General features: G+C 37.8%; 1 protein-coding gene across 1 annotated transcript; it reads right to left on the bottom strand.

Annotated features, from left to right (window-relative positions):
• Positions 1–110682: 110682 nt before the first annotated feature.
• LOC145140633 (uncharacterized) lies at positions 110683–111704 on the bottom strand. The gene is made up of 2 exons (XM_079074059.1): positions 111068–111704; positions 110683–110699 (listed from the first exon to the last, which is right to left on the bottom strand). Exons 1-2 carry the CDS (start codon positions 111702–111704, stop codon positions 110683–110685), a joined length of 654 nt encoding a protein of 217 aa, XP_078930185.1.
• Positions 111705–144179: the final 32475 nt, after the last annotated feature.

Raw genomic sequence — 144179 nt, 5'->3', positions numbered from 1 at the left:
ACCGCTTACAAACCTCAAATCTATGCAATCCTTTTTAAAGAACACTCGCACGTCTCTTGTATGCACTAGTGGGATAAAGGATACCTAACCGCTTAGTGTTATCTTTTGATGGCCGGGGTGTTTTCCTGATTTCTATAACCAATTTATAGGCCGATTACACAAGTTTTTCAAATTGGATGATTTGATCGGAGATCTCTTGTGATAAATAAGCAAGAGAGTTCTGAGGCATATATGGGATCAAACATGTCTAGTGAAATTTGTTATTAGAGATCCCATATTTGTTTTGCAACTTGGATCCTAGACTTTGATAATTAATGTTTTTAGAAACTAAAAGGGTTATTAATTATTAAAGATTAAATATTGAAAATTCTAAATTAATTTTGTTAAAATTTTGTAGATATATAATCCACTCTCATAACCATGAATTGTTATTTATCTTTAAATGACTTAATGAAACAATAACATTCAATAGATACAACTTCAATATATGGGTTCATGTCTTAAGAGACAATCTCATGAGAGATGTGAAATTATATACACTAAAAGGACTTATCCCTAAACAAATTGCTTTGACCAATAGACCTGAATATGATACCTAGTAAATGCATCACAGTGATGCTCAAGATGCTTCTAACATCATACTAGGAACAATTATTCATGACTTCTAGGAAGTTTTTGATAATTTATATATATATATATATATATATATATATATATATATATATATATATATATATATATAACAGGTTAAGTAATATTCCAATAAATATAGTGATATTTTGTTGGAATAGTGCAAGGCTAAAAGAGTCACATTGTATGATCTAAAAGGCCCATATTTTATGGAATAAACATCTTTATGCCCAAGAAATCCAATAAGGCCCACATAGATGGATCTTTTTTCTTTTGTGAAGAAACTGGACCCTGGTAGAGGAACTGCTCCTCTTATCTAGAAAGAAAGTCTGAAAGAGACTAGTACTTCAGGTATCTACTAGATAGAACTCATACTTTTCGTGTAACACTCAAGTACTTGGTACTTGAATGTTAATCTAATATTTGTAACTTAATTGCAAATATTTACAGAAGAGTAACTAGCTGAGCACAAGCAAGTTGGAACTACACTCTCGAAGTAACTTGCTTGTAATATAAAACAATGTTTGTTTTGGAACAATGTATGTTTTAAATTTAGCATGCCTAAATATTTATTTTTCAGTTATTTGTTTAAATGTTTGATTATTTACTAGATCATTTTTCATAACGATAAAACTCATATACTGAAATGAGTGACTTCTATGCTTAGATCTAGTGTGGTTTGATTTTGAAGTCATTTTGGTCCCAAGTATAGAACTTTTTGGTTCAAATCCGATTTCTGGACTTAGAGTTGCTACTCTCAGTTCAAAATGAGTCCCTAAGGCAAAAAGTTTCCATCTTGAATGTCTTATTGGATTCATGCATGAGTTAAGATCATTTCTATCAGAATGGAATGCTATTTTGGAGTTTGGGATTATTAGGATCATGCAATGTATTAAGACGTTGAAAAGGGCTTGGATCTGTGATTGTAGCTTCTGGTTTGGAGTATTGAGCACTTAATGGGAAAGTGACTTAACAGGGGAGTACGCTGAGCGTAAATGCAGGTACGCCCAACGTACTCACCATTTAGCTAGTACGCCCATCGTACATACGAGTACGCCCAGTGTACTCACAAATATAGGCCTTGCGAGTTTTAGGCCTCGGTTTGGGCCATGTAGGGGATTTTGGTCCTTTGGGCCTTGGTGGGCCATCAGAAGTCAGTTAATGTGGGCCAAGAAGATGTTTGGACTCAAGTTAAGGACCATTAGAGGGATTGGGCCTAATTTAGCAAATTGCGCCATTAGTGGGCCACTAGTGGGCTTGGAAAGCCTACCTAGTGTTGGGTTTTGGTTTTGGTATTGGGCCTTGGCCCAAATTAGAGAAGAGACAAAATGGACAATATGGACCCCTTAGTCAGGATTGATAGCCCATATGTTGACTCAGTATTCGTTAAGTTGGATAGTTCGGGATTTTCGGTGAGACAGCATTTCGGGAGTCGATACTTCATTTCAGACCAGCATTGCGAGGTGAGTTATCCTCACTGTACTCAAGGGTCTAAGGCACCAAGGCCGGCCCTTTGTTTTGTTATTGGGATTATTACTGTTGCGATATGTTAGTTCGGTATACTGGTAGATAGGACGGTTATATGCTAGTATGATCTGTTTAGATCGGTATCCTGGTAGATCGGATGTGGTTATGCTTAGTGACATATAGTTGGTCTGATTGTCTGCATGCTAGTAGTTATGCCAGTTAGGTGGATCTGTATGACAACCTGTAGTATTATGTGATTATTTGTATGTGCATTAGTTGTGTTATATGTCGACATATTATGTGGGATGGGTTGAGGTGAAACTGCTCCGTACGGTAACCAACAAACCTGGGAGCATTCCAGATTCGAGCTGAGGGAGACTCGTATTGTGGGCTCGATGGCAATCCAGATGTGATTTGTGGTCCCGGAAGGCAATCCAGACTCACACTGTGGGCCCAGGGGTAATCCAGTCTGTAAAGCTGTGGACCTAGTACATGATGTTAGTTGTATATGTGTTATGTGAAGTGTATTGGTATGTTGGCATTCCAACTCAATGGTTGAGGGCATGGGGTATTCCATCCCGATGGATGATTGGACCCATAGTATGTTATTTGTTATTATATGTGTATTGTTGTGTGTATGGGTATTTTGGGGGTAACTCACTAAGCTTTCGGGCTTACAGTTTCAGTTTATTGTTTCAAGTTCAGCGGATGACCGCGGGAAGGCGAAGTCGTGACCGTACACTACCTCGATTGATGAATATGATTTCTGGGAACTCTGATGTTTAAACTATTTTGAAAACAAATTATAATAACTGAGTGGTTTTAAATGATTTAAAAAGTTTTAAATTGGCTCGAATTTTATGGATGTTACAAGACAACTTTTGTCTTCTTTTGGACATGCCTTTTTCGAAAAATGGGAGGAGACAAGGCATGCATGCCTTGTCTATTTTTATTCCATGCATGGGACAAAATTGTCTCTCCTTTTACTTTATGGTCTCCTTTCACATTATGGTCATTATATAAGAGAGAGCATGGAAGGTTTTATGATACACTTCTTGCAAGCATTCTTCTTCTTCTTCTTCTTTGCAGTGCCAAAACCGAGAGCTTCTTGCTCTCTATGGGGCTGCCAATTTCGAGTGTTGCAAGCCTCCCTTCTCCTCCATTCCTTGCATTTTATGTTTAACAATGTCCCTTTGTTGCTTCACCTTTGAACATATATTTGGTATATATTTTAAAGGCTTATGAACAACAAATTACAAGTGAATACTAGCATGTTTTGATGGTTCTACTCTTGCTTGGTGGATACTTGTGGAGAACTCTTGCTTTAGAGTTTCATGCCACACTTCATCAACTTCCAACTTCCCATGAGGATCAAAGTCTTAAAAGGTTGTTATGCTTTCCCTTCTATGGTTGTTTTAATCTTTCTAACTCTTTCAAAATGATCCTTGGTGGGTAAAATAGTTTTAGTTTTATTCAACATTTTAAAGCTTCCGTTGTCATTTTTACCAGTTGTGAAACCGGATTTATGAATAAAACCCAACAATGAGAAAACCCGAAATATCAAGAAGAATGGCTAAGTAGTCGGTGAAGCTCAGTACATATGACATCATATACGAGCCAAGATATGCGATAAAATCACAAGCCCTGACAGATTTTGTGGCCGACTTTAGTGATGATCTACAAGCTGAAGTAGAACTAGAAGCTTGACAACTTTTAGAATAGGAAAACATGGGGAAATGGACGCTCTTCATAGATGGAGCATCCAAATTCATAGAAACAGGCCTCAGGATCATATTAAAATCGCCACAGGGGGACATCGTACACCATGTCGTTAGCTGTGAATTCAATGCAACCAACAATGAATCAGGATATAAAGCACTGATCATGGGATTACAATTAGCCAAGGATCTTCAAATCGAGGATCTTTAGGTATATGTTGATTCATTATTAATCTAACCATTTGAACGGATCCTATGCAGTAAAAGGTGAAAGATTAGCACGATACCTTCAAATACTTAGAAACATAACCTCAGACTTCGAAAACGTTGGCTTCATCCAAGTTCCTAGAGAAGATATCATCGAAGAAAAGGCACTAGCCAACTGTAACATCCCAAAAATCATGACCAAAAATTTCATTTTTAAATCATTAAGAAAACCATAGTCATCCAAACATTATATAAAAACCATAAGTCGTGTATCTCAAAGTATCATAACATCTGTCAAAATATGTCAGAGTATAAACATCCCAGACTAAGCAAATGAGTGTGTGCACTGCAGTCGTCCCGAGTTCTTCCCCTTACTACCGGAAGTACCTGAAACCAAAAGTGAAAACTGTAAGCACGGAGCTTAATGAGCCTCCCCACACTACCACATACCATACACAAATCATATGTAACGCCCGTGTTTCTAGGCTAGGAACTAATTATGATGTAATAGTATATGTCAACCTTTGTAACTTGTTTTGAAATAATAAGATGTTTTAATTGATTATTATGTGTTTTATGCTTAATTATTATAATTTAATGAACTAAGGGTAAAAATAAGCGTCGAAAATAAATTTTTGATAAAGTCGATATCTATGAAGAAATTTGTATTGGTTGAAATAAGGATTCCGGAGATATAAAGAATACCGAAATTCGAGTTATAACGAAGAAGTTATGACCTGTCGAAGTTCCGCGACAAAACCGGCACGGCGCCGAATGACGTAAAAAGTGAGTTTTTGATAAACTACTTTTTAGCCTTGGTGATCTAAATGAAATTCGTAGTATTTGTTAAACCGAGAATTTTCATAAAAAGAACGCCCAAATCTGACTTCGTATGAGGAAGTTATGATTTTTCTAAGTTTCAGCTTAGCAGTAGACAGCTAAAAACTCGAATTTTAGATCGAGTGATTTTTAGCTAATACAACCTAAACGAGAATCGAAGGTCTCGTCAATAGTAGTACAACGGTAAAAAGACAGACGAAAATGGACATCGGATGAAGAAGCTATGAATTTTTTAACGGATTTTCCTGTCCCGATCTGTTAAAAATAATAATATTAAAAATAAAATCAAAATTAGCCGACCGAGTCTAAACAAACGTTGTAGAGCATAATTTTACCTACGCGTGCATATAAAGAACGTCGAAAACGGAGCTCGTATGCGACAGTTATGGATTTTAGAAATTCGGGACACAAAATTCGAGAAAATCACTAAAACCGAGGAATTTCGCATGGTCAGACTTCGGCCACGTCACCCTCGCTCGCAGCATGCCGCGTGTCTGAAATTGATGAGTCATCTGAGGCCAGCTGTCGACCCGTGTCGCACCCTCCTCGCACTGAAGGCTCGGTCCAATCTGAGACCGACGCGTGTCTCGCCACCTGCCCTGTCCGAAGCTCGCCACCTGCCTCCATCAGATGCGAGCCACGTGCTTGCTTCTCCTTCCTTCGGATCCGAGGCTCGCACTTATATATAGGAGGTGCGAGACCTCCCGGGTAATTTTGGAAAATTCTCACTTTTTCACTCCTAAACCCTCTTTTAAGCTACTTAGCATCCCCGAAGCCCCGGGATCATACCCAACACCCGAAACACGTTCCGGAGTGCCCGAAGAGCCCGAGAAATTTATCTTTTCGGTTTGAAGCTCAACCCTCGGAAGGCCTGGTTTTTGAGAAAACATCCCGGTTTTTGAGAAAACGATCGTTTTAAGAAACGAAGTGATGCCCGATTATCGTTAAATCAAGTGAGTGTATAGTCACTTTCATCTTACACATAAATATGAAGTATTTTATATAAAATATGTGCTATGTGTATATATATTGTTTGTTTATTTGAGATGGATGTTGAATGAATGTTTTATACATGTTTAAAATGATTTAAAATGTATATATATTATATCTACAAAAATGTTGGGTAAAACATGGGTAGATGAAAGAATGTTTTATACAGATTTTAAACTGTATATGTGTTTTATATCTACAAATATGTTCGGTAAAACATGGATAGATAAAGAATGAGGGATGAAAGACGGTATAGATGTACGTCGGTAGCTATGGATTTAGTACCGTATAGATATACATTGGTAGCTATGGATTTAGTACCGTAGAGATGAACCTTGGCAGCTATGGATTTAGTGTTTGTTGTATAAATCTCGGGCAACGATGGACTTCGTGCCTATTCCTTTGGTTACCTTGGCAGCTATGGACTTAGTGCCTGTTGTATGAATCTTGGACAGCGATGGACTTCGTGCCTATTCCTTAGGATAATCCTTAGGAATGAATGAATGGAGGACATATGATTCTTAAGATCTTTAAGAATAAAGAAGATAATGGGGATGGGAAATTGGGTTGATTGTTTGATGTTTAAACATAATAAATAAATTTATTGTTGGTTGATGAAATTAATAAATTTATTATTTGTGGGTTGAAAACCCTATATGCTCACCAGGCTCCCAAGCCTGACCCACTCAGCTTTCTATATTATTACAGGTAGTGGACCAAGAGCATAGTTGGACGATGACGAGGGATTTTGGATTATAGGCTAGTAGTTGTAAATAACTGTTGTAAGGCTTATAATATACTGTTTATGTTTTTGGTTTGTATCGGAACATGACATCCCGAGGTTTTGTTATGAAATGGAAAATATATTTCTTTAAGAAATGATTTGATGAATTTTATCATATTTTGTTTTGGGGACAAATTCCGCAACATCTTTTAAAAGATTACTCTGATTTTATTTTAAAAGCATAAACTAAATCGGCCTTTTCTGGCCGAGAAATTTGGGGATGTCACATCATAAAACATGCAGCTAGGAGATACGGGCATCGCCTACAATCAAGCAGATACGGGCCCCCGCCCACACTCGGCTAACTATGAGATACGGGTCTCGCCCACACTCAGCTATCTCAGAGATACGGGCCTCGCTCACACTCTGCTAACTAGGAGATACGGTCCTCGCCCACACCCAGTTGGGTAGGAGGTACGGGCCTCGCCCACACTTGGCTATCAGGGAGATACGACCCCCCGCCCACACTCCGCTAACTAAACATACATAGAAGTATCACGTAGACAACAAGTACCATAATCTACCAATTCGTATTCATACTCAGATAATACTAAGATACAGGCCCTGCCCACACTTAGTTATCAATCATAAACAAGTCTAAGATACAGACCCTGCCCACACTTAACTACTAATCATCATACATACTCTACACGGTCTGACATTGGTTCCTTCGACCCGTTCCTACTGAAGGAAACTCACCTCAATGTCGTGTGAATAGCTGAAACTTCTCTGCTCCACACCCGACTCTACTCACACCCTATACATAACAACCTTTGAGCTATCATTCCATACTCAAAACCCCTTTTCACGGGTCAACCATGGTCAAAGTCAACATTCTGGGTTGACTCAACTCGCCGAGTTGGTCCATCAACTCGTCGAGTTCCATAATCATAAACCCTGAATTCGCGATCAAACTCGTCAAGTCACCCCCCTGACTCGCCGAGTTCCTTTGCTACTCGTAGTCGTGATTGTTGGATAAGGTGTCTAAGTCCGTAACTATCTTTGGTATGAACTTGACCTGACCCGGCATGGTCCATTTGGGTTGCACTTCACCTAACAATTTGTATGGATATACTTTTGATAATAAGATGTTTATGATCTATTAATATATTATAAGTTATAATATATTAATATGAAATCATATTATTTAATTATTGTTGATCAAGAATTGATTTTGGAATTAATTTAATGATCAAAAGAGGCTAATTAAATATGGACTCTTACATATATATGGATTGGGCTAAGATTTATTTAGGATGGGTTAAGAGTATATGGAAGTCCATGGAAAGTCCATGGAGCTTTTAACCCATGGATCCTAGGTAAATGAAGAGTCGTGGGTATTAGGGTGTAACCCTAATCCTCCATACTATATAAAGAGGTCCTTGGTTCTAGAATTGGCACTAGTGTGTGTGAGAAACAAGGGTGGGCCGATTCTAGCAAGCATTAGATTCTCTCAAGTATTTCCAAGTTGTTTTGGGTGATTTGTGACACCACTTGAGGCATCCACACTATTGGTGTTAGGCTCTAAAACTCCAAGCATTCAACCACAAAAGAAAGGTATGTTATTCTACTTAAAGTTTTGTATTACAAGTACCCCGTAACATGCTAGTTAGGTTGTAAACCTTGGAAATCAAATTTGCATGTATTTTAGAGAAAACATAGATCCAAGGTTTCTACGGTTGCATGTACACCATAGGAGTGTTAGAATGCTCAAAACCCAACAGTGGTATCAGAGCCTAGGTTTGTTTTCTTGAATACTTAATGCAAACTGTTGAAAAATAGAAATATCTTGATGTCTGGACAGTGGACTCGCCGAGTCCATGGGGGGAGTCGACGAGTCCAAGCATATCTTCATCCTACTTGTCGAGTAGGTTCATGCACTCGACGAGTAGGAGGCCCTGAGTGCAGATTTTCGAGTTTTTAAATTGGAATTGGACTAGAATCATTACACTAAACTGTTTTGGACTTATAAAACCTGTTTTTGGTATTGTAATGATTATGCTAATCCAATTTGAAAGGCTATTATCAAAATTTCAAGTTTTGTATGTGTTCATATGATTCTTAAAATTGTTGATATGGATGTTCATGAACTTATGAGTTTTGTTAGATCATAGGAATTATTTGCAAATTGTTTGTTAGTTAATTCTTGATCTTCATTAAAAGTTTTTTTTTAAAAAACCTTAATTAAAACTCATAAGTTATGAAAATCCAAAAGTTTTTGAATTGTTCAAAACTTGCCCTCAAGTTTTGGAATTTGTAAAGTCTCACACACACTTTAGTTCCAACCCTTATAGTTTTAAAAGTTAAAATTCAACCCTTATACTTTATAGTATTATAAGTTAATAATATATATATGTATAAGAGCAAGTCAGTCTTACTGTTAGTAGGCCTCATTCACGAAGCCGGTCTATAAGGAGGGTATAAGGTTGTTGCCTATAAAATGGCAGCTTAATGGGTGTCCACTCTCACCCACCGCTTCCTTGACTAGTGGAGGGTCGTTAGCCGAACGGGTAGGACAAGGACTATAATTCTCATTAAAAGTATAATGATGAATATAAAGTAACTAAACCTTTTATAAATTCCCAATCTTAGTTACTTTAGGAAAATATGAATTTGGTGCTAACCCATGAAATTTACACTTTGTACCTTACCAAGTTGTTGGTGGAGCGTGTGTGGTTAACCGGCACACTAACAAGGACTAGTAAGAGTGATAAAGGGTGACTTAAGTTTTATCATAGATCGGTGGAGCGTGTATGGTTAACCGACACATTGATTGGGTGATAAATTTAAGGGTACCAAGTCAATTTGCATGGTTATTCACACCTTGTTTGTGATCCTCGGCATTCCAGTCACAAACTTGAGAGGGCACAATCGAGATTTAAACATGCCATTGAAATTTCAATGTATTTCAAAAGATCTAGGAGTTTCAAATCCAATTAAAACTTAATAATTTGTTTTGTTTATAATAGTGGAAATTGGTAAATCGTCATTTACCTACCTTCAAATATTTGATAGCTTGGATTACGGCATCCCTCTTCCAAGTTATAATATATTGTGTTGGGTCCTAGCCTTAATATTTCATATTGGGTGTTATATTAAGGATTTTAAATCAACTAACTTGAATCTCTCCCATTGTAGATGTCTGGTTCAGACAAGTATGATCTTCCTAAATCTCATGGAACAAGCTTCCCTCTTGAAGATGATGTCCCACAACATCATGCTTCACTTCCTCCACCTCCTCTAATTATTCTCCCCGACTCACAAGCTCGAAGACTTGAAAAGTTTAAACTTACTCAAGTCCTATTGGAAGTAAACACAAGGATGGAAAGCCAGTGTGTGTACATGTCTTGGAGATGAAGGTACACATTGACAGGCTAAGGATGATGGGTGTCGGGTTCCCAAGAAAGTTGGCTGTTGACTAGGTTCTTCAGTCACTTCCTGAGTCATATAGTGAGTTTGTTAAAGACTATTGTGTGACAGATCTCGACATGGCCCTAATAGATCTTACCTATTTGCTAATTGATGCTGAATCATTAATGATTTGGCGCAATGGTCAAGCAACTTTGATTGGAAGGTCTGCCTCCCAAGCTGACATGGACATCCCAGAAATGATTCCTTATCCTAAAGGGAAGGAATTGGCCATGGTCAAAAGTGATGATCATAAGAGAAAGGCCATTTCTGAGAGTGCTCTATGTGTTGGCTATGATGAGCGTGTGTGTTTCTATTGCCAAGGAAAGGGACATTGGAATCGAAGCTGCCCTGACTACCTGAAATCTTTAGTCAGAATGTATGGTTCTGCTTCAGGTAAGTCCACTATCTAACTATGTTAAGTTCCTAATTGTTGATTCTTGATATATGATGTGACTGGGTTGCATTTTAATGTTTTGCAGGATCAAGCAAAGGGAAGTAAGCTTAAAAGAAGAGTATGCTGAATCTGATCGCGCAGATGGATTTCAATCGCATGGTTCGAAGATCGGATTCTTGAGCTACTACTTAGGAGTTATGATAAATTGCTAGGAAATATGTAATAGCATAGTTTCCATTTAAAGTTTCATTGTAAGGAAAAAGTTTTTTCCGCATTTTATAAATAAATAAATTTTTGTTTTACTTTATTTTATATCTTCTTGCAATGGCATTTATGGAAAGTTAATGTTTGTATGTTTCTAGCAATAATGAATTTGATTCTTTCATCAGTGGTAGTGTCTAAATTTACCAAATAAGGAAAGATTCTCATCATCCAAGTTTCAATTGGACCGAAACTTGGAATCATGCAGGTTGTATTGCATGATGAATGAGAATTTTCATTTTTGAAAAGTTAAGACTAATTCCCTGACCACATGTATATGTGAGTCAGGTAAAAGGATCGGGTACACTGGGTGTGTGCAGGTCACAGTCCACCACAAAGATTGATAAGACAATTCATCGTGATTTACTAAAGTTTAGTAAATATGGTTTTACCTACAAGTGTAAGTACAATTCTGAAACATTGGAAAAGTTTCAATGTATGGCAGGGCGAATGGGAAGAATCAAATTAGGCAGAAAGATAAAAGTTTCTCAAATCTGAAAAGATGGGAGAGTACTTTAGTATCATGTTTTATGATCATCTTAATGATTATGGAACCATATCACAATTTGATTCTCTAAGGACATCTTAGTGCATTTGTATTACTAAGAAGATGATTCATGAATTGTTGGAATGGTTAAAATGAAGAAGATGAATCATACTCCATTTCAAAACAATTCTTGGAGTTATACTCCAAGATGGTAACCTTGAGTGACATAAAGAAGGGCTTAAAACACTTATCAAATGTAGAGTAAAATGTTTTCTACTCTTGAACATTTGAAATTGGTAAATTGTGTTGTCTTGGATAAAACAAAGACCAACTGAGACCAATTGTGTGAAGTGTTTATCTTGATAAGAATCCGCACTAACTCTTTAATATTTGTTTGTTTGTCAAGGAATGGTTCTTGACAAAGAGAAACTTATATGTCAAGAGGACAGTGGGAGTCTTAAAGGTCTTGAAAGTTTCAAGAACTAATCAAGGATAAAACCTATTGTTTATCGCTAGCACACGACTTGAGGTTTGCAACCTATCGTGTTGACATAATTCTTGTGTTCTGTGCCTATTCCGGTAAAGTTGACTATGTATGTGAGTTCTGTGAATTCTCAATTATGTGCATAACAACTTGGAAGCAATGGTGGGCCCTAGTGCTACCAAGAGGCAAGAAATCAAGATTGAACAAGTTCAATTCATATGAGGTTGAGTTTGTCACTAACCTTGTCTTGTGATTATGGTTTTGACAAATTCACATGGATAGGAACACATACACCATAGAATCTAAGTGTCATAAGGTTTCTTTCCGATTCATGAAAGTGATGGTGAGCAAACGCTTTCACTAAGTAGATTTTAAGTAGATAGCAATTGTGATATTTGCATTCTTAAAGTCGTTAGTGGAGCGTGTGTGCTTAACCGACACACTAACATGGACTTGTGAGAAATGGCAAAAAGGTCTAAACATTATGATTACGGCATCCCTCTTCATAATTGTTTAGAAACACATGTGAACTATCTAAGGAAAGATGTATGAGTCTGAGCAGCTTAGATAAAGTTTTGTCGAAGCATCTCGTATCAGAAGTCTGAACTTTGGTGATAAAAGTCAATAAAGTATTGATTTCTAGAAGTCGATTTCTGAGTATATGTCAAAGCTAGTAGGAGCATAATTGTTATGCTAAATAATTATTATGCTAGTGGGAGCATAATCAATTATGATAACTATTGTTAATTATAGAAAACAAAAGTTTCGCTTGGGAAAGGTTGTTTTGCTATAATTAAGGGAGAGGAGATTATACTTCATTTCAAATCCTAAAAGTTTGGATTTCATTTCAAATCCTAAAAGTTTGGATTGAGATTTTAATCATCTTTACTCAATAATATATATATATATATATATATATATATATATATATATATATATATATATATATATATATATATATATATATATATATATATATATGAATTTTATGTTGGAATGGTTCAACATAAGGGAATTCTATATATATTGCGTTCTCAAATTTCGATTATGATTACGGCATCCCTCTTCATAGTCAATTTTTGAAAACATGGCAAATAAAAAAAAATATTGTAGCAAAAGACTGATCTAGCATCATGTCTTTATGTGAGACATCATGAATCGTGTCCCATATGCTTCGGGTATAGGATCGATCACATGTGCTATAATATTTATCCGTTCTAAATTTTCAAAATGCCTAGAGCATTAAGAGGGAAAAAGGAATAGAACCGGATATAACTGAAATGATTAATCAATTGTCGAGGATAATTTGAGGTTTACCTAAGATTGGTTTCTCATGGACAGTTGGAAGTATGATGTTAAATTTTGGAAAGGGCCATATTGACATATTCTGAAAAGATGTAGCTCTTGTTCAGAAGTGATAGTCAAAATGGGAATATGGAAATGTTTTCCATATTGGGAGTTGGATTTTAAGAATCTATGAGAAAGTTAGAAACTTTTATGCAAGAAGGATATTCAAAGGAATGTACTTTGAATGTGAGACTTCGTTTCCATGGAATTGATCTCCACTGGAATACTTTGTAATGTCTGTTGGCGGGTCTTTGTGACTTGTGTGCATAGTCATTGCAAGAGGATCAATGCATATGAGTTTAAAATCCAACAGATTACAGTAAATGACAAGAATTTGATATTCTTACATTTACGGTAAGGATTTGGTTTTGTGAAATGAGCATCATTGGAATCATGTTCAATTGATCTACTTCACAAAGTAAGGATCATAGACAAACATAGTTTGCATACTTGGAGTATGGTATGCCTATTGTTTAGAAAACATAGTGTACATGCTTGGAGCATGTGACAACTATTATTTTAATTCAAGTGTTAAGTTGATAAATCGAAACAGAATAATGTGTAATCAATATGGTGATGAATAAAAGGTGTTTTATTTATATTCATAAGTGTTGAGACCATATTGGATTAAATTATTCTTATGTTTCACTTTGCATGTTTTGACTTCCAGAATAGCTAGGTTATTCTTTCTGAATGACTAAGTTATTCAAATTCTCCACAGTTAGTCATATGTTGGAAGTAGGTATGAATCAAGATTGTCATGAATTTGGCTTGTATGATTTTTCTAAGGTGCATTACACATTGCAATGGTTGCTACAACATTCCTGAGTGCTCATAAGGTCTGAGTTTTGGATTAAACCCACACTCACTTGTATCACTTCATGGAGTTTATCTCGAGTGATCATGAGACGGTAATATCATATATATATCTTCAAACCTAGAGATGTGAGTTGTTGACTATGAGTTGGTTATCCATTGATTGTACGAAAACACATTAGTAACTTGATGTCATAAAATGTCCTTTTGTGCATAATTTAACTAGTAGTTAGTACAAGCATATGAGTCGAAGTTTATCTGTTCCTTCTAGCAATAGAAGCAATATTTGGGCCCCTCGATGATTTGGTCTTAACTTATGTGTCGGGCCCGGTCAGAACCTGATTGATGTGTTCTATTTAGTTCTATGTCAAACAAATCAGAGATCGAGAAACAACTGTTGGACAATAAGTATGACATTGTTCCATGTATTTGTCCGGCTGATATCTTGAGAACAGAGGATTATATGATCACTTATCTAAAATGGCGCTTCATAGTTCAACATAGTTTTAAAGATCTACGATTGTTGGTTGGTTCCTGAAGTTCTACTTGCAACTATAGTTATCAGACTTATCCAAGTGGGAGATTGTTGGATACGGTGTCTAAGTCCGTAACTATATTTGGTATGAACTTGACCCGACCCGGCATGGTCCATTTGGGTTGCACTTCACCTCACAATTTGTATGGATATACTCTTGAGAATAAGATGTTTATGATCTATTAATATATTATAAGTTATAAGATATTAATATGAAATCATATTATTTAATTAGTGTTGATCAAGAATTGATTTTGGAATTAATTTAATGATCAAAAGAGGCTAATTAAATATGGACTCTTACATATATATGGATTAGGCTAAGATTTATTTAGGATGGGCTAAGAGTATATGGAAGTCCATGGATAGTCCATGGAGCTTTTAACCCATGGATCCTAGGTAAATGAAGAGTCATGGGTATTAGGGTGTAACCCTAAGTCCTCCATACTATATAAAGAGGTCCTTGGTTCTAGAATTGGCACTAGTGTGTGTGAGAAACAAGGGTGGGCCGATTCTAGCAAGCATTAGATTCTCTCAAGTATTTCCAAGTTGTTTTGGGTGATTTGTGACACCACTTGAGGCATCCACACTATTGGTGCTAGGATCTAAAACTCCAAGCATTCAACCACAAATGAAAGGTATGTTATTCTACTTAAAGTTTTGTATTACAAGTACCCCATAACATGTTAGATAGGTTGTAAACCTTGGAAATCAAATTTGCATGTATTTTAGAGAAAACATAGATCCAAGGTTTCTAGGGTTGCATGTACACCATAGGAGTGTTAGAATGCTCAAAACCCAACAGTGATAACGCGAGTCAACTCGTCGAGTCCCTCCTCAGACTCATCGAGTTCTGCCCTATTCAGTATCGGGACAAATCGACTCAACTCGTCGAGTTCCACTATGGACTCGACGAGTTCCTCAGTCTGTTTGGGCCATCTTAATGGATTAAGCCCCTACTCTTCAGATCTAAACTTCATACTTCTCATATGCACTGAAAATGTCCTTTTAAGGGTAAAGTTTCCAACTTTACCCGTTAATACCTTTGCTTAATGGGTTTTAGCTCAAACCCTAACTCTTTAGGACCTAGATCTTGGTCTACAAGCCATCCATACTCCAAACTAAAGCATACAAATCGAGATCTAAACCCTAAAAACTACATGAACCTGTAAAGCTTCATCCTTTCACTCCATGCATGGCCTTTTGGAGCTTAAAAGGCCAAAATGACATCCTATAGCTTACATGGGGCTTCAATGGCCATAAAGTTTGCACCTTTATGCCATGAAAGCCCTCCATGATTCTAGATCTGATGGTTCACCCACTTGGGACGTACATAACCCAAATATCAAGTTTCTTGGACCAAAAACCCCATAAAGTGATAATAAAGAGATCTAAGAAGTTACTAAGCAAGTTTGAGACTTACTTACCAGAAAATGATGAGAATGAAATGGAGTCTCTGGATCTACTAGCTTCCTCTTGAATCCTCTAGCTTCTTCTTCTTCCACAAGAAGGAACCAGGCATTACAATTCTCCCCCACTTGCGTAGACTTCGTCCTCGAAGTCTGCTGCCTTGAATAACTTTGGGTAGTGCTCCCTCATCTCCTCCTCTGGCTCCCAAGTCCACTCCGAGCCTTTACGGTGCTGCCACTGCACCTTCACTAACTGAACAAAGTTGTTCCTCAAGGTTTTCATCTTGCGATCCAGAATCGCCACATGCCCTTCAATGTAGTTCAGGCTGTCGTCAACCTGGATATCCTCTAAAGGCACAATCGCTGAATCATCCATTAAGCACTTCCGCAGCTGGGAAACATGAAAAGTGATGTGGATCTGGCTGATGTCTATTGGAAGATCCAATCGATACGCCACCTTGCCCACCCGGGCTATAACCCTGAAAGGATCGATTTACTTGGGGCCCAGCTTGCCCCGCTTCATGAAACTCCAAGTCCGAACGGTGCTTGTCGGCATAGCTTTCCTATCGACTCTGAGCTGTCTGGAGCCTGCTTCAGACCTTTTGGATCCTCTCAGTAGTCTGGAGTACCACCTTAATACTCCCCATGAATCTCTGACCGACCTCGCCCCAACAAATTGGGGTTCTACATTTCCTCCCGTAGAGCATCTTGAAGGGAGGTCGGTCTATGCTGGTGTGGTAGTTGTTGTTATATGAAAATTCCGCTAACGGAAGATACGTATCTTAACTGCCATCGAAATCCAAAACATATGCGTGCAGCATGTCCTCGAGATTCTGAATCGTCCTCTCACCCTGCCCATCCGTCTGAGGGTGGAAAGCGGTGTTGAAGTGGAGACGAGTACCCATCTCGTCGTGAAACCGCTTCCAAAATCTAGAAGTAAAACGGATGACTCGGTCCGACACAATCGAAACTGGCACTCCATGACGTGCCACTACCTCTCGAACATAGATCTCGGCTAGCTTCTCAGCCGATATACTCTCCTGGATCGGAATGAAATGAGCACTCTTGGTCAAATGATCCACGATGACCCATATCGAATCCACTCCACGTGCGGTCCTGGGAAGCTTCGTGATGAAATCCATAGTTATATCTTCTCATTTCCGCACAGGAATCTCCAACGGTTGCATCTTGTCGTGAGGTCGCTAGTGCTCGGCCTTGACCTTCCTGCAGGTCAAGCATCGCTCTACGTACCATGCTATGTCCCTCTTCATGCAGGGCCACCAATAATCAGGCCGAAGATCCCAATACATCTTCGTCGCCCCGGGATGGATGGAGAATCTCAACTTGTGAGCCTCATCCGACAGAACTTGGCACACCCCGCCATAGTAAGGAACCCAGACCCGCCGATGCAGGGTCAACAATCCACGGCTGTCGTAGTCAAATTAGGCTACCTGGCCTACGATCCGCTCACACTTCCGGCGCTCTCCCTTTATACCCTCCACATGCGCCTCCCGGATCTGCTCCAGCAACGGGGTAACCACTTTCATCCTCAGGCATATGTCTCGTATCGGTGCCGCTACTGCCTTGTGGCTCAAAGCATCGGCCACGACATTGACCTTCCCTGGGTGATAAAGGATCTCACAATCGTAATCCTTCACCACATCCAACCACCGGCGCTGCCTCATGTTCAGATTCGGCTAATCCATGAGGTACCTCATGTTGGATTAGTGTCTAAGCCCGTAACTATTTTGGTATGTACTTGACCCGGTTGTGCATGGTCCTTTTGGGTTGCCTTCACCAAAGCAACTTGATAGGATGACTTATGAAGAGAAAGGTTCTTATGATTTATTAATATATTATATTAATAATATATTAAGAGAGAAATCATATTGTTTAATTAATATTAGTCAAGAATTAATAAGAATTAATTTTGTGGCTAAAAGACATTAATTAAATAAAGAGGACTAGAACTGTCAATTGTGTAATAGTTAGATATTGGGCTAATGGACTTCATAGAAGTTGGAGTGGATGAAATCTATGGGGAAACCCATTAGAATTCGTCCAAGGCTTCTAAGGAGGGAGTCCATGGTCTGCTTAGGCCCTAAGCAGTCAGATTAGGGTTTGCTGGTTGAAAACCCTAATAGCCTAACTATATAAGGAACCCCTAAGGCCCCAAAAATGTGTGGAAGTAATCCCTAAGGGTTCTTAGACGTTTTTGGTGCCTCTCATCCTCTCTCCTTTTCATCATTCTCTTACTCTTGGTGTTTGTGAGCCATTAGAGGTGTGACACTTGTGACACTAAGCTTCTTGAAGATCAAAGAACTCTTGTAACCATTGAAAGGTAAGATCTAAACCCTAATTCATATGTTAATTCGATTATTGTATGCTAAATCTAGGGTTTATAAGCTTTGGATGATTATTGCATGTTCATTAGACCAACTAGATCCAAAAGCTTTAGGGTTTTGCATGTACACCATAGGATTGTTGTAGTGCTCAAAACCCATCAGTGGTATCAGAGACTATGCTGTTTGTTTGATGTATTTGATGCGTGTATGATCATTCTTGGCATGAAAATCGAATTTTTTGTCCTCTGCATGACTGACTCGGCGAGTCAGTGGATGACCTCAGCGAGTCAGCCTGACTCGGTGAGTCCAATCCCTGACTCGGCGAGCCCATGGGTCAGACAGAGGATATTTCAGGATTTTTTCGGATTTGGGCTGACTTTGATGATAGATAATTACCATAAACGTTCGTTATTGATAAAATCCGACTTTTATTGATATTATGTGATTATCCTTGCAAAAATAGAAGATAATTGTCATTTAATTGAATTATTATTTCCTTATATGATAAAATTTGATTATTTGAATTATTTGATGAATTGTCTTGCAAGAAATTGATTAGGTCAAATTTAGATAACCATCAATTAATTGTTTAATTGTTTTTATTTGCAATTTGATCTAGAATGTTCTTGATAATGTTTTGAAAAGTTGCAAAACTTGCCCTCAAGTTTTGGAATTTAAATTTTTATTAAAAAGTTTAATTTCGAAATATTTAAATTCTAAACCCTAATGTTTTGAAAAGTTCAAAACTTGCCCTCAAGTTTTGGAATTTAAAATTTTGATTAAAAGTTTAATTTTGAAATATTAAATTCTGAAACCCTAGTTTTTGAAAAAGTTCAAATTACACCCTTATGGTTTTATTAAGTTAATTAAGTGTATAATTAAAAGAGAGTTAATAAATCCATAATAATTTGTTTACATTTAATTAAATTAAAAGTATAATTTATTAAATTAGACCACATAGTATTTTAAAAGTGTAAAATACACCTTATACTATATAACATTTAAAAAGTTTAACATATTATATGTGTATGAGTAAAGAGTCAGTCTTGCCGTTAGTAGGCCTCATTCACGAAGCTGGTCTTTAAGGGGTGTTTAAGGAAGTTGCCTATAAAATGGCGATTGAATGGGTATCCACTCTTACCCACTCCACCTTGACTAGTGGAGGGTCGTTAGCCGAACGGGTAGGATAGGACACACCCTTCCATTATAAGTATAATGAAATACGAAGTAACTAAACGCTTTTATAAATTCCCAAATCTTAGTTACTTTAGGAAAAGTGAATTTGATGCAATTCCATGGAATTACACTTTGTACCCTTGCCGAGACAGTTAGTGGAGCGTGTGTGGTTAACCGGCACACTAAGATGGGATTGGCATTGGTAGCAAAGGGTGACTCGATGTTTGTCATAGATCGATGGAGCGTGTGTGGTTAATCGGCACGTCGATTAGGTGATTGTAACATTGAGGGCACCTCGTACATTCGCATGGTTATTCACACCTTATTTGTGATCCTCGGCATCCCAAGGGCATAATCGAGATTAAACATGCCATTGAAAAGTTCAATGAATCTCAAAAGATCTAGGAGTTTCAATTCACTTAAAACTTAAACCTTCAATTTTCGTTTTTCATGGTGGAAATTGGTAAATCGTCATTTACCAACCTTCAAATGTTCTGCAATTTGGATTACGGCATCCCTCTTCCAACTTGTAGAATATTGTGTTGGGTCCTAGCGTTAATATCTCATTTGGGTGTTTTATTAAGGACTCAATCAACTAACTTGAATTTCTCCCGTTTTGTAGATGTCAATGTCTGACAACTATAGTCTTCCTGAATCTGTTGGAAAAAGTTTTCCACATGAAGATGATGTTCCACGACTGGATTGTGGAAATGGAAATCATGCTTCACTTCCTCCACCACCTCCAATAATTCTCCGTGACCCACGTGTTCGAAGACTTGAAAAGTTCAAGGTCACTCAAGCCCTATTGGCAATAAGACACAAAGATGGAAAGTCTGTATGTGCTCATGTCTTGGATATGAAGTTGCATATTGATAAATTGGGAATGTTGGGTGTCGATGTCTCAAGGAAATTGGCTGTTGACTTGGTTCTTCAGTCACTTCCCGAATCATATAGTGAGTTCATTAGAGAGTACTATATTATGGACCGAGACGTGACCCTCATTGATTTGACTTATTTGCTTGTTGTTGCTGAATCAGAAATGATCTAGCGGACTGGTCAAGCAAAATTTTCTTGTAAATCAATGTCTCAACCTTCTATGGACAATGGCAACATTGGAAGTCCAAAAAAGTTTTCTCTACGCAAGAGAAAGGCTAAGTCTGAGATAGTCCCTTGTTCCATTCCCAAATAATCTGTGTGTTTCTACTGCCAAGAGAAGGGGCATTGGTCACGAAGCTGCCCTAATTACCTGAGAGATCTAAGAGATGGGAGAGTCAAGATGTATGACTCTACTCCAGGTAAAATCCACTATCTAACTCTATTAAGTTCTTTTTTGAATTCTTAATACATAATGTGATAAGATTACATTTTGTGTTTTGCAGGATCAAAGAAAAAGAAGCTTGAAAGGAAAGAAGTGAGCTAAATCTGGTCATGAAGAAATGGATTTCGATCGCATGATTCAAAGATCGGATTTTTGAGCTGCTACTTTAGAGTTAGGATAGATTGCTAAATAATATTTACATAGTTTTCATTTGTAATCGCATTGTAAGGACAATATTTTTCCGCAATAAAATAAATTTTGATTTTGTCTTATTTATGTTTCCTTGCGATGGATTTTATGAAAATTGGTGTTTGAATGTTTCTATTGTTAGCAATATTGTGAATGAATTTGATTCTTAGTTATGTTATTTGTGGTAATGTCAGAAATTTACCAAATAAGGAAAGTTTCTCATCGCCCAAGTTTCAATTGGACAGAAACTTGGAATCATGCAACTGTATTGTATGATGATTGAGAAACTTCGTATTTGGAATATTAAGACTAATTCCTTGTTCACATAAGTATGTGAGTCAAGTGAAGGACTAGGAGATCTGGTACACAATGTTGTGCACTGGTTAAGTCCACCACAAAAAATGATAAAATGTTCGTCATGATTTGCTAAAAGATTAGTAAATGTGATTATACTTATAAGATTACCTATGATTCTGAATCATTGGAAAAGGTTTCATTGAATAGCAGAACGAATAAGAAGAATCAATTAGGCAGAAAGATAAAAGTTTCTCCAATCTGAAAAGATGGGAGAGTACTTAAGTATCTATTTTATGTTAACTTAGTGATTTTGAAACCGTGTCACAATTGATCCTCTAAGGACACCTTAGTACACTAGTATGTCTAAGAAGAGGAATCAGAAATTGTGGAAATGGTTAAATCAATAGGTGAATTATACTTCGTTCCAAAATCAAGTCTTAGAGTCGTACTCCAAAATTGTGATTTGAGTGGCATCATCTTAAGAAATTTTAACACACTCATCAAATGTGAAGTAGGAAAAATGTTTTCTTGCTCTTGCACGTTTGAAATTGGTAAGTTGTGATGTCTTGGATAAGACAAAGACCAATTAAGACCAATTGTGTGTAGTATTTTCCTTGATAAGGACCTACACTAACTATTGAATATTTGTTTATTCAAGAAATGTTTCTTGACAAGAGAATCTTATATGTCAAGAGGTAAGTGGGAGTCTAAATGATCCTGAAAAGTTTCAAGAACTAATCAAGGGTAAACCTATTGTTAAACACTAGCACACGACTTGAGTTTTGTAACCTATCGTGTTGACACAATTTTTGTTTCTGTGTCATTCCAGTTTAAGTCAACTATGCATATGAGTTCTATGAGTTCTCAATTGATTGCATAGAGTCAAGGCATCCTGATCAATGGAAAGTACATTGATAGGTAGGGGTGAGTTGCTCGAGGACTTGGAAGCAATGGTGGGATCCTTGATGGCAAGAAATAAAGAATGAACAAGTTCTGTCCATAAGCGTTTGGATTTGTCACAAACATTATCTTATGATTATGGTTATGACAAATTCTCATGGATAGGATCACATACACCATAAAATCTAAGTGTCATAAGGTTTCTCTCCTTCATGAAAATGATTGTGAGGAAACGCTTTCACTAGGAAGATCTTAATAAGATAGTGATTATGTAAATTGCATTCTCAAATTCGATTATGACTACGGCATCCCTCTTCATAGTTCGAATTTTGAGATTTGGCAATTAGTTTGAACATTCGAGACTTATTGCTATAAGTTCTAGATATGTTTAGACACACATGTGAGCTATCTAAGGAAAGGTGTATGAGTTGTTTTCTAGAAGCTTAGATAAAAGATTGTCAAAGCTTATCGTATTAGAAATATGATCTTTGGAAATCAATAAGTATTGTTTTCTAGAAGTTTAGCTGATTTCTGAATACATGTCAAAGCTAGTGGGAGCATAAGTGTTATGCTGGTAAGGATATAATCATCATGTTAGTGGGAGCATGGTTATTATTATTTAAGTATTGCAAGTTAGCAATATTAATTATAGAAAACAACAGTTTCACTTTGCAAAGTTGCAGGCGTTGAAAAGTTGTTTTGCTATAATTAAGGGAGAGAATATTATACTTCGTTTCAAAATCTAAAGTCTTGGATCGAGAAATTTTAATTAAATTTAGTCAAAGGACATATATGGGTGTTATGTTGAAAAGATTCAACATATGGGAATCCTATATATGGCAATATTATAGCAAGAAACTGGTAAAGTATCATGTTTTTCATTATGAATCGTGTCTCATACGCTTCGGGTATAGGTTCGATTGCATATGCTGTAATATTTGACTGTTCTAAAATTTTCCAAATGCCTATGGCATTAAGAGGGAAAAAGGACCAGAACCGGATGTGACTAAAAAATTAAACAACTGTCAAGGACAATCTAAGGTTCGCTAAGGATTGGTCGTTAGTGAGCAGTTGGAAGTATAGTAATGAATGGACCATAATGACATTATTATGATTAGATATGATTCTATTAATAATGAGATGTCATATGGAAAATATGGAAATGTTTCCATATTGGGAATTGGACGTTAAGAATTTATGTCTAGATTAGAAACTTTTATGCAAGAAGGATGTTCAAATGAATGTACTTTGAATGTAAGACTTCATATCTATGGAATTTTCTTGTAACAATCTCCAATGGAACACTTTGTAATTTCGTTGGCAAAGTCTTGGTGACTTTTATGCAATAAGATTACAAAAGGATCATTGCATAAAATGTTAGAATCTAACATATTCTAGTAGTGGCGAGAATTTTGTGTTCTTACACTAACGATAAGGATTAGGAGTTGTGAAATGAGCATCATTGGAAATGTTTTCAATTGATCTAATTCACAAAGTATGGACCATAGGTAAACATAGTGTGCATGCTTGAAGCATGGGACAACTGTTGTTATAATTCAAGTAATAAGTTGATTACCCGAAACAACGAATAATGTGTAATCAATATGGTGACTAGATAAAAGGAGTTTTATTTATACTCAAAAGTTTGGGGCCATATTGGATTCGATTACTCTTGTGTTTCACTTTGCATGTTTTGACTTCCCGAATAATAAGATTATTCGAACGTTCCACAGTCGCTCATACTTTGGGAGTAGGTATGAAAGAAGATTGTCATGAATTGGTTTGTAGATTGTCTAAAGTGTATTAGACATAGCAAAAGTTTGCTACAACGTTCATGAGTGCTTATGAATTAAGATTTGAGCATTGGATTAAACCCACGCTCACTTGGATTGCTTCATGGATTTTATCACGAGTGATTGGTGAGACGATAATATCTTATATTCTTAAAACCGAGACATGTGAGTTGTAATTTACAAGTCGGTTACTCATTGATAATATGTAAACGCACTAGTAACTTGGTGTTATAAAACATATTGTTGTGTGTGATTTGATGAGTAGGTACAAGCAAGCATTGAGTCGAAGTTTATCCGTTCCTTTTACCCAATGTGGAATAAAAGCGATATATGTGGGTCCCTCGATGATTTAGTGATGACACCCTAAGTACTTTGCCAAGCCTAGACTAAGTTGATGTGTTCAATTGTAGTCTGTTGTCAGTCGTCATAAATCGGAAATCGGGAAACAACACATGAACAGAGAGTATGATTTAAATCCATGTCTCAGTTCAGACGATATCTAGAATGGAGGAATATATGATCCCTTATCTAAAGGACAAGTTGCTGATATTATCAGAGTTCGACAGCGTCTTTGAGAAGCTACGATTGCTAATAGGATTCTACTTGCACTATAGTTACTAGACTTATCCAAGTGGGAGACTAGTGTCTAAGCCCGTAACTATTTTGGTATGTACTTGACCCGGTTGTGCATGGTCCTTTTGGGTTGCCTTCACCAAAGCAACTTGATAGGATGATTTATGAAGAGAAAGGTTATTATGATTTATTAATATATTATATGAATAATATATTAAGAGAGAAATCATATTGTTTAATTAATATTAGTCAAGAATTAATAAGAATTAATTTTGTGGCTAAAAGACATTAATTAAATAAAGGGGACTAGAACTGTCAACTATGTGATAGTTGGATATTGGGCTAATGGACTCCATAGAAGTTGAAGTGGACAAAATCTATGGGGAAACCCATTAGAATTCGTCCAATGCTTCAAAGGAGGGATTCCATGGGCTGCTTAGGCCCTAAGCAGTCAGATTAGGGTTTCCTGGTTGAAAACCCTAATTCCCTAACTATATAAGGAACCCCTAAGGCCCCAAAAACGTGTGGAAGTAATCCCTAAGGGTTATTAGACGTTTTTGGTGCCTCTCATCCTCTCTCCTCTTCATCAATCTCTTGCTCTTGGTGTTTTTGAGCCATTAGAGGTGTGACACTTGTGACACTAAGCTTCTTGAAGATCAAAGAACTCTTGTAACCATTGAAAGGTAAGATCTAAACCCTAATTCATATGTTAATTCGATTATTGTATGCTAGATCTAGGGTTTATAAGCTTTGGATGATTATTGCATGTTCATTAGACAAACTAGATCCAAAAGCCTTAGGGTTTTGCATGTACACCATAGGATTGTTGTAGTGCTCAAAACCCATCACCTCAAACTCTTGTGGTCCGTGTAAATGGTACAACGAACCCCATAGAGGTAGTGCCGCCAAATCTTGAAGGCGAAAACCACAGCCTCCAGCTCCAAATCATGCGTCGGGTAGTTATCCTCGTGAGGCTTCAGCTGCCTCGAAGCGTAAGCTATCACATGACCCCGCTGCATCAGTATCGCACCCATACCCGTGATCGAAGCGTCACAGTAAACCACGAAGTCATCAACGCCCTCCGGCAATGTCAGAATCGGTGCCTCGCATAACCGTTGTCTGAGAGTCTCGAAGGCTGCCTGCTGCTCAGGCCCCCAGCGGAATGTCATCAACTTCTAGGCCAGTCGGGTCAAGGGAACAACAATCTTGTAGACATCCTGGATGAATCTCTGGTAGTAACCCGCCAGACCAAGAAAACTCCGAATCTCAGATGGAGACCTCGGAACTTCCCACTGCATCACGGCCTGTATCTTGGCCGGATCGACCAAAATACCCTTCTGGTTGACAAGGTGCCCCAGGAACTGCACCTCACGCAACCAGAACTCACACTTGGAGAACTTTGTGAAAAGTCTCTCCCTCCTCAATGTCTCCAGCACCTCTCTTAGGTGCTCCTCGTGCTGCTCCTGAGTCTTGGAGTAAACCAAGATGTCATCGATGAAGACTATCAAAGACCGGTCCATCATCGACCTGCACACGCGGTTCATGAGGTCCATGAATGCGGCAGGAGTGTTGGTGATCCCAAACGGCATCACCACAAACTCATAGTGACCATAGCGAGTCCTAAAAGCTGTCTTCTACATATCGTCATCTCTTACTCGCATCTGGTGATAACCCGATCGCAGAACAATCTTGGAGAACCAAGATGCACCCTGTAGCTGTTCAAATAAGAGGTAATCATCTAGATCTGTTTTCATATGTTATTTTCCAAATATACATGCTAGATTTAGGGTTCTTAAGTCTTGGATGAATTGCATGTACAATAGAGAAACCTAGATCCAAGCTTTAGGGTTTGCATGAGCACATAGGATGTTCTTTGTATAAAACCCATCATAGACAACAATTAAAGACTCTTAATAGAATACCGATAAAAAATGAAATCTCTGTCTTTATGTGTTATAAGCTGAAATTAGTTCATCTTTAAGTGATAAAAGATGAATTTTTTTATCGTTATGAGATGAAAGATGATTTTAACTACAATGACATAGAATTGCATCATCAACTTTTTAATCTGCCCTAATATAGCATTGTACTTTTATTTCACTTAAACTACAATGATAGCATAATGTGCAAACATATAAAAGTACAACTGTTACCTACATTCAACACTTTGGCAATACTTATGCTGTTTATGGTCTGTTTCGTTGCCAAATTTGAGGTAAGAAGTTTTGTTTTCTGTTACTCTGATATAGATTTACTATTTAATCGTGTTCAATATGATTATGTTATATTTGTTCCTATGTTAAAGTACTGATTTATTAATATTTATAGTATTGAAATTAAATCTTTTGTTTGTGGAATTATAACAGGAGAGAGAAATCATTGCAGTGTTGGATGTTGATGTACTATTTTACCCTTTCCCAATAAATGACCCGACTCTTCGGCCCCAAGTTGGCCAGATGCAAGTTCACCATCAAAAGATGCTTTACTTGAAGAGGCTTGCAAATAGTATGATGAAGCAACCCCTTTAAACCCTAGACTTCATGGTCTACGCATTTCCAGTCCCTATATTTTAATCAAGCTGCATGATATTTTTACTAAAATGATTGATTTGTATGATTATATGCCTCCAATTTCAGGCTTATTATGTAACGTCGTGATTTTCACCAATTTTTTTTTTCTTTTTAAAACATTTATTTAACAGAATACGTTAGCGGAAGACTTAGTTTTTAAAACATTTTCAAATCACAACGTTACCTCCAAAATCAAAATCATGATTCTAACTCGATTAAAAATTAAACAAAGTACTTTAAAGTAAGGAATCAAAACGTGTCCAAGAATGGTATCGTTAATATAAAACTACTACCCATAAGAACCCCTCTCACCAAGGCTAATCTTCTAAAATGTTTGCACCAATCAAGGCACAAAAGAGAAAAGATACAAGTGTCTGCCTCTGCTGAGTGAGTTCATAAAGTTGCACATAAAACATACAAACCCCAAATGGGTCAATCATTCATTTTATGATGAAGCATAAAAATGATAGACAAATAACAGATAGCAAACAACCACATATCATAGTTTTTCAATCACATATTCGACTGCAATTCTACCACATACCTTATATGATCCGCCAAATACCATATAAACAACCGCATAGCATATAAATAATCACATTTCATGTAAACGACATTTCATTATCTATTCAACCTTCAATTATATAACCAACCAAATAGCGAACAACGTTGAACCATTTACATCATATTTAATTTCAACCATTTATAATACAACATTTCACCATATCATTTAATTTCAATTCAACCAAATATAGTTATCAACTTAATTCAACCGTTTATACATATAAATTAATTCACTGTTTATTATACGTAATTTCTTTCAATAATATTAAAGCTCAATTCAGCCAATTATAGTTATCACCTTAAAACAACCGATTATTACATATAATTTAATTCACCGTTTATTGTATGTAATTGCTATCAACCGATTATCATATGCAAGTTCAATTCAACCGGTTATTATATATATTCACCTTTCAACCAATTATCTACCTTGGGGTTTTCTTAGTGACAACCTACCCAACAACTTAACCCCGTTCACTACTCGTGTGCTCAGCCAGTTTAGTGCTCTAAGTGGCTCATGACTTCCACCCGAATTCACCAACACCAAGACTTCCACTTTCGCTACTCCGACATGCAAAGTACAAGTACTTCACGGTGTCGTTCAGGATCGGTACAAACGGTGTCAATTCTACCGATACACCTCCCGATTCCCACGTGATGTTTGATCCGGCCACACCATACAGCCAATGCCACTCCAGTTCCCGTACACCGAGGTGCACACGAACCACATGTCACACGACAGTCTAGAAAGACCGTGTAACTAATCACCGTTATGGCTTAAGCTCTTTCAACCAATTAAACTTGCAAGGTTCTACCCATGACACCATTATACACCACTAACAAACAATCATACATCAACGTAGACATGTTACTCATACAACCTTAACGAGCATAAAACATGTAATAAAATTTATCATATTATCGCCTTACAAATAGCATATGTCTAAAAATTCATTACAACTTTAATTCAAAATGAGCATGCTAGATGATTAACCAATTCACGCAATATAGCACGTAACAAAATGGCATACCATTAATCAAGCATAACATATGACTATTGATTTCATTAGGCATGATCATCACAAACAAATTCAACTAGCATATATCAATCATAACATCATATCAACAGATACCAATGCATAACCATACACAATGTGTGAACAATAGGATTTACCAAACAAGCATTAGCAATTCTAGCATGATCCAAATTAGCATCAATAACCCACTTATGTGATGTAGTTTTTGGTTATGCACTAAAGTTAAGAAAATTATCGACTCATACCAAAAACTAGCTTGTCATATAAATCAAGTACATCAAAGTGTAAGCAACATAGCAATTAGGTCATAACTGATGGGTTTGAGCCAAAAGAACATCATATGTGCTCATGCAAACCCTAATGCTTGGATCTAGGTTTCTCTATTGTACATGCAATTCATCCAAGTCTTGCAAACCCTAGATCTAGTGTATATAATTCGAAATTAGTATGACAAAACAGATCTGGATGATTACCTTGATTGTTGATTGTAGATCTTGAAGCCTTGAGAACTTTAGCACCTCAAATGTTGTGCCTCTAATGAATCACAAACACCAAAAGCAATTGGATCAAACAAGAGAGAGGGGTGAGAGGAGAAATTCGACTCTAAGACTTTTAGGGTTAGGTCTAGCCGAATTCTCATCCCCAAGGGGTTCTTATATAGGTGTAGGAATTAGGGTTTCAGTCATTATCCTTATCTGGTTACTTAGTCACCAATCAGCCCATAAGATAATTCTAGAATCCCCATTATGGACGAATTCTTAAGGCCTTATCCTTAGAATTCGTCCACCCTATCATTTAAGGTTTCCTTGCCCAACCTTGTAACTATCACATAATTACAATTCAGTCCCCCTAGTTCAATTAACTTCTTTTGATCACAGAATTGATTCTCAATTAATTCTTGACCAATGTTAATTAAAGAAATATGATTTTTCTTTTAATATATTATTCTTATAATATATTAATAAACCATAATAACCTCTTTCTCTAATATTCCTCCAGTTAAGTTGCTTTAGTGAAGGCAACCCAAAAGGACCATGCACAACCGGGTCAAGTACATACCAAATATAGTTATGGACTTGGACACTAATCCAACAGTCTCCCACTTGGATATGTCTAATAACTATAAATGCAAATGCAACTTCTGGATCCGATTACCAATTGCAGTTCTCAAAACTCTTGATCTTATCAATAACCTGTCCTTAAGATAAGCGATCGTATAATCCTCTGTTCTAGATATCGTGCGGACAATTACATGGAACATAGTCATACTTACTGTCCAACAGTTGTTTCTCGATCTCTAATTCTTCTGACATAGAACTTAATTGTACATATCAATTCAGTCCTGACCGGGCCCGACACATAAGTCAAAACAAAATCATCGAGGGGCCCTGATATCGCTTTTACCCTCTTAGGATAAAAAATCAGATAAACTTCGACTTATATGCATTTACTATCCACTAATCAAATCATACACAACAATGTGTATTATAACATCAAATTACTGATGTGTTTACGCATTATCAATGCACAACCAAATAGCAAACAACAAACCATATATCTAGGTTTTAAGACAATATGATATTGTCATCTTGCGATCACTCGTGATAAATTCCATGAAGTGATTCCAGCAAGCGCGGGTCTAATCCAATGCTCAAATCAAACTCATAAGCACTCATGAATGTTGCAGCAAACCTTTGCTATGTCTAATACACTTTAGACAATCTACACACCAATTCATGACAATCTTCTTTCATACCTACTCCCAAAGTATGAGCAATTGTGGAACATTCGAATAATCTTATTATTCAGGAAGTCAAAACATGCAAAATGAAACAATAGGTAAATAATTAACATAAGACAGTAACTTTACTTATAAATAATACTCTTTTATTTAATCATCAAATGTCAATTATATTTTCTATTATACGTTTCTAAACTATCTAATCTAAGCTAATATCGGACTTCAGCCCGATGCTCCTAGCGTGCTGCAAGTGCTTCACCCTACTCAGTCCCTTCGTAAGGGGATCTGCTGGGTTATCCTCCGACGATACCCTCATCAATACGAGGAGTCCTTCTTCCACCCGATGTTGAATAAAGTGATATTTTTTGTCGATATGTCGAGATCTGCCATGATCCCTAGGTTCCTTGGTCAAGGCAACCGCTTCTTCATTATCACAGAAAATTTACATGGGCTCCTTTATGGCTGGCACAACTCCAAGGTCTCTAATGAAGTTCTTCAACCATATTGCCTCCTTTGACGCTTCGCTCGACGCTATATACTCTGATTCGCACGTTGAATCAACTACGGTATCTTGCTTGGAACTTTTCCAAGTCACTGCTCCTCCATTCAAGGTAAAGACCCAGCCCGACGGCGAACGGTAGTTGTCCCTATCGGTTTGAAAACTGGTGTCACTATACCCTCGCACCCTTAAGTCATAACTCCCACCAAGGACTGGAAATCATTCCTTGGTCCTCCGAAGGTACTTAAGAATATTCTTGACTGCGGTCTAATGTGCTTTGCCAGGGTTCCCTTGATATCTACTGACCATGCTCAAAGCAAAGGCCACATCAGGGCGAGTACAAGTCATAGCATACATAATCGAGCCAACTGCGGAAGCGTATGGTACTCGGCTCATTTCTGCTATCTCGACTTCGGTACTCGGGCTTTGAGTCTTACTCAATTTGGCATTACTTTGGATTGGTAACTCCCCCTTCTTTGAATTCTCCATACTAAAATGTTTTAGTACCTTGTCCAAGTAAGTATTCTGACTAAGTCCTATTAGTCCCTTACTTGTATTTCTCGCTATCCTTATTCCCAGAATATAGGCAGCCTCTCCGAGGTCCTTCATAGCGAAGCACTTCCCAAGCCAGGATTTAACTTCCTTCAGGGTTGGGATATCGTTTCCTATAAGTAGTATGTCATCGACATACAATACGAGGAAGCTTACTATACTCCCACAGGCTTTGACATATACACACGATTCATCATCGCTTCGCAGAAAACCAAACTCTTTGACTTTCTCATCTAAACAAAGATTCCATCTGCGAGATGCTCGTTTTAGTCCATAAATGGACTTCTCAAGCTTACACACTCTGTTGGGATACTTTGCATTGACAAAACCCTCTGGCTGAGCCATGTAAACATCCTCAATCAACTTCCCGTTAAGTAAAGCGGTTTTGACGTCCATCTGCCATATTTCATAGTCATGAAATGCAGCAATGGCTAGCACTACCCTGATAGACTTTATCTTCGCAACTGGTGAGAAAGTTTCATCATAATCAACTTGTAACATACACGTTCAGTTATCGTGTTATGTAATTTTAAAAGTGAATAATAATACGAAATATTATGTGAAATTGAGTGTTGAGTCCTAATAGATAGTTTTTACTAGGAAATAAAGTAAAACTATGTTTAGGATCACTCAGAAAGTATTGGAAGTCTTATGAGATTCCAATCAAAAGGCAAATAGTGAAATTTAACGAAAATATAAAATTTTAAATAAGTAAAATTTTATTATTGAAAGTTGTAGATAATCTCATTAGAAACATGTAGGCGAAAACCTCATCAAAATCCGAGTTATAACGAAGAAGTTATGACCAATCGAAGATCCGCGACAAAATCGGCACGGCGCCGAATGACGTAAAAAGTGAGTTTTTGATAAACTAATTTTTAGCCTTAGTGATCTAAATGAAAGTCGTAGTATTCGTTAAACCGAGAAGTTCGATAAAAAACGCCAAAATCTGACTTCGTATGAGGAAGTTATGATTTTTCTAAGTTTCAGCTTAGCAGTAAACAGCTAAAAACTCGAATTTTAGATCGAGTGATTTTTAGCTGAAACAACCTAAACGAGAATTGAAGATCTCGTCAATAGTAGTACAACGGTAAAAATTATGACGAAAACAGATGTCGGATGAAGAAGTTATGAATTTTTAACGGATTTTCCTGCCCTGGTCTGTTAAAAATAATAATATTAAAAATAAACTCAAAATTATCCGACGAATTCTAAAGGAAAGTCGTAGAGCATAGTTTTCCCTACGCGTGCACATAAAGAACGTCAAAAACGGAGCCCGTATGAGAAAGTTATGGATTTTAGAAGATTTGGGCACAATTTCCGAGAATTTTCGCGATAAGCATGCCACGTATCCGACGACGGTGAGTCACCCGCGCAGCAGCCGATGCGTGTCGTCGATCCTCGCGTATCCGAGCTTCGGTCCAATCAGCTGACTACACGTATGGCTTCGGTGGCGAGCTCTCGCACGAGCCGCGTGTCCTTCCGAGCCTCGCTGGCCCCTCGGATGCGAAGCCACCCGGAGCCCCTCGCTGCTGCCACGCGCCTCGCTTCTCCTGCTGCCACGCGTCCGATCTCGGCCGACCTTCCCACTATAAATAGTGCCTGCGAACCATCCCGAGAAAATGTTAGAAAATTGGCAATCTCACCCCTTAACCTATATTTCTTTCATTCCGACTTCCCCCGAAGCCCCAGTATTAATTTTAACGCCCGAAATACACCCCGAAGTGCCCGGAGAGCCCGAGAAATTTATCTTTTCGGTTTTGAAGCTCTACCTTCGCAGAGCCCGGTTTTCAATAAATCTTCCGGTTTTCAACGAAGAAAGTCATATTTATAGCCAAAGTGCTGCCCAAATTAATATTTTAGCCCCCGGTTATTTCACGGTGAGTTTAATATATAGGAACAATTGTATGTTATGTGTTATATGTGTTATGTGCTTTTCAGTGTTATTATTCCGGGATATTTTCCCGTGTTATTTTTATTAGCTATTTTTAATAGCAAAGTAATACCTTTGACCATGTGATCAGTGAAAGGACTTAGATTCACATTGGTACTGGTATGTAGCCTCTGACCATGTAGAACATGTCTCCGTAAGAGAATGATTTCTATTATATGGTATTGGCAGAAGGTTAGACAGGGCTATAAGCCTAAAATCTACCAAAATGTGAATCTGAAGTTGTATGTCTTCTGTGCCATTTGGACCAAAGCTTTATTGATGTATATCAAGTATGGAAATTGTTATGTCTCATTGATTGTATATCTTTGAATCAAATCAATGATTGATATGGAAAGTTTGTCACATGATTCACTTATGCCTTTGTTGTTCCTTGTTTCTCTTTGCTTCTGCCATATTGAAGTATATATATGGCATAACGTTATATTATATCTATTATTGAACTCACTAAGCGTCACCGCTTACCCTCTCAATGTTTAACAAATTGCAGGAGATAAGCATCCAGTATAGTTATATACTGATAGAGGATTTTTGAATAGTTTGAAACTATTGTATTGATAGAAGATTTTCGAATAGTTTGAAACTATTGTATTTTGCACTCCCATATGTATAAAACTATAGAATACTGGGAAGTTATGTAATATATAACACTTTGAAATAGTCGGTTTGTATCTAGTAGTTCATAATCACTTTATCGATATAAAATATTGTTTTTATGAATATGCATGTAGCATGTTATGGAGTAACAACTTTCAGAAATACGAAAGTTTAGAAAGGGGTTCTTTCACAACTCCGGGAGTTTGAGTAAAACCTTTTGTAACCAATCGCGCTTTATAAGTGTGCACATTCCCATCCATGTCGGTCTTCTTCTTGAAGATCCACTTGCACCCGACCGTCTTACGACCTGGTACATTGTCAACCAAATTCCAAACTTGGTTGTCATACATGGACTGAATCTCGCTATCCATAGCCTCTTTCCATTTTGTAGACTTCGGGCCTGCCATGGCTTCCTTGTAGCTGTTAGGTTCGTCCAAATTCACTAGTGTATATATCACTAATAAATGTATCACCCTCACTCGTTATATGAACCATACAACACGGGCGGAACACTAACTCTACTGGAACGTCTAAGAGGTAAGGACTCATCAATCGGTTCAACCGGAGTTTCCTCCTCGGGTTGAGCGCCAATGTTAGAGGTTCCTTCATCGCTCGACTCTTGAAGTTCTTCAAGATCGATTTGCCTCCCACTGTCCCCTTGGCTTATGAGTTCTCGCTCTCGGAAAACCCCTCTCCTCGCAACGAAGACAACATTGTCACTCGGTCTTTAGAAGAGATATCCAAAGGACTTTTGCGGGTAGCCGATGAAAATACATCGCTCACTATGAAGTTCGAGCTTGTCGTGAGTCTCTCGTCTTACGAAAGCCTCGCAACCCCAAATCTTGATGTGTGCCAATGAGGGAGCTTTATCTGTCCACATCTCGTGAGGTGTTTTGGCAACCTTCTTCGTAGGGGCTAAGTTAAGGATATGGGCGGCAGTCTCTAAGGCATACCCCCAGAATGAGATACGTAGCGAAGCACGACTCATCATGGAATGAACCATGTCTAGCAAGGTTCGATTACGCCTCTCAGCCACACCATTCAATTGTGGTGTCCTAGGTGGCGTTAATTGAGAAACAATTTTGCATTCCCTGAGTTAGTCGTAGAATTCAAGACTTAGGTATTCTCCACCTCGATCTGCTTGAAGCATCTTGATTTTCCTGCCTAACTGATTCTCCACTTATTCTTTAAACTCTTTGAACTTTTCAAAGGTTTCTGACTTATGCCTGATTAAGTAGATATAGCCATATCTGCTATAATCATCGGTAAAAGTCACGTAGAAGCGACAGGCATCCCTTGTGGTGGATCTAAATGGTCCACATACATCTATATGTATGAGGTCCAATAAATCTTCACCCCTCGCACAAGTGCCAGTGAAGGGTGATTTGGTCATCTTTCCAAGTAAACAAGATTCGCACACGTCATCATCCCCAAGGTCGAATGACTCCAATACTCCATCCTTTTGGAGTTGGGCTATACGTTTCTTGTTGACATGTCCAAGACGACAATGCCACAAACATGCTTTATCCAAATCATTGAAAGAACACATCATTTCCTAGATTGTCTACAATCATCACAGTTTCATATATTCCATTACAAGGCAATGCTTCAAAATAGAAAACACCATTAAGATAAGCATTAATAGAACCCTTTTCATTATCAAATGAATATCTAAAACCCTGTCTATACAAATCATGACATGAAATGATGTTTCTTGCCATATCTGGCGAATAGCAACAATTATTTAAATCTAATCCTAATCCACTACTGAGCATTAAAGAGTAAACTCCGATCTTGGTGACAGGCGATGATCTTCTGTTCCCCATGATCAAATTTATCTTCCCATGCTCCACATCCCTATTTCTTCTTAGGCCCTGCAAATCAGAAAAAATGTGAAAACCACATCCTGTATCAAGAACCCAAGAAATAGCATGTGATGAATCATTAGATTTAATAGTGTAAATACCTGCATAGGACGGCTTGATCTTTCCATCCTTGATATCTTGCAGATATTTCGGCCAACTTCGTTTCCAATGCCCTATTTCATGGCAGTGGTGGCACTCTGCCTCCTTGGGGTTCGGGTTGGTTTTAGCAGAACCAACCTTGGTTCCATTAAAAGAGGATCCATTTTGGGACTTTCCCTTATGGTGGCTCTTTGAGGGAGCCTTCCTCTTCTTACCCTTCCCTTGCCCAATTGCCAGGACTGGGGCAGCAGTAGGAGTTGGAAATGATGCAACAGATTTATCTTTGAGGTTGCTCTCAGTAATCCTCAACAGTCCTTGAAGCTTGCTCAAGGTGACCTCCTCTTTGTTCATGTGGTAGGTCATGCGGAACTGGCTATAGCAGGGAGGAAAGGAATGAAGGATGATGTCAATTGCCAGCTCTTCATCAAATTTCACATTCAACTTTAGCAGGCGATCGACATATCTCTACATCTTTTGCAGATGAGTGGTAAGGGACTCTCCATTACCCATTTTGGTAGTGATCATCGAATTGATGATCTCGTACCTTTCTTGCCTAGCGCTTTGGTGGTACCGGTCCAGCAGATCCTGATGCATTTCATAGGGGTACATGTCCTCATAGGACTTCTGGAGTTCTGCAGTCATAGTCGCTAGCATGATGCAATGGACTTTCGTGGCATCACGCTCATGGGCCTCAAAGGTCGCGATCTCTTCAGCAAAGGCAGTGTTGATGTTGATTTCCTTTAGCTTCTCATCGAGGACATACTCTTTGTCCTCGTAACGAGTGACCATTCGAATGTTGCGAATCCAATCATTGAAATTGGACCCGTTAAAGATCACTCTCCCACACAAGTTCATGAATGAGAACGAGCCAGAGGAAGTTGAACCAGAAGCATTGTTGTTGACGTTCGACATCTGAAAAGGAGAAAGAACAAAGTTTGATTAGAAATGAATCCCCAATTAAACACCCAAATGAGAAATTAGGGCTAGGATCCAACAACATTATTTACAAATTAGAAGAGGGATGCCGTAATCTAACAAGTAAATAATTTGAAGGTAAGTGAATGACGATTCACTAATTCTCCACCATGAAAAACAAAAAAAAGATTAAGTTTTAAATGTATTAAAAACTCCTAGATCTTTTGAGATTCATTGAACTTTTCAATGGCATGTTTAAATCTCGATTTGCCCCTCAAGTTTGTGACTGGGATGCCGAGGATCACAAAGCGGGTGTGAATAACCATGCAAATGTACATGGTGCTCTCATTGTTACAGTCACCTATTCGATGTGCCGGTTAACCACACACGCTCCTTCGAACAATGACAAACAATGAGTCATCCAACTCGTTGAGTTCTCAAAGGAACTCGTCGAGTTCTCAATGGAACTCGTCGAGTTCATCTGACACAAAGCCCAAAAAATGATTTTAAGCATGAATGAACATACAAGGCATCAATACAATAGAAACCAAACAAGCTCTGATACCACTAATGGGTTTGAGCCAAAAGAACATCCTATGTGCTCATGCAAACCCTAATGCTTGGATCTAGGTTTCTCTATTGTAAATGGAATTCATCCAAGTCTTGCAAACCCTACATCTAGTGTATATAATTTGAAATTAGTATGACAAAACAGATCTAGATGATTACCTTGATTGTTGATTGTAGATCTTGAAGCCTTGAGAACTTTAGCACCTCAAATGTTGTGCCTCTAATGAATCACAAACACCAAAAGCAATTGGATGAAACAAGAGAGAGAGGAGAGAGGAGAAATTCGGCTCTAAGACTTCTAGGGTTAGGTCTAGCCGAATTCTCATCCCCAAAGGGTTCTTATATAGGTGTAGGAATTAGGGTTTCAGTCATTATCCTTATCTGGTTACTTAGTCACCAAGCAGCCCATAAGATAATTCTAGAATCCCCATTATGGACGAATTCTTAAGGCCTTATCCTTAGAATTCGTCCACCCTATCATTTAGGGTTTCTTTGCCCAACCTTGTAACTATCACATAATTACAATTCAGTCACCCTAGTTCAATTAACTTTTTTTTATCACAGAATTAATTCTCAATTAATTCTTGACCAATGTTAATTAAACAAATATGATTTTTCTTTTAATATATTATTCTCATAATATATTAATAAACCATAATAACCTCTTTCTCTAATATTCCTCCAGTCAAGTTGCTTTTGTGAAGGCAACTCAAAAGGACCATGCACAACCGGGTCACGTACATGCTAAATATAGTTATGGACTTAGACACTAATCCAACAATAACATGGAATTAGCACAAAGCATATATTAGCATCACAAATATCATAGCATCATCAAGAACAAGTAATGACATGGTCATCCTAAAGTGAATCAAATCATCATCTACGGATTGTACGTTTCAATCATGCAACCTTATTGAGTTAAAACTATGAACTCACCTTTAGTCTTGATGAAATCTTCCTTATATTCCAGGTCGTGTGCTCAAAAACCGATGCACTCTCCTTAAATTATTAATATTAATATTTTCATCGCTCCAAACTTTCATCTTGTTGGTCATTATTCGACCATATATATATACCTAAACATATTTTTAACTATGTTTAGTTCATTCTTTTACGGATCTAAATCGCAACATAATAGCTTAAGGATTATATTGCGATTGAAATGTAAAGAAAACAATCTTGGGCTTTGGTTATTTAAACCTATATATTTAAATCATTATCATGCTAATAGAATTAAAATGATAAGCCATGTCTTGGATTCCATGCATCCAATACGTGGACTCTTCTGCACTTCTCATAACTTATTTAAAGTACATGAATAAATTAATTAATTATTAATATTTATTTCATACCTTAAATCTAGTTCAATGTAGTCATTCTGATATGTATATCACCATACATAAAGTTGTTCATATTCTTAAACGGCTCACTAAACAAATATTAGGGAAAATCATCGTCGACCGTTCCATCGCTTCCGGCATAAAACGGGCCGAATATATGAAACATGATGCAACTCCTTTAGTCAACTGTGGTATGGAACCTTGACATAAGCAAGATGATGCCCGTTTCCCTCCCGTCGACATTCCTGTAACCATCACGAGTGTTTCACATTCACATGACATCCCAAAGCCAAAAAGGGGTTAGCTAAAAAGACACCCCATTTTACCATACAGACACATTAATTTAATTTTGAAATATTTTTATCGGTTGAAATTGCATTGTTTTCCGAAAAAACTGATTATAAGTAGTTAATTATAGGTTGACTTTTTAAAAAGTTGTCAATAGGGTGTCCAAGGGGTGTCTTATTAGCAACATCCGCCAAAAATCATAACCCAAGTTCAATGTTCTTGGTTGTTCGTAATCTTAATGGCAATTTCTTGTTGAAAAAATCACCGAGGATAGTCGTAGCCTTTGATAAAAAAACAAACACCGATCCCAATACTATCGGAGTCCCCGGAAATAAAGGATACGATTAGGACTTTATGAGGTCACCAACTCTCTGGTCTCAATCATCTCACTGAAAAAAGAACACATCTAGAATGTGCATCGAGGTAGGTAAGACGTTACCCCAAAAATCTCATTATTTTTACTTCCCGACTTCTCTGACTGCCGATATCTCTCACCCCCTCTTGCTCGTTCCTTTTTCTTTTATGATGGCGTCAATGGAAAAACAATCCTCCAACCCTAATCTTACGCATGGATATATATATACCGTGTAACGCATACATGAGCAGGAGCAAACGAAAACGTACGGGTTTTTTTTAAGTTACAAAACAATTCCACATTTTTATTTAGTATTCCTTCAACTTCTGTGTTTTAATCCCAAACTACCCCAATCTTCATTTTCCTTCATTATTTTTTTTTGAAACTTCATATTTACCCCCTTGACTTTCACATTATGCCTTTATCAACAAATTCTTTTAAATATCTGTCAACGTCCAAACTTTTCCTTTACTTTTTACACAATTAACCCATTAAGTTTCACAATTTAATTTATAAATTCATCGCCTCTAAAAATTGTTCAAAATAAGTTTCATTTATACGTCTTTAAACCCGTAATCTTTCCTTGTTTATTACTAAGATTTAATTAAGTGATTTTTATTGCAATTAAGTCCCACACTTAATTAAGTAGCTTAAATTTATATTTTTAATAACCGCCTTTAATCCACAATTCATTTATTTCATATACTAGTTTATAACCCGTGGAAACTACGGTTATAAAATTAATTCAATTTTCATAACAAAAAATTCATAATTATTAATCACTTATTTTAAATAAATTATTAATTAAGAGATGTACCAAATTTTAAAGTTATAACTTCAAATTTAACATATAATTAAAAAGTAAATGTTTCTATAAAAATTTTAAAATCTATTATTTAAAAGCTTAACCTCATTAATTGTGATAGTGATTTGCTTAATATATCTCTTTGGCACATGACATAATATTAATGTGGAGTTGTATTAGAGTAACACATGGTAAAAATAGATTAAAACTATTTTTTTATTAGTATAGGGATTCGTTTATTAATTTATAAATAATCAATTTATACTAACGATGGTACTAACTTGCTTAACGGATGAATTTCAGGTCGTTACATATTATAACCGGCCTATTGCCATATCTGATCCAGCCAAAATGCACGGGCGTACAAAGGAAGCTGCAGAATTGTGGAAGCAGGTTTTAGACCTTTAAATTATATTAATGATTTTTCTTTCATTTTATACATTTATATGTTTTACAATCGTTGTGGTTCTACTAATGTTAATTAATGAAGATTGTCAAACAGTAAGAAATATGTGTTTTTGCTTCCTTAATATTGCAGGTAACAAATAATTATCAAAAAGTTGTTCAACTAAATTGGAACAGTCCCTAGGTAACTTTGAGAAATCCTTAGGGCGTGTTTGCTTTTCGGATTCGGTGGAATTGGAATTTGTGGTTACATTCCATAGGGTTTTTGGTTGCCAAATGGATGGAATTCAACTTGACTGGAATTCTTTAAATTGAAATTTTGATGGGTTTCACCATACCTAGGGGAGGGTAGAAGAAATTCAGTGCCTTACTTCCCTTTTATTTTAAAGACCAAAATAGTCTCGAACTATATGTACATAGTTAGAACAATAATAATGCTTTGTAAATTGGATAATATTTACAACAATACAAATTAACTTTTCACTGAAGGTTTCCAACCCCGCAAAGCGGGGCACTCATCTAGTTTGAATTATAGATGTTGTGTAATATAACCAAGCACACAAAGAATAATGGATTTATACACATATTGTTTTGACACAACTAAACCTCTTTGGGTCCAATTCGGTCCACTTCGGTGATTCTCATGGGCCTGTTGCAGGCCAAAATGTTTGTAACGGATTGGCCTTGTTCAGGTATGCAGCATTGGATGTGGAGTTTTTCTACTACTAATCAATTTTCTGTCCGCAATGATCAACAACAATTAAGTTTGAAAATATCTTCTACTTCCAAACGAAAAGCTGGTGGTTTTCTGTTATAGAAAAGCTTAATGCCACGATTCTTTTTGGGAAAACATCGGGTTATCAAAGAGCTATGGAAGCCATTATTAAAAGTAATGGGGGAAATGAAGTCGAACATTGGATTGTTTGTCCACTAATATACAAGGGATTGGAAATGTTGAAAAAATAGTTGGATAAAAGACTTGTGTCAATTTCTCGGGTGTCCAAGAAACAAAAATATGTAGATTGCATCTCTCGTTTGTAAGAAGTGCATGGGGTAACTTGTATTTTTACTTTGCTTGTAGTTGTTTTAGAGGTCAATCGGAAGGGATTTTTTTTTTATGTGTGGGATTCTTCTAAATTCTCCAATCATAGAATTGAATGTAATGAAAATTTTGTGGCTATAGATGGTATTTGACTACATAATAATATGAAGTTATTGATGATCAATTTGTATGCATTGCAAGACACGATAAAAAAAAAGAGCTTTGTGGCTTAAATTATTCGCTTTGATCAATAGATATGATGGTGTGAAGTTATTGTAATGGGTTATTTCAATGTGGTGAGAGATGCGAGCGAGCGTTTTGGCTCGGTTTTAATCAATCTTTTGTTGATTATTTTAATGACTTCATTTTACAAACAAACAGTGGCGGACGCAGAAAGTTGTAGTAGGTGTGACATTAAAAAAAAATTTCCGAAAAAATCCAAATTATTAGTGGCACTCGTATTTTAAACCGGTGCACCTAATAGAAAAAACATAAATTTTTTTTTACACTACGTGCCGGAATCGGAGCAGTGGCCCGGGACCCCCCGGGCACCACTAAGGTCCGCCACTGCAAACAAAGCTAGTTGCTTAGTGACTATAATTAAATAATTAATGGAATCCGATTACCATTGCAACAACTTATACTTGTCTTGTTTTATTTTAATGATTATCTAATTTCCCATTTTATTTACGTTTATTTGACAACTAAGTATGAGACCTATGTATTACATGGGTATATTTAAAAGAAAAAACTAAATATATAATTCTAAACATTTGAAAAGTTTGAATTTATAAGAAAAATGAGAAAAATATTGAATTATAAAAATTAAAGTGTTTTTTCTCTAAATTTTAACAAATAATTTAGATAAATAAATAAAGGAAATTAATAAAGCTTTAATTTAGTAAATTTGAAATTAAAAGGAAAGTTCATTAAGGAAATTAATATGTATTTATTATTGCATTTAAATACAATGTGAAATTTAAGAAAATAGAAAAACTATAAAATGACATGTGGAATAAAAATTAATTTAAAATAACCACAAAATGACATTTGGTAAAATTGAATGAGAGTGTGACAAGTAGCAAAAAAAACCTTCATTTATTAGAGTAGATTTGTATAAATACCTTCTAGCATTATGAATGAGAATCAATGAAACTGTTGTAAACCCTTTTCTGATTTATTTATGGTTTCAAAAGCAGGATATTGTATCCTACTAAACCCACATGGCGGGCTATACTCTAGCCGACATATTACATGCAACAACTCATCTTTGTCAAATCTGAAAAGATTAAAAGACGGAAAACTTGTTAGCATACCAAATGAAGATAACGTTCCAGTTTTAAGAGTTGGAAGTGCATGTTTTCTGAATAACATGAAAATTGATCATGTTTTACATTCCTAAATTCAAATGCAATGTACTATATGTTAGCAAAATCACCAAGAATTTAAACTGTTTTATGAAATTTTTCTTGGAATTTTGCATTATACAGGACTTACACTCGAGGAAGTTAATTGGCATAGGGAGATGTGAGAATGGTCTATATCACTTAGAAGGAACGGATAAAAGAATCGCATTTGTGGCGATAAGGGTTAACTATCGCATCCAAAATTTTACACCAAATTTAAACTTTTCAAGCATAATAAAACCAAATAGTAATTGTTTACAAAAGTGTTTTCAATTCATTATTCAATCAGAGTGTCCCAAAAGCCAGATCATAAGGATGAGGAGCGGTACGGTCACGCCTTCGCCTTGCCATGAACTCCTGAAGTACCTGAAACAATAAACTGAAAACTATAAGCCCGAGGGCTTAGTGAGCTACCCCCAAAATACCAATACCATACTGATAATACCATATCTGTAATAATCAATCAATCATCATGCATACTGGGCCATCGGCTTGACTGGACCGCCCTACAGGGCCTTCAGTTCAACTGAATCTATACCGAGCCTTCGGCATGACTGGACCTCCACGTGGGCCTACAGTCTCCCCCGACCGCTCATAGGGTGTGTTGGCCTTCAGCACAAAGCAGGACCGCCTAAACCCAAAGCAACAAACAAATAACCATGTGCGCATAACTAACATCTACTGGCATATACAAACAACGAACATATCTATCTCACTGATTACCAAACATATCAATTTCTCATAACTAGAGCACTGACCTAACAGGTCACTAACATATCAATCCCTACGGATCATAAAAGCATAACATACTGTCTATCCTGATTCCGATCTAACAGATCATATCCACATGTAGCATACCATAACGATAACAACTAAAAGGGCCGACCTTGGTGCCTTAGACCCTATTGATATAGTGAGGATAACTCACCTTGCAGATGCCGACTCGGTAGATAAACTTCAACCCTCGGATCACTTGACACAGGCTCCACCACCTATTACCATAGTACAATATACTTATAAGTCCTTAACCTTATAAGGTATTCCATAACCCACTAGTCAACCCCTGGTCAAAATCGAAGTCCTCAGTCAAGGTCAACAGTCCATGTTGACCTTAACTCGCCGAGTACCCTCGGCTACTCGCCGAGTTTCTTGAAGCACTTTCCAACTCGCCGAGTCATCGAGGTGACTCATCGAGTTCCTCCGATCCTCGATCAAACTTTAAGGCCACCCGTCGAGTTTCCTTCTTGCAACTCGACGGATACACACGCATACATATCCTGGAGAAAACTCATCCAACTCGCCGAGTTGTTCATACAACTCGCCGAGTCTATGGCAATCTTCATCAGACTCGCCGAGTTGCTCATCCAACTCGTCGAGTTCAAGGCCATCTTCATACGACTCGCCGAGTCAACCTTGCGACTCGCCGAGTTCCTTCAGCCCTTAAGCCATACAGACTCATTTAAGCCATGCAATGGCTCTAAATTACAGATCCAAGCTTCTAGAGCATGCTTTTCACGTAAAGTTGCAAACTTTACGTGTATGCTTGGCTAAAAAGGCTCTTAATGGAAATTCTAAGCTCTTAATGGGGTTTCATGCACAAGGAGGGTCTCAATCACCCCTAAACCCGCAACTTTATGACTCTAGGACTTAGGAAGGGTCTAGATCTGAAGTTACAACTTCAGATCTAGCCCATAGCTCCCTATATCAACTCAAAATCCATAAAACCCTAAAACTCATCCAAAAGAAAAGAGATCTAGAAGGAAAGGAAAGTAAAGATTGCAACTTGATACCTCCAGAAGATGCTAGCTGAGGTAAGTTCTGCTTCCCACACCTTCCTTGCTTCAACTCCTTTGCTCTTCAAGCTTTTCCCTCCTAGCCAACCTTCTTTCCAAGGCTTAAATCACACCAAGAAGAGTACCACACGAATTAGGGTTTTCACTGAGCTCTCAAAGACTGTAAAGAGGCCAAAGGAGGCTGAGGCTCCTTTAAATAGGGTGCAAAACCCTAGGATTTAGGGTTTCCTCTGCCAGCTCCTACTCGTCGAGTCCCTTCATGGACTCGGCGAGTAGGTCACTAAACACGCGTATCAAACCCGTTGCTACTCGACGAGTAGGGCAACCAACTCGTCGAGTAGGCCTTGAAAGCAATTAAATTCTTATTTAAACAATACCTGGGAATCGGGGCGTTACAATTCTCCCCCACTTGAACTAGACTTCGCCCTTGAAGTCCGCTGGAATAAACAATGTCGGGTAATGCTCCCGTATTTCCGCCTCCGGCTCCCACGTCCACTCGGATCCTCTCCGATGCTCCCACTGCACTTTTACCAAAGGTATCTCTTTATTCCGCAAAATCTTCTTCTTCCTTTCCAAGATTGCTACAGGCCTCTCTACGTAATCCAAGCGCTCATCGACCTGAATATCATCCCTCGATACTACTGCCTCCTGGTCCATAATACACTTCCGCAATTGCGAAACATGGAATGTGCTATGAATTCGGCTGAGCTGCTCTGGTAGCTCAAGCCTATAAGACACCTTGCCAACCCTGGCAATAATCCTGAATGACCCAATATAACGGGGACCCAATTTTCCACTCTTCCTGAAGCGGATCACACCCTTCCAGGGCGAGACCTTCAGAAGTACCATGTCACCAACCTGAAACTCTAAATCCGATCGGCGTCTATCAGCGTAACTCTTTTGCCGACTCTGAGCGGTCTGTAGCCGTTGTCTGATCTGCTGGATCTTTTCGGTAGTCTGCAAGACTACCTCTGTTCGACCCATCACTCTATGTCCAACTTCACCTCAACAGACCGGGGTTCTACATCTCCGACCATACAACAGCTCAAAAGGCGTGACGCCAATACTGGAATGATAGCTGTTGTTGTAGGCGAACTCTGCCAGCGGTAGGTGAGAATCCCAGCTCCCACCGAAATCAATAACACACGCCCTCAACATATCCTCGAGGGTCTGAATGGTCCGCTCGCTCTGACCGTCGGTCTGCGGGTGGAAAGTTGTACTAAAGTGCAACCGCGTACCCAGTTCCTCGTGGAACTTCTGCCAAAAACGGGAAGTAAACCTGACATCCCGATCGGAGACAATGGAGACTGGAACCCCATGGCGAGATACAATCTCGCGGACGTACATATCGGCCAATTTCTCGGCCGACGAACTCTCCTGTATGGCCAAGAAACGGGCACTCTTGGTCAATCGATCCACGATGACCCATATAGCATCAAGCCCCTTCGCCGTTCTCGGCGACTTGGTAATAAAGTCCATCGTGATCTGTTCCCATTTCCACATGGGAATCTCCAGGGGCTGCAGTTTTCCATGCGGCCTCTGATGCTCGGCCTTGACCATCCTACAAGTCAAGCACCTCTCGACGTACCAGGCGATTTCTCGCTTCATGCACGGCCACCGGTAGCTCAAACTCAAATCCTGGTACATCTTGGTGGCCCCCGGGTGTATAGAAAAGTGAGACTTATGAGCCTCCTCCATCACTGTCTGCCGGATCCCTCCGGACATCGGAACCCAAACCCGACCGTGTCGGGTCAATAATCCGCGGCTATCCTGAACAAACCGGGCGTTCTCGCCCTTAATCCGCTCCATCTTCCAGTTCTCTGGTCTCATGCCCTGGACCTGGGCATCCCTAATCAAGCTCACAAGCGGGGAATCCACCGCTATCCTCATACAGCTTGCCGGGGTAGAAGACCCAGCTGACTTGCGGCTCAAAGCGTCCGCAACCACATTCGCTTTACCAGGATGGTAAAGGATCTCACAATCATAGTCCTTGACTACATCCAGCCACCCGCGCTGCCTCATATTCAGGTTCGGCTGATCCATGATGTGCCTCAAACTCTTGTGATCCGTGTAAATAGTACATTGGACCCCGTACAGATAATGCCTCCAAATCTTGAGAGCGAAAACCACCGTTCCCAACTCAAGATTGTGCGTAGGGTATCTCGTCTCATGCGGCTTCAGCTGCCGCGATGCATAGGCTATCACCCATCCCCTCTGCATGAGGACTGCCCCCAGACCTGTGATGGACGCATCACAAAATACTACGAAATCCTCGACTCCCTCAGGGAGCGTCAACACTGGCGCCTCGCACAAACATCGCCAGAGGGTCTCAAACGCCCTCTGCTGCTCAGGGCCCCACCGGAAATCCACCCCCTTCCTCGTAAGACGAGTGAGGGGTACTGCGATCTTGGAGAAATCTCGAATAAATCTCCGGTAGTACCCTGCTAAACCCAAGAAACTCCTGATGTCTGAGGGAGATTTCGGAGTCTCCCACTGCATAACCGCCTCCACCTTGGCCGGATCGACCAAAATCCCCTCCTCGTTAACAAGATGTCCGAGGAACTGGACCTCTCGTAACCAAAACTCACACTTCGAGAACTTGGCATACAGCCGTTCTCGCCGCAGAACCTCCAGCAGCTCCCTGAGATGCTCCTCATGCTGCTCTCGGGTCTTGGAATACACCAATATAGCGTCTATGAACACAATGACCGAGCGATCGAGCATCGGTCTGCAGACCCGGTTCATCAAATCCATGAACACTGTCGGCGCGTTGGTGAGCCCAAACGGCATCACCACGAACTCGTAATGACCATAACGGGTCCGAAACGCGGTCTTCTCCACGTCTTCCTCCCTCACCCTGACCTGGTGATATCCGGACCTCAAATCGATCTTGGAAAACCAAGATGCACCCTGCAGTTGATCGAAAAGATCATCTATCCTCGGGAGTGGATAACGGTTCTTCACCGTTAACTTATTCAACTCCCTATAGTCAATGCACATCCTGTGCGAACTGTCCTTCTTCCTTACGAAAAGGATCGGTGCTCCCCAAGGTGAACTACTCGGACGAATAAACTACTTACCCAGTAGTTCCTGCAACTGAGATGACAACTCCTGCATCTCTGGCGGTTCCAGTTGGTACGACGCCTTAGCGATAGGGGCCGCCCCCGGCACCAGATCAATCCTGAACTCCACCTGCCTCTCCGGAGGCACTCCAGGTAACTCCTCCGGAAACACGTCAGCAAACTCTCTAACCACCGGGACCTCTGAAACTGAAGTCTGATCCCTGACCCGCGTGTCCACCACACACGCTACATAATCTGCACATCCGTGCTGAATGTACTGTCGTGCCCTAGCGGCCGAACAAAACCCAGATCCTACTCTGGTGCCCTCACCATATACCACCAGTTCTCCCCCACTTAAGGTTCGAACTACTACTCGCTGTCCCTCACAGTCGATCATGGCGCCAAACCGGCTGAGCCAATCCATCCCTACGATCACACACACTTCCCCCATGGGAATAGGAATCAAATCTATCGGGAATGATACCCCAAAAATCTCCAGCTCGCATCTCCGGTAAACTGAAGAAGCAGAAATCCCATGCTCGTTGGCGATCGAAACTCGCAACGGACACTCAAGCTCATTTACCGACACACTGAACTCTCTACTGAAAGTCTGAGATACAAACGACCGACTCGCCCCCGAGTCAAATAAAACCAAAGCAGGCAAAGAGTTTACTAAAAACGTACCTAAACACAGGCACCAATGATAAGCACAACATAGATAAAATGACTAAAACAGAAAATAGAAACATACCAGCAACCATATCCGGTGCTTCCTTGGCCTCCTCGGCCGTGAGCTGGAAGGCGCGCCCCTGAGCCTTCGGAGGCTCCGCCTTGACTGGCCTCCCATCCCCAATCCTCAAAGTAGCCGGTGCGGATCCCTGCGCCGGCTTGGCGGCGAGCTGTGGACAGTTGGTCTTCACATGACCAACCTGATGACAATTGTAACAAATCCTCATATCTGCTGGAGGGGCGGACTGACGGCAGTCCCTGTCATAGTGCCCCTCCTTGCCACATTTGTGGCACCCACCTCCTGCTCGACAAACCCCCGAATGACCCCTGCCACACTTTCCACAAGTGCGGCTCTGCTGATTCCCAGTCCGAGTATCAGCGGTCTTAGACCGCTTAGGCGCTGGCTGAGACTGTGCCGGTGCCTGACGCTGCTCCTTCAACTGCAGCTCTATCTCCAACTCACGCCGCCTCGCGGCTTCCTGGAGATCCAGGAGGGTATCACATCGCTGTGTAGACACAAACTGTCGAATATCAGTCTTGAGCATACTCAGATAACGAGTCATCTGGGACTGCTCTGAAGCATACTCCGGGAAAAACATAGCCCTCTCCGTGAACATACGGGTAATCTCCATTACAGACTCCCCATCCTGTCTCAATGTCAAAAACTCCTGAGCAAGCCGCTCCCGCTCAACGCGCGGAACGTAGCGGGTGCGGAACATATCCCTGAACTGCTCCCAAGTAACAACAGCTCGCTGATCATCCGTGTACGACCCTGTCGTCAATCTCCACCAGTCCTTTGCCCCAAGCCTCAGCAGGTTCAGGGCACACCTGACCTTCTGGTCCGCATGACATTAACACGTGAAGAAACATCCCTCCACATCAGATAACCACCTCATAGCCCTGATCGCATCCTGTGTACCATCAAACGTCGGGGGCTTCGTATTATCGAAGTCCCGGTACTGGAAAGCCTTGCTGGCTCCTCCTCCAACCCCTGCCGCAGTTACAACCAAAGTGGCTGCAGCGGCAGCTGTCTCTGCTAGAGCTGCATATCGCTCATCAAATTACTCGACCATCGCGGTCTTAATCGACCCAAACATCTCTGGCAGCTGCACTCGGAACACTGCAGCAATCTCGTCGTGCATAATCTCCCGGATCCTGGCATCTAACTCCTCAGTCCCTATCTGTACCACGGGCTCAGGTGCTATCGGCACCTATGACCCTCCGTCTCCCGATCCTGATCCTGATCCTGATCCGGATCCAGAAGCAACACGTCTCGTCACCACCATACTGAAATATTTATATTCAAGTCATCAGATTAATAACATAATATCGGGAGACCAAAACCCACAAACCCTAGGGGTTGTTACTTCCTTGCTACGGGTATGGGTCATGTGCTTTCAGTAGTACGGGCCCATACTACCTTCCACACCTACCCATATTTGTCTCAAGTATCACCACAACACCCTAACACTATCATCAACGTAATATGCGCTCAACCCTTACTCCTAGGGAAACATCGCCCATCCCCCAACTGATCTCACAACTCCTCACAACCCACACATCCATGAAAATTTCATCATTCCCTGCAGCGCTAGTGTATGCTAGCTGCACATAACGCTGGACTCAATAGACTTTCGAATATCCAATCCTACCCGAAGGCCGAATCAACATTCTCAGGCTAGAAGGTCTTTATTATGCACAACCATGATGCATACACTAAACATCTACAGTTATGATGTCAATTCCATATACAAGAAACCCTAGGCTAATAGGCATCATATAATCAGGCAAATCTATCATGCGATTCCTGAAGATCCCTAGCCTAGCACTAACATGCTGTTCTAACATATCAAAATATCAAATAACTGTATGGTATTTTGGGGTTCACTTACAGGCTCCGGCTGATCGTACCCTCTGCATCCTCCATCCTTTACTTTGAAAACCATTTTAAAAATTTTACTTTCCGAAAATCTCCTTGATTTGAGACTGGATTCACACGAGTGTTCCTCCAATTCGCTCAAACCAAGGCTCTGATACCAACTTGTCGCATCCAAAATTTTACACCAAATTTAAACTTTTCAAGCATAATAAAACCAAATAGTAATTGTTTACAAAAGTGTTTTCAATTCATTATTCAATCAGAGTGTCCCAAAAGCCAGATCATAAGGATGAGGAGCGGTACGGTCACGCCTTCGCCTTGCCATGAACTCCTGAAGTACCTGAAACAATAAACTGAAAACTGTAAGCCCGAGGGCTTAGTGAGCTACCCCCAAAATACCAATACCACACTGATAATACCATATCTGTAATAATCAATCAATCATCATGCATACTGGGCCATCGGCCTGACTGGACCGCCCTACAGGGCCTGCAGTTCAACTGAATCTATACCGAGCCTTCGGCATGACTGGACCACCACGTGGGCCTACAGTCTCCCCGGACCGCTCATAGGGTGTGTTGGCCTTCAGCACAAAGCAGGACCGCCTCAACCCAAGCAACAAACAAATAACCATGTGCGCATAACTAACATCTACTGGCATATACAAACAACGAACATATCTATCTCACTGATTACCAAACATATCAATTTCTCATAACTAGAGCACTGACCTAACAGGTCACTAACATATCAATCCCTACGGATCATAAAAGCATAACATACTGTCTATCCTGATTCCGATCTAACAGATCATATCCACATGTAGCATACCATAACGATAACAACTAAAAGAGCCGGCCTTGGTGCCTTAGACCCTATCGATATAGTGAGGATAACTCACCTTGCAGATGCCGACTCGGTAGATAAACTTCAACCCTCGGATCACTTGACACAGGCTCCACCACCTATTACTATAGTACAATATACTCATAAGTCCTTAACCTTATAAGGTATTCCATAACCCACTAGTCAACCCCTGGTCAAAATCGAAGTCCTCAATCAAGGTCAACAGTCCATGTTGACCTTAACTCGCCGAGTACCCTCGGCTAGTCGCCGAGTTTCTTGAAGCACTTTCCAACTCGCCGAGTCATCGAGGTGACTCATCGAGTTCCTCCGATCCTCGATCAAACTTTAAGGCCACCCGTCGAGTTTCCTTCTTGCAACTCGACGGATACACACGCATACATATCCTGGAGAAAACTCATCCGACTCGCCGATTTGTTCATACAACTCGCCGAGTCTATGGCAATCTTCATCGGACTCGCCGAGTTGCTCATCCAACTCGTCGACTTCAAGGCCATCTTCATACGACTCGCCGAGTCAACCTTGCGACTCGCCGAGTTCTTTCAGCCCTTAAGCCATACAGACTCATTTAAGCCATGCAATGGCTCCAAATTACAGATCCAAGCTTCTAGAGCATGCTTTTCACGTAAAGTTGCAAACTTTACGTGTATGCATGGCTAAAAAGGCTCTTAATGGCAATTCTAAGCTCTTAATGGGGTTTCATGCACAAGGAGGGTCTCAATCACCCCCAAACCCGCAACTTTATGACTCTAGGACTTAGGAAGGGTCCAGATCTGAAGTTACAACTTCAAATCTAGCCCATAGCTCCCCATATCAACTCAAAATCCATAAAACCCTAAAACTCATCCAAAAGAAAAGAGATCTAGAAGGAAAGGGAAGTAAAGATTGCAACTTGATACCTCCAGAAGATGCTAGCTGAGGTAAGTTCTGCTTCCCACACCTTCCTTGCTTCAACTCCTTTGCTCTTCAAGCTTTTCCCTCCTAGCCAACCTTCTTTCCAAGGCTTAAATCACACCAAGAAGAGTACCACACGAATTAGGGTTTTCACTGAGCTCTCAAAGACTGTAAAGAGGCCAAAGGAGGCTGAGGCTCCTTTAAATAGGGTGCAAAACCCCGGGATTTAGGGTTTCCTCTGCCAACTCCTACTCGTCGAGTCCCTTCATGGACTCGGCGAGTAGGTCACTAAACACCCATATCAAACCCGTTGCTACTCGACGAGTAGGCCTTGAAAGCAATTAAATTCTTATTTAAACAATACCTGGGAATCGGGGCGTTACATTAACTAAAATATATTAGCATATAAGGTTAGGGCATGCATCCAACAATAAATTACAACATATTCATTCAACAGGAAGTGTATTTAGCATTGAACAATGCAAAGCTTGTGTGAAGGCAAAGAAAACTCGACTTCGTTTTTTAATAATTCTATTAAATCAACTATTTGTTTTGATCTCATACATTGTGATATATTGGGTGGCTTTCGTGTGCCTTCAACCTCATGGGCTCATTATTTTTTTTAACAGTTGTTGATGATTTTAGTCACTCGTCGTGGGTATACCTGATCAAAAATAAACTAGATGCAAGTTCCAATCTGATCGTGTTTTGCAACATGATTAGTGATACATAATTTATATACTAGTTTTTAATTTATAAACAAACAATCTAAGCAAGCTAAATGCGATAGGCAGTGTACCTAATCGAACAATAGTATAGTAAGAAAGTAGGGTGTCGAACACAAGGGGAACATGATTGATTAACAACTAAAATCTCTACTAAAAGTTAACTAAATTAAAAGGAAGTAATTAGGGGTTTTCTCTGGTTTTGCAAGTCCATATTACTTAAAAGCAATTAACACAAATACAAATTAACTAATGTAGAATAATCAAAATTCAGTTTTAAGACAAGATATTAAAGAGACTTCTGTTTAGATACGATTCACTTTACTCTTATGGTTGATTTCTTCGAAAGTGCAAGGATTAAATTGTTGTAGCCTACCAATTCCTAATATGATTAGAATTTATGATCAAATGAGTAATCATTTAATAAAAGAAGTTCATTTATTCATTGATCAAGTGGATAAACAAACAATCATACTAGTGTTAAGTTCGAATTATGCTAGACTTGAACTAGTGATTAAAATTAATGGATAATAACATCAATTCAATACATGAATGATCATCATATATTAGCTTTCACATTAATTTACCCACTTTTCTATTTAACCATAGGTTTATGATCAAAACACTAGTATTATAACTTTGATGATCACAAAATCATAAGATATAAGCTTACCAAAACATAATGATCATCTAATCTCAGGAAAACCTAGCAATAAACAAAATAGTAGTTATCATTAACACAAAAATGTTCTTTAGAAAGCTATCATAACAAATAGGCAAATAGCAACAATCTAATATCCAATAAATCAACACATAGTCATTAAGATCATCTACTCTAAACATAAGTTAGGGTATTTAGTCCATAACTACTGGAAACAAACAATCAAAAATGAAATTCACTTTGCTAAGCATGATGAAAAACAAAGAAAACATGCATTAAGAAGTAGTGTTGCCTTGTAATTCTCTTCAAAACCAAGCTCTAACAAATTCAGATCTTCCACAGACTCCTAGGACGTCTCTGGTCTTCAACAATCGACAATTTCTTCGGGCATAAGCTAGGGTTGAAGGCATAACCGCAATATATATATATATATATATATATATATATATATATATATATATAGTTTCTAAAAACTGCTCCGCACGCCCTGACAGATAGGCTCCATGGCATGACGTTCATTAAACATGCATATTCTCCAAGTCAGCAGCCCTGGTCTCGAATCCTCCTCTTGCTACGACATGGCACCAGATCTCCATGCCGTGGGGCTTCAATTTTTCCTGCTTCCAGCTCCACATTTTGCTTCCTTTTAGTCCCGAGCTAGTCTTTGTTGCTACAAAACATATTTTAAACATATTAAGCACTTTTTGTCCTAAAATAAGCACAATTGTAGCTAAAAATAATAAGATAATGCACAAAATATATGACAAAATACGCAAATATCAAAATACCTCACACTTGACTTTTGCTTGCCCCCAAGCAAAAATGATTTTATTATCATCATACAATCACATCAAAAACTTAGCTACCAACATCGCACAAGACAATCCATTTTGAGATCATCCATTACACCGAGACTGCAATGCATGTATTTGTGTCTAATGATTACTAAATACTTCCTCAATCATAAATACTTACAATTCTCATAAACACTTCCCACTCTTTTTGAACAACATTCATTTTTGACATTCCTACCACCTTTACCCTTTTGTTTACCCCCTTTCGTCTTAAAGGTTATTGGTAAATTCCAAGAGACTCGACTTTAAAAAGAAAAATACTATGATATAATTGTCCTAAAAGTATAACTACACTTTTTATTGCAACTTTATCTTTTTGTGTAACTTTTTCTCTTCTTTTTTTCACTTTATATATATATATATATATATATATATATATATATATATATATATATATATATATATATATATACAATAGCCGTTACCCGTGCTAAGCGACGAGTACGAATAATTTTTTCAAAAATTAATTTCTATAGGGGATTAATTTCCTTTCGGTGGGCGTTTAAAGTTTATATTGATTTATAGTCTACGTATTAAGGATTTATCATTTTCAAGGAGAAGCTTAGTTTTTTTTACGAAACATGTCATAATCCTAAAAACACACTGGGGAAACAATTTTACTCTGGAAAATTTTCAAAATTTCATAAATTTAGGTATATTCGTGAATTTGTGATCAAAATCCAAGAGCTTTTTTATCTTCATAAATGGTCTATTTCATGTGCATTTAGCTGACCATTTTTCACAAAATAAACCATTGATTTTTGTGAAAACTTGAAAATTAGTTGGTTGGGTATATCAGGCTTTTGTATATGTCACTCTAAAGAATAACTCTTTTATTTTATCTTGTTCCTATACTTTGTAATAACATAGATTATGTATTATTCATTTTTTTTCTTACTTTCAATAAAAAAAATCGAAAAATATATATTTTTAATAATTTTTTTTAACATTTTGTCAAAATTACAATTACAGATCATTTTAAGATTGTTATTAATTAACTTTACATATAATATAGAAAATCGAATGCGACTTGCCTTGTATACAATTTGTTTGTTATTGCAAATATATTTTTCATTTATATTTAATAAAATTATGTCATATAAAATATATTTTTCGTTTATATTTAATAAAATTATGTCATATAGTAAATTAAATAATGGTATGATTGTGGTATGTTATTGATATTTTCTTATTACCATTAAATAATTGGTTGTTAGATTTATATGTTTCCTTTTATCCTATTAACATTAATGGATACATCACCTAACGAAGAGAAATATATAAGATTATTGTTTATGAATTTAATGGATCAAGTCATAACTTATCTAGTCATCTAAGTGAATATTTGATTTATGGACGACCATTATACCCCTCGATTCATTTGTTTAATGTAGTAGCTTATAAACTCATATATAACACATAAACTTAAAATAACATAGATGCTACATCCAAACACGGAAGGTATAGTTTTTGTTTATTAGAAAGTAATTATGGTTAATGATAATACCATAATAGAAATACTTATCATAATCATAGTGATGATTCCAACAATCAGGCCCTTTATTTGTTATCTTTGATAACAATAAAATGGGTAAGTCAAATATGAAAAACCATCTGTTATCGTAATGGAAGTTAGGGGTAGATTTTAGATTAAAAAAAAAGACGCTAGATATAATGTCATCATTTTTAACCAACTATTTTAGCAGTTTTAGCAATGTACTTATAAAGTACAATGCAATAACACCCCGACGACGTCTAAGATCTCTGCTGCAAGTTTTGAACCAAAATCACAAAATTATCAAATGGGACACTTTATAATGGTAATTAAGATAAGATATTTTTGTAAGAAATTCATATTACCTTTGTCTACAAAAACTGATCCATGATGAAGTTTTTCATGAGCATACATGATGCTTTGCTCAATGTCATCAACTGTTACATCAAATGAGGCACACAAATCCAAGAGATATAAAGATATACACCACATAAAATGAATGGGTTTTATTTGTTTGGTATTTCAAGGGTTATATTGCATATTTCATTTCTTTTTGTGACTGTATGAACGAATAAATACAGTAAGCACGAAACAAACTATTTGAATACACTAACTTACCTCAATTTTTGTACACACTTAAAGTTCATCAAACTTAATAAAATCATCAGCAACAATTAATTTATGATCTCCCTCAGTTTCTGAAACAACATAGTTGTCATGACCAATAACCACAACTGATTGATCCTGTGAAAAACAACACAATGGTCAAAACATGCAGCAACTTAATATCTACAACCAATCTTATGACCAAAATCTTGTCATCTTTAAGATTGAAACAGAATATTATCGAAGCTCATATATTGTAAATTGAGGTTTTATGTGATCTAATTATTATTGTGCACATTTATTATCGCTATCTAATTACAAGTCTTTAAATTTAGTTTCTAGAAGTTTAATATATTTAGGGTTCAATACTTATCGACCAGCAATATGCATATCACTAAACACTAATAAAAATTGAGTACAATCGTCGAAATGTCTTTCAGAAGTAAAATTACTTGCATATGAACTACAAGATTATGGTCTATGGACTGAAAATTTTAATGATCTTGTTGATTTTTTTTTATAAAAAAAGTTCTAGTAAAGCTAAAAAGCATTTTTCAAGTGATCATGAAGTGGGTTTCGTTGTGGCATCAAAACAAACAAGTTGCATGCACTTAAAAGCTTTATGTTTTTTTAAAATCAAACGTGCTAGAAAATTCCCTTTGATCTCTCTCTATAAGAAAACAAACACTAACATTAGTTTATTTGTTATTAAACAACATAACATTTTTTTTCTTATTAGCTACAACACCATTCATGGCCACAACAGCTAGCTTATTTGGAAGAATACTTAGAGATGTAGCAAGCAATAAATTTTGTACCTTAAGGCCAAAAGAAATTTCACCTTTGGGTCCATCAAAGTTTTATCATCTCCATCATCAACACTTTCTATTTCTTCATCGTGATATTTCTTTTCAGATCTCCTTCAGAGAGAAACTCAAAAATATATAGAAATCCAAATCATCCAAAATCACAGGTATTTTAACATCCACCGTAGCAGTCTTTGAACCTCCATGTCCCTTCCTAGCTCACCTGTATTTGAAAAATCAAGAACAATAGCTTGGTCAGAATTAGGAAAAAGATAAACATGTTTAATAAAGTAGAGAAAAAGTGTTTTATAAGAAAATGGAGATGGGGAATTCATATTTCAAAACCTGAATCCCACGATTTATAATGCATAAATATGAAGGAACGAAAATACATGTATAAGATTTAAATCAAAGAAGATTTCTTTCCTAATCTTTTGAGATTATGATAAACAAACCCTAAAGGTAAAGCCTTCCTACACTTCTTTCTTTTTTAAATTATTTGAAAAGGAACCTAACCAAATGGTTGAAAACCCAAATCAAAACTTGATCAAATGATTAAAACCCAACCTGATAGTAGACAAAATAACAGAAAACTAAACATTCAATCGATAACCCTTGTTTTTTGAAAGAAGTCATCATTCAAATTTATAGTCAATACAATCAAAGAGCTCAATGGTTCCTTGATCAACCTGTTACAAACACCCCATCACAGGTAGTATAAACCATTTTAAAATGCTTGGTAACCATACTCACTTTAAGAAAAATATTATCCCAAATGAAGTAGAAATGGGTAATAATGTAATATACATTAACAAATAAAGAAATTTGATTTTTATAAGGAACAATCTTGACCCAATAAATCAAACTATACATGTTTAGTACAATTATAATTGATCAATTGTATAAATGTACAAGCCATTGTAGCCCGTAATAAAAAACATCCACTTTTATCTGCCAAAAATAGTGCTTAAATAACATTTTAGTAAAATGGTTGATTTACTTATAGTTACCTTTCATTCTGAGGGATCTTCACTGAACTTCAATAGCATCTTCAGTATAAGTGATGACAAAGTTGGTGGGACCTGAAATTTTTTAAGAAGATAATGACAGCAACCAGTGATTACAATGTCTCTGTATGAAGCAGAGATACAACTATTAACTTAATCATAGAATCTTATATGTGTATCAATCGGAAGATATTTACTTTCGTCACCTAAAAATCTACAAAACTTGGTACACTTCATCTAAATTAGCTCCCACTAATCACTAAACTGTTAAGTGTTATTGCACCTGCCACATTTTGAGTGTTTTCTTGTAAGTTTCAATGTTTTTGGTAACTAATTGAGTTTCATATGGTAACTAATTGAGTTCCATATGGTGTATTAAGTAAGAACATGGAGATATTTGTGGTTTCCTACACCTGCAGTAAGTCTATGGCAAAAACAATAGAAAGCTTTACCTAGAAACCTGGGTAAACAAATAAAAATCATCAAATATGGACAAATTAGATCATTTGCATACTTCTAACATGTGTCTTCATTTGCATATGAGAAAAAAAAAATCATACCTTAGCATCAAAGACCCAAGATTTCAGTAAGATCTGTAAATATAGAAAGAGGTTTGTGATATATTTTTGAGTTGAACATATCCTATCCAAAAAAAGGGTGAACCAAGCCCTAGCTTTCAAAAAATCAAAATCAACTAGGACTACACCTTAATCGACGCCTACTTTATGAAATCATTGTATTTAGGAAGTCGGTAGGATCAAACGTACATACATAGATGAATGGCGGTGATTATGAAAATAACCCTTTGTGGTCTTGCAAAACCAAGTCTAATCACCAAGGAATGAAGAAATAACCTTTTAATCACTGGAGGCGTTCAAATCCATCCCAATCAAAATAAAACCTTGAAAAATTAAAACTAAAAAGAAACTTGAAATCGACCACAACACGGTTAGAGAGAGAGAGAGAGAGAGAGAGAAGAACTTGGGTAATGAGGGCAGTGAATGGCGGTGACTTTCTAGCCTTCTTGTTCTCAAAAGAAATCAGTAAATATAAATACGCTATCAATCGACCCTAAAGTCAAAATTATTTATAGGAACTTCGATTGGAAGGAGATCGAACCACAAATAAAAAGTATCTGGGTAAAGAATTTATGATTTGCTTGCCAAACCTGAATCCAAATTGCACACTAAAATAAATTCAAAATTACTAAAACCAAAATAAAGATGAGACAAATCAACAAAAACACAAGAGATGAAACAAATGTAGAAAGTACCTGAACATTCGATTCTAGGGTTCCAAATTTCAAAAGCATCAACATGAAGACCTAAATTAAAAGTAGGTCGGTGGTGGCATGCATAAACCAAGACCTGTATACACAATCAAAGAATCACACACAGTTAAAGAGCCTGAAAGATAGAATCGATGTACCTTTGCCGTTGTAAGTGGAGGGGAAGGTTGATGATGATGTCGGTGACAGTTGGTGGTGGAGGGGTGGTTGGTCGTGGGGTTGGCTAGGGTTTGTGGACGGCAGCGACAGGTCTCTGTGTATTGTGGTGGTATTAAAGAGGGTGAGCGAGGATGTTGGTGGTCGTAGGTGGTAACCGATGATGGTGGTCGCGATCATGTCGCAGGAATTGCTTGTAGGTGGTAACTGGTTGAATTTGGTGAAAGATATTATATAAAATGTATTTGTTGACCGATTCGTTGGCATGAGAAATACTCGTTCAACATTGAGCTATAGTAGGCGCTGAAGATAAAAAGCTATAATTCAGGACTTCAATTTGAATTTGCTTATTACTTTGCTTGACTTTTTCAAGATGTTGACTGTATAAGTTTTATCTATTTTGCAATGCATAAATTCACAGTACAAATCGCATATAGGGTTGTACCTCGTAAAATTCAGCAAAACATGCTAAATGCTTTTTAAGGTATATATATATATATATATATATATATATATATATATATATATATATATATATATATATATATATATATATATATATATATATATATATATATATATATATATATATATATAATCTTTTCTCAATACTTCAACTTTCAACTTTCACACATAAGCAAATAAATAATTTAGACTTTAACTTTATTGCAACTTTACTATAGCTCGTAACTTTCTAAAAGATTCATTGGAGTACTCGGAATTCCTTAAGCCACTAATGGAACCCATGACTTTCTATGAAACCCCTTTAAACGATATTTCTTCCCATCCATCGCATATTTTATAAATAGGTGCATGCCCCTCGGTAGGAATACTCACCGAGTTTTAAAGGCCATAAACTGGTCCCACTCCTGGTTGTTACTTATTTTTTTTTGTATATATTAACTAGACTCAATAATGCAGAAAAGGACCCAGGAGATAAATCAGTTACCATTAGTCTTTTTATTAGGTATGAGTATTCGCAAAACAAAACTTATTATGTCCCTCAAACTGCACAAGGTTATGTTTTTTTTCTCATGATTTCATTAGGATAGGGAAGCCACAAATACACTAGACCGTATATAGGTACAATTGAATATCGAAGCTCGCATCAGATTGTCCCACACAGCACTAGCAACCTAAGTCCCAACACAAAAATATAACAATTTATTTTAAAATGAAACTAGATTTCAAATTTAGACCATTTTCCAAGTCTATATATATATATATATATATATATATATATATATATATATATATATATATATATATATATATATATATATATATATATATATATATATATATATATATATTCAATCTAGCATTTTTATTTTCAAATCAATATGCTTACATTCCTTCTTTCGACCTCCTACCCCAAACTTAATTCATGCAATGTCCCCATTGCATGCTTAACACAATTAAAGAAAATAAAAGTAAAGATGGATAAAAAGGAACAGACTCCCTGTGATAGAAGTGACGTGGTCAAAATTGAATGTTGTGTGGTCGACATCTTGTGTAATAGCTGGAAAACAGTACTTCTGGGCTGCTATAGGAATGAAGTTCTAAAGCACCAAGAAAACAGACTCCAAATAGTGGTGAAACTGGCAATCGAAATTTGAAACTGAGACTACCCACGTCGTAGCATAGCGTTGCCACGCCGTGGTCTTCGAATAATTCAGAACTGGATTGCGATAATTTTCATGCCCACGTCGTGGCATAGTGTTGCCACACCATGGCTGCTGTAACTTCAGAAGAATGTTACATTCTATCTAATGCGATTTTTGCTGAGAAAAGTTCAGTTCGGTATGTCATACCCCTCTATTATGATGTTAGATCAAATTCTTCAATTATCATGGCTATAACACTCGAAAATTCTATTAAAAACTCTTCTCGATTTGCAAGTCGCACCCTTCACTTAAGCTTTTCGTCACGTTCTTGGGAAACAAGATCTCACTCTCCTATCAACTCGTTGAACTTAATGCTAACATATCATGAATTCTAAGGAAACAAAAACAAACACAAGTAATAAAAGGAAAAAACAACCATAAAACACAAATTACGATTATCCTACATTATTTAAATCCTAAACACACAAAATAAAAATAAATAGTTTTAAACACTATAAAAACATAAAAATATAATCAAGGATAGATCACTCCTCATCATCATCCTGATTCGCTCCACTAGCACTGACACCACCATCATGTTCCATCCAACGTTCCGCCCATGTAGGAATGTAGGAGTAATGGGCAGGAGCTCCATCCGGGGCCAATATCGCCATGTAATGAATCATCTCCTCCATAGAGTAGCCCAAAAGTTCAAACTAGGGATGACAAAAGCCCCATACCCGATAGGGAACCCGAAACCCCGCATCCATTTTGACTGGGGAATCACCAAGTTGACCGGGGATGGGGAATCCCCGAATAAAAAAGTGGGGATGGGGATAACCCTAATCCTCTGTCGTGAACCCACCCCCGATATATATATTAATATATAAAAATAATACAAAATATATATTTTAAAATTTACAATACACAAAATTTGATCCAGGTAGCCTAACTCATTAGTAATTACTTGGTTGAAATTATACTTTTTCTTTTTCTTTTATCTAACTTAAACTCGTGTATAATTTTTTTTCCATTTGGTTTATCTATTTTTACCTCAAATATCACTCTGATAATTTTTTTCTACTTGATTTTTCATGTATTTATTTAAATTTGCTAGAAAATTTGTTTATATTTTTTATGCAATCTAAGGATATTTTTGTATTTTGGAAAATATTGAAACTTACATGGAAAAAACTGAAATTTGGTTTTTCTTTACGAAAAAGTTTTCATATTAAAAGAGAAAAAAAAAATCCCCGATTCCCCGTTGGGGATCCCCAGTCCCCATTGGGGATCCCCAGTCCCCATTGGGGGTGGGGATGGGGGTTTATTTATATTCCCCGATGGGGATGGGGATTGGAATGAGAATTCGGGGATGGGGATGGGGATTAGGGTCACCTGTATTCCCCAACCCTGTTGCCATCTCTAGTTCAAACCCCTACCAATGTCACCATCGTATTGTCGAGCCATAACATGGTAAGGATCCATGGGTAATCCATCTCCCATGTGTTCATCTCGAGGCTCCTGATCCTCCACTCTCGTTCGCACATTTCAGCGATCTTCTGGCTCAACCGACACTCCAAATGGATCATCTAAAGGTACCAAGTAGTGGTCACTCCCCAAATCCATAATGATTCAAGAAGTTTTAAACAAACGGCTATTCAAAGGGCTGCCATCCATCCTTGTGAGGAATGCTGCCTCAGGATCATCAAATATACCAAAAGAGCGAGCTAGTATGGTAATCATCATACCTCCATAGATGGGTGATCCAATCCTGCTCTTTGCTGCACGATTAGTCAGAAAATCTGCAGCACAATATGGAAGGTGTCAAAACACGTTTGGTTTAATAATACACCATAAAAAGAACACATCGAGCCGAGGCACTCGATCCCCTTCCATTTTCTGATTAACAGAAAATATGATGAGCATATGAATGAATCTGCGTACAACCTTCCTAATCTTGCCTTCGGAGGCAGACACCGACACATAAACCCCATTCTCAATCGTTGTCCACCAATCTTATTCTGTAACGTGTCCCGACAAATGTTTGTGGAAATGGTCCAGAAAAACAACAAATTAAGTAGAAAGTACGTCTGATCTGTTATAAATATCCAACCTCCATGCTAACTCAACAAGACTACACTCACTTCTCCTCCCTCCGAGACAGAAAGTAAAATTATATGGATCATGTACATCATCACGCTTTCTAAAATGGACGGTGGCAAAGAACTCCACACACAACTCAACATGAATCGGATCTTGAAGCCTAAATAGCCTTCTACAACCCATGCAAGTGATTCTAACCCCATATTTCATGAATAATTTTGTAAGAAATGGCTCGAATGGTTTCCTGAGTCCTGCCTCATTGATCCGGTTCCAATCCAACACTGGTGGTATATCCATATCTATTGTCCGTAACCAACCAAGCTTGTTTTGCCATTTCAAGAGTACAACGGGTGCCACTACCTCGGGAACGTTATACCACATGAAATCCTGTTGTCCTTGTTGATTCCTTCATTGGGCAGGATGTCTTCTTGGTCCCATTTCCTACAAAATCAGATAACCAAAAAAAACCAAAAACATCCCACAAATCAGAAAAATAATAAAAGGAATTGTCCACTGCCCCAGTGCCCATGCCGTGGGCATGTTCGGCCACTACCCGACGCAAGAACAACCCGGAAAATCTGGACAAAATTAGGACATTTTTCTACTGTGAATCCATTCCAATGAAATGGGTTTCTTCTAGGCTATCTTCTAAGACTATTGAGCACAATTTATACCACATAAATCTTCAAAAATCGACCGACCACATAAACCCTAGATTTTCGTAATCATAAAAATGGACAAAATCTCTCAAATAGAATCACCAATAATAGTTTATTTGCAGTATTAAGTAGTTTTAAGTAAGAAATTCCATACCTTGATGACGAATTTGCAGGAAAATTGAAGAAAGTTAGGAGCAAAATCACCAGTTCATCGTGAGAGAGGAAGTGACGACATAGGGGTGTTTATGTTGGGTAAAAAGTAAAAAGTGAGGTGATTAGGGTTTAAAAACATTTCACCATGTTAAAATCGACCCCACGGCGTGGGAACAGCTCCCCACGCCTTGGCGTTTTAAAAATTCGTGATTCTCAGAAAATTTCGAAAGCCCACTGTGTGGGAACAACTCCTTCATGCCCTGGCTGCTGGATTCTGAAAAAAAAAAAAATTTAAACGCAATTTTACCACACCTCACACTTGTTTGTTACTTTCCCTCACAGGAACCATTAATAGACAATGACTAATGAGTGAAAATCCTTTTAAGACAAGCTAAAAAGAAATAAAAGAAAACTCTAATCAAAAAGTAAAATGAAAGGAAAAGAAAATGCAAACCGCGGGTTGCCTCCCGTAAGCACTTCTTTTTGAGGGGTCTTGAGTTGGACTCTTTCCCGCTCTACGTTGTTGTAGTTGCTTCCATGACCACTTCCCCTCCTTCCTCATCTTCCTTTGGCATTCCTTCTTCGCAACGTTTCACTCGATGGCCATTGACTTTAAAAGTTGTCCCATCTCCCTTGAATAGCTCAATAGCTCTATTTGGAAATGTTTCCTTGACCACAAATGGTCCGTACTAACATATCTTCAGTTTTCCCAGAAAGAAATTCATCCTTGTGTTAAAGAGTAGGACTTTTTGACCAGGTTCGAACTCTTTGTTCCCTCTTAACCTTGCATCATGTGACAACCCGAAATTTTTTATCTTGTAAGTCCAACCAATCAACCAAAAGTCAGTCTTAATTCTATTACCTTCTAGCCTTGTTAAGGGCCATTCTAATGAGTTCTAAGCATAGTACACTTAAGGATTGAGTGTTAGGAAGTAATATCTCGAGATCAGAAGGCTGCACCCGAACTAGAAAGCCAACCACATGGGGTTTACGGCCGTAAACTCCATTCACGGCCGTAAACACCCTCCTGGTCGTGAACTCCTTCCATAAGGATGATATCCCTTCATTTTTCATCATTTCTCACAATTTCAAGTCAAGAACTTCCATTCTCTCTCAAGTATCATCAAGGATATCCTCCTTGATCATCAAAAGTGTAAATTATTCTTCCATTATTTCTTGATATCCTTCTTGATCTTGTGGAACCCTTTGATTTCATCCATGAATTCATCAGTTTTGGTCTAGATCTTCAAGATCATCATCTTTCACCAAGAACACCAAGAACACACACTTGTTCTTGGGCCGTGAACACCCTAAGGACCTCCAAAGTGTGAGTATCTCTTCTATTATCTAGTTATCCATAAGAACCACTTGATTCCTAGCCATGCGACAAGCATTAGTGCATAATCCTCAAGAGTTTACGACCGTAAACTCTCCCTTGGCCGTAAACCCATCTCCTTTGGCCGTAAACCCATCTCCCTTGGCCGTAAACTCAAGTGTGGCCGTGAACACACCTTCATTTGGCCGTAAACTCCCTTTGATCAATCACATGTGATTATAACACTTAGTTCAAGTGTTTCCTAGTCCCTAAGGGTGTTTCCTTGCATGTTAGTTGTGTAAAACACTAATTTCATGCTTATATATGCCATTATATGTCACACCCCAAAACCGAGAACGACAGAATACGTTCTGGGGTGGAGGACGTCATGTACAGTATCATAACAATGCATAATAGTAAAGACAAGCAACAACATCCATTGCATTAATATAATAATTGTAATACAAGCGTGTTCTGTACAGTTTCTTAGACACCAAAAGTATAATCAAAATAAATAGGAGTCTGGTATATGCTCCATCTTCTCAAAAGCTGCATCTGTACCTGTCTACTGATGACCTGAGAATACAAGTTATTTTGAAAGCGAGTATCAGCATAAAGCTGGTGAGTTCATAAGTATTTAGTGTCATTGCTTGTATAAAAATGTTTACAACAAGGTGGTATAATTTCTGGTTTCAATGTTTGAAAATAGTATACTCCCTAGAAAACCCTATGTTTTCCAGTAAAAGTAGCCTTCTACCAAGACTCAATTGTTTGTATATTTGTTCTTTCATAAATGTGGAGATTTTCCCAGTGAAACTATTATTATGAAAATATAGTTTTTGACCTCATTAATGTAAAGAAATGGGAAAATAATGTTTTACCCCAGCAGTGTCACTGCCGGCTGAATGTAATGAAAATGCAGACTCCAGGTGGTATTAAATGTACAATACACCTCGGGGAGTTTGGTTTGCCTTTAATTCTTAAAGTGTTAATTAAAGGTCTGAATGTGAACTCGTACGTAACCATGCTAATTGACGATCGAATAACTGATGACCCTCCAGGTCACACGTAGTATGGTGACATTTTGTCACCCCTGGGCCTAGTTGGCTCGAACTGTAGCTAGCAGTCGGGATGTGGGAGTGTCTGTCCCGTATAGATCTATACACATAATGCCCGCTCTCCCTAAAGGAGACTCTGGTTACACGGTGATAGAACAATGAAGTGTCGTATCGAGAAGTAGTATGTCACATTCTGTTTTAGTATATTCTCTTGTATATTGTATAATGTATTTTCTGGTATAATGTATAGAGTGTTCTCTTGGATAGCATATAGTATTCTCTTTGTATAGTTTTTAGCATGTATTGACTCATAACTGTGCTGACTTTGGTAGTTGTCATGGCCATAGTAGTAATGAGTAGTAATCCTTAACTATACCTATTATAGTTAAATAGTAATGTTGGTTGCATGCCTTTGTTACACAAAGGCACTGAACTGAAATGAAGACTTTTAAATCTAACACAAATATAGATGATATATAACTAAGAATTCAACGACAGTCGGACAAATAATAAAATACCCTAAGCCCACAATCAAACAAGAACAGGAAGTAAGGTGAGCTATTAGTCCTAAGTCCTTCAAGTCTTACTTATATATATATATATATATATATATATATATATATATATATATATATATATATATATATATATATTGGTGTAGATATAGTTTGGGAATAAAAGAAGTTTAAAAGAGTTTGGAAATAGTTTTATAACAATTTAATACGAAAATGAGTTTGATAAACATTTGAAGCAGTTTTGTTGGCAAAGCAGTTGAAAATATAGAAAATCCTTTTGGTTGCAAGTTATAAATCACATGTGATTGATACTATAACTTGTTTGATTCAACTTGTATTCCCCCCATAAAAGCATTTAAAAACATTTAAAAGGTTAATTAAGGGGTATGAACTCACCTGCAGTGAGTAGTATGGATGGAAGTGCCGGGTAGGATGCTAGGTGTCAAGTGAGGACTTGAACACACACACGGATCCTATGTAATATGTAGTGATACATAAATGTATCTAATTAGTTAATTAATCACTAATTAAGTAAGTAAAGACACTCTAATGCATGAAAACACTTTGTTTCAAGTGCTAGGAGTGCTAAGGGTTGCTTCTAAGGAGTGTATGGCCTCACTATGGAGTTTACACTTCAAATGGTCACCCTATATGAGTTTACGGTTGATGGACCATTCCCCCCATGAGTTTACGGCCGTAAACTCATGGGAATGGTGCATTTGGGTGTTTCAAGGTCTCATGTTTCACAAAGAAGTGTCCTAGGGTTGAATCAAAGGCTTAGGAAGTGGTTAGGGCTCGAAATGGCACTCCTTTAGAGTTTGCGGTCCTTGGACCACTCCTTGGGAGTTTACGGTCGTAAACCCTAGAGTTTACAGCCGTAAACCCTTGGCCACTTCATTCTTTTCGTGTTTTGTGGTTCTTAGTTCATGTAAGTTCTTAGCCTCTTATCCAAGCATTAGAAGGTGTTAGGGGCATCAAAACACCCTTTGGGGGTGTTTACGGTTTTGGGAGATCCCCAAATCGTAAACACATGTTCTTGGGGATTTTTGGTGTTTATTCCATGGATTTGTAAGCACACTAAGCAAATAACTAGTTAGGAAGAGTATACTTACTTATAGGAAGCTTGTAAGAGTGTTTAGGACCCAAGAACACTAGTGTGTGTTCTTGGTGTTCTTGGTGTTTTGAAGAATACTTGAAGATCTATGTAAAAACCAAGAATCCATGGATGAAATGATGTATAAACACTAGATTAAGTGTTGTATGAACGAATTTAGGAAGGAAAACTTACACTTTTGGCGGATTTGGAAGAATGGACTTATGATACTTGAGAGAAAAGCCTTGTGTTCTTGAGGTGGAAAGTGGAGAATGAGGAAAAGATGTGTAAACTCATGCTATATGCATGAGTCTTGGGAAAATGGTGTTTACAGCCCACACACCACTTGTTTGGCCGTAAACTCCTAGTAAGTGAGTTGATTGTTTTGTTCGTTACACCTCACTCATAACGACACTTCCTTTTTATTAAATCGTTTGACGAAATTAAAATAAAACACCCAGACGGGCTTAAATCCGGCCAAAAATGTACTGAAATGTTTTTGACCAATTTTTGAAGTGTTTGACTGTAGAAATTATACAAATGAAAATTTCGGGTTGTCACATTATATGTCATTTAGGACTCGTTCGTGTCTCGGAGATGCATTCGTGGAACTTCTCATCCTTACGCGAATCTGCAACTGAATCACCCACATAAGGTGAGTTCATACCCCTATAATCAATCTTTTAAATGTTTTAAATGCTTTTAAGTGGGGGGGGGGGGGGGAGTACAAGTTGAACACAATGATAATTGTGTAAATGTTATTTGTGATAACCATTACATTAAAGGATTTCTTATGTTTTTATAAGTTATCAAATAATTTCAAAAACTCTTTTAAAGTTATGTTACTTTGTTGTTTATAAAACTTTGTTTTTGAAGTAAAATCATAACTCAGTAGATAAATGAGTCTTTTCTTCAAGTCAGTAACAGTTCAAGTAAACACACTAGTAAACTATAATAGGTATAGTTTAGGGGTTCAGTTCATACTATAGCTAGTACAGGGAAGAGCATACTATAACTAGTACAGGGAGGAGCATAATATAACTAGTACAGGGAGGAGCATACTATAACTAGTACAGGGAGGAACATACTATAACTATAACAGAAGAACAAATCATGAATTACACACTTATACTATATATTCTTAATATCCTAGGAAGAGATTGTATCTTTAACTCATTGTTTATAACAAATTAAGGTAATAACACATTATACCGGGTTTGCACTAACAATGGTACAAATACAACGTACCAGGGTTAGAAAACACGAGATAATAACACATCATACCAGGTTTGCACTAACAAAGGTACAAATACAACGTACCAGGGTTAGCAAACACGAGGTAATAACACATCATACCGGGTTTGCACTAACAAAGGTACAAATACAACGTACCATGGTTAGCAAACACGAGGTAACAATATATCATACCGGAGTTATTTATAAAGGGTACATCTACAAAGTACCGGACAATAATAAATAAAACACATAAATATATACAAAACTTACAATAGTATCGACTGAGGCGTTAAGAGTACAGGATTTCATTACTTCTAGTAGTTGTCCAAATATTAGAATAACGCCACATAACTTACTCGTAACATGAACATTCAGTTAGAAGGGGGCCTATAATGCTAACTTTATGATTCCTCGGTGGATACATCAGGGATATATATTAATCGAGTCCAGCAGATAGTAGGATGTGTGCCTTCCGCTTCATTTCCTGTACCTTGTTTAGTTGTGGGCTTAGAGCAGATGCACCCAATCTACTATCTATTCGATCTTAACTATATATATATATATATATATATATATATATATATATATATATATATATATATATATATATATATATATATTCCGTATACACCAAGTAATCATAAGGATTACCAGGTATGGGTCGGGTCATAGTATACAAATTCAATAGACCGTTTTCTAGTACAAGAACATACTTTCAGATAGAACATTGAGTAAACTAAACTAGAAACTTATCAGCGAAAGGTTTAATCCATTTTATTAAACCAGAATAACTTAAAGGAACTTAAGTAGTTAATTCTATAAAACCTTAGTTTATACATCAGGGTTATATATAATAAATATCCAATAGGTAGTTGGATGTTTGATTTCCTCTTTACTTCCTGTTCCTTGTTTGGTTGTGGGCTTAGGGCAAATTCACACATTTAAGTATCCATTCGATATTAGATTATATAGCTTGTATAAACTAAGTGATTATAGAAGGAACTATTGTGGTTACCATTTTTACTAAAGGAAATAAGGGTTATTCTTAAAGAATGTTTTCTTCAAATATAAAGGAACTATTACAGTTAACTCCGTGAGTACCAAATGAATACACTAGAGTTATATATAATAAAGATCTAACAAACAATGGGATGTGTGACTTCCGATTCATTCCCTATTCCTTGTTTGGTTGTGAGCTTACGACAGATTCACACAATCGATTGTTTGTTTGATCTGGATTCTATATCATTTGTATCCATTTAGCATTCACAGAAAGGATTGTAGAGTCATTTTTACTTATCTTTCATCATATCAGAAGATATAGGATCTTCTGGAGGAACATGCGAACTTTTATAAAAGAACTTTCAACTTACTAATACATCACTAAAATACTTATGAAATCACCAACTTAAATGCTGATCTACTCTTTCAAAATAACTTGTATTCTCAGGAAACTAGTAGAGATGTACGCGCTGTGGAATTCAGAAGATGGAGCATAGTAACTTCATGTCTTGTTTTGGTATTTACTTTTGGAGTCTATCTTATGTGAATCACATACTTTGTAAACACTTTAATATTAATGCAATGGTTGTGTGTTACTTTGATTACTATGATTCATGTGTTGTGATACTAAACATGACGTCCTCCGCCTCCGAACGTTTCCGCCGTTCCGGTTTGGGGGTGTGACAGATTGGTATCAGAGCATTGTTTATAGTGAACAAAGTATAGCAACCTATAAAAGATATACAACTATAAATGTAATGGGGCCGAACTGCTCTGAATAATAATATATTTTAAATATATAACAATACTTTATAAAAGTATACATACATGCTTATACATATATACATACTAGAAAAAGTATCACAATGAGAACAGAACATAAGTATTTAAAGGTTGAACACTGCGTGCAAACCTGGACAGTTATGTAGTTATATCTGGGATCAATATAGCCTGATCAAATATATTCATTTGAGATGTGACCGACATGTGTTTGGGAGTGATGTGGTGTTGTAACAGGCTTAAAACTTACCTAACTCTATTCAAGGGATTTCTAGATCAGTACATAAAGTTAGAATACTATGGGAGTATTTTATGATACTATAAGACAACAACAAGTTTAAAACATACCAAGTACGTTATATTAAAATACTATAAGAGTATTTTAGGCACTATATAAATAACTTATGTGATAATGTAAAGACCCTTCTGGTAGGTCTATGATTCCGGAGTGTATACTTCCAAGGTTTTATATAATTGAGATTTTATAGACTTAGAATTTGTGATCTATGCTTCACTACTTGTTCCTTGTTTGGTTTTGGTTTTGGAGTAGGATCACTTATTCGAAGGTCTATTTAATCTTAAATTATATACAACTTGTATACATTGCGTAATTATAGGAGGACCCAGTAAGGATCACTCCATAATGTTTCACTTAATCTCATAGATTCTTTAGACACTTCCATTCTCGCACGACAAACCCAGATAGATCTAACCACTTCCTCATAGCGGTCAGTAGAAGAGTCAAGGAGGAACAAGAGCAGGTTCATGGGAAGTTTTCAGAGAAGGATCAGACGAAGAAACAAAACGTTTTATGCGTCACACTAATAAATAATAACCTTGATTGCCTTAGTGAGCTAGTGGATACACTGCTCACATTATGTGTTAGGATTATTTCTTTTCGTGCAATTAGTATCAGTTATTCAATTCACATATATTCATTCGAGGACAGTCACTTCTGATTCATAAAGTTTATTTTAGTATAGACTCTATTTATGAATCATTTTCCAGAACCCTATGAAAGTCAGAACCAGATACACTAGGAAACAAGGATAACTTAGTTCAAATATCACTCGTACAATACCCACTTCTACTTACTATCATGGACATATCTTAGAAATGTTGACAGAAAAATTGAGAGTAGTCCAGCAATGCATGAAATTGTTTAGTACATTTAAGTTGATGGAATACAACTAGTGATGACCATCATTACTCACGAAATCATTCTTCGCCATGCAACATAATCATGTCTTCATAAGGAGGAAACCAACCAACAGGTGAGGCACCAATTCTGCAGATAGACGCCGCTACTTTTCAGGCTGCGGTCACAACTGTTGTGACAGCCGTTATGGCTCAGTTCAATGTTAATAACACCAGCAGAAGTGGTGCCAGTTATGCTAATCGCGGTAACAATCAAGGGAACCAGCGAGTGTCTTTTGACAAGGACACCCCAGACCACAAACCTAAGAACAAGAAACAAAAGTTCTGGGATAAAAAGGGGAAAAAGTCGGCTCAAGGTTCTAAAAAGAGACGACAGCCCGTGGCTACCCCTGCGGTCATAACAACAGTCACAACATTTGGCACTTCATCCGCCACTACAACCTCCGTCAAACGATATGCTGGAAATCTCCCAAAGTGCGACAAATGCACCTACCACCACAACGGAGCTTGCCGAGAGATGCAATGTACCAATTGCAACATGAATGGGCACACTGCCCGTTTCTGTAGGGCGCCGACACAACCAATCTTCCAAGAAAAACAGGTTTGTTTCAAGTGCGGCGAATCTGGACACTTCAAGAAGGAATGTCCAACGGAGAGAAATGACGAAGGAGTTCGCTTCTGTAGAACTCCGACTCAGCACATCACTTCAACCACCGATGCTGGTATGGTTCAGGGATGCCATGCATGCGGTGAAATGGGACATGCCAAGAGAGACTGCCCAACAGAGAGAGGTAACGGAAGAGAAGGAGGAATTTAACGAAAAGGCATAAGGGAGCAACGAAGAACCCCTCTTTTGAGATTTTGGTACGTCTTCTAAATAAAATTACTTTAAAGACTTAATTTATATTTCACATTAAGATTAAAACTTGGGGAAATTTAAAAGTAATTATAAAAATTATTAACTCGTCTGAACAAGTCACAACATTCATAAGAGAACTAAAGATCCGTTCTGGTAAGCTATGATGGCTTAGTATGTACATCAGGGTTATGCATAGCTAAGATTTTGCAGACTTAGAGTGAGTGATTCCGCCTTAATTCCTGTTCCTTGTTTGGTTGTGGATTTAGGGCAGAGTTACTCAGTCGACCGTCTTATTCATCTTAATTATACATAACTGGTATATGCCAGGCGATCATAGAGGTACCGAGGAGGATCATAATATAGAGTACCGACACTAGTTATCAAAACATTTTCACTATTAGTAGTCGCTCATCGCAGTACGATTTGTGGCAGTGGTACTATCAAGGAGAAAACTGAAAGCACTAGAAAATCTACACAGAGTACATTGTCGAGCACACTCCGAATACACCATCGTATAACAAACGTTTCTTTCAAATTGGCCTAACATTTGTTTCTGTAAAGAGTCTGTTGTCATCATTCGTTATGGATTGGCGTGGTCCTCACCATACTAAGTTCATATATTTCGAAATTTCATCGCCTTAACCGTCAAATCAACGAAACCCTCGTGATTTCGTAACGACAGCCCGACCCAGACCTCAGAATCGTCTACCTCGTATTCTAAACCCCGAAGTACTCATGCGAGGAGTACCTTGCCCTCTGAAACCTTAACACCGTATACTCAGCAGACCTTCGTGAAATACCACTCGTTCAACAGATCAAGTTCAAGCACAGAGACTAAGGACGAATACAGCCCACCTATCACTATTAAGTGTATACGCGAGGGTGGTATATAATTATGATTATGAAGATGTAGTATGTGTGTTTCCACCCTATCTCCTGCTCCTTGTCTGGTTGTGGACCTGGGGCAGAGTCGCACATCCGACCGTCTTACTAATCTTAATTATATACGACTTCTATACACGAGGTAATGATAGATGGACCAGGTATGAGTCCTATCATGAGCATTAGGGAAATATTGCTAGGTCTACGAGTGGTTATTCTGCCATTCAGAGGAGCACAACCCCAAGAGTACTGCTAAGAAAGCTAATTTCAGGACGAAATTCCATCTAACGGGGGGATGATGTGACAACCCGAAAATTTTAATCTTGTAAGTCCAACCAATCAACCAAAAGTCAGTCTTAATTCTATTACCTTCTAGCCTTGTTAATGGTCATTCTAATGAGTTCTAAGCTTAGTACACTTAAGGATTGAGTGTTAAGAAGTAATAGCTCGAGATCTGAAGGCTGCACCCGAACTAGAAAGCCAACCACATGGGGTTTATGGCCGTAAACACCCTCCTGGCCATGAACTCCTTCCATAAGGATGATATCCCTTCATTTTTCATCATTTATCACAATTTCAAGTCAAGAACTTTCATTCTCTCTCAAGTATCATCAAGGATATCCTCCTTGATCTTCAAAAGTATAAGTTATTCTTCCATTATTTCTTGATATCCTTCTTGATCTTGTGGAACCCTTAGATTTCATCCATGAATTCATCACTTTTGGTCTAGATCTTCAAGATCATCATCTTTCACCAAGAACACACACTTGTTCTTGGGCCGTGAACACCCTAAGGACCTCCAAAGTGTGAGTATCTCTTCTATTATCTAATTATCCATAAGAACCCCTTGATTCCTAGCCATGAGACAAGCATTAGTGCATAATCCTCAAGAGTTTACGACCGTAAACTCTCCCTTGGCCGTATACTCTCCCTTGGCCGTAAACCCATCTCCTTTGGCCGTAAATCCATCTCCCTTGGCCGTAAACTCAAGTGTGGCCGTGAACACACCTTCATTTGGCCGTAAACTCCCTTTGATCAATCACATGTGATTGTAACACTTAGTTCAAGTGTTTCCTAGTCCCTAAGGGTGTTTCCTTGCATGTTAGTTGTGTAAAACACTAATTTCATGCTTATATATGCCATTATATGTCATTTAGGACTCGTTCGTGTCTCGGAGATGTATTCGTGGAACTTCTCATCCTTACGCGAATCTGCAATTGAATCACCCACATAAGGTGAGTTCATACCCCTATAATCAATCTTTTAAATGTTTTAAATGCTTTTAAGGGGGGGGGGGGGGGGAATACAAGTTGAGCACAATGATAATTGTGTAAATGTTATTTGTGATAACCATTACATTAAAGGATTTCTTATGTTTTTATAAGTTATCAAATAATTTAAAAAACTCTTTTAAAGTTATGTTACTTTTGTGACAACCTGAAATTTCTATTCTGTACAACCATTCACTTCAATTGAAGTCATAACAGTTTCTGCTAACTTTTGAGCTGTGTAGAGTCAGTTTGAGTGTTCTAAAGCCTAGTACTTCAGGAGATAACAGGAGAGAGGATGCCCTAGGGTTTATTGTGCAACAATAAAGTCCCAAAACTCCAAGAGTTTGGAGTTTACAGCCTAAACATGGTGTTTACGGCCGTAAACCCCAAGAGGTATAAATATGGCACTTAGCCATTTTTATCACTTTTTCACCATTTCAGGACTAGAACTCAAATCCTCTCAAGTATCATCCGATTTTCCTTCTTGATCTTCAACTTTGTAAGTGTTTCTAGCCCTAATAAGTTGATATCTTACTTAATCTAGTGATCTTACATGATTCCATCCGTGAAATCACTCAATATGTGTAGATCTTCAAGTTTCACCAAGAACACCAAGAACACACACTAGTGTTCTTGGACTTTTAGCACCTTTTCAAGCTTCTACATAGTAAGTACTCTTACTCCAGTGTATTATAAGACTTGTTACACTTCTTAAACACCTAGGAAACACAAGGAAACACAAGATCAAAGGTGTTTATGGTCCAAGAACACCTTGGACCGTAAACCCTAATGAAGGGGCCAAGGTGTGCCCTAGTCCCTTACCAAGTCCTGGATACTAGCCTAGATACCATCCTTGATGTGCTTAGGACTTAAAACATCGAAAAGGCCATAAACCATTTGGGTTTACGGCCGTAAACCCAAGGAGAAATGGTCCAAGGACCGTATACTCCACAAAGGAGTGAAATGTTGCCCTAATCACTTCCTAAGGCTTAAACATGAAGTAGGAATGCTTCTTATGAACTTTAAAGCTTCAAAACACAAAATGGTAAAAGTATCATGTGTTTACGGCCGTAAACTCATGGGTTTACGACCGTAAACTCAATAAGAGTTGGTCCCAAACCCGTAAACTCAATAAGAGTTGGTCCCAAAACCGTAAACTCCAAAAGAGTTTACCCTTGGACCCTAAACTCAATAGCCAAGTCCTACCACCCTTAGATGCAATCCTTAGTACTTAGAACACTTAAATAAGGTGTTTTACATGTCCTAGGATGTATTAACTTGGTTAATTAGTTGTTCAATGACTAATTGGATACATATATGTGTCATTATATGTTAACTAGGATCCTTGTGTTTGTTCAAGTCTTCACTTGACACTTAGCATCCTATAACATCAGTTCATCCAAACCACTCACTATAGGTGAGTTCATACCCCTTAATCAACCTTTTAAATGATTTTAAATGCTTTTATGGGGGGGGGGGGGGAATACAAGTTGAACTATTATAGTTATTATATCAATCACATGTGATTAATAACTACCAAACAAGTGGATTTCTTACTTTTCAAACTGTGTTATCAAACTGTTTTACTTCAAACTGTTTTAGAAACTCTTTTACATACCAAATACTTTTATTAAACTCTTTTAAACTTATATTCTGTTAAATGTGTACCTATATATATATATATATATATATATATATATATATATATATATATATATATATGTATATATTGTTATATAAGTAGGATTGAAAGGACTTAGGACTGATAGCTCACCTTACTTCCTGTTCCTTGTTTGGTTGTGGACTTAGGGTATTCCGGTTATTTGTCCGAAGGTCGTTTGAATCCTAGTTATATATTATGTGTATGTATATAGGTATAAAGGTTCCTTCTTTCATTCAGTTCAATACCTTTGGGTAGCAAAGGTATACGCACATGTTCATACAATCAAACAACATTACTTGTAAACTATAATAGGTATAGTTTAGGGAGATACTAATACTATTACTAGAACAGTGAAACATACTATGAGTCAGTTCATACATGAGTCAATAACATACAAACAATAGAATACTATGATGAGAAACAAACAATACCATACAGAGAGAACATACATACATGCTAGACAGGGAGAGAACACACAATACAGCTAGCACATACATATACTAGAACATTACTACAGTTATGTGAGCCACGTAACGGGGCATGGCACTACCTGTCATGACCGTTTTGTATCCAGAATCTCCTTAAGTGGGGAGCGTATGATTTTGTGTATAGATCTATACTGGATTGACTATCCTACACCTCGCTGCTCGCTACAGTGGGACTTGCAAGTCTACGGGTGCCAAACGTCATTTCTTCCGACATCTTACATTGTCGCGTTCTATAGTCGGTAGCAGAATATAGGCCGATCACATGGTACTTTAAATAACAGTTGGTTTAAGGTAGTTAGTACATCAGTAGTTACTTAATACAACACTACAATACTATTTCATTTTCCCATTACATTTACTTTGTGATCTTCACACAATAAACAATAATGTAAAAACTATATTTTTGGTTAATGATAGTCAGAATTGGGAAAATACACACTCTTACAAGAGACACACACAGATACTATATGCCTTGGTAGAAGGTTACTTTTAGTAGGAAACATAGGGTTTTCTAGGGGAGTTCAAACAATTACAAACTTTTACAAACTTATACAATTACAGAATTACAAAAACTTTCATACAAATACAGACACTAATATACTTATGATCTCACCAGCTTTAAAGCTGATAAACTCTTTCAAAATAACTTGTATTCTCAGGTCACCAGTAGACAGGTACCGGTGCCAGGTTTTGAGAAGATGGAGCTCGTTCAAGACTCATCTTTTATTTTGATTCATATTTTGGTGTCTATTTAACTTGACAGAACACACTTGTATTAAATTATATTATTAATGCAATGGATGATGTTGTTGCTTGTTTACTACTATGCATTGTTGTGATACTGTACATGACGTCCTCCACCCCGGAACGTTTCCGCCGTTCCGGTTTTGGGGTGTGACGGATTGGTATCAGAGCATTGTTTATAGTGAATTGAGTATATCAACCCATAAAAGATATACGAACTATAAACACATCGGGATTAAAATACTCTGATAAAGGGTTTATACTTTTAAATAATAAAATATTTAACCAAGTATAGATACCTGCATTCATACTAAAATCAGTGTCACTAGGACAGAACAAAAGTATTACGATTGTTGGGCAGCACAAGTAGACTTAGAGACATATAGTCAAAGCTAGGAAGATATAGCCTGATCAACTATATTATTCGAGGATTGACTAGCATGTGCCTAAGTGTGGTTGTGAGGTTGCAACAAGTCTAAAAACTTACCAACACTACTATAATGAAAACATTAGAACAGAACATAAACTTAAAATACTATAGGAGTATTTTGTGTTACTATAACTACTTATCTGAGAACTAAAGGTATTTATTAGTATATCAATAGTTGCTGAGTGGATACGCTAAGGTTATATGTATCTAGGATATCATAGACTTAGAATCTATGATCTTTGCTTTACTTCCTGTTCCTTGTTTGGTTGTGGGCTTAGAGTTAGGGTCACTTATTCGAAGGTCTATCCTGTCTTGGTTACATATGACTAGTATGCACTACGCAAATGTTGAAGTAATTGATAAAGATCATCTTATAATTATCTAATTAGTTCGTCTATTTAGTTATTTCTTTATCCCTTTTCTCGCGTAGATATCATGGCTGGATTCCATATCCCTGGAGACCCGTACTACCCCAACAACGGCAATGCAAGATGGCTTGGAGAAGCGCCAGAAGATGATCACCCAATCCCATTGGATGATCACGAAGCTGAAGGCTTTTCTGATGGTTCTGACTCAGAACCAAAAGTCAACAACCTACCCCCAGCTGCTCAAGACCCAAACCCAAACCCTCGCCCAACATTTCAAGGACCCACACCTCTGTGGGCCACAAACTTGAATAGATGGAGTCAGGAATAGGGTCAACCCATTCCTTACAATGGAGACAGAAGCTTCTACAACCTCACCGGGGGAGGTTCAGTTGATCGTGTCCTGCCCATGATGGTCTGTAGGATTTCTCATAACACCGAGCAAGGTCGAGCAACTATCGACCGAGTGTTGGAGATTGACGCCAACTCTGGTGTTAACACGGTCCGCATTCGCCAACTAGAAGTAGCTATGGAAAGGGCTAGGATAACTAATGGGAATCTGCAGCAACAGCTAACTGCATCCCAAGCTGAAGTTAGGGAACTTCGGGCTAGGCAGTCAATGTATGAAAGGCGCATGCGAGACATAGAGCGCCGTCTGCCTGAATCAAGAACTCACTCTAGTAGTTCTCGTCTCCGCTAGAGTCTCCTCGACTTCTCTTTTGGATATAACTTAGGTTGTGTAAAAACTCTAGTCTAATTTCCTATCTTCGTAAATCTTAGACCTGTTAGGTCTTGATTAGGTCGTAGCTCTGTCAAAATTTACCATATTGGTTGATGTAAGACCTACTTCTAGGTCATTTTTCCCGAACTTGTTACATCTGTAATACCAGTATTATTGACAGATATCTAATCTCGCGGAAATTATTATCCAAATGCTATCATCTGTTAGTACTAGATCTACATTCAATCGTGCTATTCAATTGTGCTGTTGGACTATGGAGAGTTAGTCCATGAGGCATTCTCATCAAATTCTCCCTATTAAATTCTTATCAATATCTACATCTTTTTAAACTTATAGTTAAAAGATGCCTCCACGTCGATCAATGAGATGCGATCCTCCATCAACTGCAACACCACCTACTCCTCAAATCGATACGACAACTCTGAATGCTGCTGTAGCTGCGGCTGTGGCGACAGCCATGGCACAATATCATTCTTCCGGTTCCACTGGAGGAGGAACCCCTGTTCAATCTATTCTTGGTGAAGCTCCTGTGCGCTTGAGAGAGTGCTCCTATAAGGACTTCACTAACTGCAAGCCCAAGTCCTTCAGAGGGACTGTCGGAGTCATTGCCCTCTCGCAATGGTTCGAGAAGACCGAATCGGTTTTCGAAATCTGCTCTTGTCCAGAAGGGAGCAAGGTCAAGTTCGCCGCTTGCACCTTTGAAGACAAAGCCCTGACATGGTGGAATAGCCATGTCAAGTCACTATCTCTTATGGTGGCTAATGCTATGGGTTGGGAAACTTTGATAGACCTCATGATTGAGGAGTACTGCCCGAGGGGCGAAATCCAAAAACTAGAGGAGGAACTGTGGAGCCTAACCATGAAGGGCTCCGACATAGTCTCTTTATACCGCCAGGTTCTGTGAACTGGTGGCCCTCTGTCCCAACATTGTTTCATACAGAGGGGAAGAAGATAGATAGATTCATATCGGGGTTGGCGCCTCCATTTCAGGGAGATGTTTTGGCTTCAAACCCCACTACATTCGATAGTGCCAAGCGATTGGCACAACGGCTTATAGACCATGGGGTTCGTACCCCGGCCGCAACAACAACCCTGGCCATCTCGGAACCGTCCAAAACCGCTGATTCCAAGCGGAAGCTCTGGGATGACAAGAAGAAGAAGAAGGCTGCCAAAAAGCAGCGAGTCGTGGCAGTTCATGCTGCGATAGCACCTGCCACCGCTGCTGCTCCGGTAAAGCAGTACGCTGGAAGTTTGCCTAAGTGCAACAAATGCAACTTCCACCACACAGGAGCCTGCCAGGAAATGTAGTGTTCAAACTGCAACAGGAAGGGGCACACTGCCCGTTTCTGCAAAGCACCGGCAAGGCCACTCAACCAAGTCCCCGGCGCAGGAGTGGGCCAAGCTTGCTACAGTTGTGGCGAGGTGGGCCACTACAAGAGGGACTGCCCTAAGGCAAGGAATGCTGGTGGAGTGGGAAGGGTTCTGGCCATAGGCCACGAGGAAGCGGTTGCCGACCCTACAGTGGTCACGGGTACGTTTCTCCTTGATAACTCTTATGCATGCATATTGTTTGATAGTGGAGCGGAGAGGAGCTTTGTGAACCAAAAATTTGCTCATTTACTTCAGCAAAAATCACGAGCACTTAAAGAACCGTTCACTGTAGAAATGGCAAATGGAAAGACAGAGAGCACTAGCAGTATATACATAGGGTGTACCCTAACACTAGATAGCCATTCATTTTCGATCGATCTCATGCCGGTCTCAATTAAAAGTTTCTACGTCATTATCGGCATGGATTGGTTGAGTCTTCATCGTGCCGACATCATGTGTTACGAAAAGGCAGTTCGCCTTAATCTGCCGTCTGGCGAAACTCTAGTAGTTTATGGCGACAAACCCGACACAAACCTTCGTATCATCTCGAGCATTCAAGCCCAGAAATTCTTGCGAAAGGAATGTCGCGCATTCCTTGCTCATGTGGTCGATGTGAGCCAAGAAACGAAAGACATTAAGAACATTCCAGTAGTACGGGACTTTCCCGACATCTTTCCAGAAGAACTCCCAGGATTACCTCCGCAACGTCAAGTCGAGTTCAGAATCGACTTAGTTCCAGGGGCTACTCCCGTAGCCAAATCGCTCTACCGTCTAGCACCTGCAGAGATGCAAGAATTGTCCTGTCAACTTAACGAACTGCTCAGCAAGGGCTTTATAAGACCAAGCTTCTCACCCTGGGGAGCTCCAGTCTTGTTCGTCAAGAAGAAAGACGGATCGTTTCGTATGTGCATCGACTACAGGGAGCTCAACAAACTGACCGTCAAAAATCGTTACCCTCTGCCTCGTATTGACGATTTATTTGACCAACTTCAAGGGGCGAATTTCTTTTCAAAAATCGACTTAAGATCCGGATATCACCAACTATGAGTGCTAGGAGAGGATGTTCCGAAGACAGCCTTCTGAACTCGTTATGGGCACTACGAATTTGTAGTGATGTCGTTCGGATTAACAAACGCGCCCGCAGTATTCATGGATTTAATGAATAGGGTGTGTCGTCCTTACTTGGATCAGTTCGTCATCGTCTTCATTGATGACATACTTATCTACTCTCGTAGTAAGGAGGAACATAGTCAACATCTGCGACAGGTCTTAGAAACTCTACGTTCGGAGAAGCTCTATGCGAAGTTCTCAAAATGCGAATTTTGGATCCGAAGAATCGAATTCTTAGGGCACGTGGTTAGCGAAGAGGGAATACACGTGGACCCTTCCAAAATCAAGGCCATTTAGAACTGGTCAGCACCGAAGACGCCTACAGAAATTCGTCAATTTCTAGGCCTCGCTGGCTACTATCGCAGGTTCATTCAGAACTTCTCCGGCGTTGGGAAACCTCTTACTACAATGACCCAGAAGGGCGTGGCCTTTGACTGGGAAGAGAAGCAGGAGAGAGCATTCCAAACACTCAAGCGAGCCTTGTGCACCGCACCAATACTATCCCTCCCCGAAGGGATAAAAGACTTTGTTGTCTATTGTGATGCGTCGAATCAAGGGCTTGGATGTGTTCTGATGCAAGGAGGTAAGGTCATCGCCTATGCCTCGAGACAGCTAAAGACACACGAGGTCAACTACACTACCCACGATCTTGAACTAGGAGCAGGCGTGTTTGCTCTGAAGATCTGGAGACACTACCTGTATGGTACAAAAAGCACTATCTTTACAGACCACAAAAGCCTACAACATATATTCGACCAGAAAGAGCTCAACATGAGACAACAACGGTGGGTCGAGCTACTCAGTGATTACGAATGTGAAATTCGTTATCATCCAGGTAAAGCCAACGTAGTAGCTGACGCCCTAAGTCAGAAAGAATATTCTGGTCGTAGAGTCAAATCATTGACTATGACTATCCATTCACACTTGTCCACATAAATTAAGGAGGCTCAGATCGATGTTTTGAAACCTGAAAATGTGGCGGGTGAATCCCTGAGAGGGATGGATAAGAACTTGGAAGTCAAGGGTGGCGGAGCCTTATATCTCATGGATCGGATCTGGACCCCGAAACACGGTGGTTTCAGAGACTTGGTCATGACCGAGGCACACAACACTCGTTATTCCGTCCACCCAGGTTCAGATAAGATGTATCTGGATCTTAAAAAGCTATACTGGTGGCCTAACATGAAAGCAGAGATTGCTACCTTCGTGAGTAAATGCCTTACTTGCGCCAAGGTCAAGGTCGAATACCAGAAACCGTCAGGATTACTCCAGCAACCGGAGATACCTGAATGGAAGTAGGAGCGGATCACTATGGACTTCATAACCAAGTTACCCAAGACAACGGGTGGACTTTATACCATATGGGTCATCGTCGACAGTTTGACCAAGTCCGCACACTTCCTGCCTATCAAAGAAACAGAGAAGATGGAGAAGCTTACAAAAACTTACATTCGGGAAATTGTACGACTGCACGGTGTTCCCATATCCATTATCTCGGACAGAGATAGTAGGTTCACTTCGAGGTTCTGGCAGTCGCTACAAAGTCCCCTAGGAACTAGGCTGGACATGAGTACGGCCTACCATCCACAGACCGACGGGCAAAGTGAGAGGACTATCCAAACCTTGGAAGATATGTTGCGAGCCTGTGTGATCGACTTTGGGAAAGCATGGGATACTCATCTACCCCTTGTCGAATTTTCCTACAACAACAGTTATCACACGAGCTTAAAGGCTGCTCCATTCGAGGCCCTCTATGGCCGAAAGTGCAGATCCCCTCTGTGCTGGGCTGAGGTGGGTGATACCCAGTTAGCTAAAGGAAGAGTTCCTGAAAGCACTCTCACGGGTCCGGAGATCATTCGGGAAACAAAAGAGAAGATCGTTCAGATTCGTGAACGATTGAAAGCCTCTAGAGACCGATAGAAAAGCTACGCAGATAAACGAAGGAAACCATTGGAATTCCAGGTGGGTGACCGTGTTCTATTGAAGGTCTCACCCTGGAAGGGCTTAATACGCTTTGGAAAGCGTGGAAAGCTAAATCCAAGGTACATAGGGCCTTTCGAGATTCTCGCAAGAATCGGCCCTGTAGCTTACAAACTTAACTTACCACGCCAACTCAGTAACGTACATTCTACTTTCCACGTCTCGAACTTGAAAAAGTGTCTGTCCGACGAGACTCTTGTAATCCCAATCGACGAGATCGAGATCAACGAGAGCCTCAACTTCGTGCAAGAACCTGTAGAGATCACGGACCGGGAGGTCAAGCAAACGAAACAAAGCCGTACCCCGATAGTGAAGGTTCGCTGGAATGCCAACCGAGGACCTGAATTCACTTGGGAGCGAGAGGATCAGATGAAACTGAAATATCCTCGTCTTTTTACTTAGTTATTTGTAACTACTTATTTGCTTAAACTCTAATTTCGGGACGAAATTCCTTCTAACGGGGGGATGATGTGACAACCCGAAATTTCTATTCTGTACAACCATTCACTTCAATTGAAGTCAGAACAGTTTCTGCTAACTTTTGAGCTGTGTAGAGTCAGTTTGAGTGTTCTAAACCCTAGTACTTCAGGAGATAATAGGAGAGAGGATGCCCTAGGGTTTATTGTGCAACAATAAAGTCCCAAAACTCGAAGAGTTTGGAGTTTACGACCTAAACATGGTGTTTACGGCCGTAAACCCCAAGAGGTATAAATATGGCACTTAGCCATTTTTATCACTTTTTCACCATTTCAAGACTAGAACTCAAATCCTCTCAAGTATCATCCGATTTTCCTTCTTGATCTTCAACTTTGTAAGTGTTTCTAGCCCTAATAAGTTGATATCTTACTTAATCTAGTGATCTTACATGATTCCATCCGTGAAATCATTCAATATGTGTAGATCTTCAAGTTTCACCAAGAACACCAAGAACACACACTAGTGTTCTTGGACTTTTAGCACCTTTTCAAGCTTCTACATAGTAAGTACTCTTACCCCAGTGTATTATAAGACTTGTTACACTTCTTAAACACCTAGGAAACACAAGGAAACACAAGATCAAAGGTGTTTACGGTCCAAGAACATCTTGGACCATAAACCCTAATGAAGGGGCCAAAGTGTGCCCTAGTCCCTTACCAACCCCTGGATACTAGCCTAGATACCATCCTTGATGTGCTTAGGACTTAAAACATCGAAAAGGCCATAAACCATTTGGGTTTACGGCCGTAAACCCAAGGAGAAATGGTCCAAGGACCGTAAACTCCACAAAGGAGTGAAATGGTGCCCTAATCAGTTCCTAAGGCTTAAACATGAAGTAGGAATGCTTCTTATGACCTTTAAAGCTTCAAAACACAAAATGGTAAAAGTACCATGAGTTTACGGCCGTAAAATCATGGGTTTACGGCGGTAAACTCAATAAGAGTTGGTCCCAAAACCGTAAACTCAATAAGAGTTGGTCCCAAAACCGTAAACTCCAAAAGAGTTTACCCTTGGACCCTAAACTCAATAGCCAAGTCCTACCACCCTTAGATGCAATCCTTAGTACTTATAACACTTAAATAAGGTGTTTTACATGTCCTAGGATGTCTTAAGTTGGTTAATTAGTTGTTTAATGACTAATTGGATACATATATGTGTTATTATATGTTAACTAGGATCCTTGTGTGTGTTCAAGTCTTCACTTGACACTTAGCATCCTATAACATCAGTTCATCCCAACCACTCACTACAGGTGAGTTCATACCCCTTAATCAACCTTTTAAATGATTTTAAATGCTTTTATGGGGGGGGGGGAATACAAGTTGAACTATTATAGTTATTATATCAATCACATGTGATTAATAACTACCAAACAAATGGATTTCTTACTTTTCAAACTGTGTTATCAAACTGTTTTACAAACTCTTTTACATACCAAATACTTTTATTAAACTCTTTTAAACTTATATTCTGTTAAATGTGTACCTATATAGATATAGTTATATAAGTAGGATTGAAAGGACTTAGGACTGATAGTTCACCTTACTTCCCGTTCCTTGTTTGGTTGTGGACTTAGGGTATTCCGGTTATTTGTCCGAAGGTCGTTTGAATCCTAGTTATATATTATGTGTATGTATATAGGTATAAAGGTTCCTTCTTTCATTCAGTTCAATACCTTTGGGTAGCAAAGGTATACACACATGTTCATACAATCAAACAACATTACTAGTAAACTATACTAGGTATAGTTTAGGGAGATACTAATACTATTACTAGAACAGTGAAACATACTATGAGTCAGTTCATACATGAGTTAATAACATACAAACAATAGAATACTATGATGAGAAACAAACAATACCATACAGAGAGAACATACATACATGCTAGACAGGGAGAGAACACACAATACAGCTAACACATACATATACTAGAACATTACTACAGTTATGTGAGCCACGTAACGGGGCATGACACTACCTGTCATGACCGTTTTGTATCCAGAATCTCCTTAAGTGGGGAGCGTATGAGTTTGTGTATAGATCTATACTGGATTGACTATCCTACACCTCGCTGCTCGCTACAGTGGAACTTGCAAGTCTACGCGTGCCAAACGTCATTTCTTCCGACATCTTACATTGTCCCGTTCTATAGTCGGTAGCATGATACAGGCCGATCACATGGTACTTTAAATAACAATTGGTTTAAGGTAGTTAGTACAACAGTAGTTACTTAATACAACAATACAGTACTATTTCATTTTCCCATTACATTTACTTTGTGATCTTCACACAATAAACAATAATGTAAAAACTATATTTTTGGTTAATGATAGTCAGAATTGGGAAAATACACACTCTTACAAGAGACACACACATATACTAGATGCCTTGGTAGAAGGTTACTTTTAGTAGGAAACATAGGGTTTTCTAGGGGAGTTCAAACAATTACAAACTTTTACAAACTTATACAATTACAGAATTACAAACACTTTCATACAAATACAGACACTAATATACTTATGATCTCACCAGCTTTAAAGCTGATAAACTCTTTCAAAATAACTTGTATTCTCAGGTCACCAGTAGACAGGTACCGGTGCCAGGTTTTGAGAAGATGGAGCTCGTTCAAGACTCATCTTTTATTTTGATTCATATTTTGGTGTCTATTTAACTTGACAGAACACACTTGTATTAAATTATATTATTAATGCAATGGATGATGTTGTTTCTTGTTTACTACTATGCATTGTTGTGATACTCTACATGACGTCCTCCACCCCCGAACGTTTCCGCCGCTCCGGTTTTGGGGTGTGACAACTTTGTTGTTTATAAAATTTTGTTTTTGAAGTAAAATCATAACTCAGTAGATAAATGAGTCTTTTCTTCAAGTCAGTAACAGTTCAAGTAAACATACTAGTAAACTATAATAGGTATAGTTTAGGGGTTCAATTAATACTATAGCTAGTACAGGGAAGAGCATACTATAACTAGTACAGGGAGGAGCATACTATAACTAGTACAGGGAGGAGCATACTATAACTAGTACAGGGAGGAACATACTATAACTATAACAGAAGAACAAATCATGAATTACACACTTATACTATATATTCCTAATATCCTAGGAAGAGATTGTATCTTTAACTCATTGTTTATAACAAATTAAGGTAATAACACATTATACCGGGTTTGCACTAACAAAGGTACAAATACAACGTACCAGGGTTAGCAAACACGAGGTAATAACACATCATACCGGGTTTGCACTAACAAAGGTATGAATACCACGTACCTAGGTTAGCAAACACGAGGAAATAACACATCATACCGGGTTTGCACTAACAAAGGTACGAATACCACGTACCTAGGTTAGCAAACACGAGGTAATAACACATCATACCGGGTTTTCACTAACAAAGGTACAAATACAACGTACCAGGGTTAGCAAACACCAGGTAACAATATATCATACTAGAGTTATTTATAAAGGGTACATCTACAAAGTACTGGGCAATAATAAATAAAACACATAAATATATACAAAACTCACAACAGTATCGACTGAGGCGTTAAGAGTACATGATTTCATTACTTCTAGTAGTTGTCCAAATATTAGAATAACGCCACATAACTTACTCGTAACATGAACATTCAGTTAGAAGGGGGCCTATAATGCTAACTTTATGATTCCTCAGTAGATACATCAGGGATATATATTAATCGAGTCCAACAGATAGTAGGATGTGTGCCTTCCGCTTCATTTCCTGTACCTTGTTTGGTTGTGGGCTTAGAGCAGATGCACCCAGTCTACTATCTATTCGATCTTAACTATATATATATATATATATATATATATATATATATATATATATATATATATATATATATATATATTCCGTATACACCAAGTAATCATAAGGAGTACCAGGTATGGGTCAGGTTATAATATATAAATTCAATACACCGTTTTCTAGTACAAAAACATACTTTCAGATAGAACATTGAGTAAAGTAAACTAGAAACTTATCAGGGAAAGGTTTAATCCATTTTATTAAACCAGAATAACTTAAAGGACCTTAAGTAGTTAATTCTATAAAACCTTAGTTTATAAATCCGGGTTATATATAATAAAATTCCGATAGGTAGTTGGATGTGTGGTTTCCGCTTTACTTCCTGTTCCTTGTTTGGTTGTGGGCTTAGGGAAAATTCACACAATTAAGTATCCATTCGATATTAGATTATATATAGCTTGTATAAACTAAGTGATTATAGAAGGAACTATTGTGGTTACCATTTTTACTAAAGGAAATAAGGGTTATTCTTAAAGAATGTTTTCTTCAAATATAAAGGAACTATTACAGTTAACTCCGTGAGTACCAAATGAATACACCAGAGTTATATACAATAAAGATCTAACAAACAATGGGATGTGTGACTTCCGCTTCATTCCCTGTTCCTTGTTTTGTTGTGAGCTTAGGGCAGATTAACACAATCGATTGTTTGTTTGATCTGGATTCTATATAATTTGTATCCATTTAGCGTTCATAGAAAGGAATGTAGAGTCATTTTTACTTATCTTTCATCATATCAGAAGATATAGGATCCTCTAGAGGAACAGGCGAACTTTTCTAAAAGAACTTTCAACTTACTAATACATCACTAAAATACTTATGAACTCACCAGCTTAAATGCTGATCTACTCTTTCAAAATAACTTGTATTCAGGAAACTAGTAGACAGGTATGCGCGCTGGAATTCAGAAGATGGAGCATAGTAACTTCATTTCTTGTTTTGTTATTTACTTTTGGAGTCTATCTTATGTGAATCACATACTTTGTAAACACTTTAATATTAATGCAATGGTTGTGTGTTACTTTGATTACTATGATTCATGTGTTGTGATACTAAACGTGACACCCTCCGCCCCCGAACGTTTCCGCCGTTCCGGTTGGGGGTTGTGACACATCATGCCATTTTTTGTTTTTTTCCTTATAGATCAAAGAGTTACTGTATGCTTTGTTTCTTAACTCTTCTAAGGCATTCATTTGCATCAAATGGTTAGTGTGCAATTGTGATAATTCAAAATTACAAGTCTTTATAGCCCCAAATGCCTTGTTTTCGATTTCGACCGGAATGTGACAATTTTTACCAAAATTTGGTATGTAAGTCGTAGTACCAATTGGGGTTTTAAAAGCGATTCAAAATGACCACAATGCATCATCAAGTTTCTCAGACCATTCCTTTTTATTATTAACCACCGACCTTTCAAGTATTCTTTTTAATGCCTGATTTATAACTTCGGTTTGTCCACTTGTTTGAGGATGATAAGGTGTTGCGAACGTATGGTGTACACCATATATTTGTAACACCTTTGCAAGTTGTTCATTGCAAAAAGTGGATTCCTCGATAACTAATTAATTCTCTAGGCATACCAAAAAGAGAAAATAACCTTTTAAGAAATTGAATGACAACACGTGCGTCATTAGTGGGTAAAGATTTCACTTCCACCCACTTCGACACGTAGTCGACCACTACTAGGATATATTTGTTACTTTGTGAGGTTGGAAGCGGTCCTATAAAGTGGATTCCCCAAATATCAAATACCTCACAAAATTGAATGATATTTTGAGGCACTTCATTGCGTGAAGAGTGTTGCCCAATCTTTAACATGAATTGCATTCTTTGACGAAGGTTGTTGCATCCTTACATATTGTGGGCCAAAAGGATCCTGCAACAAAAACCTTCTTTTTCGTGTATTGGGCCCCATGATGTCCTCCAGTTGGCCTAGTATGACAATGTTGCAAGATGTCATTGGCCTCTTTCCCAAACACGCATCTTCTTATGATCTCATCAGCACAACTCCGGAATAGATAAGGCTCGTCCCAAAAATAGTACTTAAGGTCGGAAAATAGATACTTCTTTTGCTGATATGAAAGATCTTTTGGAAGGAAATTACTTGTAAGGTAGTTTACGATGTCCATGAACCAAGGCTCTTCTCCCGCCATCATCATTAAGTACTCGTCCGGAAAGTTATCGTCAATCTCTTCTTCTTTCATATCCTCGAGTTCCGGGTTCTCTAATCTTGAGGGATGATAGGGCGCCACATTCTCCAATCCCTTCTTGTCTTTTATCTCGATATCAAACTCTTGAAGTAATAGCACCCTTCGTATCAACCTTGGTTTTGCATCCTGCTTGCTAAACAAATACTTCAAGGCAGAATGGTCAGTGAAAACAATTGCTTAGACAAGATTAAATAAGGACGGAATTTATTATAATCATAGACAACGACTAATAATCCCTTCTCTGTAGTGGTGTAGTTTTCTTGGGTTGGGTTGAGTGTTTTGCTCGCATAGTAGATTGGTTGAAAACAATTTTCAACCCTCTGTCCCAAAACTGCTCCTAATGCATAATCGCTAGCACCATACATCAACTCAAATGGAAGGTTCCAATTTGGGGAGATCATGATCGGGGTGGTCGTCAAATTTTCTTTAAGAAGTTGAAAAGATTTCAAACAATTATTAGAAAAATCAAAGTTAGCATTTTTCAAAAGCAATTGATTCATGGGTCTTGTTATTTTTGAAAAATCTTTGATAAACTGGCGGTAAAATCCCGCATGACCTAAAAGACTCTGGACGCCTTCCACGTTTGTTGCAGTCGGAAAAGTCGAGATTGTATCGACCTTTACTCGATCCACCTCTATCCCCGCCTTGGAAACCTTATTTCCTAGCACTATTCCCTTTCTAATCATGAAATGAAATTTTTCCTAATTCAAGACGAAGTTGGTCTCTTAGCACCTAGCAAGCATCAAATCAAGGTTAGATAAACAATTATCGAATGAATGACCAAAAATAGAAAAATCATCCATGAAGACTTCCTTGAACTTCTCCACCATATCATGAAAGATAGCGGTCTATATTTGAAAAGTGGTCGGTGCGTTACATAAACCAAAAGGAATCCGACGATAAGCAAAGGCCGCGCTTGGACATGTGAATATGTTCTTCTCTTGGTCTCTTGGATTAATTGGTATTTTAAAGTAACCTGAAAAGCCATCTAAGAAACAATAGAAAAGGTGACCGGATAAACGTTCGAACATTTGATCAATAAAGGTAAAGGAAAATGGTCTTTGCAAGTGGCATCATTTAACTTGAGATAATCAATGCACACTCGCCAATCGGTTACCGTTATCGTAGGAATGAGATCGTTCTTTTCGTTTTTCACCACCATCATTCATCCCTTATTTGGAACCACGTGAACTGGGCTCACCCATTGGTTATCCAAAATTGAGTAAATTATCCCACCATCCATCAATTTCATCACCTCCTTTTTCACCACCTCATGCGTGTTCGGGTTCAGTCTTCATTGTGGCTGTACCACTGGCTTTGAACCTTCCTCCAAGATCATCTTATGTGAGTAATAAGAGGGGCTTATTCCCTTGATGGCGGTAATCTTCCATGCGATGGTATTCTTTCAATTTTTCAACACCTCAACTAAGCTTTTTCTTCTCTGTAGGCTTCAAATCAGATGCAATGATTACTGGTTTCTGTTCATTATCTTCTAGGAAAGCGTACTCCAAATGATAGGGTAAGGGCTTGAATTCTAATTTTGGCTTTGTTCAGTGGTCGCAACCTGGGCTTCCGATTTCCATGTTTTGAGTCTGCGTTTTTGACCGTCAGATCGTGAGTTCCCTGCTCCCCACACTATAGCATATGATTGGCCATGCCGTGGGCTTCTTCATCTTGGTTTTTCTTTTCTTCATACTCGCTTTCTTCCAACAGCTTCTCTAGTTCTTCGAGGTCATGTTCGGCATCAAGATCATCCTCCTTTAGAGTCATGTACACCTCTGAGTTGTTCTCTCTCCATTCTTGCATTTCTTTTTCTATATACGAATCAAAAGTATCAACCGAAAAGACTGTTTCATCACAAATCTTCGAGTACTGCATGCCTCGATCAGCACCAAATGTTATGGCATCCTCTCCAACCTGAAGGGTCAGCTTTAACTCTCTAATGTCGGCCAATGCCCGTGCGGTTCTAAGAAATGGTATCCTAAGAATAATAGGCATTTGATTGTCCTCTTCCATGTCAAGTACTATAAAATCTGCGAGAAACACAAACTTGTCAATTTTAACCAAAAGATCTTCACATATACCTCTCACGAATTTCATCGTCTTGTTGGCTAGATGAATGGCCATGCAGACTGGTCTTGGATCCAAGAGATTCAACTTCTTGAAGAACGAATAAGGAATTAGGTTCATGCTAGCTCCCGAATCGGCAAGAGCATGAATTGTGGCTAAAATCGCAAATTTACAAGGAAGTGTCAAACTCCCAGGGTCTCCCATCTTCTTTGGTAACTTGTTAAGCATTGCAGCTGACCAATTCTTGTTGAAGATCACACTAGAGGCCTCCTCCATTTTCTTTTGGTTCGTCAGAAGATCCTTCAAGAACTTTGCATACTTTGGCATTTATGCAACGAATTCTATGATGGGTTTTAGGCATACCAAAACAAACTTAAAACTCTTAAGTGTGCATGCAACCTAAAACAAGATCTATGTTTTCACTATTGAACCTATAACTATGAATATCAAAATAATAACCCTAGAAAACCTAGGTAATTTTCTAAAATTACTAAAGAGAATGTTTAGGGTTACATACCTTTTAGTTGTTATAGTAAACAAATGGAAATCCTCTTGTTGATCTTTTGGAAGCAAGCACCACAAGTGTCGTGCCTCTAATGGTTCACACCCAACATAAGCATGAAGGAGATTATGGAGAGAGGAGGGAGGATGGAATAATTTCAGCCTAGCTCTCTAAAGGTATGAGTGGCCGAAATTTCTAGGGGTTACGTTCCTTATATAGTGCAACTTGGAAACCCTAGATAAGCCCAAAACCAATATAATACGATTATCTTAAATTGGTAATTATCTGGCTTCCTAATTATCCTCCAAAGATAATTCTAGAACCCTAAAGGCCTCCTAAAACCGTACAAGCCTCTAGGAAGGTTCTAGAGTGCCTCTTGTTCAACTATTGAATAAGTAGACTTTAACTCATGCACTTTTAATTAATTCCATTAATCCCAAAATTAATTCCAATTAATTTCTGATTAATTATTAATTAAATATTACTATTTCTAATTAAAATATTATTCTCATAATATATTAATAAATTATTTATTTCTATTTATTAATCAAATAAAAAATCAACCTCTCTCTCTAAAAATCATCATGTCCAGCTGCTACGTTTGAGGGCGTCCTAAAAGGACTGTGCTACTATCAATTCAAGTTTACACTAATTATAGTTATGGGCTTAGGCACCTAATCCAATAGTCTCCCATTTGGATAAGTCTGTAACTATAATTGCCAGTATAACTTCTGAACTGATTAGCAAATTGTAGCTTGCAAAAGCCGCTGTCGAACTCTGACCCAGTCAGTTATGTGTCCTAAGATAAGTGATCATATAATCCTCTGTTCTGCAAGATACCATTCGGATATGAGACATGGAACATAATCAATCTCATTGTCTAATACTTTGTTTCCCGATTTATGATTTGTAATGAGGCAGAACTTCTAATCAAACACATCAATTTAGTCCTGGTCGGGCCCGACACTATAAGTCAACACCAAATCACCAAGGGGCCCAAAGATATCGCTTTTTCCTGTTAAGGCAAAAGGAATGAATAAACTTTGACTAATATTCTTTCACAATTTACTCATCAAATCATGCATAATAATATGTTTTATAACATTAAGTTACTGATGCATTTACGCATTATAAATGCACAACTGACTTGTAAACAACAACTCATATATCTCCTTTTAAAGATTATAAGATAATATCGTCTCAGAATTACTCGTGATAAATTCCATGAAGTAATTCTCTGGGCGTGGGTTAATCCAGTACTTAAATCTCCATTTCAAAGTACTCATGAACATTGCAGCATTACCATTGATATGTCTAAGACTCTTTAGACAATCTACAATCTAATTCATGACAGTCTTAATTCACTACTTGCTTCCAAAAGTACGAACGACTGCGGAATTTGAATATTCGAATTATCTGGGAAGTAAAACATGCAAAATGAAACACAATAATAAACAACGGAAAAAAGGTAGTAAACAAACTCAAAAATAATTCTCTATTATTTAATCACCAAATGTCCATTACATTTACTTTGTCACAAGTTTTAAACTAACTATCTAACTACTAAAACTAATATCATCTCTCAGACGAATGCTCCTAACATGCTGAATGTGTTTAACCCTTCTCAAATCCTTTATGAGTGGATTTGCAAGATTCTCTTCAGATGATACCCTCTTCACTACGAGGTGACCTTCTTCTACCCTATGTCTGATGAAATGGTATTTTATGTCGATATGTCTTGATATTCCATGATCTATTGGTTCCTTTGTCAAGGCGACCGCTCCTTCATTATCACAGAAAATTTCCATTGGCTCCATGTGATGGGCTTTTAACATAACATACAATCCTATGTATGCATGCAACCCTAATAAGATCTATGTATTCTCTAATTGAACATACAATATGAACAACAATATGTAAGCCCTAGATCTATAGGTAATAATCAAAAATCACATAATAAGGGTTATACTACATAGCTTTGATTGTTATGTAGTAATAACAATTCAATAACCTTGAAGATCTTGAGGCTTAAGAGCAAGTGTCACAAGTGTAACACCTCTAATGAGTCATAAACACACTTAGTAAGAGGATGAGATATGAGAGAGAGGAGGAAGCTTCAATTTTTGGCTATAACTCTCTAGAGTTTCTAGTGGCCAAAATGGACAAGGGTATGGGTCTTTATATAGTGAGGTGACTTAAAGCCAAAGTTGGGGTTAAAAGTAGGAAACCCTAATTGCTTTGCTTAAGGACCAAGCAAACCCTAAACGTTCCATCCATAAGCCCTTTGGACGAAAATTCTAGGGCTTGCCAAGAAGAGTTCGTCCAAGCCTCTTTAGGATGGTTCTAGAGCTTCTTTCCTCAACTATCAATAAATTGCCAAATAACCCCTGCACTTAATTAATTCAATTAATCCCAAAATTAATTCCAATTAATTTCTGATTAACTATTAATTAAATAATATGATTTCTAATTAATATATTATTTCCATAATACATTAATAAATCATTCATTTCAATTTATTACTCAAATAATAAATTCTTCCTCTTCCTCAATAGCTCATCCTGTCTAGTTGCTAGTATGAAGGAAACCCAAAAGGACTGTGCTACTATCAATTCAAGTATATAGAAGTTATAGTTATGAGCTTAGACACCTAATCCAACAGTATCCCACTTGGATAAGTCTAATAACTATAGTTGCCAATATAACTTCAAAAATTGATTAGCAAATTATAGCTCTCAAAGCCTTTGTCGAACTCTGACCTAATCAGATATGAGTCCTAAGACAAGTGATCATATAATTCTCCGTTCGGTAAGATATCATGTGGAAAAATGTCATGGACTTGAGTCAATATCATTGTCCAATACTTTGTTTCCCGATTTCCGATTTGTAATGACAAAGAACTACAATTAAACATATCAATTTAGTCATGACCGGGCCCGTCACATAAGTCAACACCAAATCATCAAGGGGCCCAAGATATCGCTTTTTCCGTTAGGGCAAAAGGAACAGATAAACTTTGACTCATATGCTTGTACTATTTACTCACCAAATCACACAAAACAATAAGTTTTATAACATCAAGTTACTGATGCATTTACGTATTATTAATGCACAACTAATTTGTAAACAACAACTCATATATATCCATTTAAAAATTATAATATATTATCGTCTCATAATTACTCGTGATTAATTCCATGAAGTAGTTACCTAAGCGTGGGTTAATCCAATACTTAAAATCCCTATTTCAAGTACTCACGAATGTTGTAGCAAACCATTGCTATGTCTAAACCCTTAGACAATCTACAACCCAATTCATGACAACCTTAATTCACTACTTACTTCCAAAAGTATGAATGACTATGGATGTTTTAACAATACAATTATTCGGGAAGTGAAACATGCAAAATGAAACCCAATAACAAACAATTAACAAAAGTGTAGGTTCCTATTTTCTCGATTGGATCTGTGCGGAAGATATTACCAAGAAGATAATCGTGTATGAACATGAAGAACATAATATGTGAGTAAAACTGTAGTGAATAGATAGAGAGATACAAAATATTACAAGAACACTCATGGTTGGGAGAGATAACTCTCCCATGGTGGGAGAGATCCCACCACACTCTCTCTAATCTACAAAGTCTACATAGTGCACTCTGAATAAAACAATGACCATCACCTCCACTTTATATACTAGTGGAGGGAATATGCTTTTCATACAAGGGAATATTCCAGCCTAATAAACACTCAACATTGTAGAGCATTTTCATGCTCCAACAATCTCCCCCTAAATGCTCGGAAATGGTGATAGTAAAGCAGTGATAAAAGGCAGAACATCCGACAGGCAGGTCCGGTAGGTCTGGTGCTGAACGGTCTCGGAAGTGCTGAAGCAGTCGTGATCTCAGAATCTGGCAATGAAATCTCTAGCATCAAAGAGCAAACAGAGAAACCCCAATCTCTGAATAAAAGTATGAAATCCCAATCTTCGAATGTGATCAGTCCCCAAAAACCAATCATGTTCACAGTCTCCCCCTCGACTGTAGAACCGAAGAGCAAAATCTCGAATCACACAACGTCTTCAATATTCCGAAATCGAATGATAATGCACCAAATAATCTCTGAAGAATAACCTGCTGAAAATGTGAAGCATCCAAAAATAAAGTCCGAATGATAAATAATGTGAATCCAAAGACATGGTCTAGCAATGCCAAAAATTTGATCGGAAGATCAAAAATAAGTGTCACGCCGCATCGCTAAAATAAGCATCGTCTTCAAAATATCGCAAAGCCAAACTCGAGCAATCATAATATCTGAACCAGATGCAAACACAAATGAGACATCCCAAAGTGTAGAGTCTGAAGATAAATAATCATAATCCAAAGACCATCAAGTGATGCCAAAATTTTGATCTGTGAAGACCAAAAATTAGTGCCACATCACATTACTAAATGAATCTTCGTCTTCAAATGTCTCTAACGTCAAAACTCCAACAATAAACCAGAATGGATGCTCATGATTCTCCCTCTATTTTTGATCAACCATGCAATAAAGATCAAAAATAATCATGAAACCGGGAAAGAAAATATGTTGGATATGATGGAGCATCGCACGCTCCCCCTTGATGTGAGCATCTACCCGTAAAAACGAGGATATTATTTTTCGGTCAGGGGTAGACGTGGTGATGTATTGCCGAACTGAACAAACACTGTAGAATATATATGATAAACCCGCTGCTGAAAAATCATAATGCTGAGCCGAAGTAATGCCGAAAACCGAAATGCAAACCCGAACTCCCAAATGATGGTCCGAGACCATATATAAATAGTCTGAATGGAGTAAAAATGCGATTAGCTCGGTAGAAGTGAGACACCAAAATAATAATCTCTGAACCAACTGTGTCGTCACTCATAATCAGCAAGAAGAATGAAGCCTTGAACCATGGGGCTAAAATTGGTTTTAAAAAAAAATTGGTTTAAAAAAAATGGTTTTAATAATAATAATTGGTATAAAATAAAAATAATTGGCATAAAAAATAATGGGTGTTAAATAAAATTAATTGGTTTTAAAAAAAATAAACTGGTTATAAAAAAAACTTGAAAAGAAATGGGTTAGGAGTGGATCCATAATGAAAATGGATTCACTTAGGAAAATGAGTTAAGCTGAAAAAGGTAAGGAGTGGAGAGTCGGTAAGGAGTGGAAAAGGTTAGGAGTAAAAAAAATTTAGGAGTGAAAAGTGGTTAGGAGTGAAAAAAGGTTAGGAGTGGAAATTCCGGAGTGAGAAAATAGGGTCAGGAATGAAAAAGGTAAAGAGGTTAAGGTCCGAATTTTTTTTTTTTTTTGATTCCGGAAATTATGAGTTCGGAATGAAAGGGTGAGTCCGATTTTTTTTTTTGATGAGGAATGGTTGGGTTCCTAAGTGAAAAAAAAGAAAAGGATCTAAAATGGTTGATTTCCGAAGAGGTTATGTTGGAGGAAGAAGCAACAACAGTTCCGGATGCTCATCTCATGACATCCATTCATTATCAGTCCAAAGCATCCGTATCCAAGTCTGCCTTTGACTTCGGAACCTCCTCTACTTCCACTCCGGACGACGGCTCCAACTCACAACTTCAAGAAGACGATGATGCTAACAAACCGGGTCCCTCCTCCAATTCGGATGCTCACCAGCCTCATCCGCAACACTCAGATTCCGATTCTGAATCCTCCGCTGGTGATCATGTTGACCCATTCGCCCTACTGAGATCCGCACCAATGTCTCTGACACTATGGCCAAAGTGTCATCTGTAGAGACTTTTGTAACAGAGCTGAATTCGAAACTGGATCAAAAAGTCTCCGGACTTGATTCAAAACTTGATGCCATCCTTCAGTCTCTCTCCCACCAGTCTGGGCCAACCATAGCAGAGAGAGAAGCTCAACTTGACCAGCTGATTTCCATCCGGCTGAAACACATTGTTGAGCAGATTGATTCCAAATACGATGCTCTTGTCGACAACTACCTCAACACCATCTCTTCCATGCTCAAGGTTCATGACGATCTTGTGTCTGCTACCAACGATCTAATCAAGCAGACCCATGTTCGTCATGAGAAACAAATTCAACGATTGGAAAAGGAGATCCGGAAGAAGGATGAGATGAATCTGATCATCCAACAAGTCCTCATCAAACTCATGCGCTCAACTTGGAACATTGTTGATGTTCCGAACAGGAAGTTTGATGAGATGATTGAAATCCTTAGCAGCACCTTCAAGTATCTATCCGAACAAGCTCCCACTTCTGAAGCCTATGACACCCTGACTCTTCAACTCTCCACCGGTCTTCAGAAGGTGTTCTCCAAACTTGATGATATCAAGGAGGACTTGTCGCTTGCACCGGTTTCCAGGGTCACCGATGCAAGAGGGGGAGAAGGCCCAAGCAGGAGATGGAAGCCAACCTCGGAATTCTCACTCCGGGATGAGGACCTCGATTCCGAAGAAGATGTCCAATTTGTCTCCGGAGTCCTGGGTATTACTGAAGGAAATGAAGGAGATGAAGACTATGATATTTACATTCCGGATGAAGCTCCCAAAGGGATTTTTGGCCTTCAAGCCCCAAAGCTGACTGCTCCGAAAGTATTATCAGAAGAACAGAAGAGGATCTGGTCCGCCGTCTCATGACCATCCTCTCTTCCGGATGCTTTTGAAATGGCCGTTAAAATGGCTAAGGCAAAATCCTTCCTTACCGCTCAAGCCTTCCGAGCCACTCCCTCCATGATACCTCCTGCTCCCATTCCGGAACCAAAAATAGCCCGAATTGATCAAGGCTCTCCTCTCCGTACTCCAGATGAAATTCCGGAAGAACCACTTCCAACTCCTACTCCGGAATTCGTCATTGACGAGAGCATGAAGATGGTTATTGATGCTCTTCAGAGAGACAAAGGGAAGAAACCGATGACTTTCGAACCACAAGCCTTTCACTCCGGACCTCCCCTCAAACAAAAATTTGGATGGTCTGAGGAAGAACTTCAAAAGGCACTAGAGGACAGCATCCGGATTCAAGCCTTAAAAGATCATTCTGATCTGATGCGTGACATTTCTCCTCTGTGTCGAGAAGGCATCCTTCAAGCCAAGGAAATCATCCCAGCTCTCTTTTATGAACTTCCCTTAAATGATGCTGATCAACTGGATCTTCCTCTCTCTCCTTTTAGCAAATTCTACACGAAGTTTGCTCCGCTCCACCCAACCCATGATCCGGAAATGATCATCCGGACAGAACGTGAAAGGCTCAAAACCTTTTACGACAAGAATGCTCAACCTTTCAAGGATGTATGGACAAGAAAGAGGATCACTAAGGTTCATGGCTTCGGAAGAAAAATCTTGGTAAAATTTGAGCTGAACTGTCCTCTGTTCCGTTTCCATCTTCTCCGGAACAAACCAACTCCAAAGACTGTTACTGATGCGAATTTTCCTTCTATGAATCCGAACGACATCCTTACTCTTGCTGCGTACTTCAGAGAAAATCAAAAGGATGACATCAGTATGGGTGCCTATCACGCAACTCTCAGCTTTCTCAAGGACTATGTTGCTGAGTTCTGCCGCTGTGATTACGAACTCGCTCACCTCTACGGAACCGAACAATTTGTTGCCAAAATAGACTTTGTTCTTCCGGAAGCTGAAATTCTTGCAGATGGTCCAATCGAAGAACCAGTTCTAGGGTTTGTCTACACCACCAGAAGAACAAACAAGAAGGACTTCTTCCGAGTCCTTGACAAACACCTGGTTCCTACCAAAGCTCTGCAGAAGTTCATATCCCGGGCGTCCAAGTCTGATGCTCCGGAACAGGTTAAGGCAAAGTTTGTAAGTTAACTGACTTGGTACATTGCAGTGCGAGAATGGTTGTTCCGAGCATACACCTTCATCAAGGAAGAAATGAACTAAGCTCGATGGATTGCTAAGTTTACTTAGGGGGAGATTGTTGGAACCTGAAAGTGAACCTCTAGCAATCCTAAGTACATATTCCGAAGGCTGTTGGTTCCGAAGGAAGATGTGATCCGGAACCTGTCCGGAGCTGAAGAAAAGGAGTAAAGTATTTTGAAGAGGAACGCATTCCGGAGCTAATCCTGAAGTCCGGAATGCACGCTGATCCGGAACCAAACTTTCATCTCCGGAACATTACTTGTCCGGAATGAAGTTATTTTGTCTCTTATGCATTTATTAATTTTGTCTTGTATTTTGATGTAACGTTTCATAGGACTTAGTCTAAAGTTGATTTAGGACAATCAGAATGTCAGACTTGTATCTTTTGTCCGGTCCTATGTAAACAGTTGGGTTAATTCGCTGTAACATTCTCTCCTTTATATAGGAGCATTCAATACAAGTCAACAACGGATCCTTCTCTCACTTTTGGAATTTACTCTTATCTCATTTAAAACATTCTTCTTGTTCCTCATTTATTGACTTTACCTTGATCACTATTTAGTTGTTCTTATTAATGTCTTGATCATTTGTTGAATTGATTATCTAAGACTTGACTGGTCTTTCCAGTCTAGACTTGAACATTCATTATTAAGCAGACATTGATCTCAAGCATTCACTCAAGGTTTGAGTTCTTGATTGGATCTGTGCGGAAGATATTACCAAGAAGATAATCGTGTATGAACATGAAGAACATAGTATGTGAGTAAAACTGTAGTGAATAGATAGAGAGATACAAAATATTACAAGAACATTCATGGTTGGGAGAGATAACTCTCCCATGGTGGGAGAGATCCCACCACACTCTCTCTAATCTACAAAGTCTACATAGTGCACTCTTAATAAACAAATGACCATCACCTCCACTTTATATACTAGTGGAGGGAATATGCTTTTCATACAAGGGAATATTTTAGCCTAATAAACACTCAACATTGTAGAGCACGTTCATGCTCCAACAAAAAGATAGTAAACAATATTCATAAATAAATCTCTATTATTTATTCATCAAATGTCAATTACAAGTTTCTGAATATCTATCTAATTACTAAAACTAATATTATCCTTCAGAAAAGTACTCCTTGCATGCTGAACGTGCTAAACCCTACCCAGACCCTTTGTGAGGGGATCTGCAGGATTATCTTCAGAAGATACCCTCTTCACGATGAGGTGTCCTTCTTCTACTCTATGTCTAATAAAGTGATATTTTCTTTCGATATGTCTACATCTGCCATGATATCTTGGTTCCTTAGTTAAGGAAACTGCTCCTTCATTATCACAGAAAATCTCCATAGGCTCCGTTATTTCTGGCATAACCCCAAGATCTCCGATGAAGTTCTTCAACCATAGAGCCTCCTTCGATGCTTCGCTTGCTGCAATGTATTCTGATTCACAGGCTGAATCAACCACTATTTCCTGTTTGGAACTTTTCCAAGTTACGACTCCTCCATTAAGGGTAAACATCCAGCCAGACTGAGAACGAAAGTTGTCTCTGTATGTCTGAAAGTTGGCGTCGCTATACCCAGTAACTCTTAAGTCATCACTGCCAGCAAGAACAGGGACCCAATCCTTAGTTCTTCACAGATACTTAAGAATGTTCTTGACTGCTATCAAATGAGCTCTACCTGGGTTTCCCTTATATCGACTAACCATGCTCAAAGAAAAAGCCACATCAGGGCGAGTACATGCCATAGCATACATGATCGATCCAACGGCAGAAGCATATGGAACTCGACTCATTTCTGCTATCTCTGCATCTGTACTCCGACTCTGAGTCTTACTTAGTTTGGTATTGCTCTAGATAGGCAACTCTCCTTTCTTGGAATTCTCCATGCTAAAACGTTTTAACACTTTATCCAAATATGTACTTTGACTAAGTCCAATTAGTCTTTTACTCCTATTTCTCAAATTCCTTATCCCTAGAATATAGGCAGCCTCTCCTAGATCCTTCATAGCGAAACAATTTCCCAACCAAGACTTAACATCTTGCAAAGTTGGATTGTCGTTTCCTATAAGAAGTATCTCATCAACATACTGTTGGATAAGCTGTCTAAGTCTATAACTATTTTTGGTATGTACTTGACCCGGCTTGGCATGGTCTATTTGGGTTGCATGGCATCGCAACAATTAGATAGACAAAATGAGAAAAGGACACTTATGATTTGTTAATATATTATAAGTTCTAATATATTAATATGAAATCATATTATTTAATTAGTATTGATCAAGAATTAATTTGGAATTAATTTTGTGATCAAAAGAGAGTAATTAAATATATAGGGATTGATTATGTAAATCATTCATTCTTATATAGTGGGCTTATGATCCATGATTCACTAGATTGGGCTAAGTCTCATTAAGTGCTCCATGGATGCTCCATGGAGGTTAAAACCCATGGATCATGGAGGAAATAAAAATCCATGCACATTAGGGTTTACATGGTGTTACCCTACATGTGGCACACTATATAAAGAGCCTCATATGGAGCAAAATCGGCAACTAAGACATAAGGGTGAGGGCTAGCCGAATTTTTGCACAAGTATACTTCTCTCAAGTTATTCCAAGAGTTGTGGTGTTGTGTGAAGCATTTGAGGCATCACATTTGTGGTGCTAGGCTCACAAGGTCTTAAGGAATCCAAGCAACAAGAAAGGTATGTCTTTCTACTAGTTTTTATATTACATGTACCCCCTATCACATGCTAGTTAGGACGAAACCTTGGAAAATGAATATTTGCATGTATAATAGAGAAAACATAGATCCAAGGTTTCTAGGGTTGCATGCACACCATAGGAGTGTTAGAATGCTCAAAACCCATCACATACAATACCAGGAAGGTCACTATACTCCCACTAGCTTTGACATATACACAAGATTCATCCTTACTTCTAGAGAAGCCAAACTCTTTAACTTTCTCGTCAAAGCAAAGATTCCATCTACGAGAAGTTTGTTTCAATCCATAGATTGATTTTCTAAGCTTACACACTCTATTGGGGGTACTTAGCATCCACAAAACCCTCTGGATGATTCATGTAAACATCCTCAGCCAACTTTCCATTAAGGAAAGTGGTTTTGACATCCATCTGCCAAATTTCATAGTCATGAAATGCAACTATATCTAACATTACCCTAATAGATTTAATCTTAGCTACTGGTGAGAAGGTCTCATCATAGTCAACCCCTGGGGTTTGAGTAAAGCCCTTCGCCACCAGTCGATCCTTAAAGGTGTGTACATTTCCATCCATGTTGGTCTTCTTCTTGAAGATCCATTTGAACCCAACTGTCTTATGACCTGGTACATTGTCAACGAAATTCCAAACTTGGTTGTCATACATGGACTTGATCTCGCTATCCATTGCCTCTTTCCATTTGGCAGACTGAGGGCCCGCCATAGCTTCCTTATAGTTAGAAGGTTCATCCAAATTTACCAGTGTACCATCATTGATAAACGTATCACCATCTGTAGTTATATGGAAGCCATAAAACTCAGGTTGCAATTCTAACTCTACTGGAATGCCTAAGAGGTAACGACTCGTCAATTGGTTCAATTGGAATTTCTTCCTCAGGTTGACCGCTATTATTATATGTTCCTTCATCATATGATCTTGAATTTCTTCAAGATTAATTGTACTCCCACTGTCCTCTTTGGATATGAGCTCTCTCTCGCAAAAGACTCCCCTTCGTGCTACGAAGACCACGTTCTCACTAGGTCTGTAGAACAAATATCCAAAGGAATTCTGTGGGTAGCCGATGAAAATACATCTCTCACTTCGAGGTTCAAGATTTTCATGAGTCTCTCGTCTAACGAAAGCTTTACAACCCCAAACCTTGATATATGCCAACAAGTGAACCTTCCCTATCCACATCTCGTGTGGTGTTTTGGAAAGCTTCTTTGTTGGGACAAGATTAAGAGTGTGGGCGGTAGTCTCTAAGGCATACCTCCAGAAAGAGATTGGAAGAAAATCTCCACTCATCATGGGAAATGCGTTTCTTGTTGACATGTCCAAGACGACAATGCCACAAGCATGCTTTGTCTAAACCATTAGGCGAAATAATTTGCAAAACACTATTACCAAAATTGTCTAAAACCATCACAGTTTCATACACGCCATCACAAGGTAAAGCTTCAAAATAAAATACACCATTTTTGAAAGAAGAAATAGATCCATTCTCATTATTAAAAGAATATCTAAAACCTTGTCTATGTAAACCATAAAATGAAATGATGTTTCTTGTCATCTCTGATGAGTAGCAACAATTATTCAAATCTAAACATAAACCACTACTAAGCTCGAAGCTATAAACTCCAATCTTGGTAATAGGTGACAATATCCTATTGCCCATGAGCAGATTCATTCTCCCATTTTCCACATCCTCACTTTTTCTTAGCCCTTGCAAATCAGAACAAATGTGAAAACCACATCTTGTATCAAGGACCCAAGAATGAGAATATGATGAGTTTTTAGATAAGACAGTGTAAATAACTGCCGAGGCTGGCTTCACCTTGCCATCCTTTAGGTCTTGCAAGTATTTGGGGCAACTTCGTTTCCAATACCCTTTCGCATGGCAATAGAAGCAAGTAGCCTCCTTAGGATCAGAGGCAGGGGGAGCATCAAAATTGGTCTTTCTGTTGGATCCATTAGTTGACGACACGGCTTGGGACTTTCCCTTACAATTTTGTTTAGGAGGACCTTTCCTCTTCTTCCCTTTTCCTTTCCCAATGGCCAAGACAGGAGTAGTAGCAGTAGGAGTGGAGGCAACACCTTTTCCCTTCATTCCACTTTCAGCAGTTCGCAGTAGGTTCTGTGGTTGAGCCAATGTGGTCTCTTGGTTGTTCAAATGATAAGTCATGATAAACTGATCATAACAACTAGGCAATGAGTGCAAGACTATATCAATAGCCAATTCCTCAGCAAAGTTGACATTGAACTTCACCAGACATTCCACATATCTTTTCATTCTTTGCAAGTGGATACTGACGGACTCTCCATCTTTCATTTTGCTGGTGGTGAGGGACTTTACTACTTCATACTTTTCCTGACGAGCTCGTTGGTGGTACTTTTCCACCAAGTCCTTGTTCATCTCGTATGGCCAGTAATCCGCATAGAACCTTTGCAACTCAGGAGTCATAGTAGCCACCATGATGCATGCCACTTTGGTAGCATCATTGTAGTCTCTCTTATACTCAGCTTGTTCTTTAGGAGTAGCTTTTGTTTCATCAATCTCGAGGAGTTGCTTTTCGAGCACATAATCTTTGTCCTCGAAACATAGAGCCATCTTGATGTTTTGCATCCAATCATTGTAATTGGTGCCATCAAAGGTAACCCTCGAGCAGATGTTCAAGAGTGAGAAGTTGTTGGAGGAGGAACCAGAAGCATCATTGTGAGTTGACATCTGAAAAAGAAGAAGGACAAGTTTTAGTTAGATAGGAGGATTCCTCAATATAACACCCCAATGAAATATTAATGCTATGATACAACTAGATATTTTCACAGCATAGAAAAGGGATGCCGTAATCTATTTGTGAAATAAATATGAAGGTAGGTAAATGACGATTTTCCAATTTCACCATTAAAAAGAAATTTTAAACGAATTAGGTTTTAAATGAAATTCCAAGATCTTTTGAGATTCATTGAACTATTCAATGACATGTTTAATCTTCATTATGCTCGTGCTTTTGTGACTAGGATACCGAGGATCACAAACAAGATGTGAATAACCATGCAAATTAGCTTGGTACTCTCGATGTCATTTATCATCTAATTAATTTGTCGGTTAGCCACAAACGCTCCATTAATCAATGATAATTTACGAGATACCCATTGCCACCCTTTATTAGTCCATATTAGTGTACTGGTTACCCTCACACGCTCCACTAAAGACTAATATAAAGTGCAATGTGCAATTTCATGGAATAGCATCAATTTCACATTTTTCCTATAGTAACTAAGATTGGGAATTTCTGAAAAGCATTTAGTTACTTTATTAATTTCATTATACTTATTAATGAGAATTAAATGTTCTATCAAACCCGTTCGGCTAACGACCATCCACCAATCAAGAGAGCGGTGGGTAAGAGTGGATACCCAATGGCAGTCATTTTATTGGCCACTTCCTTAAACTCCCCTTATAGATCAGCTTCGTGAATGAGGCGTACTAGCGGTTCGACTGACTTGTCTTATATATATATATATATATATATATATATATATATATATATATATATATATATATATATATATATATATATATATATATATGTATATATATATATATATATATATATATATATATATATATATATATATAGTAATATTAGACTTCTAATGTTACATATATAAGGGTGTATTTTTAAGCTTTTCAAAAATACTAAGGTCATATTTTAAAATTTCAAAATTATTATACAATTAATTAAATTAAAAATATAACCAATTATCAATTTTAGATAAGGATATCACATTACAATTTAAAATATTCAGATTCATACAATTAATCAATATTGTAAAAAGTAATTATCCCAATCAATTTTAAAACATATCAAAAACCGAAATTTTTGCATCAGACAGCTTACCACGTCGTGGGAAGGCAAAAATCGCAGACATCACGTCGTGGTGGCGGAACAGAAAACAAATTCTGATAAACTTTTAGTTGTTCAACTTCATATTAGTATCAATTCAATAGAAAACTAAACCTAAGCTTTGATACCACTGATGGATTTTCAACATAACATACAATCCTATGTGTGCATGAAACCCTAATAAGATATATGTCTTCTCTAACTGAACATACAATATGAACAACAATATGTAAACCCTAGATCTATAGGTAATATCAAAAATCACTTAATAAGGGTTATAATACATACCTTTGATTGTTATGTAGTAATAACAATCCAATAAACTTGAAGATCTTGAAGCTTGAGAGCAAGTGTCACAAGTGTAACACCTCTAATGAATCACAAACACACTTAGCAAGAGGATGAGATATGAGAGGGAGGAGGAAGCTTCAATTTTTAGCTATAACTCTCTAGGGTTTCTAGTGGCCGAAAATTGACAAGGGTATGAGTCTTTATATAAGCTAGGGTTAAAAGTAGGAAACCCTAATTGATTTGCTTAAGGACCAAGCAAACCCTAAACCTTCAATCCATAAGCCCTCTGGACAAAAATTCTAGGGCTTTCCTTGAAGATTTCGTCCAAACCTCTTTAGGAGGGTTCTAAAGCTTCTTTCCTCAACTATCAATAAATTGCCAAACAACCCCAACACTTTTAATTAATTCAATTAATCCCAAAATTAATTCTAATTAATTCCTGATTAACTATTAATTAAATAATATGATTTATAATTAATATATTATTTCCATAATACATTAATAAATCATTCATTTCAATTTATTAATCAAATAATAAATTCTTCCTCTTCCTCAATAGGTTATCATGTCTAGTTGCTAATATGAAGGCAACCTAGAAGGACTGTGCTACTATCAATTCAAGTATATAACAATTATAGTTTTGGGCTTAGACACCTAATCCAACACCTTGATGGTTGGCACAACTCCAAGATCTCTGATGAAGTTCTTCAACCAAATCATAGTCAATCCATGGGGTTTGAGTAAAGCCCTTCACAACCATCCGAGCCTTGACAGTGTGTACTTTTCCATCCATATCGATCTTCTTCTTGAAGATCCATTTGCACCCAACTGTATTATGACCTGGTACATTATCAACCAAATTCCAAACTTGGTTATCATACATGGACTTGATCTCGCTATCCATTGCCTCTTCCCATTTGGCTGCCTCAGGGTCTGCCATTACTTCCTTGTAGTTAGCAGGTTCATCCACATTTACCAGTGTACTATAATTGATAAACGTATCACCATTTGTAGTAATATGGAAACAACAAAACTCAGGTGACATTCTAACTCTACTGGAATGCGTAAGAGGTAATGAATCGTTAACTAGTTCAACTGGAATCTCTTCATCTGGTTAAACCCTAGCATCTTCATAGGTTCCTTCATCGGTTCACTCTTGAATCTCTTCAAGATCAATGGTACTCCCACTGTCCTCTTTGCATATGAGCTCTCTATCACGAAAAACTCCTATTCGTGCTACAAAGACCACATTCTCACTAGGTCTGTAGAAGAAATATCCAAAGGACTTTTCTGGGTAGCCAATGAAAATACATCTCTCACTTCGAGGTTCAAGCTTGAAGTGAGTCTCGTGTCTAACGAACGCTTCACAAACCCAAACCTTGATATGTGCTAACGAGGGAACCTTCCATGTCCACATCTCGTGAGGTGTTTTGGCAAGGCGACAGTCTCTAAGGCATACCCCCAGAACGAAATTGGAAGAGAAGCTTGACTCACCATGGAACAAACCATGTCTAACAAGGTTCGATTACGCCTCTCAACCACACCATTAAGTTGTGATGTCCTAGACGGTGTCAGTTGTGAAATTATTCCACATTCCTTGAGGTAGTCGTAGAACTCGATACTAAGATAATCTCCGCCTCTATCTGATCGGAGCATCTTTATCTTCCTACCCAATTGATTCTTGACTTCTTGTTTAAAATCTTTGAATTTTTCAAAGGTTTTTGATTTATGCTTGATTAAGTAGATATAACCATATATGATATAATCATCAGTGAATGTCACATAGAATCGATTAGCATCCCTTGTGAATGATCTGAAGGGCCCACACACATATGTGTGTATGAGGTCTAACAAAACTTTACCTCTTTCACAAGATCCAGTGAAAGGTGATTTTGTCATCTTACCCAAAAGACATGATTCGCATGCATCATCCGACCTTAGATCAAATGATTCCAACACTCCATCCTTTTGGAGCTGGGCCATGCATTTCTTGTTAATGTGTCCAAGACGACAATGCCACAATCATGCTTTCTCTATACCATTAGGCGAATCAATTTGAAATACACTATTGCCTAAATTGTCTACACACATCACAGTGTCATACACACCATCACATGGTAAAGCTTCAAAATAAAAAACACCATTTTTATAAGCAGAAATAGAACCATTATCATCATTAAAAGAATATCTAAAACCTTGTCTAAACAATGCACAAAAAGAAATAATTTTTCGTGTCATTTCGGACGAGTAGCAACAATTTATCAAATCTAAATCAACACCATTACTAAGCACTAGACTATAAACTCAAATCTTGGTGACAGGTGAAGATCGCATATTCTCCATGATCAAGTTCATTCTACCGTGCTCCACCTCCTCACTTCTTCTTAGCCCCTGCAAATTAAAACAAATGCGAAATCCACATCTTGTATCAAAGACCCATGAATGAGAAGATGATGAGTTATTAGATAAGATAGTGTATATACCTGCAGAAGTCGGATTCACCTTGCCATATTTAATGTCTTACAGATACTTTGGGCAGCTTCATTTCCAATGCCCTTTGTCGTTGCAGTAAAAGCAAGTGGCCTCTTTAGGATCAGAGACAGGAGAAGCATCAGAACTAGATTTACCTTTGGGTCCATTACTTGACGACCCAACTTGAGACCTTCCCTTCCAGTTTTGCTTTGGAGGACCTTTCTTCTTCTTCCCCTTCCCTTGAACAATGGCTAGAACGGGAGCACTAGTAGGAGTGGAGGCAATACTCTTTCCCTCCATCCATTCTTTAGCTGTTCCCAGGAGGTTGTGCAATTGAGCCAATGTGCTCTCATTGTTGTTCAGATGATAGGTCAAGATGAATTGATCATAACAACTTGGTAAGGATGTCAAAACTATATCAATAGCCAAACCCTCATCAAAATTCACATTAAGCATAACATGGTGATCCACGTATCGTTGCATCCTTTGCACGTGGCTGCTAACAGACTCTCCTTGTTTCATTTTGCTTGCTATAAGGGACTTTACCACCTCGTACTTTTCTTGACGATCTTGATTATGATAATTTTCCATAAGGTCCTTGTTTATCTCGTATGACCAGTAATCCTCATAGAATCTTTGCAAATCAAGAGTCATGGTGGCTACCATGATGCAAGGAATTTTTTCCGCATCATTGTAGTGCTTCTTGTAGGCGGCTAGTTCTTCAGAAGTGGCCTTCTCTTCATCAATTTCATTTAATTCTTTCTCAATGACATACTCCTTGTCCTCGAAATGAAGGGTCATCTTAATTTTGTGTATCCATTCATTATAGTTGGTGCCATCGAATGTCACCTTCGAGCGGATGTTCAACATCGAAAAGTTATAGGAGGAGGAGGAGGAACCAGAAGCATCATTTGAAGTTGACATCTGTAAGAAGAAGGTAGTTTTAGTGAGATAAGAATAATCCTTAATATAACAACCCAAAAATGAAATATTAAGGCTAGGATCAAAATATATAATTCACAACTTAGAAAAGGGATGCCCTAATCTAATTGTACATTTTATAAATGTAGGTAAATGACGATTTACCAATTCCACCAATAGAAAACGAAATTTGAAGGAAATTGAGTTAAGTGAAATTCCTACATCTTTTGAGATGCATTGAAACTATTTAATGACATGTTTAATCTCAGGTTATGCTCTTCCATTTGTGACTGGGATACTGAGGATCACAAACAAGATGTGAATAATCATGCAAATTAGCTTGACACTCTCGATGTCTTTTATCGTCTCATTTTAATGTGTCGGTTAACGACACACGCTCCATTAATCAATGATATTTTTCGAGATGCCCATTATTACTCTTTATAGTCACTATTAGTGTGCCGATTAACCACACATGCTCCACTAACTACTATAAAGTATAATGTGCAATTTTATGGGTTAGCATACAAATTCACATTTTTCTAAAGTAAGTAAGATTGGGATTTTAATAAAAAAATGTTTAGTTACTTTTAAAAGTATTATACTTATTATTGAGAATTAATTGTCCAATCAAACCCATTCAACTACCATTTTATAGGAAGTTTCCTTATACCCCCTTTATAGACTAGCTTCGTGGATGAGGCGTTTTAGCAGTTCGACTGACTTAGTCTTATACATATAGTAATTATTAAACTTTTAATTTTACATGTAGTATAAGGTGTATTTTGAAACTTTTTCAAAATACTAGGTTTATATTTAAATTTTGAAAATTAAATAATTAATTTAAATTTAAAAATAAACCAAATGATTTAATAATTATCTATTAATCAACATCTAATTAATTATATTAAATCAAATAAGGGTTATTCAATTAAATTAATCAATTAATTTAATCCTAATCCTTATACCCCTAAATTTTTGAAAAATAGGTATATCATTTATCCAATTTTAAATATCCCTTTTTTTTAGGCAAGTAAAATGAAAATTACCAAAATTTAAAAATCCCTAACTACCTATCAATTTTCAAAAATAGATTGGGGAGAAAGGTAAGGGTTTCAAACCCTTACCAAAATTTCGAATTTCTTGGGGAGGAGGGTTAGGGTTTCAAAATCCTAACCCTAATTTCGAAACTTAGGGGGCAAGAAACCCTAATCCAATTTTGAAATTTGTTGCCTTATAGGGTGTAATTGCTATAAACCCTAATTTGATTAAATTCAACAATTAAAGAAAATTCAATTGAAAACAACCCTAACGCTCTGATACCACTCATGGGTTTTGGGCATAACAAAACAAATTTAAAACTCTTAAGTGTGCATGCAACCTAAAAGAAGATCTATGTTTTCACTATTGAACCTATAACTATGAAGATGAAAATATGAACCTTAGAAAACCTAGGTAATATTTGAAAATGACTAAAGAGAATGTTTAGGGTTACATACCTTTTAGTTGTTATAGTAAACAACTAGAAATCATCTTGTTGATCTTTTGGAAGCAAGCACCACAAGCGTCGTGAATCTAATGGTTCACACCCAACGCAAGCATGATGGAGATTATGGAGAGAGGAGGGGGGAGGAATAATTTCAGCCTAGCTCTCTAAAGGTATGAGTGGTCGAAATTGGTTAGGGTTAGGTTCCTTATATAGTGAAACTTGGAAACCCTAGATACGCCCAAAACCAATATAATAATATTATCTTAAATTGGTAATTATCTAGCTTCCTAATTATCCTCCAAGGATAATTCTAGAACCCTAAAGGCATCCTAAAACCGTCCAGGCCTCTAGGAAGATTGTAGGGTGCCTCTTGTTCAACTATTGAACAATTACACTTTAACCCATGTACTTTTAATTAATTTCATTAATCCCAAAATTAATTCCAATTAGTTTCTGATTAATTATTAATTAATTATTACTATTTCAAATTAAAAATTATTCTCATAATATATTAGTATTTATTTATTTCAATTTATTAATCAAATAATAAATCAACCTCTTTCTCCAAAAATCATCCTGTCCAATTGATAGGTTTGAGGGCAGCCCAAAAGGACTGTGCTACTATCAGTTGAAGTTTACACCAATTATAGTTATGGCTTAGAAACATAATCCAACATTCTATAAATGGGATATTGATTTGAAGGGCTTTTATGTGTTCCAGAAACTTCCCGTAAACCTCTTCCTGCTTGTCTTGCTTGGCCCGACTTGGATACGATAGAGGTGGCTAATATGCTTTGACCGGAGGTTCTTTATTCTTTCAGCAGATGGCCATGTCGTGGCAGGTTTGTCACCATGCCATGGCTATTGGATAGTATCGTTTTCTCTGTTGTTTTCTTCCTGCTGCTGCGGCACACTAGATGAACTATCATCAACCAAAGGAATTAAAGGGTTGATAATCTTACCACTTCTAGTTTTTGTGGCCTTGACGTAAGCTTTCGGGTTCAGTTATGTGTTGCTTGGAAGTGTTCCCGGAAGACATTCGTTGAATTTCCTCGAGAGTTGCTTGATTCGTTGCTTGATGTTACGAATCGATGCTTGTTGATTCTGAAGGATGACATGAGTATCATCATGTCGTTTTTCAGATGCGACAACAAATCGGACAAGCATTTCTTTAGAGTTGTTTTTTCTTTTCGGGAGTTGGTTTCTCTTTTTGATAAAAACCCCAACCTTGTTGCTTATACTTCTCTTCTTTTTCCTTCTTATACTCATCGTATGGCAGCCACTCCTTCTTGGGTTTCCTCCAATCCTCATTATGTCTATCACCACTTGAATAGTATGATTAGTCCTTGTGGTTTCCATTCTCATCAAAATCACAATCCTTGGTCAAATGAGGCTCGTTACAATTATCACACCCTACTTGAACAAAATGAATGTATTGACCCATTTTGGTGATACGTCGGTCCATGTTATTGAGTTTTTCCAACACCGCCGCTAAACTCTCGTTTCCTTCCTCTAAACTCCCTTTGCCTCTTATAACATCTTCTAAAGGGTTGTGGTATTCGTGTGAATTTTTTGCGAATTCTTTAATCAACGCTTTTATTGTAGACGGGTCCCTCTTTGTCATGGGTCCTTGAGAGTCAAGGAGTTGTCTCGTAGTCATGTTTAGCCCATCATAAAAAATAGACACTTATTTTTGCACGTTAAGGTCATGTAGAGGGCAGTCCCTTAGTGCCACACCCCTAAACCGGAACGGCGGAAACGTTCGGGGGCGGAGGACGTCATGTACAGTATCACAACAATTGCATAATAGTAATCAAAGTACAACAACCATGTATTGATAAAGTATAAGTTTTTACATATGTGTTCAAATAATTGTATGCTTGACACCAAAAATGTATATCAAAAGTTAAAAGACATGAGTCTATAGTGCTCCGTCTTCTCAAAAACCCGTGGATGTACCTGTTTACTGATTTCCTGAGAATACAAATAGTTTTGAAAAGAATGTCAACAATTAAGTTGGTGAGTTCATAAGCATGTTTGTAATTGAAATATGTAGTTTGTTCCTTGAAAATGTAAGTACGTTTTCCCAGAAAATCCTATATTTTCTGTTGTAATGTATTGTACTTAAAAAGTGTAAATGTTATTGTACTCTGAAATAGTATAATGTAGTTTTAAATTCACATAAAACCATGAAAAGTATGTTTTCTCTGTACTAGAATAGTATTCTATATTTGTACTTGTATGAAAACTATGAACTTGTAAATGTCTGGATTTACCAACTGTACTTGTAAGATACTAAATTATAGTTTTATTATTTAATAAAACTATGTGAAAATGTTTACTTAATCTTACACTAATTGTATTCTTCAATACCAAATTGTGAGTTATTATAACCATGCTTGATGTCCTAAGATGGCCTAAACACGATGTTCTTCAGGCGTCAAAATCGGTACGACATTTGTCACCTCAGGCATGCTGGCCTAGCTGTTGCAAGCAGCTTAGGTGCGGGATTGTCAGTCCCATACAGATCTATACACAAGTGTCACGCTCTCCCTCCAGGAGACTCTGGTTATAATATCAAGACTTGATTGGTACTTAGATAAGTACGTGAAGTAAGTCTCACAAATGCTATATTGACGGTTACGTGTAGAATAATGAAAAGTTACTTTGTAATAGATAAACTGTAAGTATATCTCATAAACTATATTTATCATAGTTTATATGTTCGTTTTCCATATTGTAATATGAACTTTGAAAAGCAACATTTAAGTTCCATAAAATATACCTATTATACTTTATATGTTTGTGTTTTACTGAAACGAAAACTTTTGTATTGTTAATAATTCGGCAAGTTTAAAGTGTAAAAATCTATGATACGGTTGTTTCGTGAAATTCAATGATTATGTCCAAATGGTACTAAAACAGTTTGCAAAAATTATATTTTTGTTTAACAAGTTTTAAATCATTTTATACTTATATAAGTATAATATTTATATAATTATGATTAAATAGACAGTCGAATAAATAATTCTACCCCAAGCCCACAACCAAACAAGGAACAAGAAATGAAGTCAAATTATCAATTCTAAGCCTGTTGAACACTAATTATATAATTTAGATTTATAAATATATAATTTTAATAATGGAAACAATTAATAAATATTGAAAACATTTAGATATTAACACCAATTTCTTGTGTTACACTTTACCCACCCCCCCCCTCCTAAAACAGTGAAAAATCATGAAAACTTAGGGGTATGAACTCACCTCAAATGTGATAATGGTTTCGATAACAGGGTAGAAAACGGTGACTTCGGGCTAGAACACGGGAAAAATATCGTATCCTAATGATTTTAATCACATAATAGAGTGTGATTAAAATGATACAAATAATATATATGTTTGTATAAGCATAAGTTTTATAATTAAATCTTACCAAAACTTGTAATAGAAATGAAGCAAAATACTTCTTGAAGTTGTTTTTGTTCTTGGAAGTGAAAGAAAATGGACTAATATTTGAGAGAGAAGTGAAGGAATTTCATTTACTGGATGTAAGAATTGAGAAGGATCCCTTTCTTTTCGGTTGCTTAGGTATGAAGGAAACATGAGGCGGTTAAAGGTGATTTCGGCCGAAAAGGGAAGAGATTTCGGCCGAGAACTCTACCCGAGGAAAGTGATTTCGGCCGAGAACTCTAAGTCGGCTTCGCATGTTTTTGGTCTGAAGATACAACCTCACACGTTTGCGGCCGAGAATGGGGTTTGCGGTCCAAGGCAAATGGCCAATCCGAGGGTTTTCGGTGGGGCTAGATGCGAGATTTCGGTCCTTGCATTTGGTTCCTATTTTTGCAACACTTATCCAATAAAAGGTTTATATATATTAAAATTTTCGTCTAGCCTTAATAAATTGCAAATCAATAAATTTACTTTTATTTATCAAGTTTTCACTTTTGTTGACTTTTACAGATTTGAAAATAATGGGTTGTTACACTTAGCATTCCTTTATACCTCTCTCATGCTTCATATAGAGACTCACCATTTTGTTGGAAGTTTTTTATCTTATTCTTGAGTTTGGCTATCTTTGAAGGCGGGCTTAATTGCTCGATGAAAGCATTGCGAAGAGTGGTCCAATTTGTGATAGTTCCAGGTGCAAGTGATTTTAGCCTCTCCAGTAAATGTCATTAGAAGCATTCGTAGTAACTGAAGGGTTTTGAGCATTCTAACACTCCTAAGTGTACATGCAACCCTAGAAAACCTTGGATTTATGTTTGTCTAAAATACATGCAAAATACTTTTTCCAAGGTTCATAATCCTATCTAGCATACATGGGGAACTTTAATCATAAAAGATGGCTAGGATTACATACCTTGTAGTTGTTTTGATTCCTTGAAAACCTTGAGAGCCTAGCACCCCAAGTGTGATGCCTCAAATGTTTCACATAACACCAAATGCTCTTGGAATAAACTTTGAGAGAAATGTATAACACTTGAAATCGGCCTTGCCCTCTTGTCTCACTAGTGTAGCCGATTTTGGTTGCTCTAAGTATGCTTATATAGTATGTTGCATTAGGGTTACACCATGTAAACCCTAATGTAACATGGCTCTTAATTTCCATGACCCATGGGTTTGTAACTCCCATGGAGCATACATGGAGCATCCTATGGAGCTTAGCCCAACTAGATAATCCACGGAGCATCTAGCCCACTATACAAGTATGGATGACTTACACAATCAACCCATATATTTAATTAGTCTCCTTTTGATCACTTAATTAATTCTAGATTAATTCTTGATCAATACTAATTAAATAATACTATTAATATATTAGAGCTTATAATATATTAATAAACCACAAGTGTTATTTCTCTCATTTAGTCTATCCAAATGCATGATGTCATGCAACCCAAATGGACCATGCCAGGTTGGGTCAAGTACATACCAGAAATATTTATGGACTTAGACACCTTATCCAACAGTCTCCCACTTGGATAAGTCTAATAACTATAACTGCAAGTATGACTTCAGGAACCGATCAGCAATCGTAGCTCTTTTCAAGGTCTCTCGAAACTGAGAAGATGATGATACGCCATTTAAGATAAGTGATCATATAATCCTCTGTTCTAGATATCAGCCAGACAAATACATGGAACAATGTCTTACTTATTGTCCAGCAGTTTGTTTCTCGATTTTCGATTTATTTTACATTGAACTTAATTGAACACATCAATTTAGTTCTGACCGGGCCCGGTATATAGGTCAAAACAAAATCATCGAGGGGCCCAGATATCGCTTCTAATCCAAGAAGGAACAGATAAACTTCGACTCATATGCTTGTTCTACTACTTGTTAAATCACACATAAAGGCACGTTTTATAACATCGATTTACCAATGCGTTTTCACACGGTCAATGTATAACCAACTCATAGACAACAAGTCATATCTCTAGGTTTGAAGACTTATATGATATTACCGTCTCGCGATTACTCGAGATAAATTCCATGAAGTGATACCAGCGAGCGTGGGTTGAATCCAATACTCAGAACTTATGAGCACTCATGAGTGTTGCGGCCATGCCCAACATCTTAGACCTCTACAACCAACTCATGACAGTCTTGATTCATATCTATTTCCAACATATGACCGATTGTGGATAATTTGAATAATATGTAGAACACAAAATAAATATTCTGGAAGTCAAAACATGCAAAAGAAATAATAGTAAACGATTAACAAAAGATAGCAGCACTTTACTCATAAATAAACACAACTTTTATTCATCGTCAAATGTCAATTACACTTTACAAATTTCGAATTTTACCTAACTACTAAAACTAATATCATCCTTTAGCCCTGTGCTCCTTGCATGATGGAGATGCTTAACCCTGCCCAGTCCCTTCATGAGGGGATTTTCCGGGTTCTCATCCGATGATACCCTCTTTGCCACAAGGAGTCCTTCTTCTATTCGATGTCTGATGAAATGGTATTTTCTGTCAATGTGTCTGGATCTCCCGTGATCCCTTGGTTCCTTTGCTAAGGCAACTGCACTTTCACTATCACAGAAAATCTCTATGGGCTCCTTTATAGCTGGTACAACTCCAAGGTCTCCAATGAAGTTCTTCAGCCATATTGCCTCCTTTGCTGCCTCGCTTGCCGCTATATACTCTGATTCGCAAGTTGAATCAGCCACTGTCTCCTGCTTGGAACTTTTCCAAGTAATTGCTCCTCCGTTTAAGGTAAAGACCCAGCCCGACTGAGAGCGGAAATTATCCCTATCAGTCTGGAAGCTAGCATCACTATACCCTACAACTCTCAAGTCATCACTCCCACCGAGGGTAAGGACCCAGTCCTTAGTCCTCTGCAGGTACTTGAGGATATTCTTTACCGCTGTCCAGTGAGCCTTACCAGGATTCCCCTGATACCTGCTAACCATGCTCAAAGCAAAGGTTACATCAGGACGAGTACACGTCATAGCATATATGATCGAGGTTACAGCAGAAGCATAAGGTACTCGACACATTTCTGCTATCTCAACCTCGGTAATCGGGCTCCGAGTCTTACTCAATCTAGCGTTACTCTGGATGGGTAACTCTCCTTTCTTGGAATCTTGCATGCTGAACCTCTTCAACACCTTATCCAAGTAGGTACTCTGACTAAGTCCAATTAGTCTTTTACTCCGGTCTCTCATAATCCTTATCCCTAGAATATAGGCAGCTTCTCCTAGGTCTTTCATAGCGAAACACTTCCCAAGCCAGGACTTCACTTCCTGAAAGGTTGGAATGTCATTTCCTATGAGTAGTATGTCATCCACATACAGTACCAAAAAGCTAACTATACTCCCACTAGCCTTGAAATATACACAAGATTCATCTTCACTCCTCGAAAAGCCAAACTCTTTGACTTTCTCATCGAAGCAAAGATTCCATCTGCGAGGTGCTTGTTTCAATCCATAGATGGATTTATCAAGCTTACACACTCTATTAGGGTACTCTGTACTGACAAAACCCTCTGGCTGACTCATGTAAACATCCTCAACCAACTTTCCATTAAGGAAAGCGGTTTTGACATCCATTTGCCATATTTCATAGTCATGAAATGCAGCTATGGGTAACAATACCCTAATAGACTTAATCTTGGCTACTGGAGAAAAGGTCTCATCATAATCAACTCCCAGAGTTTGAGAAAAGCCCTTTGCAACCAGTCGCGCCTTATACGTGTGTACATTACCATCCATGTCGGTCTTCTTCTTGAAGATCCATTTGCACCCAACTGTCTTACGACCTGGTACATTGTCAACCAAGTCCCAAACTTGATTGTCATACATGGACTGTATCTCGCTGTCCATTGTCTCTTTCCATTTAGCAGACTCGGGGCCTGCCATGGCTTCCGCATAGCTGTTAGGTTCATCCAGACTTACCAGTGTCTCATCACTGATAAGTGTCTCACCTTCTGTAGTAATATGGAAACCATAGTAATGATCAGGTGCATTCCTAGCCCTTGTGGAACGCCTCAGAGGTACAGACTTGTCAAATGGATCAACAGGATTTTCCTCCTCAGGTTGATTGCTAGGGTTTAAGGTTCCTTCACCACTTGACTCTTTAATTTCTTCAAGGTCAATTTGCCTCCCACAGTTTCCTTAGCTTATGAACTCTCTCTCTCTCTCTCTCGAAAGACACCCCTCCTTGCTACAAAGACCACATTCTCACTAGGTCTGTAGAAGAGGTAACCAAAGGATTTCTGTGGGTAGCCGATGAAAATACACCTTTCACTTCGAGGTTCGAGCTTATCGTGAGTCTTGCGTCTCATGAAAGCTTCGCAACCCCAAATCTTGATGTGGGCTAGATTAGGAACTTTTCCAGTCGACATCTCGTGAGGATTTTTGGCAACCTTCTTTGTAGGGACCAAATTCAGGATATGGGCGGCAGTCTCTAAGGCATACCCCCAGAATGAGATTGGTAGCGAAGCTCGACTCATCATGGAATGAACCATGTCCAAAAAGGTTCGATTACGCCTCTCAGCTACACCATTCAACTGTGGTGTCCTGGGAGGTGTCAATTGTGAGACAACCCCACATTCCTTAAGATAGTCGAGGAACTCTGTACTAAGATACTCACCACCACGATCGGATCGAAGCATCTTAATGTTCCTGCACAATTGATTCTCTACTTCCTGTTTAATCTCTTTAAACCTTTCAAAAATTTCTGACTTATGCTTGATTAAGTAGACATAACCATATCTACTATAATCATCAGTAAAAGTCACATAATAATGATTAGCATCCCTTGTGGCAGTTTTGAAGGGTCCACACACATCTGTGTGCACTAGATCCAACAAATCTTCACCCCTTGCACAAGAACCAGTAAAGGGTGAGTTTGTCATTTTTCCAAGTAAGCATGATTCACAACTATCATCTGACTTTAGGTCAAATGACTCCAAGACTCCATCCTTTTGGAGTTGGCCTATGTGTTTCTTGCTTACATGTCCAAGAAGACAATGCCATAATGATGCTTTATCCAAGTTATTATCATTAGTAGAATCAATACACAACACATTATTTCCTAAGTTATCTACAACAGACACAGCTTCATACACACCATCACAAGGTAATTTTTAAAATAAAACACATTATTAAAGAAAGCATTTATTCCACCAACTTCATTATCAAAAGAAAAGGTAAACCCTTGTTTGTACAAAGCATGAAAGGAAATAATATTTCTTGCCATTTCAGGTGAGTAACAACATTTATTCAAATCTAAAGTAAACCCACTACTTAGCAACAAAGTATAAACTCCAATCTTGGTGACAGGTGAAGCTTTCCTATTCCCCATGATCAAGTTTATCTTTCCATGCTCCACATTCTCACTTCTTCTTAGTCCCTGCAAATCAGAACAAACATGAATACCACAGCCGGTATCAAGGACCCAAGAGTTAGAATAGGGTGAGTTATTAGATAATATAGTGTAAATACCTGCATGGTTGGGTTTTACTTTCCCATCCTTCAAATCTTGCTGGTACTTTGGGCAGTTCCGCTTCGAGTGCGCCTTTTCATGGCAATAGAAGCATTCAACCTCTTTTGGATCAGAAGAAGGAGTGACGAAACCTTTCTTGGTCCCGCTTGAAGAGGAGCCATCAAGGGTCTTACCCTTGGTACCCTTCGAAGGGTTCTTCCTCTTCTTCCCTCTACCTTTCCCGATTGCCAGGACATGTGCGGAGTTTGGAGTAGGAGTAGGAGTGGTAACAACCGACTTACCTTTAAGACCACTTTCAGCGGTTTTCAAGAGTCCTTGAAGTTTGCTGAGGGTGACTTCTTCCTTGTTTATGTGGTACGTCATGCGGAATTGATCATAACACGATGGTAAGGAGTGCAAAATGATATCTATTGCTAACTCCTCAGGGAAGTTCACATTCAGCTTCATTAAACGGTCCACATACCTTTGCATTTTCTGCATGTGGCCCGTGATGGGTTCACCATCCTTCATTCGGGTTGTTATCATGGAGGAGATGATTTCATATCGCTCTTGACGAGCACTATGATGTTAGCGGTCCATCAAATCCTGGTGCATCTCAAAAGGAAAGTAGTCCTCATAGGACTTTTGGAGCTTGGTTGTCATAGTGGCCATCATGATGCATGCCACTTTGGTAGCATCTCTTTCATGTGCCTCATATTCAGGAAGCTTCTCAGGAGTAGCAGTTGGCTCGGGTACCTTAAGCTCCTTGCCGAGAACATATTCTTTGTTCTCATACCGAGTGACCATCTTGATGTTCCTGATCCAATCTGTAAAGTTGGATCCATCAAAGATGACTCTCCTACAAAGGTTCATGAGAGAGAAGGAGCCGGTAGGGTTTGAGCCAGAAGCAGCACTGTTGGAAGACATCTGAAAAGAAGAAAAGACAAGTTTATTTTAGATATAAAGATAGTCCTTAAAAAAACACCCAAATGTAATATTAAGGCTAGGATCCAATCACAATATATTATAACTTAGAAGAGGGATGCCGTAATCCAAGCTATAACATATTTGAAAGGTAGGTGAATGACGATTCACCAATTTCCACCATGAAAAACGAAATATATAAGTATTAGGTTTTATTTGGTTTTTTAGAAACTCCTAGATTCTTTTGAGATTCATTGAAATTTTCAATGGCATGTTTCAATCTCGAGTGTGCCCTTCATGTTTTGTGACTGGGATACCGAGGATCACAAAACAATGTGTGAAGTAACCATGCAAATTACTTGGTACCCTTAATGTTTTTCAATTAATCGATGTGCCGGTTAACCACACACACTCCACCGACCTATGAAAAACCTTAAGTCACCCTTTATCTACCTTGTTAAGTCCAAGTTAGTGTGCCGGTTAACCACACACACTCCACCAACGACTTAATCAAAGTGCAAAGTGTAATTTCATGGGTTAGCACCTTATTCACATTTTCCTAAAGTAACTAAGATTGGGAATTTAAAAAAACATTTAATTACTTTATAATAATCATTATACTTTTAATGAGAATTTTAAGTCATTGTCCTACCCGTTCGGCTAACGACCCTCGACCAGTCAAGGAAGCGGTGGGTGAGAGTGGACACCCATTAAGCTGCCATTTTATAGGCAACAACCTTATACCCCCTTATAGACTGGCTTCGTGAATGAGGCCTACTAACGGTAAAACGACTTGATCTTATATATATATATATATATATATATATATATATATATATATATATATATATATATATATTAACTTATAATATTATAAAGTATAAGGGTTGATTTTTAACTTTTAAAAATCTAGGGGTTGGAACTAAAGTTTACTAGGTGACTTTACATGTTCCAAAACTTGAGGGCAAGTTTTGTAACTTTACAAAACCTTTCAATTCATAACTTATGAGTTATTAAAATGAAGACTCTTCATTTTGTAACTTATGTGTTCTTTTAATGGAATTAATGCAAAGTGACTTTTGGTTATCCATAACTTCAGGACAAGTTACGCACTCCATTAAAACACATAAAGATCATGAATTAAGCATTAAACAAATAATTCATATGATCTATCAAGAACTCATAAGAACATGAATAGTCATATCAAAATTTCAAGAACATATGAACACATATAATCATGTAATTTTGATATTAGCCATTGAAAATGGATTAGAACAACCATTACACCATCTAAAACAAGTTTTAAAACACCAAAACAGTTTAGGGTAATGTTTCTAGTCCATTTCCAGCAGCAAAACTCGAAAAACTGCACTCAGGGGCTCCTACTCGTCGAGTGCAAGAACCTACTCGACGAGTAGGATGAGTTTGGTATGGGACTCGTCGAGTCCCCCCGTGGACTCGGCGAGTTCATGCTGCAGAATGCATAAAAACGAGTTTTTTTCACAATTTTGCATCAAGTATCAAACAAACAAGCCTAGGCTCTGATACCACTGAAAGGTTTTGAGCATTCTAACACTCCTAAGTGTACATGCAACCCTAGAAAACCTTGGATCTATGTTTGTCTAAAATACATGCAAAATACTTTTTCCAAGGTTCATAATCCTATCTAGCATATATAGGGAACTTTAATCATAAAAGATGGCTAGGATTACATACCTTGTAGTTGTTTTGATTCCTTGAAAACCTTGAGAGCCTAGCACGCCAAGTGTGATGCCTCAAATGTTTCACACAACACCAAATGCTCTTGGAATAAACTTTGAGAGAAATATATAACACTTGAAATCGGCCTTGCCCTCTTGTCTCACTAGTGTAGCCGATTTTGGTTGCTCTAAGCATGCTTATATAGTATGTTGCATTAGGGTTACACCATGTAAACCATAATGTAACATGGCTCTTCATTTCCATGACCCATGGGTTTGTAACTCCCATGGAGCATACATTGAGCATCCTTTGGACCTTAGCCCAACTAGATAATCCATGGAGCATCTAGCCCACTATACAAGTATGGATGACTTACACAATCAACCCATACATTTAATTAGTCTCCTTTTGATCACTTAATTAATTCTACATTAATTCTTGATCAATACTAATTAAATAACATTATTAATATATTAGAGCTTATAATATATTAATAAACCACAAGTGTTATTTCTCTCATTTAGTCTATCCAAATGCATGATGCCATGCAACCCAAATGGACCATGCCGGGTCGGGTCAAGTACATACCAGAAATAGTTATGGACTTAGACACCTTATCCAACAGTAAAACCGCATCTCGTGAGACATTTGGAACATTGAAGTAGTTTTCAATGTCTAGTGGTTCATCAATGTGTCTAAATGCATCTTCATGGTTCTTCCCAAAAAATGGAATATCCTGGAGCATCAAGAGAATGTGTCCCTTCAGTTGAAAGTTTGTCGGAACTCGGATTTCTGGTGGAACAAGACCCGACCCGTTGTCATCTCACATCCTCTTCTTGTACTAGTCCATCGTCATGCTCGTGATGTTCGCCATATCTTCTACATCGCTTTTTATCTCGTCTTCTGAATCGTCAAAGGTTTCTGTTTCTGGCTCGTACATGATTCCTTTCTTGTCGGGAGTCTTTTCAAAGTTTTCGAATTTGTCGGTTTGAAACGTGCTACTCGATTCACTAACCTTTTTACTTTCTTTTTGTGGACTACAGATTAAGGATCTTCAGGTGGTGGCACTGTTGGAAAACTTGATCCTCGGGTCATATATCACTGAAAAAAACATAAAATAAATGCGTAAAATGATTAAAAATGAGTAAACAGAAAACTGTTTGCATAGTGGCCACGACGTGGACAGTCGGGTCCACGACGTGGAAAACTTTAAAAAAAATCAGCAAAATTAGAACAAAAAAAATAACTTTGTATCAAATAAATTTCAAACAAATGATCGATAACAAATAGAAGAATAAATTAACTATAATAAAGACGTTCCCCAGAAACGACGCCAAAAAGTTTATACACAATTTATATACTAGTTTTTTAATTTACAAACCAAACAATCTTAGCTAACTAAATGCGATAAGAAGTATACCTAATCAAACCGTAGTATATTAAGAAAGTAGGATGTCGAACACAAGGGTAACGAGATTGATTAACAGCTAAAATCTCTACTAAAAGTTAACTAAATAAAAAGGAAGTAATTAGGAGTTTTTCTCTGGTTGATTTCTTGGAAAGTGCAATGGACTAAGTGTAATGGATTAAGTTGTTGTTGCCTACTGATTCCTAAGCCACGTAAACATCCTTAGCTAGTTTCCCATTAAGGAAAGAAGTTTTTACATCCATTTTCAATATTTCATAATCATGAAATGTTGCTATGGCAGGTAGTATCTTAATAGACTTAATCATAGCTATTGGTGAGAAGGTTTCCTCATAATCAATTCCTTGAGTCTGAGTATAACCTTTCGCGACCACTTGAGCTTTATAAGTCTATATGCTCCCATCGATGTCATTCTTCTTCTTAAAGACCCATATACATCCAATGGTTTTAAGACCAGGTGTAGGATCAACCAAGTTCCATACTTGGTTGTCATATATGGACTAAATCTCGTTGTCCATCACCTCTTTCTATTTTGTAGCCTTTGGGCTCGCCATGGATTCCTGATAGTTGCACGACTCATTATTGCATAACAGGCTGTCATTCTCTGGAGTAATATGGAATCCATAATACTCAAGTTGACAATGTTCTCTATCATATCTACAAATAGAGGTGGAAGTACATTAGATTCCTCAACAGGTTGTTCAACCTCTTGTTGAGGTCTAGTGTTAACTTCAGGTTCTTCATTGGTTGATTCTTGAATCTCATCAAGATCGATTTGGCTCCCACTAGTTTCTTGAGATATCAGTTCACTCTCATGAAATACTGCTCTACAAGAAGCAAAGATCTTTTTTTCAATAGGCTTGTAAAACAAGTATCCAAAAGAATCTTTGGGATAACGAGTAAAGTAACACCTTTCGAATATGGGTTCAAGTTTGTCTAGCACTTCTTGATAAACGAAAGCCTCACAACCCTATACCTTGATTCGTGCAAGAGAGGGACGAGTCCTTTTCCATATTTCAAATGGTGTTTTCTCAACCTTATTAGTTGTTACGAGGTTTAGAATATAAGCGACGGTTTCTAGAGCATAACCCCAGAAACTAATTGGAAGGGTAGCTCGAGTCATCATAAAACGAACCATGTCAAGCAAGGTTCGATTTCTCCTTTTAGACACACCATTATGTTGGGATGGTCTTAGTGGAGCTAGTTGTGAGACTATCCAAGAACTTCTAAGATGGTCATGGAAGTCATCACTAAGATACTCTTCGCCCCAATCAAAACCAAGTACTTGATTTTCTTGCCTAGTTGGTTCTCTAATACTCTTTGAAATTTTTTTTGAATACTTCAAGTGTATCAGAATTATGTTTTATTAAAAAAACACATCCATATCTACTGAAATCATCAGTAAACATGACAAAGTATCTCTCACCATGTTAGGTGATATTTCTGAAAGGACCACATACATCTGAATGGATGATGTTCAATATATATGTCCCTCTCTCACAGTTACCTGTGAAAGGAGACTTCGTCATCTTCTTCAGTAAACAAGATTCACAATCTCCATTAAACTCTAGGTTAAATGGTTCCAAGATTCCATCAAGTTGGATGTTGGCAATTCTCTTCTTGTTTATATGACCAAGACGATAATGCCATAGACATGATTTATCCAAAGTATATGAGCAAACTTTTAAGATTAAGTTATCATTTCAACTAACACAGATCACATATTCATATATGCCATTGAAAAGATTGTTGTAAAATAAAGAGCATTATATTTGTAAACAAAAATAGAAGCATCATTATTATCAAATCCAAAAGATAAACCATCCAGCTACAATGCATAACATTAAATAATGTTTCTTGCCATGTAAGGGGAGCAACAACAATCTTTTAAAACAATTGAAAAACTAGAAGGTAATGAAAGCTCGTAATCTCTAATCTTGGTAACAACCACTCTGGTCTTGTTCCCCATGATCAATACTGAAGAAATGATAAAAAAATCAGTAAACCTAGACTAGAAGAGTCCAAGTGTTGAAAATACTGAAACAAAGTTTCAGAATCGTCAAGTGGCAAGTAATGCGGAAAATAAAGAGTTGCGAATCAACCAAGTTAATGATAAAACGTTTTTTATGCTCAAGATAAATGATTTAAATGTGTCTCATATTCATAAAGATTCAATTACAAGTGTTTGAATGGTAAAAACACTAAAACACTCAAATGGCTCTCTAAAAACTAGTCTAAACAACAATTGAGTAGAATGAGCAGGAATGAAGCAGGAAGAGCAACTTTATAATCGATCCCAATGGGCCTATTTATAGGCTTTGGAAAAGCCCATGACATGGCTTAACCAATAAGGTGTTGATACGTCATCATGACTTAGTCATCCGTTGTCACCTTTTCCTTACTTAACGGAGAATGGATGGAATATTCCAATTCCGTTATTATTCTGTTAGGGTTCCATCCAAGTTATAAGTCTTCATATTTCTTGAGCCTTCTTGATCAACATTTAAAATTTGATGAGCAACATGAGCATCATGTTGCTCCATGGTCTTCTAAGATGTCATCAACTTCCATAAGTGTCATTGATCAAGTAGAGTTGTTTCTTGAATGTTGGAATGTGTCTTGAAATTGAATATGTACAAACACGTGTTCATGATGGACCATGGACGAACTGCATGTGCCATTGAGTATTTAGATGTGCCTTCATTGAACATGATGTGCCATGTGCAATCTTGTTGAGCCATGAACGTGATCATGTTGATCCATTGACTTGAGTTGAGCCACCAAGTATTCATGTTGAGCCATCAACGTCTTGATGCTCCACATATGATCTAGATATGCCATCTGAGATCATGATGGTCCAACTTTCTTTCAGCAAGTGCTCCATGTAAACTTCAAGTGCTCCATGTCAACAACAAGTGATCCACGTTCAACAAGTGCTCCATGTAAACTACAAGTGCTCCAACATCTGATTCTTCAAACACTTGTTGAATCTCCAGGATCTTTCGAACCTGAAACATTTTGATAATGTTTGTTAGAAAAATGTTTAGTCAATACTCAAATTATTTCAACTGACAATCACATCAAAATATTTCCAACAGTTTCCCCCTATGTGATGGTTACTGAAATAAGGAGTTTTAAAAGTGTGCAAAGGAAAAATATTGATTTAACATTTCCCCCCTCCGCTTCAATGGAATTTTCTGTTGAAGCAGATACACTTAAAAAAGCCTTTAAAAATGATTCGAGTGAATGGGTTCCTCGAACGTAAAAGATTTTCTTAGAGAAAAAGTAATTGTCTTTATGAAAATTGGTAAAAAGAATAATTTAAAATTTTGGAATTGATTATTAAAAAATGTTCGAATTTTCACGATCTATACAATTTTTTTTGTCAACATAGGAAAATAAAGTGAATGATAGGAATAACTTGCAAACTCGTGTTATGTTTTATTTTTGCCTGAAGTTTGAAGAAAAATCTAGTGTTGAATAAAAGTGAAAGACTTGATCTTTTTCTACAAATTGAAAAATAAACAAAAAAACATTGATATTTTGTTAAATCATATCAAGTAGTGTTATGATAAAACGAAGTTGCTAAGTCTTGACCTGAAAAGACTATAACATATAGAAAAAAATTGTCATAAAAATGATATTTCAAAGATGATTAAAAAAAATTAAGGATTTATAGATAATCTTTTGAAATCACTGAAATCCGATAAATATTAACAACCCAAAAAAAATAAAGATTTGAAATTGGAACTTTGAAATAGATTGCTGGTTGTTTAATCTAAAGGAGATGGGGTATCCAAAAACAAAGACAAAAACAAAAAAAATTGTAAAAACAAAATGTGAATGTTTGTGAGTGTGTGTTAACTCTGAGTGGGTCAAGCATCAGTTTTGCTGGTGGAAACTGCATAATTCTTCTTAACGTGCTGCAAAGGGCGATTTCATCTTTGAGCAGCTCTAGTGATCCCTCGTCCATCGCATTCCTTGGGCACTTCTTCAGTTCTATTTGCTTCATGTGATATCCACATCAAGTTTCGGGAGTGTTATACAGGGATCTGGAATGGCTCTGATTTTTTTACCTCTTTTAGCGGACTCGTATCCTAAACACGTGCAACTCGTCTGTTTAGTTGTGAAGACACTGCAAAAGCTCATGGATTACATCAATTCTGCTGAGACTCTGTTTAAAGATTTGGGAGGGGTAGAGATTTTAACCAACAGATTGCAGATAGAAGTAGGTAGGGTGATTGGTTCAGAAATAGGAGATGAAAATAGTTCAATGAGCATCGGGGAGTCCTCAAACAACAATGTTGACTGGTTGTATTCTCCGAAGCGGCCCATTAGGGTTTTGTGATGACTACCTGATGATCAGAGGAGGATGCTCACGAGGTTGAAGTGTAGAGATCAATGATTCAAGAAGTTTGGTTTTTTACTCAAAACATGTTTGATGGTATAATAGGTTTATACTTGGATGAAGATCGATGTTGCGCCAATGGGATGTCCGTTGATAGATGTTGCGCTAATGTTGCTTGAATGATAAGGAGGATGTTGCGCCAAGGGGTAGGGTTACTTCAAGGCATGTGTTGCGCCAGGGATATGAGATGTACACGATCGAATGTAGGGTACTGATTAGGGTTGGATGATGGCGCAAGTAGATATGGAGAGGGTTGACGGTGCAAAATGGAAGAATGATGGCGCAAGAAGGGATGGCACAAGAAGGTGTTTGTAACATCCTAAAATTTAAGAGTGGGTTCTTAAATTAATAAAGTAAATAAACAAAAAATGATTTATATAGTTAAATCATCAAGAGATAATCATATCATTAGTTGATATGAAGTTTGAAAGTTCAGAAGTGAAAATAATAACATTTTAGAAGTTAAAGGGGCAACATTGTCAAATTGGCAAATTGAGTTGACCGGTTGACTTAGTTAATGGAAAGGACTAAAAAAGTTATATAATGGATGGAGAAGTTCTTACTATGCCAACACTTAAGTTAAAAGCATAATTATTGAAGTTTGGTAGGTTTTAGCCAAAGCAAGGAAACTTGGAGGGCCAAATATGACAAATCCGAAAATAAGAATGCATCATCTCCATTTCGAACAAATATGAACAATGGGAGGAGAAGAGACGAAGTGAATTGGCGATTCAAGCTCAAGAGAAACCCTAGGAATCGATGTCAAGCCTTCTTGGTTCATTTGGTGCAAGTTGTGAAGAAATCAAGTGGTTCAAGGTATACTTTCTTCCTCCATAAATGTAGAACTCGAGTTTCATCTATGGATTAGGAGTTATGTACGATTTTCATCTCATTTGAGGATTAGGGTTTTGGTTTCTAACCTCCCTTGAGTTGTTTTCATGATTCTAAACTCAATCCAATCATCCCATTGATGGATTTGAGGATTTGGGTGAAAACCCTCATGAACCCTAGAAATTCAAATTGGGGATTTCATGTTTATATGTTAGATTGGAATGGATTCAATGACCTAGATGATGTTTAAAAGCAATAAATCCAATTGGAATTATCAAACTCATCCATGATGGTAGAATCATGTATAAGCTTGGGTAGAAATTGATTTAGGGACAATATGATGAGAACAATGGAGTATTATCTAGTTGAGCAATTGTTGAGCAAATGAAGTTCATAACCATGAACTGATTCTATTAATTGATTTGGATGCAAAATACTAAGTGTAGATTAATTAATGGATGAACCCATGGAATTTGTGGTTATAAGGGGCATTTTGGGAAATCTAGGGATAACTACATGATGATTGCCATATTAGAAGTGGATGACTGTAACATCCCAAAAATCGAGACCAAAAGTTTTTGTTTTAATTATAATGCTTATATAATTTGTTTGAGGAAAACATTGATGATATCACATTAATTCATAAACCATAGTTACATGTCTCAAAACCCATAGTGTAAAATTGTAATAATGTCAGAGTACAATCCCAGAAATCTCAAATACGGAATCATGTGTGTGCGATACGCTGCTACCCTGCCGACTCCTTCCCCTTGGACGAAGAGGTACCTGAAACCAAAAATGAAAACTTTAAGCACAAAGCTTAGTGAGTTCCCCCATCATACCACATACCAAACAACGTACATACTACCGGGCAATTCTGGGGAGCCCGACCTACCCATGTCAAGCAGTTCTGGGGTGCTGACCAACCCATGTCAGGCAGTTCTGGGGTGCTGACCAACCCGTGTCAAGCAGTTCTAGGGTGCTGTTTGTCACACCCCCAAACCAGAATGACGGAAACGTTCGGGGGCGGAGGACATCATGTACAGTATCACAACAATGCATAATAGTAAACAAGCAACAACATCATCCATTGCATTAATAGTATAATTTTAATACAAGTGTGTTCTGAAGTTTATAAGACACCAAAAATGGATAATCAAAATAAAGACGAGTCTTGAAAGCTCCGTCTTCTCAAAACCTGGTCATCGGTACCTGTCTACTGGCGACCTGAGAATACAAGTTATTTTGAAAGTATAGATTAGCATTAAAGATGGTGAGTTCATAAGTATTTTAGTGTCATTGTTTGTATAAGTTTGAAGAAAGTGTTTGTAAATGTTTGATGTAAAAGTTTGTGAGTGTTTGATGTAATTGTTTGTCAACTTCCTAGAAAATCCTATATTTTCTACTAAAGTAGTCTTCTACCAAGAGCCAACTGTTCTTTATGTTTGTTCTTTTGTAAAAGTGAGTATTTTCCCAAAGTATGACTATCATTACCAAAATATAGTTTTCATTACCGTTTATGTGAGAAGATCACAATGTGAATGAAATGGGAAAATAAAGATGTACTGTAGTTTTATCTAAGTGACAACCAATGTACTAACTACCTTAAACTTGTTTGTTTAATTAAGGTAAAATGTGATAAGATTGTAACCATACTTGATCGACTAGTATAACACGACGTTCGAGACGTCAAAATGATATGACATTCGTCACCCGTAGACCTGCAGGTCCCACTGTAGCTAGCAGCAAGGTGTAGGATGGTCAGTCCCGTATAGATCTATACACAAATTCACGATCTCCCTCCAGGAGACTCTGGGTACAAAACGTGACGCAGCAGTATATTGCCGAGCCATGAAGTAGTATCTCACATTAATGTTATAGTATTCTTGTATTTGTATAGTATGTTCTAGTGTAGTGTATGTTCTCTCTATCTAGTGTGTAGTATGTTCTATCTGTTTCTCTTTATAGTGAGTATTGTCTCTCATTATAGTATGCTCCCTAGTGTATAGTGTGTAGTATGTGATGTTTCTCGTTATAGGATGTTTCAACTGACTCATGTATGAACTGACTCTTTGTATGTTTCATTGTTCTAGAAATAGTAAGTAGTGACTTTCTAAACTATACTTATTATAGTTTACTAGCAATGTTGTTTGTATGAATGAACATGTTTGTACACCTTTGCTACACAAAGGTATTGAACTGAAAGAAGAACTTTTTATATCTATACACATACACATGAAAATATAACTAAGATTCAAACGACCTTCGGACAAACAACTGATACCCTAAGTCCACAACCAAACAAGGAACAGTAAATGAGGCGAGCCGTCAGTCCTAAGTCCTTTCAATCCTACTTATATAACTATATCCATATAGACATGTTTTGACAAAATATAAGTCTAAAAGAGTTTAATAGAAAGAATTTAACATGTAAAAGAGTTTATAAAACGACTTGAAGCAGTTTGTTTGATAACACAGTTTCAAATGTAAGATAATCTACTTGTATTCCCCTGCCCCATAAAAGCATTTAAAATCATTTAAAAGATAAGTTAAGGGGTATGAACTCACATGTAGTGAGTGATGCGAACGAAAGATCGATTTAGGATGCTAAGTGTCAAGTGAATCCTCGAGCACAAATGGATCCTAATAGCATATAATGATACATATATGGATATAATTAGTGTATATACAAGTAATCATACAAGGAAACCACCTTAGGGACTAGGAAACACTTGGATTGAAGTGTTTAAATCACAAAGGATTGCATCTAAGGGGTTTACGGCCACACAATGGAGTTTACGGCCATGGTGTTTACGACCTAATGTGTTTACAACCATAGGGTTTACGACCTTATGTGTTTACGGTCGTACACTCATGAATACATATGCCAAAAAGTATTTTATGGTCCTATTCATCATCAAGGAAGTGTGTCTTGACCCTTTCCTAGCCTTAAGAAGAGTTTATGGCCAAGCTAGGAGCCTTAACAAGGGTTTACGGCCAAGGGAGATGCTCATGGCCGTAAACTCTCATTGATCTTGGGAAATGGTCGATTTCAAGGGTGTAAGTTAAGAGATTCTATAGTATAACTAGTATATGGAAGGATACTTTCGTTTTGAAGCTTGAAGGGGGTGTTCACGGTCCAAGAACTAGTAGGTGTTCTTGGTGTTCTTGGTGAAAGTGTGAATACTTGAAGATCTAACCAAAATGAATGATTTCATGGATGAAATCAAAGGGTGATACTAGATGAAGCAGAATAACATCTAATAACATGGAAGGAATGCTTACTCTTTTGAAGATCAAGGTGAAAATCTTGATGATAATTGAGAGAGAATCCGAAATCTAGGCTTGGAAGTGTAAGGAATGACTAGAAATGAGGATAAAACTCATATATGGACATGAGTTTACGACCAAAGAGGTGTTTACGGCCGTAAGCTCTAGTTTACGACCGTAAACTCCTTATGAATGGAGTTTCCGGCTTGCATACTGCACATTGCATTCTATAATACACTTCCTAACATTCCTTCTTGAAGGTACTAGGCTTATAACACTCAAACAGACCCTAAACAGTGCTAAAAGATAGCAGAAACGAGTCTGACTTTGATTGAATTGAATGACTGTACAAGATAGAAATTTCGGGTTGTCACACTGACCTACCCTCCGGTCTATCTCAATCGGCAACGGGGACTATTTCACCCCCTACTACTAGCAAATCATAATCATATTATCAAGCATTACTGGGGTACTAACCTACCCTTCGGTCCTAATAACCGAGGCAGGGGACTATTCCCCTCTACTACCGCTATCACATACAACATATCATATTGGCACATAAAGCACATCTGGTAAAAGCAACCTAGATAATTATCACACAGACAATTATCTAAAGACAATCCCTGCTGGTGGGCCGGCATTGTGGCCGTAGACCCACCTCTACTGGTAGGTAACTCACCTCGAAACTGCGTGCTGAATCTCATGGAAAGTAGTCTCTAACAGCTGTTCTGATGACTCCCGGCTAACATAAATACATTAACACCCGATCAGAGTCTATAACACAACTTAGGGTAAAATGACCATTTTACCCCTTGGTCCAATTGGGACATTTAGGAGTCCCAATTCTAATCTATTAAGCCCAGCCCTCCAATGGCCTATTAAAGAATCCTTAAGGCCCACTAATTGCCCAATTCCTGAATTGGGCCTCATCCCCCTAATTGGGCCCAAAAGCTCCAAGTCCAAAGGTAACAACTCCAAGGGTCCAATCTTGGCCCAATAGGCCCAATGCTCTAGATCCAAATTTTTAAGTCCAAAGTTGTACTTCTCAGTGGGCCACAGGTCCCCAAGCCCAGGCCCAAATCCTTAAGGCCCAAAAGCCCATGGTTGCCATTCTGCACAAGTACGCGCAGCGTACCTGGCAAGTACGCCCAACGTACTCTTGGCCGCAAACGGGGGTTAACCATAAACGATAACTGACTGTGAACGGTAAGGGATGGTGAATGGTAACGGACCGTGAACCACCCCAGTACGCGCATCCTACAAGGGTTTACGCTTAGCGTACTACGCAGTTTCCTTGGGACCTCACTTCTGACTTAATCCATTAAGTCTTTACGTCAAAATGTAGATCCAGGTCCTTTAAGGCCTCCCAAGCCAAAAAGTTACGAACTTTAGGTGCTTGCATGCATGGTTGGGGTCAAAACATGATTTTGGTCCATTATACAAACTTTAAGACCATCTAACCCTTGCATGGTTTTAGCTTAACCACCAAGATTCGATTTTTATGACCCTAGGTGCTTCTAAGAGTCCAAAAGGACAACTCTTATGCTCTGGAACCAACAATACTCAAGCACTCCCAACAATGGGGTCAAAAAGGACATAAAAACCCCAAATAAACAAATCTAAGCATACAATGGTCAAGTATGGAACTTGATACCTCAAAAGAGTCAGAAATGGTGTCAATCCTTTGGATCTACAAGCTCTTGGTGGATCCTTGCTACTTCTTCAAGCTCCTTTCTTCTTTTCTCACTAAAACAACACACAAACACTCTCAAATGGCTTCTAGAACATAAAGTCACACAAAGGGAGCTAGGGATTTCGTGGTGGCTGGGTAAGAGTGAAGGGAGGCTGAACCAACAGGGGTTATGTTCTTTATATAGGGAGCAAACTCTAATTTTAGGGTTTACGGATCTGCACACGTACGCTTGGCGTACTCCTGGTATGTTGTGCGTACGTGTATGGCTTCCACGTTTCCTTTTCCTGAGTACGCTGAGCGTACATAGAAATGCACGCCCCGCGTACGAGGTTCCTCTGCCCACTCTTAAGTGCCCAAAGTCAAAGCCCAACCAACCAACCCATAAATTAATTAAGGAAAATACTCATAATACCTGGAAAAATCCCGGATGTTACAATGACATTCATGAATATGAATTGAAACTCTAGAAATGATATTGAAACATAAGCATGAAGGGATTCTAGTGAATTTATAGCTCTAGTGATTGTTTTGACTTAACGGGCAAATTAGGAAACATGGAATGGAATTGATGATTCCATTGTTAGTAGGTATTTACAATGAGCTTAGTAATCATTCCATGAACTTGAAAATATCCTCTTGGGCATACAACAATTTGGGAACAAGTTTTGTGGAATTTAGAATGTTCAATTGCAAAATGGACTAACTTACCCTTTCTTTTAAACACTAGAGAATCATTATGCTCTTGATGTGTTCAATGAGCACTTAATGGGTTTAAGTGGAGTGTTTTAAGATGATAAAACACATCCTAACCGTGTGTGAGAACTCATATAAGTGATTTACAATGATGTTGGATGAGAACATTGATCATTAAGAGCTTAATATCTAACTAGAGTGCTTAGATGTCATTTTATGCTTTCTTATAGCTTGATGACATCTAAAAGTATTAATGATTAAGACATCATGTGACTAAGGTTTAATTGAGTATTTGAGAATTTTAGAACCTCTATTTAGTCCTTAATAACCATTTGGTAAAGTTTGGTAGCCATTGGAGGTATAGGGAACAAGTTACAAAGTTTTTAGCAAAATTCTGCACAAAATGGTGACCTGCAGTTTTGACATGGGGGCGTGCCAAATAGTCTGTTAAATGTATTCTTTTCATGAAAAACCTAGTAAATGACCTCCGATTGCCCTCAAACTTTATATATAAGCTAATAGGAAGTAAATAAGCTTATGGGGGTATCCAAATGATAAAAATCCATGAGGGGTATTTTGGTCATTTTAATGACTTATGTTCATCAATGTTATATAGAAGGTGATTTAGAGTGTTACTCTAAGGAAAGGAACTAGAAGAGGACTAGCACGCCTTTGTGTGATTGAGGTGAGTACATGTTGCCATTTTCCCACTTTGAGGTACATGGCAAAATGATTTTTATGATAAATAAATATTAGATATACTAAATGTTTTTGAAATGAAAGTATTAAATGCTTTTGAAAATAATGTTTTGAAAGAATGCCTTGAAGGCAAGAATGTTTTTGAAAGTAAAGAAAATTTTGCAAGATCGAATGTTTTCAAAATGTGTTTGAAATGTTTTGAAATATAGATTCTTTACTTTTGAAACAAGTTTATGAAACTAATGTATGAAATGTGCAAACCATGGAAAGTAATGGAACGAAATGTAAAGTAATGAAAATGAATGGAAAGTAATGAAAAGAATTGGAAAGTAATGAAATGAAAATTGCCAGGGCCATGATACCTCGTAAGAGGAACTAGAGGAATCTATCGGGGTGGTGCCTCCCCTTCGTGAGATAGATGTTCTGATGGAAATCATGCCTTGGTGGATTGATTTGTTCTTTGCACCTCGGTCTAGACTTGGGAGTGGTTCCTTTATTGGACGTAGACCCTAAGTATAAAAATGGCAACAGTTTAATACCGGAATTAGCCCTTAATGATAAAAGAAAATGAAATATGGAAATATGGCTTTTGAAATGAAATGAAAGGAAAGGAAATGATAAGATATGATACGATAAGATATGAAATGATATTTATGACATGTATGAAATGATTTTTCCTTGAAAATGCTTGAAAATGTTTTGTGGTCTAAAACTATGTTTTTCAAATATGAAATGTTTTGGTAAAAATGTGATAAATGTTTTGGGTCACAAACCCACGTAGTTTACGAGACATTATTGTCTTACGTATCTCTTTTTAATGCCATGTATCTCAGGTTACCTTTAAGGAGAGAGGATGATAGATGGAAGTTAGAAGTCAAGTTATAGAGAATGTAGTGGAACTTGATAAGTTCCTTATTATTTTGTATTGATGTAATTCTTATTTGCTTGCTATGGATTTATTGATGCTTAATGGTAACACCCGATGTTTTAATTTAAAAAGGTTTTTATGGGACTGATTTTTGTTAAATGGGGGTTAATACCCGAATGTTTTCAAAACAATAGCACTAAAATTTTGGGGTGTTCAGTGTTATCTCTCCAAAGTAGAAGACACGAAATCTGATGATAATGCGCCAAGGTTTGAGATTGAGATGGTGTTGTGCCAAGGTGGTTGATGCCAATGGTTATTGCACCAATGGTTTGCTGATCGTGAACATATGCACGAATTGGTGAGTGGCGCTAGATGATTGGTATTCTCGGTTGGCTTAGAGAATGGCGGAAGTGGAGAAAAGATGCGCCAAATATAAGTTGCGGTTTAGGGTTGGATGCGCCAAGGGCAGTTACTCGTTGATCAGATGCGCCAAAGTGCTTTCCTTTTTTTGAACATACTCCAAAATAAATAAATAAATAAATAAACGAGTGTTGTGCCAAAAAAATAATAAGGTTTAGGTTACGAAGAATATGGCGCAAAAATGATTTTGATGTGTTGGATGTTGTTGCGCCAAAAGTGAAGTCGAATTTGGTTTTCGGTTAAAAAATAAAGATGGCGCAAGAGGAGATTAGGGTTTAGTGAGCAAGAAAAAAACTTGTTACGCAAGAGAAGGAGAAGTGGCGCAAGAGTGGATGATGATGGCGCAAGTAAGGAATTGTTGATGGCGCAAGAGGGGTTTTTATGAGGCCAAGGTCTTGCGATGGGGTTGGGTGTTAGTACAAGGCTTACGAGGAGGGAATTAGTTACCGAAGCTGCGCACGAGAAGAGTGATGCTTTAAGTATCTGCGAAGTGAAGGGTGGTGCAAGAGAAGAAGTAACGACGCACGAGAGGTGTGGCTCATGAGGTTGTTGCGCCAAGAGGCTTGTTGTGCCAAGGAGTTTGTAGCGCTAAGAGGCTTTTTGCACAAACCGAAGATACTTGTTGCGCCAAAGGTTGTTGCGAAGCCGAAGTGCTCCAAAGTCTTTTGCTTACGAAGTGATCTTGCTCCAAATTTAATAAAATGTCGATTTTGCTCCAAAACAATATTTGATGTCGCTCCAAGCGACTATGAGAGTAAGAATTTGTGAGAGAGTAAAAAAGCAAGAATGAGAAATATAAGTAAAGTATTTATAGGTGAATGTTTCTATGGTTTCTCAATGGGCCGAGATAGGGCTTAAATGGGCCAACTTGTGGGCTTATAAGACTTGGATGACACTCAAGTATAAACAAGAAAATGTCAACTTGAGTCGCGAGCGAGAAAAAGATGACTTGAAAATCAAGAAAGAAAAGGTGGCGCATGCATGGATGTTATCTTAGAGACGTGCATGGCACCTAAGGAATGTTCATGACCTACGCGAGATGGGCATGGCCTACTTGAAACTTGCATAACTTGTTAAAAAAGTACATGGCCTATTCAAAACATGCATGTATGCTCTATGTGGACTAGATGATCCATATGGACGTGATGAACCAAGTGGCTGAAAATGCTTTAAGTTCTTGAACATGCTCCAAGTTAGTAAAGATGCTCCAATATGGTCCAAGTGACTTCCAGTTGATCCAAGGTAGTAGAGATGGTCCATGGTGGTCCAAGTGATCAAGTTGATGAAGATGGTCCAAGATGCCTCAAGATGATCAAGATGAATGAAGATGCATCATTCATTTGTCCAGTTGGTACAAGGAAGTGGAGATGGTCCAAGATGGTCCAAGAGCATGCAGTTGCTCCAAGTTGGATGACGATGGTCCAACTGACCAAGTTGGTGAAGTCGCTCCAAAGTACTTCTAGTTGGTCCAAGTTAATGAAGTTGCTCCAAGAGAATCTAAGATGTTCCAAGTTGAATGCAATTTCTCCAAATTTGGTCCATGTACCTGAAGTTGTTACATGTTGGTCCAAGTGCATGAAGGTGCTCCAAGATGCTTCCATCTGGTCCAAGATGGTTCACAATTGTCCTTTAAAGCTTTTGATATTTTCCTTCTTCACTATATACGAGAATGCTCCATGAACCAAGACAAGCACGTATGGTTTTCTTGAAGGGGATGGTCCACTTGTCATAAGATGCTCCACTTGGCTAAGGATGTTCCATGATCAAGTAAATGATATTCTCTATCTAACTTAGCTGCTTTACCTAGATTCTAAGGCACGAGTTAAACAAAAAGTATGAAAATGAATACACTAAATAATCTATCTTTAACGGTGATGTGTGTGCATGTGAATAGAGAATCAGAGAAGGAAATAGTAAAATGTCGTGAAGTGTGTGCATGTGGAATAAATAATCTTAAGGAAACATTAAAACTTAGAAGGATGACTGATTTAGAAGCATTGTGGATTATCTTGTTGTCACTTACATATTTATCAAGCAACTAAATTCAGCGTATGATCCTTCGCTTCACATTGTAAAGAATTCCCTTTGTTGATTAAAATTTTTTAACTCATCAACATCACACAGAATAACCCGATTTGTACTCACCAATTATGTCTCACCGCAATGCGTATATTTCTGTCTAAGGCCTAGTTACTTCCTAAACCCTAAATACTGACAATCCTCATAAATGTTCTCCACTTATTTTGAACAACATTCATTTTTGGCATTCCTACCACCTATACCCTTTCATTTCAAAAGGTATCGCCAAATTCCAAGTGACACGACTTTAAAATAAAATTACTATATATAATAATTGACCTAAGAATATAACTACATTTCTTTATATTTTTGTAGAACTCCTTTTTTTTGTTTTGTTTTTTTTTTTTTGTATTTTTATTATTTTTTTTATTGAATCTTTCCTTATAACTCTAAATTTGACAAAGTACACAAGCAAATAATTCCTAGTTTGATTTCCATTTGTACTTTAGTTCGTGACTTTCTAAGAAATTCATTGGAGTGCTCGGAATCGCTTAGGTCACTAATGGAGTCCATGAATTTCTATGAAACCCTTTTAAATGATATTTCTTCTCATCCACCCAAGCTTTTATAATTAGGTGGATAGATATAAATATATCTCTGTGGGGAATACTCATCGAATCCCAAAGGTCACAGATTGACTCCACTCCTGAGCTATAACTTATTGAAAATATAACTAGACTCAAAGCGTAGAAATTAAACAGATAAACTTGGAACTTGACTCGCTTTGTTTTAACGAAGAAGCTTTTTATTAGGTATAAATATTCACAAAGAAAAACTTTTTATGTCCCTCAGACTACACAAGTTCGCGTTTTTGGCTCATGAGTTCACTAGGACAGGGAAGCCACATATATACTATAACACATTGGCTTAACTAAACCTTAGAGTTTGTCTCAAATTATCCTACATAACATTAGTACTTGATTTATGTTATGACTCTAAGTAGAGTATAGCAATGAAGGTTGTTAATGGTCACTAAAGTACGAATATTAGTTGTGTACTGAAGCAAACTGAAGAACCACAGAATTTAGTATTTTGAAAAATCATTAAAGTGTGGAGCAATTAACCTTCTTTATCTGCATAGTTGTGATAACAACTTGCATTATCTTAGAGAAAAATGAAAGATAAAATCTTTTTGGTAATTTTTTATTTGTTTAAACTAAAGACAATAGCCAGAGAATAAAATATTTTTGTAGTTTTCTCTTGTATCAAGTAAAAATGAAAGTAAAAACTTTTTGGAGTTTTCTTTTGTGTAAAATAAAGCAAAAAATAAAAATATTTTTGGAATTTTCTTTGAAAAAAATTTTGAAAAATATTCAAATGCCTAGAGAATGTGGATTAAGCATGCCAAGTCATCCTAGAAACTGTAGGAACTTTGATTCATCTAGAGCTTTTGTGAACACATTTGCAGTATCTTCATTTGTAGGAACAAAATGACGCTCAATGTGACCTTTCTGAATATTATCTTTTAGGAAGTGATACCTAATATCAATGTGCTTCGTCATTGAGTGGTTGACTGGATTGTGAGAGATTACAATTGCACTCGTAGAGTCACAATAGATGGGCATCTGTTTCATTTTGAATCCATAATCTATCAGTTATGTTTGCATCCAGAGCACTTGAGAACAACAACTAGAGGCAGCAACGTATTCAGCTTCAGCAGTAGAAGTTGAAACACATGTTTGTTTCTTTGAAGTCCAACTAACCAATCTGCCTCCTTAGAATTGACAGCTACCAGAAGTGATCTTTCTGTGTCAGTGAAGGCTTGGAGATAGAAGTTGCCTTTAGCAGGATACAATAGACTCGGAGATGCAGTTCCTTTCAGGTATTTGAAAATTCTTTTGACTGCCATGAGGTGTGATTCCTTTGGATTGGCTTAAAAGCGTGCACACAGACATGTTGAAAACATGATAACTGGTCGACTAGCTGTAAGGTACAATAATGAGCCAATCATTCCTCTGTAGTGATTATGATCTACAGATTTCCCATCAAGATCTAAATCAAGCTTGTAGGATGTAGACATTGGTGTCTTTGCATTTGATGTATTCTCCATGTGTAGTTTGTGTGAATCGAGTGTAGAAAACAAAATCAGAGTATGAATTGAATCAAGAAAACAAAATGTAAATATAATATGTTTGGCTATTTATTGCTTCTGAAGGAGTACACGATAAGAAAGAGTAAAGTGTTCTTAAGATTCACAAAAAAACTTGAAAACATATACCTACCCATATTTATAGGAGTTAACAGAAGCAGAAAAAAAAACATAAGGGCTAAGACACTTAAGATTCGAACTCTAAAATTCTCTTATGAAATACATACATCGAATACATGAAAATAGACTTCGTAACTAAACATGAAAAAAGACGCTTCGACATCTCACAACCCATTTCGAACTCTACATTTTCCCCCTTTGTGAGAAGTCTCGAATCTTATGACATTAGCATCTTCGTTGCTTGATGTAGTACTCTGCGAATCTCTGTGTACCAAATAATCATCTTTCAAATTTCAGCCTTATCACCAGTTGTATTCCTTTTGCAGTTATTAAGATGAATAAGATGAATCGTGTACTGCGAATTTGGATACCTCTCCACATCTTCAACTTTGAACAAAAACTTTGTGATCTTTTGATTCTTGTTCTTTCCAACAAACACAACTCCTAGACGCTTAACACATATCTCCCTATCTTTGAAATTCTTAGGACTTCCTGGACCTATCAGCAATGATTGAGGCACTTTCACTTGTCTACCCATATCCAAATGAAGCTCCACATCAGTCAAAGCTAGACAATCATAGTAATTATCTATGAACAACTTGATATGAGCAAAACCTATCAAGAAATATTCTTTACTATTAACTTGATGTTTCGACAGATCAACACTACTCAAAATCTTCACAACACAGATGAGATCATTGAGATTCATCAGAGGAAAATCTGCCACTGAGAAGTCACATGCAACATTGTTAGCCCGAACCACATGATAACGAAAGTTCTGTAACAACCCTTCGAACAACTTATCCTTGGATACACCCAGAACTT

This window comes from Lactuca virosa, chromosome 9 (genome assembly GCF_052849685.1).
Source record: "Lactuca virosa cultivar CGN04683 chromosome 9, Lactuca_virosa_CGN04683_v6, whole genome shotgun sequence".
In the NCBI taxonomy this organism is placed as follows: domain Eukaryota; kingdom Viridiplantae; phylum Streptophyta; class Magnoliopsida; order Asterales; family Asteraceae; genus Lactuca; species Lactuca virosa.
This window is presented reverse-complemented; position numbering and strand designations above follow the sequence as displayed.

What these genes read in the sequence shown, in the direction of transcription:
- LOC145140633 (XM_079074059.1), bottom strand. Translation starts at nt 111,704, where the DNA reads ATGTCAACTTCAAATGATGCTTCTGGTTCCTCCTCCTCCTCCTATAAC.